At 41.7% G+C, this 131,518-nt stretch overlaps 4 protein-coding genes across 8 annotated transcripts; 2 read left to right on the top strand and 2 right to left on the bottom strand.

Moving 5' to 3' along the window:
• Nucleotides 1-13,309: 13,309 nt before the first annotated feature.
• On the top strand, nucleotides 13,310-45,681 carry LOC110535636 (vacuolar protein sorting-associated protein 41 homolog). The gene is made up of 28 exons (XM_021620749.3): nucleotides 13,310-13,599; nucleotides 27,717-27,755; nucleotides 29,426-29,533; nucleotides 30,975-31,052; nucleotides 31,153-31,227; nucleotides 32,335-32,397; nucleotides 32,562-32,627; nucleotides 34,216-34,335; nucleotides 34,560-34,773; nucleotides 34,897-34,994; nucleotides 36,593-36,722; nucleotides 36,859-36,974; nucleotides 37,116-37,172; nucleotides 41,232-41,293; nucleotides 41,462-41,543; nucleotides 41,751-41,843; nucleotides 41,979-42,106; nucleotides 42,276-42,420; nucleotides 42,731-42,772; nucleotides 42,869-42,919; nucleotides 43,025-43,162; nucleotides 43,471-43,525; nucleotides 43,729-43,869; nucleotides 43,970-44,106; nucleotides 44,432-44,531; nucleotides 44,647-44,691; nucleotides 44,844-44,923; nucleotides 45,047-45,681. The coding sequence occupies exons 1-28, from the start codon at nucleotides 13,582-13,584 to the stop codon at nucleotides 45,125-45,127; spliced, it is 2,562 nt and encodes an 853-aa protein (XP_021476424.1). The 5' UTR covers nucleotides 13,310-13,581; the 3' UTR covers nucleotides 45,128-45,681.
• A 2,820-nt stretch (nucleotides 45,682-48,501) lies between these two features.
• On the top strand, nucleotides 48,502-69,059 carry LOC110535635 (uncharacterized). Of its 5 annotated transcripts, none has more exons than XM_036935367.2 (12): nucleotides 48,514-48,688; nucleotides 49,407-53,892; nucleotides 53,999-54,202; nucleotides 58,020-58,178; nucleotides 58,385-58,472; nucleotides 58,568-58,628; nucleotides 58,725-58,833; nucleotides 59,119-59,250; nucleotides 59,449-59,538; nucleotides 63,001-63,144; nucleotides 63,282-63,466; nucleotides 66,356-67,175. In XM_036935367.2, the coding sequence occupies exons 1-12, from the start codon at nucleotides 48,552-48,554 to the stop codon at nucleotides 66,477-66,479; spliced, it is 5,919 nt and encodes a 1,972-aa protein (XP_036791262.2). In that variant the 5' UTR covers nucleotides 48,514-48,551; the 3' UTR covers nucleotides 66,480-67,175. The 5 variants fall into 5 exon arrangements, with proteins under 5 accessions (XP_090045242.1, XP_036791262.2, XP_036791260.2 ...); XM_036935365.2 differs by lacking the exon at nucleotides 66,356-67,175 and adding an exon at nucleotides 67,357-69,059 and having other exon boundaries at nucleotides 48,528-48,688; XM_036935368.2 differs by lacking the exon at nucleotides 66,356-67,175 and adding an exon at nucleotides 67,357-69,059 and having other exon boundaries at nucleotides 48,583-48,985.
• Nucleotides 69,060-70,111: 1,052 nt separating this feature from the next.
• Nucleotides 70,112-82,401, bottom strand: LOC110535634 (uncharacterized). Its single transcript, XM_021620745.3, has 4 exons — nucleotides 82,277-82,401; nucleotides 80,313-80,971; nucleotides 77,794-77,953; nucleotides 70,112-77,327 (listed from the first exon to the last, which is right to left on the bottom strand). Exons 2-4 carry the CDS (start codon nucleotides 80,952-80,954, stop codon nucleotides 70,678-70,680), a joined length of 7,452 nt encoding a protein of 2,483 aa, XP_021476420.3. The 5' UTR covers nucleotides 80,955-80,971; nucleotides 82,277-82,401; the 3' UTR covers nucleotides 70,112-70,677.
• A 20,449-nt stretch (nucleotides 82,402-102,850) lies between these two features.
• sox17 (SRY-box transcription factor 17) lies at nucleotides 102,851-105,168 on the bottom strand. Its single transcript, XM_021620744.3, has 2 exons — nucleotides 104,670-105,168; nucleotides 102,851-104,175 (listed from the first exon to the last, which is right to left on the bottom strand). Exons 1-2 carry the CDS (start codon nucleotides 104,965-104,967, stop codon nucleotides 103,316-103,318), a joined length of 1,158 nt encoding a protein of 385 aa, XP_021476419.3. The 5' UTR covers nucleotides 104,968-105,168; the 3' UTR covers nucleotides 102,851-103,315.
• Between the last annotated feature and the right edge of the window lie 26,350 nt (nucleotides 105,169-131,518).

The following is a 131,518-nucleotide window of genomic DNA, read 5'->3' as shown; positions in this document are numbered from 1 at the left end:
CCAAGATGTTCAAATGTTCATAAATGACCAGCATGGTCCAATAATAATAAGGCAGAACAGTTGAACTGGAGCAGCAGCACGGCCAGGTGGACTGGGGACAGCAAGGAGTCATCATGTCAGGTAGTCCTGAGGCATGGTCCTAGGGCTCAGGTCCTCCGAGAGAGAGAAAGAAAGAGAGAAAGAGAGAATTAGAGAGAGCACACTTAAATTCACACAGGACACCGAATAGGACAGGAGAAGAACTCCAGATATAACAAACTGGCCCTAGCCCCCCGACACATAAACTACTGCAGCATAAATACTGGAGGCTGAGACAGGAGGGGTCAGGAGACACTGTGGCCCCATCCGAGGACACCCCCAGACAAGGCCAAACAGGAAGGATATAACCCCACCCACTTTGCCAAAGCACAGCCCCCACACCACTAGAGGGATATCTTCAACCAAAAACTTACCATCCTAAGACAAGGCTGAGTATAGCCCACAAAGATCTCCGCCACGGCACAACCCAAGTGGGGGGGGGGGGGGGGGGGGGGGGGGGGCAACCCAGACAGGATGATCACATCAGTGACTCAACCCACTCAAGTGACATTCATCTCCAGGAGACAGAACGCGTCTCCTTTCTGAGCGGTATGACGGCTGAGTGGTCCCATGGTGTTTATGCTTGCGTACTATTGTTTGTACAGATGAACGTGGTTCCTTCAGGCGTTTGGAAATTGCTCCCAAGGATGAACCAGACTTGTGGAGGTCTACAATTATTTTTCTGGGGTCTTGGCTGATTTCTTTTTATTTTCCCATTATGTCAAGCAAAGAGGCACTGAGTTTGAAGGTAGGCCTTGAAACACATCCACAGGTACACCTCCAATTGACTCAAATTATGTCAATTAGCCTATCAGAAGCTTCTAAAGCCATGACATCCTTTTCTGGAAATTTCCAAGCTGTTTAAAGGCACAGTCAACATAGTGTATGTAAACTTCTGACCCACTGGAATTGTGATACAGTGAATTATAAGTGAAATAATCTGTCTGTAAACAATTGTTGTAAAAATTACTTGTGTCATGCACAAAGTAGATGTCCTAACCGACTTGCCAAAACTATAGTTTGTTAACAAGAAATGTGTGGAGTGGTTGAAAAATGAGTTTTAATGACTCCAACCTAAGTGTATGTAAACTTACGACTTCAACCTTAGCTGACATGTATAGTGTTGACTCATCCACATACATAGACACAGTGCCTTTACTCAAAGCCAGTGGCATATCGTTAGTAAAGATTGAAAAAAGTAAGGGGCCTAGACAGCTGCCCTGGGGAAACCCTTATTCTACCTGCATTATGTTGGAGAGGCTTCCATTAAAGAACACCCTCTGTATTCTTTATCCACAATATAGCAGGGGGTGTAAAGCCATAACACATGTTTTTCCATCAGCAGACTATGATCGATAGCCACACTGAAGTCTAACAAAACAGCTCCCAGAATATATTTATCAGCAATTTCTCTCAGCCAATCATCAGTCATTTGTGTAAGTGCCGTGCTTGTTGAATGTCCTTCCCTATAAGCGTGCTGAAAGTCTGTTGGTAACAGGCGGATTGGTAAACTACTTAAGCCAGTAAAGGGGGCTGTACTATTCTTGGGTAGCGGAATTACTTTTGCTTCCCTCCAGGCCTGAGGGCACAGACTTTCTAGTAGGCTTAGGTTGAAGATGTGGCAATATCATCTGCTAATATCCTCAGGAATTTTCCATCCAAGTTGTCAGACCCTGGTGGCTTGTCATTGTTGACAGACAACAACAACAAAAAGTAATCTCTTCCACACTCACTTTACAGAATTCAAAATGACAATGCTTGTCTTTCATAATTTGATCAGTTATACTTGGATGTGTAGTGTAAGTATTTGTTGCTGGCATGTCATGCCTAAATTTGCTTAAACTTGCGAATTAAAAAATCATCAAAGTCATTGGCAATATCAATGGGGTTTGTGATGAATGAGCGTCTGGTTCAATGAATGATGAAGCTGAGTTTGCCTTTTTGTCCCTCATTTCCTTTAAAGTGGTCCAAAGCTGTTTACTAGCATTCTTTATATTATTTATCATTCATAGCATAGTTTCTTCTTCTTTTTATTCAGTTTAGTCACATTATTTCTGAATTTGCAGTACGTTTGCCAGTCGGTTTTGCAGCCAGACTTATTTGCCAATCCTTTTGTCTCATCCCTCTCAACCATAACATTTTTCAATTAATGGAATAAGCAATTTCATAAATGTGTCAAGTGCAGTGTCTGGTTGCTCCTCATTACACACCACAGAGCAACAAATATTATTTACATCAAAAACATAGGAATCACTACAAAACTTATTGTATGACCTCTTATACAATATCTTAGGCCCAGCCTTTGGAACTTTGGTTACCCTAGATATGGCTACTATCCTACATCGAATGTATTTGGATACTGCTTTAAAGCAAATTTCTGCAGCATTAGTAAAGATGTGATCAATACATGTTGATGATTTCATTCTTGTGCTGTTTGCAACTACCCTGGTAGGTTGACAGATGCCTTCAACCTGGTTCTGTCTTTTCTGTAGATGCTGTAAACATGTTTTGCAATTACTGTATCATCAAAGGTATTATCTATGTGAGTTTCAGAGATTGTCAGAATATGAATGTAATCTGTTACTAGCAAATTATTGTTTCTTAAACTGTGTATGTTAACGTGGGTCATTTTTTTAACGTGGGTCATTTTTTTGCACTTTTCTGGGATGCTTGATTGTTTCCATTGCTTTACTGGGAAGCTTAGCAGAAGTAGACATACTCATGCTATTTATGTTAGCGCAGGGTGAGCTGCACACAGAGTACTTCCTACTAGGGCACACAGTCTCATTAACAGTATAACAGTATAACAGTTAACAGTATAACTCTTGTTCATAGGCACATGATTACTACATACAATAGCTGTAGGATCAGCAGAGGCAATTATGGCAGTTAGATAGACATAAATTAGGTTACTCATATTGTGTCTACCAACGCCCATGGGATACTGTACATTTGCTGAAGCATTATGACAACTCAGCGACACAATGTTAGGGATTAACTGAGCTGGACTTCGGTCATTGATAAATCCTTGTCTCAGTGCAGCCTTATAATGTGGTGAAAGGATCCAGGAACACAAATGACTCCTTAAAAAACTAAAAGCTTTGTTTCCAGAAGGTATCAAAATTGCAATGAATGTTATACCCACAGAGCTGCAATAGTCATGTAGCCAGTTATGGAGGGATAAAAGTCTGCTGAAACGTTCAATGCCACGTTTTAAGGAAGGCACAGGGCCAGATATTATGGGGCGTTTGTTGGTGTCAAGTAGAGACCCAATCAGTTATCTTCAGCTGCTCTGAGCTTCCCTTCCTAATGTCATTGAATCCCACATGAATTATGATAGACTCCATTTCCAGATGCAAGTTTAAAATATTTGGGAGCAGCTTATTGATGTCCTGTACTCTGTACTTTACTGCTTCTGGATAGCACAACGTTTTTGTGATATTTCTCACCATTGAACTCCCCAATACAACGGCCAGAGAAGGGAAATCCACCCCTTCCACCCCTTGAGAAATCCACCCCTTCCTACCCCCTTTGTGGAGCCTTTCACGAGCCCATGAGAAGCAGGATAGCGTACACCCACAGCTCCTGGCTATAGGCCCAGAACCTCCCACAGCAGGCAGAGCCCTGTCAGATCCAGGGAGAGGGAAAGGAGCCAAGCTCGGCGACAAAGTTGCTGTTGGAGTCTGTGTAGTTGGAGTCAGTGTAGTTGGAGTCAGCACAGCTGTCACAGACACATACAGGTCCAGCGATTAAGGCGCAGGTAGATCAGGCATCAAGGAGGCGAAGCTATTCTTCATGTCGATCTGCTCTTAACCTCTCGCAGACACTCCAGTCCGTTTAGCAGCATGCCACTGCCTTCGGTCCCCACGACTTGTGACATGGGACCAGCGCTGATTGGAACAATCTTATTTCTGTTCTTCGTCTACTCCACCACAAGATGGAGGAGGAGAAGCAGATGGAGATGACTTCCTTGGCAGGAAAGTTCCAGGTAGCACAGGGCTTTCAGATAGGGACAGATGACAGGGTGGGGATACATCCATCAAGCCCGAGCGGCGTTTAGCCACAGCAGTTGAGAACAAGAAAGTTCCAATTTGCATTTTCCGGATGCGTTTGTGCAGAATTGAAATGAGCTTTTTGCTAGAATAGCTACATCATTCCTGTAATCCTCCGCAAGCAAACAATTGCCACGTTGTAATTCCGGATGGCTAATATTGTCACGGACAAGAGCGTAATAAACACAACTTCTACAACACTGGAAACTGTTCATTAGCTATTCCAGGCGAATCTGTCTCCATTGCAACCTAGCTAGCTAGCTGGTTAGTTGGTAAATATCCAGTCCAAACAAGCAGGAAAACCAGTAGCAAAACATATTGACTCACTCTACTTGTAGAGAAACGCCAAGTGCCATCTTCTTCTCTTTCATGTTGACAAAATGGTCTATCACAGTACATGCTTTTATTTTTTGTTGTCCTAGGCTACCTGGCTAAAATGCTTGCTCGCTAGCCTAACTTCCATTCATGGGCAACGTTAGCTAGTTAATATTAGCCTTCTACATCTAGCTACATATTGAATGTCCATCCTCTCAGACCAGTGGCACAAAAAATGTATGAATTAATGGTTGGATCAGAATCGCTGTTATAATCATTAGCCAGTATGGAGAATTAAGTAAAACCACAAGTCCAAATCCCTATCTCCATCTATGGCTAATTTAGGAAAGGGACAATTTTAGCTAGCTAGCTAGCCACCAGAGGACAACAACACAATGAGATGCATCAATTCAAGTTTTTCTGTCAATGACGTATGCTCTACTGGGATTTGATAGGAATGACACCAAAATGTGACTTGTTTCAGGAATCTAGGTGTATGTCACGGGTCACTACTTCACAGGAGAGCCATTTGAATGTAAACCTTTTTTGTTATCAAAATGCCATCTGTAAATATGAATAAAATTGTTACATTATGAGTCCAGTTGGTTTAGCCACAGAAAAAGACAAAAACCTTCCCGCTAGCCATGATTGGCTGAGATAATGAGTGAGCTGGACATGCTGAGGGATGAGTTCGGATTTCTCTGCCATACATCACACTTCTGTCTATTTGAGCTGGTCAGTACGTGTAGGTAATCCTGTCTAACGTAGCTTTATTTATGTGTCGCGTAGTAGAACAGGCACGGGGTTGCGCTCCACTTTCTGGAGGGCCGAGTTTTGAAATCAGTGGAATTAGAGTATGATAGCTAAGGAGAAGGAAAAAACACCTATCTCCGGATTACATCTTCAAACCACAGCATCTGTGATAGGGAGAGGCGTCCATCCATGATGTATATGGGTAAGATAGTCTAGCTAGCTACATTTTCAGATATTACACATTTCTAATTTCAACAGAAAGTAGTTTTCATTTCTAGTTAAAGTGTATTGTTAGCTAGCTAGCTAACGTTAACTGGCTGGCTCGCTAGTTAACGTTACATGTATGATCTTATTATTCGTATCTGAGAGCCATTTACTTTGCTAGTTATAGCCTAATATTAGCTAGCTAACATTGAACCTGGTTGGTTAGCTACCTGCAGATTCAAGCAGGGTAGCAAGGTCATGAGTTGGGATTACGGTTCATGTCTTAACAAAATACACCACTATGCAAGTAACCATTTCATTAGAATGTCACTGCGACAACTGTTGATAGATGTAGCTGGTAAATTCTATCTACCCCTATTTCAGAGCGCAGAATTACTGACACATTTACGAACGCTCAACACCTGTTGAATATGGCCGGTGTCAGTAAAGGTTGGCAAAAAAACGTAAATTGTTGCCAGCAGCACAGTTGTAGTCACCAACGCTCTGGATAACATGAAAACAGCCTAACCAGCTCTGCTAGGATGAGTAAAATGGTCAGTGAACGGTTCTTTTACGTTTGCCAGTTAGCTTGAGTGTTTAATGTTGTTGTTAGGACAGAATGCTCGGATCAACCCTTAAAGAGGGGCGGCAGGTAGCCTATTGGTTAGAGCCTTAGACTAGTAACCGAAAGGTTGCAAGACCAAATCCCCTAGCTGACAATATAAAAATCTATCGTTCTGCCCCTGAACAAGGCAGTTATCCCACTGTTCCTAGGCTGTCATTGAAAATAAGAGTTTGTTCTTAACTGACTTGCCTAGTTAAATTAAGGTAAAAAAAAGAGATGGGTGGGGCTAAAGCTTAAGAGGGTGTGAATGATGCCAAATGGGTGTAGACAAAGAAGAGCTCTCCAGTTGGTACCAACACTTTCAAAGGCCATTTTCTCAAAGTGAAGTTACAAAGTTGATCAACTTTCAAAGCAGAATTACTTTCCCATTGTTCCTCAAATACAGTGTATGATATACCATTATGTAGCTCTGTGTCTCTGCTTTTATCCAATGTAAAAAAAAAAAAACAATTTCAAAATGTTCTACATAAACTACATAAGCCCTGACCAACAAATAGAGTATGAGCCTATCATAGCCTGTAACGTTTTTCAGGACAAGCCCACACGACAACAGCGGCCTCAGATGCCAGCAGTAACTTGTCCTCCACGTTTAGCAGAGTTTTTGAACCTCTTTGAATGTATCACCTCATTGGGTTTTTAAGTCACCAGAGATTGTTAGTCATTAACTGTCTAATATAAAGTAATTGCAGAAGGGGGTAGTGGGTCATATCTACTGTTGGTTGATCATAATTTGGGGGAGAAGCAATACTTTGAATGTCAACTAGATGACATTTTATTCCTGCTCAGAGAGAAATTAATAGCTATTCCCTGCCTGCAATTACATGGAAATGACTTACAATATTATCTACCTGTTGAAACACATTACATTCCTCTTGATACCTTGTTTGATGTTTAATGATAAACTGGAATAACTATTCTTTCACTGCCTACTAATGTAGTTACTGTGTGTGTTGGCTAGCTTTGTGTATTGGTTGGGCTCCTGGAGTTGTGCATTGTTCTGGTCGTTGGCGACCGAAAATAAGCATACTACAATGTCTTCACCCCCGCAAAAAAACATTCCTGTCAACAAAAGCATATGTGTAATCTCTAGGAACGTTACTTACCGTTACTTATATTGTGGTATGGCTCTTTTTTTGTCGCCAACCACCAGAACTAAACACAACTCAGGGTGTCCAACCAATACAGACTCTCGATTTTGAGTCCCAAAGCTGTATTGGCCAGAACTGCTCTATGGCTGCTCTCAAGGCTCATATGTTACAGGGAATGCCAATAGCAGGTGTTTCTAAAGGCAATATGTTAATATAATACCCTCAGTTATTTCTAATAAAAACAGCTGGGCATCTATTATTGGCCACTAGTCTGGAGTATTGGCCCTCAAATGTAGATAGGTCCTAGGCCTAGGTCATAGCCAAATACACTTAGCCTATGTACTGCTGTCATAAATCTATAGAGATTATAGGGATTTACAATGTATCGTACTGTTATTGGACACAACAGGCAGCTAGGTGTTTCATACTATTTTAACAATAGGCTACCCTTTTTTCATCTGAGTAGCCGAAAGTGGCAATGCTGACCACCAAAATACTCACATGGCAAACATTTTCTTGTAAACAGTTACATAGTTACATGCTAGTTACATGCTTCTAACATGTGGCATAACAAATATAACAATTAATTGATTGATGGTGACGCAATATTGCTAGCCAATCCAGGGACCAGTTAACAAAACTCAACTCTGGCTCGATGCAATAGAACAGAGTTGAGCTTTCCTCAGCTACACATGCTACCTTGATTGATTTCAACCCAACAAAACGGCCAAAAATGTATATATATTTTTTTTCTTTGACGTCACGTGCGGACAGTAATGTCAAATTGCATTGTCTTTCAAGTGTGAATGTGTTCACTTATTATAATACTCTAAACATTTATACAGTATACTCTCTATAATACATAATGAGGCTAGATGTTTTTTCTATTATCAAAATATGTTTATTTTGTGTTGCACTGTAGCCTATTTCTAGAAAATGCATAGACTAAACTTACTCAGACAACACTGATAGGCCCACAATGGGAGAACACATATTTGATATCCTACAAATGTCCAGAACTGGATAAAATATAAAAGGGAAATGGGTGCTTATGACGTGCTTTTAAGACAAGGTTACAACAAATGTACCTTCTCTGATACCTGCAGGGCCAAAGCCTCTCATGTGTTCAAAGTAGACCAGCATGGAGTATTGATTTGGCTGGAATCACTCAGATCTGAGAGAAATGTGTTAGTTGATTGTTTCCCAGCAGGTCCTTCTTCTAGTGATGCGGTGGCCCGGTGGGATAGAGGAGGTAAGAGGTAAAGCCATCTCTAGCTAAGATGCAGCGCTCTGCTTGCATCGATTTTGGGAGGTATAAGCGTAGCTTGGAAGAGTAGCTGCGGCGTTCGCAACATGGGGATCCTAATAAAATACCAAAAATACCAAATAAGCAGGGTTTAAATTGGGCCAGGTCCCGCTGGGTCCGAGACCCGGCACCTAAACTCAGCAAAAAAAGAAACAGCCCCTTTTCAGGACCCTGTCTTTCAAAGATAATTCGTAAATATCCAAATAACTTCACAGATCTTCATTGTAAAGGGTTTAAACACTGTTTCCCATGCTTGTTCAATGAAACATAAACAATGAATGAACATGCACCTGTGGAACGGTCGTTAAGACACTAACAGTTTACAGACAGTAGGCAATTAAGGTCACAGTTTTGAAAACTTAAGACACTAAAGAGGCCTTTCTACTGACTCTGAAAAACCCCAAAAGAAAGATGCCCAGGGTCTCTGCTCATCTGCATGAACGTGCCTTAGGCATGCTGCAAGGAGACGTGAGGACTGTAGATGTGGTCAGGGCAATAAATTGCAATGTCTGTACTGTGAGACACCTAAGACAGCGCTACAGGGAGACAGGAAGGACAGCTGATCGTCCTTAGTGGCAGACAACGTGAAACAACACCTGCACAGGATCGGTACATCCGAACATCACACCTGCGGGACAGGTACAGGATGGCAACACCAGGAATGCACAATCCCTCCATCAGTGCTCACTGTCCGCAATAGTCTGAGAGAGGCTGGACTGAGGGCTTGTAGGCCTGTTGTAAGGCAGGTCCTCACCAGACATCACCGGCAACAACGTCACCTAAGGGCACAAACCCACCATCGCTGGACCAGACAGGACTGGCAAAAAGTGCTCTTCACTGACGAGTCGCGGTTTTGTCTCACCAGGGGTGATGGTCGGATTCGCATTTAACGTTGAAGGAATGAGCGTTACACCGAGGCCTGTACTCTGGAGCGGGATCGATTTCAAGGTGCAGGGTCCGTCATGGTCTGAGGCGGTGTGTCACAGCGTCATCGGACTGAGCTTGTTGTCATTGCAGGCAATCTCAATGTTGTGCGTTACAGGGAAGACATCCTCCTCCCTCATGTGGTACACTTCCTGCAGGCTCATCCTGACATGACCCTCCAGCATGACAATGCCACCAGCAATACTGCTCGTTCTGTGCGTGATTTCCTGCAAGACAGGAATGTCAGTGTTCTGCCATGGCAAGCGGGTCTCAATCCCATTGAGCACGTCTGGGACATGTTGGATTGGAGGGTTAGGGCTAGGGCCATTCCCCCCAGAAGTGTCCAGGAACTTGCAGGTGCCTAGGTGGAAGAGTGGGGTAACATCTCACAGCAAGAACTGACAAATCTGGTGTGCAGTCCATGAGGAGGAGATACACTGCAGTACTTAATGCAGCTGGTGGCCACACCAGATACTGACTGTTGCTTTTGATTTTGACCCCCCCTTTGTTCAGGGACACATTATTCAATTTCTATTAGTTGCATGTCTGTGGAACTTGTTCAGTTTGTGTCTCAGTTGTTGAATCTTGTTATGTTCATCCAAATATTTACACATGTTAAGTTTGCTGAAAATAAACGCAGTTGACAGTGAGAGGATGTTTATTTTTTTGCTGAGTTTATAATCCAAATGAGAGTTGGGCACAGCTGGAACCCAGTACCTTTGGTTATTGGAATTCACAAATTAAAAATTGTTGCCCAATTTACCACAGTCAACAATACGATTAAGCAACAGCAAAATCATATAACCCCGTAGGAGAATGTTTACTTATTTAATTGTTCAGCTTGTTACATTCTATGCAAGAAAATAATATTCCTCTTCAGGTGATAATATTCCACTCCCTCCACACAGGGAGAGAAATATTCATGCCCAGTCATTCTACAACATAAAAAAAAACCTAGAGCCAATGGAAATGTAATTAGAGTAATCAAACAATCCCCATAAAAACCTGTCAGTTTAAGCTAGAGATATCAGTTTTGCACTGGATGCATCTCAATCCACCGCATCCCCGCATCCGCCCGGTGTCGCACTTCCACATTGGAGGAGAAAGTTGACAGTTCAATCGGTGTGGCTGACAAACTATTATATCTCTGGAAAGATGAGACTCTCACGAACCCGATGGCCTTCTCTGTTTTGCGCTGCGACCTCCGTAAGCGTCTTGGGAATCGTTTGAATTTGGTACAGCCAATCTGACAACTTCTGTCTGTAGCGTCCGAACAGTTTGGCCACCATACTAATAAGACTCTCACGAATACGTACATGTCGGTTGTTTTGCTCTAGAAGGCCTGCAGGCCTCACAAGACTCGTCGGGAAGTCTCCCTGTACCAGTTGAAAAAAATGTATGGAAGTACTGTATATACTGTATGGAGACTGTGCCAAAAATAAGAGGATAAATACATGTTTACTGATCTTTCATATATCTCTCAGATATACTGTAGGACAGACACTTCAGAACAAACTTCCTTTAGATTTTCCGGGGTACTATCTGTTGTTCCATGTAGTGAATCTGTCATTCAATGCGTTTGTATGGGCAAATAGCAGTAAGGCCAAAAATAATTTTTCATCAAACAATTTTATATATATTTGTTGGATACTTCATGGGGTCTTTACATTTCAAATCAAATAGCTAAGTGGTCCTTGGTATGACCTTCTTAAAACAATTCCATATACTGTAGCTTAGTAGAACCCACCCCCCTGCCCTTGCTTAGATAGGGCTTAGACTGTTATGGGTTAATGCAGTTGAGTGAAAACACACCATTGAAAGCAGTGTTGATGGCCACTGTTAAAAGAGGAGGATCAAGGAGCTTTCTGGTCTTAATAGGTTACACTTGTTTCTTTAAACCAAGAAATGTGTAAAATGCACAATTTTATAACGTGAGTTTTTAGCAGCAGCATTGGTTTATGCGTCAATGGCATTGAATGCATAGGAAAGGTGTAACAGGTAGGCCTGTTACATTATATTCACAGTGCATGATCCTTGGTTGCCTGAGTGCCACTGGAATGTTTTTTGGACATTCAAGTCATCAATATGTTGGTTTTTAGAGTTTGTGATCTAGCTAATAATTAGCTCAATTGGGTAAATGCAGATGGGCAACTCTCAGCCTATTTATTTATAGCCACTATGCTGCATCAGGTGGGGTAAATTGGGTGATTATGCTTAAATAGAGCATCTGCCTGATAATATGGACCAATGTTATTGGGCTAATTTGTGGAGGGGGAAATAATATTTTAGATGTCAGCATCATTCTATTTGAATTCACTTTAGAGTAGTGTCCTTTTAAAAACTCACTAGAATTTACCTTCTCACACCCTCCACAACCTGCAGCATGCTGTGATAGCCTAGCAGCTAAGAGCATTGGGCCAGTATCTGAAAGGTTGCTAGTTCTAATCCCTGAGCTGACTAGGTGAAAATCTGTTGATGTGCCCTAGAGCAAGGCACTTAACACTAGTTGCTTTGGCTAAATATAATGTGTTTTTGTCAGGATATATTGTTTAGGCTAATACACTACTATAGTGAGATAGAACTAGGTAGAAAGGCATATACCCACAGGAAAAATGTTCACGCCCCCACCTTGTATGATTGAAGACTAAGGATAGGCAGGTAGCCTAGTGGTTAGTGCGTTGGACTAGTAACCGCAAAGGTTGCTAGAGCGAATCTTTGAGCTGACAATGTAAAAGTCTGTCGTTTTGCCCCTGAACAAGGCAGTTAACCCACTGTTCCTAGGCTGTCATTGAAAATAAGAATTTGTTCTTAACTGACTTACCTAGTTTAAAAAAACGCTTGCTGTCTTGATATCACATTGACAAGAACAGATCACAAGAGTGTTAGTGCAATGACAAAATACTGTTGGGAGAATGATAATGTCTTTCTAAACATGTCTATTTTTAGTAGCTGCATTGGTGTCAGAAGTGGGATGGTGTGAGGACTTGGTATAGAGAGGTGTCGGGATACTCTCTCCTCAAGGAATGGGTAATATAGTGAGTGACCTGAATTCAACACCTAGCAATATTATCAAGCAGTTCAGACATCTTGGTGTAATGGTTAAGGTGTTGGCTTGACAGTTATTGGACCTGGGTTCAAATCTCAGTTGGGGCTATGCCTGTTATGTTTAGTAGAATAATAATGAATCATTAATAATAACAATATTATTGCTATGAAGTCAATAGATCATGAATGAAATAATATCCACTTATAAACCTGGGTTGCTACATATTTATTATTATAGCAGCAGCAGGAATGGATTCTGCAGAGGCTAATTATACACTGTAGATAATCTTTGGGTGCAGTCAAAGAGGTAGAGGCCGAAGTGAAAGGGTCGACTTGGTCTGCTTAAAGACGCACTGTGCAGAAATCGCTCCTCCATTTCCTGGTTGCTAAAATGCTAATAGTTTGCCTCATTTCAATTTATGTCACAAAACAAGCAGGCATAGTGTAGCGAATCATTGTACCATCTAAATACTGTGAAATATACTTTCCATTACCAAAAATATTGTATTGTCCGCTGTTTGAAGCTGGCATAAAACCGAAAAAGCCGGGAAAAACATAGAAATAATGCACATAGAACAGATCTACTGCTTCTTAGACTTGCGTTCAATGATAATAACAGATCTATAACACATAATCTCTATGTGAATGTGTTCAGGTCGCCCAAAAAGTGACATATTGCAGCTCTAATGCTTAAGAGGGCAATGCATCATATATATACATACAGTCATTGGGACAATGAGGGAGTGTCGAATTTGGTCAAGGTGAATTGCTATTTTTATAGGTGAGGCTTATTTTATACGTTTCATAATGCTTAAGTTATAATGAGTGTGATATGTCTGCTGCAAAAATATAATTGGCTAGAATGTTCTCACCTGATCGTGCCTCCTCTCGCAATGTATTTCCATTAGTAGAGCGCTCAGTCGACCATCTTGGCAAAATAATAGATCCTCTTTGGTGCAGTCCATTTGACAAGAAAACCTCAAAGACCCATAATGCCACACGTTTCTGTCATGTGATTTTACATGACTTGCATAGTGCGTTTGTCAACAAGAAACCGTTTTGATATCTGGAGAATTCAGTGAATTCCTTTAGTTTTCTTTTGCGTACCATTAGCTAGCTAAATAGTTAAAATCACCAATGGATAGTTGAAAATAGAACGCTGTTCTGTTATCGTTTCCAATCTCAATCATCATGGCAGAAGTAGAGAAGGTAAGCGTAGCCTATCTCATCTGTTTTGCAATCAAATCAATTGACTTCGTGCATTGGCTTTTCTATGATATGATTCTAACATTAAAATGATTTATTTGCATTTGTAACCTAGTATGCATGTGATGAAGACAGTGCGTTGCTGAAAAATGTAAAGAAAGACAACAGTATTTTGCTAGTTATTCGTATAACGCCAGCTTGTAGTCCTAAAACCCGGAAATAAGTTACCTCTGTTTCTTTAGGCACCCCGTTTGAAAAATGGGGGAAAGATTAGGGCTTTGGAATAAACGTCGAAAATAAGGCCTGAGGTTATATATTTTGTTCTATTAGATAATAGCAGTCAGTTACCATGACCTTTGAATTATGAGCCCTTTGTGTTTTTGTTACATCAATTCTAAAAAATTCACAAAGTGATGTTAGCTGATGAAGATTATCGAGAACCCTTCTTCACCACGGACCTTATTTTCGGCAATTATGGTTTGATTTAGCACATTTCGGGCACTTTTATTTTATTTTTTTGAAAATGAAACCTCTTTAAACTGCTTTTTATCTATCAGAATATTTTCTTCACTCTGTCTGGAAACAAGATCTAATAGTGTCTGAGATCACACTATTTAAAAAATATAAAGATTTTGATCGGTTTCCCCAAATCCCGGAGGGGAAATGTCAGTACCACCACGTCATAAATATTCCTATTTTAGTTGAAAAGGTAATAACAGAAATTGTGCCCAAGATATTTTATATAACATTTCACGTTATTTATTTTTTGGGAAGTTTTCTTAATTATATGAATTCATCATGCCTAGATATCCATATATGCCTTGATGATACTCAGAAACATGTATTTACCACATCAAAACTGTAATATTTTACATTATTTTAGGACTTATCTTAAGAACACGTTCACATATGGGAAACATCAATATCAATTGTAATTTAATACACCTTTTCCTCAAAAATATGTACCGTGATGGTAATGACTTAGTGTTGTGGTAATGACAGCGTGGTGGGAATGACATATAATATAAACAACTGATGAAAATACCATTAAATATTTTTTATGTCACAGTTGTATATGTTTAATTTCGTTGAAGATATAGAACACACCATTCAAACCTCACAATTTTGGGATTCAATGCATTAGGCAGAAATACATAGTTGGAAACACTGGTTGACATTAAACAAATGATTGTTCACTGGTTGCAATCTATTAAGTCAGACTCGTGAGATAGGTGTGTGCTCACTCAATATTAGATTTTGCCCTTAATACCCTCTATTGCTTAACGAGAGAGCAAATTTCCTCCCAGACTGTGCTATCAAGGCTCAGGGACAAGCCCAAACACATTCTCTGGTTGGTAAACATACAATGTCCTCTCTCATTGGCCAAAATAATTGGTTGTCTCCCACACAACTCATCGTCTTGACTAGAGCGTAGCTCTCTGCATCAACATCTTGTATAATACCAGGGTAAGGGTCATATATAAATAATATTTCACAACACACCACTTTCCAATCAGTCCCTCATGTATGTCAGAAATGGGCTGTATTGTGCTAGGAGATGGCTGTGCAGGTTAACGTAGAAGGTTGTGCTTTGTCTGCCTCTGTTTTGGCCCACAGACTGTAATAATTCAACAATCACATAGAAGTGGAATGATTTGAGGGGTGGGTAGGTCATCATTGTGTAGCTGTAAGACTTCAGGTGAGTGTGGCGGTGTGTTCCTTGACAGGTATGACACCATAACCACTCTTTTCTGGATAGTTCATTGTCTGTTTTTTTGGTTTATTTTCCATTGCCTCCTTTTTTCTCTTTTTTCTCGCTGGGAAAGTTGTGAGGTGGATTTCAGTGTACCACTTTCTTTTCTCTTGCGGTATCTTTCTTTTTGTTTCTTAAGATACTCCTGGTATCTTTATAGGATCTTGTTTGATTTTGTTTATGTACACTACATTACCAAAAATATGTGGACACCTGCTTGTTGAACATCTCATTCCAAAATCATGGGAATTAATATGAAGTTGGTCCCGCCCTTTGCTGATTATAACAGCCTCCACTCATCTGGGAAGGCTTTCCACTAGATGTTGGGACATTGCTGCAGGGACTTTCTTCCATTCAGCCACGAGCATTATTGAGATCGGGCACTGATGTTGGGTGATTAAGGCCTGGCTTGCAGTCGGCTTTCCAATTCATCCCAAAGGTGTTCAATGGGGTTGAGGTCAGGGCTTTGTGCAGGTCGGTCAAGTTCTTCCACACCGATCTCGACAAACCATTTGTTTTTGGACCTCGCTTTGTGCACGGGGGTATTGTTTCCGTTTTAAGAAATGCTTTCACCAGAATAGGCCTAATGAATAAGCCCCTGTTAGCCAAGTACCTCAACTCCACAGAGTTGAGAGCAGACTAGTTTTTGAAAGAAATCTCAGACTCCTTTGATTTACTTTGCAGTTGATACTTACATTTTTTTAAATTCTAGAGGTACTGCCCCTAAAACGTAATTTCTCATTTGACCTATGTGGCATTGATATGAGTCAAACATTTATTCTAGTGTCAAAATTGAATACAAAGTGTAAACAGGATAGTTTTGGTCATAAAGTCAGTCTCGTCCAAAACAGAGATTTGCGAGATGATAGGAAAAAATGGTGTGTCACGGAATGGAGGTACCCACAGTTTTCTGTGGGTTGGATTTATTTTAATCCTGCCCACTTGCCCACAACTGTCAGCGCCCAAGTAATCGCCAATTCGCAGTGCACCTGCATTTAGCCTGATAATAATGCCCATGGTGAATTTGGTGTAACATTCACTGGCAACATAGGGTTAATAAAATACCATAAGGAAATTGCACAATGTACATGGGACATTATTTTAAAAGTTCAATAGCTCCAAATTTTGATGATGTAACCCTTTACACTCATACCATAGAGGTTGAAAATGGCAGATTTGGGCACTGATAAATGGCTAAATTGGAATACAGTGGCTGTACAGTAACATGCTATATATGAGCTCAGGCTCTGCACTTCACAGTGCTGTATGGGTTTTGACCGACAGTCGTTCTGAACTTGAACACTGCGCCCGACAAGAAGTTGCGCTCATCCCTCCCACTAAATGGGAAGCTTTAGCACATTTTTGTTGATTCAGTGAAGGAAATGCTGTATATTAAGAGGACTCTATGTATTTTGAAAGACGAGATGTTGAGGAATATAATAAAAACTGCTTTGTCATACCAGCAAGCCAAACACTAGTGAGTCCAAATGTGCACTTCACATTTCGATATCATAAAATTGCTTGGCGCCATACCCTGGGTTATTCTGAAGAAATTGTGCCTATGCTTGCAGTGGTGACGCGTCTTCCGGGCACCTGGGGCAGAGTTGTTGCCTGTTTTGCATGTTATGTTGTCATTCATTTGTGTCACCCTTTGCAAACAATGAAAACATTGCCATAGATTTACATTTGAAGTGCCCATCCAAGAAGGCTCAAGGTCATTGGCCACAGATAAAATTATGTAAAATCACAAGTCGGAATTGCAAATTCAACAATGAGTGGTTTGGACAGAATCAGTGGCTAACTGCAGGCGTTGCAAAGCAGTCACTGTTTTGCTTCCCCTGCCTGCTATTCGGTGGAGAGGGTGTGTGTGGTCCATGTCTGGGTTTAAGGATTTAAAACATCTGTCTGAATGGGTCTCTTTTCCAAGCTTAAAGGATAAATATTCACACGTAACACCATGTGCCAGAAATGGTTGAATGCCTTGGCCATGCTGTCAGTCCAGTATGACTTCTGCAGTGTTCAAAACAACTGGAAACTGGGACCTCCCGGGTGGCGCAGTGGTTAAGGGCGCAGCACTACAGCGCCAGCTGTGCCACCAGAGACTCTGGGTTCAGGCTCTGTCGTAACCGGCCGCGACCGGGAGGTCCGTGGGGTGACGCACAATTGGCCTAGCGTCGTCCGGGTTAGGGAGGCGTTGGCCGGTAGGGATATCCTTGTCTCATCGCGCACCAGCGAATCCTGTGGTGGGCCGGGCACAGTGCGCGCTAACCAAGGTTGCCAGGTGCACAGTGTTTCCTCCGACACATAGGTGCGGCTGGCTTCCGGGTCGGATGCGCTCTGTGTTAAGAAGCAGTGCGGCTTGGTTGGGTGGTGTATCGGAGGACGCATGACTTTCAACCTTCGTCTCTCCTGAGCCCGTACGGGAGTTGTAGCGATGTGACAAGATAGTAGCTACTAAAAACAATTGGATACCACGAAATTGGGGAGAAAACGGGGTAAAATTTAAAACAAACAAAGAAAAACAACAACTGTAAACTGGGAAATCTCAGACATCAGCTCTGACCTGAAGATCACTAATGTCGTGATTCAAACTTGTTTTTTCAGAGTTCCCAGTTGTCTTGAAAGTAGAGGTCGATTAATTAGGGCCGATTTCAAGTTTTCATAACAATCAATCTAACTAGGAAAGTCAGTTAAGAACACATTCTTATTTTCAATGACGGCCTAGGAACGGTGGGTTAACTGCCTCGTTCAGGGGCAGAACGACAGATTTTTACCTTGTCAGTTCGGGGGATTCAATCTTGCAACCTTACAGTTAACTAGTCCAATGCTCTAACCACCTGCCTCATTGCACTCAACGAGGAGACTGCCTGTTACAGTGCGTATCGTTGCTCCAATGTCTACCTAACCATAAACATCAATGCCTTTCTTAAAATCAATACACAGAAGTATATATTTATAAACCTGCATATTTAGCTAAAAGAAATCCAGGTTAGCAGGCAATATTAACCAGGTGAAATTGTCACTTATCTTACGTTCATTGCACGCAGAGCCAGTTTATATGCAACAGTTTGGGCCGCCTAATTTGTTATGACATAACATTGAAGATTGTGCAACGTAACAGGAATATTTAGACTTATGGATGCCACACGTTAGATAAAATACGGAATGGTTCCGTATTTCACTGAAAGAATAAACGTTTTGTTTTCGAGATAATAGTTTCCGGATTCGACCATATTAATGGCCTAAGGCTCGTATTTCTGTGTGTTATTATGTTATAATTAAGCCTATGATTTGATAGAGCAGTCTGACTGAGCGATGGTAGGCAGCAGCAGGCTCGTAAGCATTCATTCAAACAGCACTTTCGTGCGTTTGCCAGCAGCTGTTTATGACTTCAAACCTATCAACACCCGAGATTAGGCTGGTGTAACCGATGTGAAATGGCTAGCTAGTTAGCGGGGTGCGCGCTAATAGCGTTTCAAACGTCACTTGCTCTGAGACTTGGAGTGGTTGTTCCCCTTTCTCTGCAAGGGCCGCGGCTTTTGTGGAGCGAGGGTGGCTGTTGTCGTTGTCTTCCTGGTTCGAGCCCAGGTAGGAGCGAGGAGAGGGACGGAAGCTATACTGTTACACTGGCAATACTAAAGTGCCTATAAAAACATCAAATAGTCAAAGGTTAATGAAATACAAATGGTATAGAGAGAGAGAGTCCTATAATTCCTATAATAACTACAACCTAAAACTTCTTACCTGGGAATATTGAAGACTCATGTTAAAAGGAACCACTAGCTTTCATATGTTCTGAGCAAGGAACTTGAAAGTTAGCTTTCTTCCATGGCACATATTGCACTTACTTTCTTCTCCAAAACTTTGTTTTTGCATTATTTAAACCAAATTAAACATGTTTCATTATTTATTTGAGGCTAAATTGATTTTATTTATGTATTATATTAAGTTAAAATAAGTGTTCATTCAGTATTGTTGTAGTTGTCATTATTACAAATAAATAAAAAATCGTCCGATTAATCGGTATCTGCTTTTTTTGGTCCTCCAATAATCGGTATCGGCGTTGAAAAATCATAATCGGTCGACCTCTACTTGAAAGCACCATAAATCCACAGAATGCCAGACTTTGATGACAAATATGCCCACAAGAAGGACCACCCTCCACCTTCCTGTTCAAGGGAGCACAGCACAACAGTCCAAAACGTCCCAAAATGTCTTGTAGACTGCTGCATAAATTATGTAATATGCCAGGGAGATATGTATACTGTAGCTAAGAAAGTAATACTAAGTGTCTGTTGTGTAGTAAGCTATTAGTAGCCCATGTGCCTCACCCTAATCATTTGGTCCCTTTCCCCCTCAGAACGTAGCCTACTGTTCTGTGGTGGTGCACATGTAGTCTATAGCCTGTTTTAATATAAATGTCATCATTTAATATTTTAATAGCTTTCACAGTCTGCTTATGTGCCCCCTTTATTTATCCTATGGTTCTGACTTGGTGTACAGGAAGAATACTGTAAGAACGGCCCATGTTCGGAATTCTGTCTCTATACGTTTCAAAAGTGCTGAACAAATCATTATATTGACTACATCCGTCTTAGCTCGCTCATTGTCTTAATCGAAATTACGGCTTGCCTCTTATCTGCTCATCATTCCCTTATGCCGTAGTTTGTACATCTTAATTGTTATAGGCCTATTGCTTATATAGGTCTATCTCATTAGTATTGTATTCATAATTTTAGGCAATGTTGGAATGATGTAATTGTTTTGCTTACTTTGCGTATTATAATTAGCTCATGTGCTTTTATTGACGAGGAGGAGATGCTATATAATGTTGTTGGGTTTGTAACCAAATATTTGTTTTCAACAAACAGTTCAGTAAAAGACCCATGTAATTCCAGTTGATATTGCGAGAGTTGTTTTGTTTGCGCAATGCATATGTGCTTCGGTATAGAAAGGTGGATACTCATGATTGTATGTTCCTTCCTTTTTTGACCACATTAGGTCTCTCTGTCTCTGTGTGTGTGTGGTGACGTAGGAGTTAAGGCCTCAACATCTTGATGAATGTACAGTGCCTTGCAAAAGTATTCGGCCCCCTTGAACTTTGCGACCTTTTGCCACATTTCAGGCTTCAAACATAAAGATATAAAACTGTATTTTTTTGTGAAGAATCAACAACAAGTGGGACACAATCATGAAGTGGAACAACATTTATTGGATATTTCAAACCTTTTTAACAAATCAAAAACTGAAAAATTGGGCGTGCAAAATTATTCAGCCCCCTTAAGTTAATACTTTGTAGCGCCACCTTTTGCTGCGATTACAGCTGTAAGTCGCTTGGGGTATGTCTCTATCAGTTTTGCACATCGAGAGACTGACATTTTTTCCCATTCCTCCTTGCAAAACAGCTCGAGCTCAGTGAGGTTGGATGGAGAGCATTTGTGAACAGCAGTTTTCAGTTCTTTCCACAGATTCTCGATTGGATTCAGGTCTGGACTTTGACTTGGCCATTCTAACACCTGGATATGTTTATTTTTGAACCATTCCATTGTAGATTTTGCTTTATGTTTTGGATCATTGTCTTGTTGGAAGACAAATCTCCGTCCCAGTCTCAGGTCTTTTGCAGACTCCATCAGGTTTTCTTCCAGAATGGTCCTGTATTTGGCTCCATCCATCTTCCCATCAATTTGAACCATATTCCCTGTCCCTGCTGAAGAAAAGCAGGCCCAAACCATGATGCTGCCACCACCATGTTTGACAGTGGGGATGGTGTGTTCAGCTGTGTTGCTTTTACGCCAAACATAACGTTTTGCATTGTTGGCAAAAAGTTAAATTTTGGTTTCATCTGACCAGAGCACCTTCTTCCACATGTTTGGTGTGTCTCCCAGGTGGCTTGTGGCAAACTTTAAACAACACTTTTTATGGATATCTTTAAGAAATGGCTTTCTTCTTGCCACTCTTCCATAAAGGCCAGATTTGTGCAATATACGACTGATTGTTGTCCTATGGACAGAGTCTCCCACCTCAGCTGTAGATCTCTGCAGTTCATCCAGAGTGATCATGGGCCTCTTGGCTGCATCTCTGATCAGTCTTCTCCTTGTATGAGCTGAACGTTTAGAGGGACGGCCAGGTCTTGGTAGATTTGCAGTGATCTGATACTCCTTCCATTTCAATATTATCGCTTGCACAGTGCTCCTTGGGATGTTTAAAGCTTGGGAAATCTTTTTGTATCCAAATCCGGCTTTAAACTTCTTCACAACAGTATCTCGGACCTGCCTGGTGTGTTCCTTGTTCTTCATGATGCTCTCTGCGCTTTTAACGGACCTCTGAGACTATCACAGTGCAGGTGCATTTCTACGGAGACTTGATTACACACAGGTGGATTGTATTTATCATCATTAGTCATTTAGGTCAACATTGGATCATTCAGAGATCCTCACTGAACTTCTGGAGAGAGTTTGCTGCACTGAAAGTAAAGGGGCTGAATAATTTTGCACGCCCAATTTTTCAGTTTTTGATTTGTTAAAAAAGTTTGAAATATCCAATAAATGTCGTTCCACTTCATGATTGTGTCCCACTTGCTGTTGATTCTTCACAAAGAAATACAGTTTTATATCTTTATGTTTGAAGCATGAAATGTGGCAAAAGGTCGCAAAGTTCAAGGGGGCCGAATACTTTCGCAAGGCACTGTATCTGAACTAGAATCAATCAGAATTTCTCTTGGTTTCCATTTTGAAAGTGCTGAGCGAAGGCCTACCTCGTCGCAGCTTGTTTGCATGCACTTGCTTATACTTAGAGCTAAGTGTTAATGATATAAGATTGAACGTTATGATTTTGCTGAACATAAATGTAATAATGTTTGTATGGTTCAAAAGTAAAAACTAATTTGGCGTTCGTTATTTGAGGAGAATGCGGCTCTTATCGACTTACACAAATCCACAAGGAGTCAGTAGAAACCACATTTGTTTAAGCAAGTCAGCCATATCAGCTATGGTTTTTAAAAAGGTTGTAAATGAGGCTTAATGAACTGTTTCGCTGCCAGACAAGGCTCTGCAAATAGCCAGGTGTAGCGTTGGTAAGGATTCACTCCATGGTGCTGAAAGGAAAGCTGCTGTTGGGACAGCTTTATGTAGGCCCTAACAGTTTGTGGGCACCGTTTGTCACCGTTATACGGCAATTCATGTATTGTTTAGTGTTGTGTAGTGACTTTGCTGGCATGCATCTAAAAAAAATGTGGAGTTCGCCCCACCAAGATTTACATGCTAAAATTGGCATTGTATGTTTGTCTACCGTGAAGAAAATTTGCCGCGGCACGCTGAATGCACTCGTGACCAGTGGCGATTTTAAGCATGTAAATCTTGGTGGGTCCAAAGGAGAAAAAAAAGTGGGATGCATGCCACTACACAACACTAAACAATACATTCATTGCACTATAATGGTGACAAACCGTGCCCACAAACTGTTAGGGCCTACATAAAGCTGTCCCAACAGAAGTCCAAACACCTTACCACTGCTACACCTGGCTATCAGCGGAGCCTTGTCTGGCATCGAAGTAGTTCATTCAGCATTATTTACTGCCTTTTAGAAAAAACATTGCTGATATGGCAGACTTGCTACAACAAATGTGGTTTCTACTGACAATTGAGATGTACAAACTATGGCATATGTGGATGACAAGCGGATAATAGGCAAGCCGTTATTTCGATTAAGACAATAATGAGCGAGCTAGGATGGACGTAGTCATTATAACTATTTATTCAGCACTTTTGAAATGAACAGCGACAGAATTCCGATTATGGGCCGTTCTTAGTGTACTCTCTGTACAACAAGTCAGAACCGTAGGATAAAAAAGGGGGCATATAAACAGACAATGAGAGCTCTAACAATATTTTATTATATTTCTCTAAAACAGGTTATAGGCTACATGTGCACCACGAAGTTAGAACAGTAGGCAAAATTAAGAGGTGAAAATATGCCAAATTATTAGGGTGAGGCGCATTGAACACCGTTTGGGTCTTTGCGTGTCAAAAAAGATACACGTCATACAACACTATTTGACAAGTTAAATCAGCTTTTAACTTGACACGTCAAATAACACATTTCTATTATAGAATGTTGTGTGTGCTGAATTTGCACGTGCAAGCCAAGTTCCACCACTACTATCAGTAGCACTGTCAAAGCTGTCCAAAATAAGTTTGCAAACAAGCACACACCGGACACGAACGATGTGTTTACAATACCGCGTTGGTGAAAATAGACCAAATGATTAGGGTGAGACACATGGCCTACTAACTGCTTATTTCACAACATACACTTAGTGTTACATTTGTTAGCTTCAGCATACATACAGTTTAAGTTGGAAGTTTACATACACCTTAGCCAAATACATTTAAACTCAGTGTTTAACAATTCCTGACATTTAGCCTTCCACAAGCTTCCCACAATAAGATGTGTGAACTTTGGCCCATTCCTCCTGACAGAGCTGGTGTAACGGAGTCAGGTTTGTAAGCCTCTTTGCTCGCTCACAGTTTTTCAGTTCTGCCCACAAATGTTCTATAGGATGAGGTCAGGGCTTTGTGATTGCCACTCCAATACCTTGACTTTGTTGTCCTTACGTCATTTAGCCACAACCTTGGGAAGTATGCTTGGGGTCATTGTCCATTTGGAAGCCCCATTTGCGACCAAGCTTTAACTTCCTGACTGATGTCTTGAGATGTTGCTTCCTCATGATGCCATCTATTTTGTGAAGTGCACCAGTCCCTCCTGCAGCAAAGCACCCCCACAACATGATGCTGCCACCCCTGTGTTTCACGGTTGGGATGATGTTCTTTGGCTTGCAAGCCTCCCCCTTTTTCCTCCAAACATAACGATGGTCATTATGGCCAAACAGTTCTATTTTTGTTTCATCAGACCAGAGGACATTTCTCCAACAAGTACAATTTTGCAAACCGGTTGCAAACCGTCGTCTGGCTTTTTTATGGCGGTTTTGTAGTAGTGGCTTCTTCCTCGCTGAGCGTCCTTTCAGGTTATGTCAATAAAGGACTCATTTAACTGTGGATATAGATAATTTTGTACCGGTTTCCTCCAGCATCTTCACAAGGTCCTTTGTCGTTGTTCTGGGATTGATTTGCACTTTTTGCACCAAAGTACGTTCATCTCTAGGAGACAGAATGCTTCTCCTTCCTGAGTGGTATGACGGCTGCGTGGTCCCATGGTGTTTATACTTGCATACTATTGTTTGTACAGATGAACATGGTACCTTCAGGCGTTTGGAAATTCCTCCCAAGGGTGAACCAGACTTGTGAAGGTCTCCAATTTTGTTTTCTGAGGTCTAGGCTGATTTCTTTAGATTTTCCCATGATGTCAAGCAAAGAGGCACTGAGTTTGAAGGTAGGCCTTGAAATACATACAAAGGTACACCTCCATTTGACTCCAATTATGTCAATTAGGTTATCAGAAGCTGCTAAAGCCATGACATTTTCTGGAATTTTCCAAGCTGTTTGAAGGCACAGTCAACTTAGTGTATGTACATTTCTGACCCACTGGAATTATGATGCAGGGAATTATAAGTGAAATAATGTGTCTGTAAATAATTGTTGGAAAAATTACTTGTCATGCACAAAGTAGATGTCCTAACCAACTTGCCAAAACTATAGTTTGTTAACATGAAAATTTGTGAAGTGGTTGAAAAACTAGTTTTAATGACTCCAACCTAAGTGTATGTAAACTTCTGACTTCAACTGTATTTCCCTTGTATATTTCCTTATTTATGCAGCAGCATGCAAGACATTTTTGGACTCGCCTTGTGAAGGCGACGCAGCGTTCCTTTGTGGGCAAGTTTTTTGTTATCAAGGTCTGGCATTCTCTGGATTCATGGTGGGAACTTGGGGGGAGAAAACACACAGCCACTCCATTGAATAGCAGGTTAGTGTTTGCTTTGCAACGCTTGCAGTTAGCCATTGATTCCTTCAAAACGACTCATTGTTGAATTTGCGATATCCAACTTGTTGAGTAATCTTCATGTCCAATGGCCAATGAGCACCGATTCATTTTATCTTCAATTTATCTTCATTATTTCTCTTCATATGACAAGGATTAAAAAGGATTTTCCAGTAGATTGTCAACTTTATTCATGATGATGACTGCTAGCTAAGACTTTGAAAGGAAGATGTTGACATGATCAGTTCAAAGCTACTGTACATATAACTGGATTTCACCTTCATTTTATCTGTGGCCAATGACCTTGAGCCTTCTTGGAAGGGCAATTGTAATATAACTCTATGGCAGGACCCGAAAGGACTGAAATTGTGGATGTCTACCCTTGCTAAGGACTTAAACTTGCAGATGACGTACTGTCCCCATGAGTGACAGAACACTGAGTCAATCACGGCGCAATGCTCCTATTTTCTGCTGGCTCGCCCCACCACCACAGAAAGCACTGAGCTAGGCTGAAACACCTGCATTTTGGAGCTGCCTTACTCAAGAAAACAAAAAAGAGACCGTGTGTGTGCAGCTTTATTAACTGAATTATATATATTTTTTTTTACATTGCTTGCAAACTGATATGTAACACGCTCTGCCCCACCTGCCCTGAATGACGGGTCGCCACTGCTCATGACTCTTTTTTTTAAATTACGATTTGTTTCCCTGAATTGCATTGTGAAAGCCTAACACAGTAATGTCGTATTTTCTAACTTCACTAGTCATGTTGGCAATATAACAACAAAATTGTGCCCACCTGACCCAGATTGCGAGTCTTCTTTCATTCATAAGTGCATTGAAATGAATGTCCACTAGTTAGTCCTCTCACTCAAACCTTTGAAATGTGTTTGTCTTATCTTTCACCTACAACATATCTTCCAGAAATATTCTTATCATGTTACTGAATGTATCCAGAGTCATTTAAGATTTCGTTCACAAAGAGTATTTGTATAATCCACAGAATCCAAACATTACCCCATTGATTGTGTCTATTTGTCCTCACCTTTTTGGTCTAATAATTTCCCCATAATTGACTAACTGGTCCCTTTCAATCGCTACCACGGTTATGCATATGCTTTAAAAAAAAAATTCTGTAAGACAAGTCAAACTTACTTTGCCACGGATGCACACCAGCCGGTTGAAGCTAATTGGCGAAATCATTTGGCTAACTCTTCCTACCTGCGAACACACACAAGACACCCACATCAATCAAACCACAGTCATGGCCACTAGCATTTCTTAAAGGGCAATTTCACCACTTTTCAACCTCATTTGCATTATGTCCAGCACAATACCAGTGTCAACATGTGAAAATGGTGCATTTCTAGGTTTTGGAGAAAACAATATGATTAATTAATGTCCCATCATGCTTAGGGTCATGTATAACAAAATATTGGGCAGGCCATTATTTTGGCTACCATGGCTATGTCCCCATCCACAGGGCCATGTCCCCAACCACAGGGCCATGTCCCCATCCACAGGGCCATGTCCCCATCCACAGGGCCATGTCCCCATCCACAGGGCCATGTCCCCATCCACAGGGCCATGTCCCCATCCACAGGGCCATGTCCCCATCCACAGGGCCATGTCCCCATCCACAGGGCCATGTCCCCATCCACAGGGCCATGTCCCCATAGGAGGACAATGCCCCCATCCACAGGGCACTGACTGGTTTGATGAGCATGAAAACTATGCAAACCATATGCCTTGGCCATCTCATTCACCAGATTTCAACCCAATTGAATACTTAGGGGAGATTCTGGAGCGGTGCCTGAGACAGCGTTTTCTACCACCATCAACAAAATACCAAATGATGCGATTTCTTGCGGAAGATTGGTGACGCATCCCTTCAGTAGAGTTCCAGACACTTACAGAATCTATATTAAGACAATTTGTGTTGGTATTTCCTTTATTTTGGCAGTTATCTGTATGTAGACACTGGTTTGGTGCTGGAAATGATGAATTTGAGGTTGAAAAGTGGCGGAATTGCCCTTAATGAACCAAATCTAAAACCAGGCCAAGTCAGGAAGTGCAGTTGCCCTTTTAAACCCTTACCGTGTAGCCTACCCATGTTTGCCCTCTGTTGTGTGCCTTCCTTTGTTTGCTGAAATCCATACTTTTTAATAAAACGATAATAAAATACAACCACCGACTGTTTCCTCGTATCGACTGAGAGCGACTCGATGTCGTCGGAGGTACACTCCGCCCACTCTCATCTCCGCTCAACTCTGTTGATGTGAAGTACATCGTGGAGTTGAGTTTGACAGATAATTAGCCAAGTAAAACTCAAACCAAACTGGTCTAAAGCAAACATTGCATCCATAATGTAATGTCATTTTTGCTTTAGATCTCTCTTGTCTTTTAATAAGCATGATTGTATGTCTTCTAGGGAAGAAAACCAAGTGAAGAATCCACAGATGACTCTGAGGTAAGATACTGTGTGCAAACTATGTATATGGCCCGCTAATAAAAAGTGGAACATCTTTGATTAATTTAGGCTGAAGTAATTGTAGAAAATGCATGTGCTGTCTGTGCATTTATTCTCTTCCCACCTGTAAACAAACAACATATATATTTTTTTTACAGCAAAAACTAAGCAGATTTAGACATGTTATTATGCAATTTTCCAGATGTTGTGAAAATCATCTGGGTTAACAGCAGAAGATAAAATGTCTGACCATGTCAGAGACGCACGCAGTTGTGAAGTACACTGTTGCACCACACCTTTTGATTCTATATAGCATGTCAGACTGCTAGAGAGGGTGAGGAGCAGCCTGTCTTTAAATGATACAGAGAATGAAATGTAAGGAATAGCCAGTACATTGAGCAATTCCACCCCCTACTCCCCAAAGAAAAACCATTCCGAATAGAGAAAGGAAATCTTCACCAGTAAATGAAAAGTCTGCCTGCCCCCTATCACCAGTCCACAAACAGAATCCTCTCGGCACACTAACACTCACAGGTAAACAAGCACCTGGGACTGCATGATTGTATGTCCCCCTCTGAATCGCTACAAGCCTCCGCTTATTTAGTTATTGTGGTGTAGCTTGCCCATTCGCTAGGCACCTGTCTCCGTGAGTGGGTTGTCAGTAGACCGACTTGATGAATGAAGTGAGAGTGTAGCCTGTGTGCTGAAGGCTTTGCCAGAATGGCTAGATCGGAACCAAGTTACATACTCCCACCAGTCCCTTGGTTCATGCTCTTTAGACAGATTCACGTTCACTTGATTGTGTCCCCCATGGGCTGTTGTAATATGACTTTCTGATTAGACCCTTGATTTTAGCATGCCCTACTAGACATTTAGCCTATATGAATATATATTAATTGAAATGGGGTGTTGTGGCAAAGTCTCGTAAGTCTAACAAAAAGGAAATTTACCACCTTAACAAACATATGAAAAATGGTGCCTGTAGACCTTTTATGGGGTGTAAATTTGTTTGTTCTGTGTTATAGCTTTGTAAAACTGTGACAAATGCCCATGCATTAGAAATTTCACAAGGGAATAAACAGGAAATAGACATACTGGTGTAGAGTGGGAAAGGATGGTTCTTGTAAATGACATTCTTTCCACACATTCTTGAACCCCCCCCCCCCCCACCCACCCACCTTCTCACATAGTGCATATAATAGCAGTCTTTGTTTTGTGTTGATGCACCATATATACGGCCACAGTCTATGCAGCATTGGTTATAAACTGGGTTATGGGGAATATTCAGGCTGTGACCGCAAATGTACCACAGGAGAATATGGCAGCAGCGCACATGCTTGGGGTTCCTAGGAGGGTTGTAATCAATTTATGTTCCTGGGACACTGTGGCACAGCCAGTAGAGAGGAAGGATGATCTGGTTACAGATGGAGAGTGGACTGGCCTTGGACATTTATTTGTGTATCTAGAAACATTTACCTTGCTGATAGTGAAAGGGAATTTTCTATGGAAGTTTTGTATTGAATTTCCTACCTTGCTGATAGGGAATTTCCATACCAAATTCAGATTCCCTATCAGCAAGGTTAATGCATGAATCTGTGCCAGTGTAATATTCTGTGTATCATAGATGAATTATGCTGGATTGTTTTAACTGGATCCCTCTTTCAAACTAGGAAGAGGACAGCGAGGAGGAGCCTAAGCTGAAGTATGAGCGACTGGCCAATGGGGTGACTGAGATTCTCCAAAAGGATGCTGCCAGCTGTATGACTGTCCATGATAAGGTACAGGTCCTAACCTACCAGAGCTTTTCAGTCTAAACTACACTAGATTTCAAATGTCATTGTTTACGCACGTTTGATATATTCAATGTCGGTTAGCATTCTCTTTCTACAATATGGAGAGGCAGGCCATTTCTTTCTCACCCTCCACTCATCCCTTTCACTCAGGGAGGTACACATCAGCCGCTGCCGGCCATTTTCTTTATCCCTTTCTTATTTCCGTTTCTTATAGCTTTTTGCTCCCCTGTTCTCTTTTTGAACGTTTCTGTTTTTCAGCGGGCCATCTCTGAGCTGGATGGCTAATCGTTATGGCACCGAGTGCACTCATGCACGTCTGGGCAGAGGGCGAGTCATACCTGGTTATGTCTGCTCACCTGATGTTTTATTAACCACTATTGATTTTCACTTATTTCTTTTTTCTTTCTCTCCTCTCTTTGATCCTATAAAAAAAGCAATCCTGCCAGAGTGAGAGACATTGCTGTGCAGATTCCTGTGCAATTCCACATTTTACCCGACTTCCCTTCTTGCCGGTGTTTTTGTGCTTGTGTACCGCCTGCCAGCTATGCTACCTGTACTGTGACACAAACCCCCGACCCAGCCAACCCCCGCCGCCTTTAAAACCACCAACACTCCGCATTGCCTGATGTTGCCTCATATTTTCAGTGCCTGAATCGGAATTTAATTTGAACAATTCCATTCTAATAAATCCTTTTTAAAAGTCACTCCGCCTCGCAAGGTTGACCCCTTTTTTATTTATTTATTTTGGGGTATTTTATTTGGGGAGATTGCAGGGGCTCTGTCTGACATGCTCAGCTGTGCCTGTAAATATAAGCATTTCATTATAGGCTGCACTGAAGCATGGTGGGCTCACCGCACACACAGGGGAGGAAAGGGAGAGGGATTAGGGGGAGGGGCTCGAGCTGGGCCGGTGTGGAAGAACGCACACTTAATCTAATGCCAAAAAGCCTCCCAGTTTTGATAATTTCTTGTCCCAGCGGACCTACACATACATTCTTTCTCTCTCTCTCACACACACACACTTCAACACACTCACATACTGTACAAAAGCAGGAAACGTGGGAAACCAGTTGCTGCTCTGTAGAAAATAATAGCTTTACGGTGGGCAGGAGAGGCGGTGGTTGGGTTGCTGGCGACGCGAGGAGAAGCCAGATGTACAGCGCATTTATTATGTTTAAGCGTTTTAATTTGAGAGACAAAATACCATTTCACACTGTCTGCTTTAATAAACAGGGTTTTTTCGCACCCTCTGTAATTTCACAGTTTTTGCCCCAGAGCCCACTGATTCCACCCCACTACTCGCCTTCCCCAGCTATGCTAGACATAGTGCCTTTTTAATCCTCTTGCCTCTTTCACCAGTAGTACACGTTTTTGCTAAACATTTTGAATTGTCCTAAAGATTAATCTCAGGTTCATTCCATTTCAGTTCCTTGCACTGGGCACTCACTTTGGGAAGGTTTTCCTTCTGGACATCCAAGGAAATCTGACTCAGAAGTTTGAAATTGTAAGTACTCAACTCAATTCCAAGTAATCACCTGCTCTCAGAACGTTCCCAGTCATTCTGTGTCAATGTTGTTGTTGTTGTGGTTGTGGTCTCTCCTCAGAGTCCAGTGAAGATCAACCAGATCAGTCTGGATGAGAGTGGAGAGCATATGGGGATCTGCTCTGAGGACGGCAAGGTGAGATCATCTCTCTGCTCCCGTACAGAAAGGGTGACACTCCACTGGGCACAGATGTCAATTCATGGAAATTACATGGAAACAACGTTGATTCAATTAGGGAATAGGGTGCCATTTGGAATGTAGCCTAGATCTCCATTAAGTGGCAAGGTATTCTGTGTAATACGTTGAACATCACTTTGAATTTACCATGAAATTATGCAATGTGTTGAACTCATTTCATCAATGCTAAAAGCAAAGGACATTCTTGTTCATATTTAGAATTTAATGGAACTTGTTGCCTGGAGAAAGGGAATTTAGATATATGGAATGTGCCCCAGTACCCATATAAGTTTTACAAACCACAAGCTTTATCTTCCTCATACCTGTTTACTTTCATAAATCTACGAATGTATAGGGTTTTGAACAAGCACATGTTCATGCTCATGTTCTAAGGGGAAAGACTCTCCCATCCATCTGTCTGCCTGGCTGTCAGTCATCAGGTCTCTATGGATACCCTCTCAGTGCTCTCTACCTTCTTGTTATCGCTCCTCTCCTGATCATTATTACCATGCTTCATGGATCCTGCAGTCCAGATATGCTCTCTGATATCGCCTCCTCGCTCGCACTCCAGCGGCGAAACAAGATCTTGTCGCGCAGAAAGTGGCGTTGACAATTAAAACCGACGCCGCTGCAGTTGTCCGTCCTCGGCCAATTCAGTTTGCCATTAATCTGTGTCAATCCCTTCAAATAATCCTGAATCATCGATGGGATTGAAAATGGAGCGTGAAAAGGGCGTGATGTTTCTTTTTGAAACTTTCTTTTTGTTCTTTTTTGACTCCCAGACAGTCAGGCTGTGGTACAGTGTAATTGTTACATAGTATTGCTGTAACTACAGTAACTGCGGCTGTGGTAAAGCCAAAGATTAGGATGCTCGTATCAAAGCACCAGAGGGTTCAGAGATTCAACCTGGCCACTAATTGGTGACCCAGTGGAAGGGTAGCAGTGATCCAATCAGTCTTGCTGTCCAGAACTCCCCCTGCATACACAAGAGTGCCTCAGAAACAGCTGCAAACACAGTACAGATATATTTTTTTATACTGACATTCAACACTTTCTCTATTGCAGGTTCAAGTGTTTGGACTCTACACGAGGGAGGGCTTCCATGAGAACTTTGACTGTCCTGTCAAAGTAAGCTGATGTCAAATGCATGTACTTCTTTTAACTTCATACTTTTCGTTGAGAGTATATGTACGAGGTGGTATACTAATATATTCAGTGCATCTCAAGATAGCCCCCATCATTGCTTCTAAACTTGATGCGTTCTAAATGGATCCACTTGCTATGTTCTCCAGGTGGTGGCGTTACACCCTCGGTTCAGCAGTTCAAACTACAAACAATTTGTCACCGGAGGCAACAAGGTGAGATTGAAAGGTATTTTTTTCCCCCAATGTGATTACACTATATAGCCCATCTCAACTGTGTTAGCAGTGTAGTTGAAAACTGTTGAGCGTTAGCTAATGTGGATAGAATATTAGCCATTTGTTTTTCAAAATTAATTAATTTAGATTTTGTTCTTGTGAGCCTCCTCCTCCCTTGTGCTTGGCTGATGGCTGTGCACACACACTGTAGGCCTTTGCTGGGTGGTGTGAAAGGCTCTTACTTTCCCCTGTCTCTCTTCTGGAGTGCACTCCGGGGAGAACGGCCCATTTTCACAAAGTGCTGCTCGCTCAACAGTGTTTGAAAGGCAATGCTTCACAAGCACACCAAATAGATGTCATTATCAGGAAGGCCCATAGTCTTAGGGTCTTGGACAGGCAGGCACACAGCAGTTTCCTCTCTAATTTGTCTCAGACTCCAGAAAAAAACTTGCTATATATTAGGTATTAATGTTCCCTTTTGAGTTACAAAGGCTGCAGTCTGCGGCATCACTTAGTATAAATGATTAAAATAGACCGAAAATCTGTACAGTACTGTATTTCAATGACCATTGGAGAGAGACAAAACAAGATGTATACATATCTACAGCACTGGTGAGAGAGAGCTTCTGGAATAATCCAATCCACCTTTCTTTTCTAAGGAAACGCTCATTGTTAGTGTAACCATTTTCTTTCAATTGGTACTGATTTCTTTCCTCTCCCTGTTCTCAAGACCCTCCATAAAGCGCCCTGTGATGAAAATCAATAAGCCTCAACTGGAGCCACATCCTGTCAAAGGCAATTCAATTCTGTCTCCACAGTTCTGCCAGTGTTATGTCCTCTCTTTGGAGAGAACTGTTAACATTTTCAGACTTTTTTTTTTGAATTAGAGAGGCCGGGGCTCTCTCTCTCTCATCTCACTCCCCAGAACATAATACCTATGTGGTATTGTACATCCATCTGTATGACACTGAGAGATGTTTTTAAAGGGCCTGAAAGGCCTTTTATGTATATGGCCTTTGAGGTGATGCCTCCGCCGTTTACATAATGACTGGAAAGAGTGACTACAGCCATCAATGTCTCAAAGCCATTGGCGAGAATCAGAGATTTAGAGAAATATGGTGCAGGCTTTGTCTGTCAAACCTACTGAAGTAATCAGGAATTGATTTTGCCAGTCTTTTATTTTGAAGCTGATCTGTGTTTCAAAGACCACATCTTTAATGCAATCTGTAGTTTTTCCTTCCACTTCTTTTGTCACATGTCACACACACTGATAGGTTAGTTGAATCATGTGAAGATGGATCATGTCTGCTCACTGACTTGAAGTAAGTTGGAAAACACTGTGTCCGTTTACTTTACGTTTATGATAAAGTGAAACACAATCCTCCTGCTCTGGGTGGCCCACTGACACAGAAGACGACCTCCTGTCCTTGTGCTCTACTGCCCTCTGGTGGTGGAAATACAGAACCACAAACCACCGCTCCAAGGACACGATTGTTTGTCTGTTTTTGAAACTGGTGCTGATTTGGATATCATTGGTGACACACGTGATTCTGATGTGTGTTTTTATTTTTAATGTTGCCTTCCCAAGCTGCTGCTGTACGAGAAGAACTGGCTGAACCGCTGGAAGACGTCCACTCTGCACGAGGGGGAGGGCACCATCACTAACGTCCAATGGAGGGCCAATCTCATCGCCTGGGCCAACAATATGGTAAGTAAGGAGAACCGTCAAAGCTGCAGATACGTGGCAACAAGAAACACGGCGATTAGTTTGTCGTTTTAATTTATACTTATATATTTAATCTTTATGATGATGATTTACTTTATTGTATATGTTAGGATTTTTATTGCATCTTATAGCATGTCAACTTACATAGATTAGTGCATTGGACGTACACATAGTAAACATGCTCTGTTTGTCTTGGTCTCTTCCAGGGTGTGAAGATTTATGACATCAGCACCAAACAGCGAATCACCAACGTCCTGCGGGATAACGTCAGCCTGCGGCCTGATATGTACCCCTGCAGTCTGTGCTGGAAAGACAACTCCACCCTCATCATCGGTTGGGGCTCCTCTATTAAGATCTGTGTTGTGAAGGAGAGGGGCCACACAGAGTTGAGAGACCTTCCTAGCCGTTATGTGGAAATTGGTGAGAACATGTAGTGTATTGTTAGATAACAAAAATGTTTTGTGGAACTTTTAATGTAATATAATGTGGGGGTAAGCGCATTAGTTTGGAGTTGTAGTAATGTGGGTTTCTTCTCTCTTGTAGTGTCTGCGTTTGAAACGGAGTTCTTCATCAGTGGCCTGGCGCCTCTAGCAGACCAGCTGGTCACCCTGTACTTTGTGAAGGAGAACTCTGATCACATGGTAATGTTTGGTTTGAAACCGTATATATGTTGCATGATGGAATGGCTTAAGCGGTCACAGCCATGGTATTTAAATGTTGATATTGTCTGTATGTGTGTGTTTACGTCTGTCTGTGCGCGCTCGCTGGTTTGTGCGTGCGTTTGTCTAAAGTAAAAGTATTCACACCCATTTGACCTTTTCCACATTTTGTTGTGTTACAGCCTGAATGTAAAATGGATTCAAATGTGAGATTTTGTCACTGTTCTACACACAATACCACATAATGTCAAAGTGAAAACATATATCTTTTTTTTTAATGAAAAGCTGAAATGTCTTCAGTCAAGTATTCATCCCCATTGTTATGGCTGCCCTAAGTAAGTTCAGGAGTAAATATCACATAATAAGTTGCATGGACACATTCTGTATTCCATAATAGTGGTTAACATGACGTTTTAATGACTACCCCCACCTCTGTATCCCACACATACAACTATCTGTATATATAAGGTCCTTCAATCGAGTAGAGAATTTCAAGCACCGATTCAGCCACAAAGACCAGGGAGGGTTTCCAATGCCTTGCAAAGAAGGGCACTGATGGGTAGATGTCAAAAAAAAATATATGAAAATAAAGCAGACAGTGAATGTCCCTTTGAGCATGGTTAAGTTAGAAATTAGGCTTTGGATGGTCTATCAATACATGCATCCTTCCTAACTCCGTTACCGGAGAGGAAGGAAACCGCTCAGGGATTTCACCATGAGGCCAATGGTGATTTTAAAACAGAGTTTAATGATTGTGATATGAGAATTGAGGATGGATCAACAACATTGTAGTTATTCCACAATATTAACTTTAAATGACAGTGAAAATAAAATATGCATCCTGTTTTCAACACTTAAGTAATACTGCAAAAAAAATGGCAAAGAAATGTACTTTTTGTCTTGAATACAAAGCGTTATGTTTGTGGCATATTGTCAAGCACGGTGGTGGCTGCATAATATTACGGGTATGCTTATCATCTGCAAGGAGAAGGGAGATTTTTAGGATAAAAATAAATGGAAAAGAGCTAAGCATAGGCAAAATCCTGGAGGAAAAACCTGGTTCTGAATGCTGGAAGACAAATCCACCTTTCAGCAAGACAAAACCTTAAACACAAGGCCAAATCTAAACTGAAGTTGCTTACCAAGACGCAATTGAATGCTCCTGAGCTACTGTTTTGACTTAAGTCGGCTTGACTTGAAAATGGCTGTCTAGCTATTATCAACAACCAACTTGACAGTGCTTGAATAATAAAAATAAAAAAATAATGGCAAATATTGTACAATCCAGGTGTGCAAAACTATTAGAGACTTGCCCCCAAAAACTCACATCTGTAATCATAGTGATTGCCAAAGGCGTTTCTTCTAATATTGACTCGTGGGTGAATGCTCTTCTAATCAGGATATATTAGTGTTTTATTTTTCATAAATAATTTTTTTTAAATGTTATTTATGAGTAGATCGTTAACAAAAAATGACAAATCCATTTCAATCCCACTTTGTAATAAAAAAATAAAGTTTGGTGTGAATACTTTCTGAAATCACTTTATATACCATTTGTGTGTGTGTGTGTGTGAGATCAGGAGGAGGAGTTCCGAGCGCGGCCTTGTCTGGACATCATCCAGCCTCTTCCAGAGGGCTATGAGGAAATCTCATCAGACGCCCTGACCGTCCGCAATTTCCAGGAGAACGAGTGTCGAGACTACCGACTGGGTGAGCCCATCAGAAAAGCCCCGGCAAACACTACTCAGTGACACTCTGTATTTACAGATTATTCTAGCTACTATAAACTACTGTGCAGGATATATCATGTACTAAAGATCATTCCAGCATTCTCATGTGTCAACAGAACATTCCGAGGGAGAATCCCTCTACTACATCATCAGCCCTAAAGACATTGTGGTGGCCAAAGAGAGAGACCAAGATGACCACATTGACTGGCTGCTGGATAAGAAGAAGTATGAGGTTGGTGTTATAATCATCCAATCAAGCAGACTTCATGTGGGAACTTCGTATTTTGCTGCGATATATCATCTGTGTTCAGTACTAATGCATTATAACTGTCGGCTGTTACCGTGTTACCAAAACGTATTGTCTCTCTCACAGGAAGCTCTGATGGCTGCCGAGATCAGCTTCAAGAACATTAAACGCCATGAAGTCCAGGTACTGTATAGGCATTGGACATGTTAAGTGCTATTCCTTCCCAGAGTAGTGCAATTCCTTGCTAATCATGTGTTATTCCTACTCCTATTTTACCTACATGTATGTATTTGACCAAATCCCAACCCACTTCAGCAAACTAACAGTATGAATATTACCTTTCACACCCGACCATACCTACTGCTAACCCTAAACTGCAGAGGACACATCGCCTGTGCGCCTGTCCCCCTCATACAGATTCTCTCATGTCTCACACACACTAGCTACAAAACCATCTTCTCCTTTCTCACTGTGCTGCAGTGAAAGAAGCCTCATTGGCTCTCTTTTTCTTACTAAAATAATTGGGTTACATTTTAAAATGTCTTTCCTGGCCCAAGGATTATGAACAGTGTATTGCTCTTTCTGAAATGTCGTTGTTCCTTGGATGGAAGGCTAGACCTCTTTAAAAAATATATATATATATATTTTTCAAACCACGTCCTAACTTACTTACAAGCATTTTATGGGTTTAAAAAAAACAACTTTGGGAGCCAGTCAATGCAGTACCTTTTACTGTGTTTCACCCATTTACTTAATGGGTTGAACCCAAGTAACATCAGACCAGAGCATTCAACCTGTAGTACGTAAATACTATTTGCGTTTACCATAGTGAGCTCATAGTATTGGGATAGAAACAAACATTTATTTGGGGGGGGTGCTCTGTATTTCAGCACTTTAGATTTGAAATACAATGACTGAGGTTAAAGTGCAGACTGTCAGCTTTAATTTGAGTGTATTTTTATCCATATGGGTGAGCTGTTTTGAAATTAGTACACTTTTTGTGCATAGTCCCCCCCAGTTTAGGGGACCGAAAGTATTGGGACAAATTCACATATGCGTATTAAAGTACAAAAAGTAAAAAAAAATGTCCTGTATTCATAGTACACAATGACTAAATCAAGCGTTTCACTAGAAACATTTGTTGGATGCATTTGCTGCTTGTTAAGGTTGTGTTTCAGAATTTTTTTTGTGCCCACTAGAAATCAAATTTGATTTGTCACATGCGCCGAATACAACAGGTGTAGGTAGACCTTACAGCGAAATGCTTACTTACAAGCCCTTAACCAACAATGCAGTTTAAGAAAATACCACACTAAAAGTAAGAGATAAGAATAAAAAATAATTAAAGAGCAGCAGTAAATAACAATAGCGGGGCAATATACAGGGGGTACCGGTATAGAGTCAATGTGCGGGGGCACCGGTGCTGAGGTAATTTGGGTAATTATGTACTTGCAGGTAAGGTTATTAAAGTGGCAATGCATAGATAATAACAGCGAGTAGTGGGGGGGGTAGCCGTTTGATTAGCTGTTCGGGAGTCTTATGGCTTGGGGCTAGAAGCTGTTTAGAAGCCTCTTGGACCTAGACTTCGCGCTCTGGTACCGTTTGCCGTGCGGTAGCAGAGAGAACAGTCTATGACTAGGGTGGCTGGAGTCTTTGACAATTATTTAGGGCCTTCCTCTGACACCGCCTGGAATAGAGGTCCTGGATGGCAGGAAGCTTGACCCCGGTGATGTACTGGGTTGTATGCACTACCCTCTGTAGTGCCTTGCGGTCGGAGGTTGAGCAGTTGCCATACCAGGCAGTGATGCAACCCGTCAGGATGCTCTTGATGGTGCAGCTGTAAAACCTTTTGAGGATCTGAGGACCCATGCCAAATCTTTTCAGATTTAGTGAGAGGGAATAGGTTTTGTCGTGCCCTCTTCACGATTGTCTTGGTGTGCTTGCACCATGTTAGTTTGTTGTGATGTGGATGCCAAGGAACTTGAAGCTCTCAACCTGCTCCACTACAGCCCCGTCGAGGAGAATGGGGGCGTGATCGGTCCTCTTTTTCCTGTAGTCCACAATCCATCTCCTTTGTTTTGATCACATTGAGGGAGAGGTTGTTGTCCTTGCACCACACGGTCAGATCTCTGACCTCCTCCCTATAGGCCGTCTCATCGTTGTCGGTGATCAGGCCTACCACTGTTGTCATCAGAAAACTTAATGATGGTGTTGGAGTTGTTACATACCCTTACCACATGGGGACGGCCCATCAAGAAATCTAGGATCCAGTTGCAGAGAGAGGTGTTTAGTTCCAGGGTCCTTAGCTTAGTGATGAGCTTTGAGGGCACTATGGTGTTGAACGCTGAGCTGTAGTCAATGAATAGCATTCTCACATAGGTGTTCCTTTTGTCCAGGTGGGAAAGGGCAGTGTGGAGTGCAATATAGATTACATCATCTGTGGATTTGTTAGTGCGGAATGCAAATTGGAGTGGGTCTAATTGGAGTGGGTCTGGGATAATGGTGTTGATGTGAGCCATGACCAGCCTTTCAAAGCATTTCATGGCTACAGAAAGTGAGTGCTACGTGTCGGTAGTCATCTAGGCAGGTTTCCTTAGTGTTCTTGGGCACAGGGACTATGGTGGTCTGCTTGAAACATGTTGGTATTACAGACTCAGACAGGGAGAGGTTGAAAATGTCAGTGAAGACACCTGCCAGTTGGTCAGTGCATGCTTGGAGTACACATCCTGGTAATCCGTCTGGCCCAGTGGCCTTGTGAATGTTGACCTGTTTAAAGGTCTTAATTACATCTTCTGCGGAGAGCGTGATCACACAGTCATCCGGAACAGCTAATGCGCTCATGCATGTTTCAGTGTTACTTGCCTCGAAGCGAGCATAGAAGTTATTTTGCTCGTCTGGTAGGCTCGTGTCACTGGGCAGCTCTTGGCTCTGCTTCCCTTTGTAGTCTGTGATAGTTTGCAAGCCCTGCCACATCCGACGAGCGTCGGAGCCGGTGTAGTACGATTCGATCTTAGTTCTGTATTGACGCTTTGCTTGTTTGATGGTTCGTCAGAGGGCATGGCGGGATTTCTTAGAAGCTTCTGGTTTAGAGTCTCGCTACTTGAAAGTGGCAGCTCTACCCTTTAGCTAAGTGCGAATGTTGCCTGTAATCCGTGGCTTCTGGTTGGGGTATGTACGTACAGTCACTGTGGGGAGGACGTCCTCGATGCACTTATTGATAAAGCCAGTGACTGATGTGGTGTACTCCTCAATGCCATCGGAAGAATCCCGGAACATATTCCAGTCTGTGCTTGCAAAACAGTCCTGTAGTTTAGCATGTGCTTCATCTGACCACTTTTTTTTATAGACCGTGCCACTGGTGCTTCCTGCTTTTAATTTTAGCTTGTAAGAAGGAATCAGGAGGATAGAGTTATGGTCAGATTTGAGAAATGGAGGGTGAGGTAAATAATGTACTGTGTCATTTTGGAGTCACATTTATTGTAAAATAAGAGTAGAATACAGTATGTTTCTCAACACTTCTGCATTAATGTGGATGCTGCCATGACTACAGATAATCTGTAATGAATCGTGAATAATGATGAGTGAGAAAGTTACAGATGCACAAATATAGTTTCTCCCAAAAATGATCACCTCCCCAGTTCTTGTAATGTTGAGCGGTGAGCATGTCTTGGGGGTTTTGATGTTTGTGCATCTAACTTTCTCACTCATCATTATTCACGATTCAGTCAGGATTATCCGTAAGCATGGTAGCATCCACCAAAAACTGAACTTTTTACTACTTTAATACACATACAAGTGAATTTGTCCCCTAAATTGGGGGGGGGGGGGCTTATGTACAAAAAGTGCTGTACTTTCTAAACGATTCACCTGATATGGATTAAAGCTGACTGTCTGCACTTTAACCTCAGTCATTTTAATTTCAAATCCAAACTGCTGGGGGGAAAAAATAGTCACTTTCCCAATACTTTTGTAGTCCACTGCATGTCTTCAAGCCTTGACACATTGCGATCCCTTAGTTGTCTAATTTTCTAACGAAGATCTAAGACCTCTACTTTCTTCACTTTAAGTTAGATGGGGCTGTGATTTTACAGGATTTCGTGACATTAATAATGACTTACAGATCTGTTGAGGTCAAGGAAAAGAATGAAGTAGATTTTTGGAAACAACATTTGATGAAATTACAGATACAGTCCATTACTCATGTTGTGTTCCCTCATGGAGTGTCTTTTCTTTTGTAATCAGAAAATTGGGATGGCCTACATCAATCACCTGGTGGAGAAAGGTGACTATGACACCGCTGCCAGGTACTTCAGCCTTTTAGTTATTTCAGTTTAGTGTTTCTTCTGCAAAATACCAGTGTAAAGAGTAGATGTGGTGATTATTTTCTCTCTGTCTCGCTCTCTCTCTCTCTCGTTCTCTCTCTCGTGTTCTCTCTCTCTCTCTCTCTCTCTCTCGTGTTCTTTTAAGTCTAGGAAGTGTCAGAAGGTGCTGGGAAAAAACATGGAACTCTGGGAGAATGAGGTGTACAGGTTTAAAACCATTGGGCAGTTGAAGGTGAGTCGGGCCACATTGTGAGCTTGCAACTTGTGGAAAATGATGGCATTAGAGACTTTGAGCAAGTTTTGGAATGAACAATACTCTCAGTATTGCCCTCAGTATTAACTGTTGTAATTCTCTGTATCGTTTTCTTTCCCTCATGTAACTCCCTCCCATATCTCTCCTTTTGTTTTCCCACCTCTCCTCCTGTCTCTGCATCTTCAGGCCATCAGTCAGTACTTGCCTAGAGGGGACCTGCGTCTCAGACCTGCCATCTATGAGATGATCTTACACGAGTTTCTAAAGTCAGACTATGAGGTATGTCTGTCTGTTCCTGATGGTCTGGTGGTCTTCTTACTGCCTTACGTTATAACTCGTATTATAACAAGCACTCAAGAAGAAACAAATTTAATAGCATTAACCAAGCCTCTCTCTGCAACCTCTTTCTCCAAGGGCTTTGCCACCTTGATCCGTGAGTGGCCAGGAGAGCTCTACAATAACATGACCATTGTTCAGGCAGTCACCGACCACCTCAAGAAGGACCCCATGAACAGCACCCTGCTCACCACACTGGCTGAACTGTGAGTGACTCTATACTGGTTTGAGCATTTTGATTGACTTCATTACCTCTCTATTGCTGCAATGCTTATTTTCCTATTTATTTATATATATATATATATATATATATATATATATATATATATATATATATTAGTACCACTAAGCTGTGTGTTTCTTCTGTCCATGCAGGTATACATATGACCAGCGGTATGACCGAGCCCTGGAGATCTACCTGAGACTGAGGCATAAAGATGTTTACCAGCTGATCCACAAACACGACCTCTTCTCCTCCATAGAAGACAAGATTGTGCTCCTCATGGACTTTGATAAAGAGGTGATTCGCCAGCACATGCACAATTGTTTTATTAAGTAGACTCCTTACTGTATCATAGGACCTTGCTACTGTTTAAGGCTGTGTTATGCGTATAATTGTCCTTACTTGAATAGTAATATCAACTTGTCTTTTTTGAAAGTCTGTTTTTGAGTGCTTTAAACTGTGCAAAAGTCATGGAAACCCTCCGTCTTGAGTCCTTGTGCCTCGTACACACAGCTCTTATTGCATTTGGATTGTCTGGCCACAAAGGTCATAAGTCACTTTGTGTGTCTCTTTGTCTGAAGAATGGCCTTTTCATTTGTGTTGTCAGAAAGCTGTCGACATGCTCCTGGATAACGAAGACAAAATATTGGTATGTGTACTTGGCTTCCCTTAATCTTTCTTGGGGAGTTTGAAATGAAAGCACATGCTGTTCGCTAATGATGTTTCTGTCTTCAATGTTCTACAGATTGACAGAGTGGTGGAGGAACTCAGGGACAGGCCTGAGCTGCTACACATTGTGAGTCACACTACAAGTTCTTTAGTGATTATACGTTTTTAATTTCCTATGATTATCTTGATTTGAAAATTGTGTTTAACATGGCATTTCACCTCCTTCTCTCAGTATCTCCACAAACTATTCAAGAGGGACCACCACAAGGGTCAGCGGTACCATGAGAGACAAATTGGCCTGTATGCTGAATACGATCGGCCCAACCTACTGCCATTCCTGAGAGACAGCATCCACTGCCCACTAGAAAAGGTATTGAGACACTTTAAAAACTGTGTGCTCAAATACAAATATTTTTTTATTTTTTTATTTCACCTTTATTTAACCAGGTAGGCCAGTTGAGAACAAGTTCTCATTTACAACTGCGACCTGGCCAAGATAAAGCAAAGCAGTGCGACACAAACAACAACACAGAGTTACACATGGAATGAAGTACATTTCTTCGAATTTAGATCTATATTATCTTATCATGTATGTCAGATTACTACACTAGAAGAATAATTAATCATCTTACTTCTGAAACTCAAGTGTGTTGCAACTGCCTTCCCTATGTTTTTTAGGCTCTGGAAATTTGTCAGGAGAGAAACTTTGTGGAGGAAACTGTCTTCCTGCTCAGTAAGTGTCCCCTTACAGTTTCTGTGACATTAACGTTACTGAATAAACCATTAGAACTGGTTAGAAATGCTCATAAGTGCTTTATAAATGGATAGAAATGCTTTTAGATCGGGGGGAAAAGCTTGAACTATACCTCCATCCAGTCAGGTAACTAATTGCATTTGGTCTGAGGAAACTGACCCACTGTAACTTGTCCTTCATAGGCAGAATGGGGAACTGTAGACGGGCTCTTCAGATGATCATGGAGGAACTGGAGGATGTGGACAAGGCCATAGAGTTCGCCAAGGAGCAGGATGACGCTGAGCTGTGGGAGGATCTCATCTCGTATTCCATCGATAAGCCACGTAGGTCACGTGAATACAGAAGCACTTTCAAATGATCAGGCCTACTGCATAGTGTTTCCACAGGTGTCATTTTAAGTTTCTGTCTTTTTTCTCTCTCAAGCCTTCATTACTGGTCTCCTCAATAACATTGGGACACATGTGGATCCCATTTTACTCATCCACCGCATAAAGGAGGGCATGGAGATTCCTAACCTCAGAGACTCACTGGTCAAGATCCTCCAAGACTACAACCTGCAGGTAGCCTAGCGGTTAGAGCGTTGGGCCAGTATCCGAAAGGTCACTAGATCGAATCCCTGACCCGACATAGTGAAAAATCTGTCAATGTGCCCTTGAGCAATGCACTTACCCCTAATTACTCCAGGGTCGCCGTTGATAATGGATGGACCCCACTCTCAGAGGGTGTCTCGGGATAGTGGCATATGCAAAAAAAAAAAACATTTCCAATGAAATATGATAAATATATCATTATCATATGTCAAAACATCAGCCATCACATAGTGTACCTAGAATATCACTAACAACAGCCTTGCCTCTTAAACGGTTTTGTTTCACTGTCTCTCAGATCTTGCTCCGGGAGGGTTGTAAGAAGATCTTGGTGGCTGACTCGCTGTCACTGCTCCAGAAGATGCATAGGACTCAGATGAGAGGGGTCAGGGTGGATGGTGGGTAGTTGTTTTTGTGTGTGGATGTGCAAACTGTTGGAACATAATGACTTCGTTAAGCATTCGTTTTGATGTGTTTTATTGTTTGTGTTTGAATTGTTGATTTCTTTTTCAGAAGAGAACATCTGTGAATCCTGTCACGCTTCAATATTACCATCAGGTGGGCTTACCTTATTAAGCATTAGACAGTATAATGTTGCATATTCATATGTAGTGTCTACACTTTAGTATTATAATTGGGATGCTTCTTTCCATCGTTGCATTTGAAGCTATTCAAAACACCTGCGTTCATGTTTTGCTCCTTTGGCGTAGATATGGCCCAGAACTTCAGTGTGGTGGTCTTCCACTGCAGACACATGTTCCACAAGGAGTGTTTACCTTCTCCTGGAACGGTAAGTATCTACCCAATCTCCTTTCACCCCCCTCTCTTCCTCACTTCATATAGAGTATGGACTTTCAGATGAGAGCAGCAGATTTCCTGCCTAATATGGCTTTTGCCTTTTCTCTTCTTTCAGATTCCTGGGGTCCAGTTTTGCAACATCTGCAGTGCGAAGCGGAGAGGGCCAGGAAGTGGAATACTGGAGATGAAGAAGTAACAGGAAATGCTCACCTTCCCATGCCATCACTTCCTCTTTCCCCAATTGGAGTGAATGGTAATCTCTGGGTTGATAGATTTTAGCTTGTTCCTCTGTCACAGTGTGCTCTGTTGTATCAAATGCATAATATGTTGTAATGTTAAAGGTAGACTCCGTGATATGACATAGAGGCAGAAAGTAAACAGCATAGTGGGTCAATTTCCGCAACAACTAAGAGCATTGAAGTACGAGGCTCAACTTCTCTGCTGTTTTGGCTCCCTGGCTACAAGGCTGTAACCGTGTGACGCGAACCTGTGCACATGCGCAGAAACTGTGTGACTGTGTGAGAGCGCAGAAACTGTGACTGTGTGAGAGCGCAGTCTTGCATCTCACTCATCCCAATATTTGTGGTGCTGCCTGTGGCCACGTCATTTCGTTGAGTCTACCTTTAACTGTTACTAAAATAAAATAAGAAATGCTGCTCTATTTCCTCTTAATTCACTTCTTGCAATTTGCTTTGAACCTCAATGATCAATGAATTTAGGATTCCAAATAAAAGGCTTTTGAAATCTCAATGTGTGTTAAAAGTGATCTATAATTTCCACCGTAGCTCATTAAATAATATACTGTATTTAGTAATGGACCTACAAATTCTCTACAAGAATGACAAGACTTTTGGTCTTCAGTGACATTACATTTCTTGGAAGGTATCACTTGTTCTATTGAGGACTACACTCTGCTTAGATAACACGGCCCTGTCTACAGCATCTTCAAACAATATTTTAGTTGGATATCCTTTTCTTGTAGATCTGTCCAATGACGTTGTCGTGCTCTGAAAACTGACTAAGAAAAACAAAGACGAAGCAGCTATTTTACAAGTGGGATGCATTGTTGAGCGCTAAATCCTGAGGCATTCGTACTGATTGTGCGGAGATTGTGACAGCCGGTTAAATGGCGTCCCTTGAGAGGGCAAGAACCAGATTTATGTCAGGAGAAGTGCAGTATTCTCATAAAGAGACATATACTGTGGGGCAAAAAAGTATTTAGTCAGCCACCAATTGTGCAAGTTCTCCCACTTAAAAAGATGAGGCCTGTAATTTTCATCATAGGTGTACACTTCAACTATGACAGACAAAATGAGAGAAAAAATCCAGAAAATCACATTGTAGGATTTTTAATGAATTTATTTGCAAATTATGGTGGAAAATAAGTATTTGGTCACTGACAAACAAGCAAGATTTCTGGCTCTCATTGACCTGTAACTTCTTCTTTAAGAGGCTCCTCTGTCCTCCACTCGTTACCTGTATTAATAGCACCTGTTTGAACTTGTTATCAGTATAAAAGACACCTGTCCACAACCTCAAACAGTCACACTCCAAACTCCACTATGGCCAAGACCAAAGAGCTGTCAAAGGACACCAGAAACAAAATTGTAGACCTGCACCAGGCTGGGAAGACTGAATCTGCAATAGGTAAGCAGCTTGGTTTGAAGAAATCAACTGTGCGAGCAATTATTAGGAAATGAAAGACATACAAGAACACTGATAATCTCCCTCGATCTGGGGCTCCACGCAAGATCTCACCCCGTGGGGTCAAAATGATCACAAGAACGGTGAGCAAAAATCCCAGTTTTTCTGCAAAGGGACCAGGACGACTGATCCGTGTAAAGGAAAGGAATCAACAAGGGCATTAAAGATGAAACGTGGCTGGGTCTTTCAGCATGACAATGATCCCAAACACACCGCCCGGGCAAGGAAGGAGTGGCTTCGTAAGAAGCATTTCAAGGTCCTGGAGTGGCCTAGCCAGTCTCCAGATCTCAACCCCATAGGGAGTGGAAAGTCCGAGTTGCCCAGCAACAGCCCCAAAACATCACTGCTCTAGAGGAGATCTGCATGGAGGAATGGGCCAAAATACCAGCAACAGTGTGTGAAAACCTTGTGAAGACTTACAGACGTACTTACTTTGCAAATAAATTCATTAAAAATCCTACAATATGATTTTCATGATTTTTTTTCTCATTTTGTCTGTCATAGTTGAAGTGTAACCATGATGAAAATTACAGGCCTCATCTTTTTAAGTGGGAGAACTTGCACAATTGGTGGCTGACTAAATACTTTTTTGCCCCACTGTACTTGGAGGGAAAGAGGTTTAAGAGGGTGAGCTTGAGTTGGTTAATAATGGCAAAAAAAAGGGAGATGATTTGTTAAAGAAGAATGGTAGAAAGTGTAAGCAGAGTGAGCTATACGCCATATTGAAGACCGGAGGAGAAATGGAAGTGAATGAGGGTGAAATATTGGAGGTGGTAGGTGTGGTGAAGTTCTTGGAATCCGAGGGTCAGGTTAAAGATTGGTCTGTGACAGTAGCAGTGACATTTGTTTTTTCTCTCAAGGAAAGGGTGCCATTGAGAGGAGTGATTTACTGGGGTAGGGGTAAATGTGAAAGTTAACCAACTGAAGGGGAAGATTCCCGGTGTTTGTGACGCTCGTCATTTGGTGCGATGCAGACAGGGTGGCGTGAATGGTGAAACAGAAGAGTCGTCTGTCTTTTGAGTTTTGATGTTGAGTCTTTGCCCAACAAAGGGATGCTAGGATATATAAGTTATCCCGTACAAGCTTTTGCGCCGAATATGTTATGTTGTTACAGGTGTCAAGCGTATGGGCGTGTGGCAGCAGTGTGTAGGAGGGAGGTTCCTAGGTGTGAAAAGTGTGCAGAAGGGCATGAGACAAAGGAATGTGTAGCATCGGGTAAAGTAGTGGTATGTGTTAATTGTAGGCATGGCTGGGGAGCCGGAAATGTCCGGTGGGAGAGAGGCAGGTTGAGGTTTCCAGGGTTACAGTAGTGCAGAAGTTGTCGTATGCTGAGGCAGTGAAGAAAGTAGAGGAAGGTGGGTCAAGGGGGTGGGATCCGGAGAGGAGTGGTGTGAGTAGGAGAGTTATACCAGTACAGAGGGACAAGCAAACAAGTGATATGTTTCAGTAAGATTGGATTGTTTTGCATTTATAGCAATGGTTATCAAAAGTACTGCAGGGATGGAACGTAAGTCACAGAAAATTTAGGCTGTGGTGATCGCTGCAGAGGGGTATTTGGGTGTACGAGACTTGATGTCAGAAGAGTTACAGGGTGTGTTAAGTGGTGGTGCCCGTTATTGGCCTGAGGACAGACTAAATAGATTTAAATAGTGGAGTATGGTGGTGTTTTTTTTTTGTGAGTGTTGGGTTAGATGTTAGGGTATTTAAGGATGGAAGGAATTAAAAGGATAAAAGGTAAAAGGATCCTTTTTTTAAAGGATAAAAAAAAAAACAAAGCAAAGCATAAGGGTGTTATACTCCAGTCCAGTAGGTGGCGGTGATGCAACATATATTGGATGCCAACCGCCGTTAAACCAAATCGAAGAAGAACTATCGCTTATTATCTTATCAGTACAAACTTTAAGTGTGTGCATCATATGTGTCAAATTTTGGAACGCTCAACTCACCATAGCCCCGCCTCCTCAGTTCCGGCATTTTGGCTCCGGAAGTACCGTACTTTTTTTGGTTCACAGGAAAAGGAAAAAAAACTGCTGTTGGGAAACAAAACAGCAAAGTGAGTTTTAGTGACGAATGTGATCATTTGTAGTTTTACTATAGTAATACGTATCATAATAATTTACGAGATGTGATTTAGTTTTGCATCTTACTTTGCTTCTTGCGCATTTGTAGCTAGCCAACATGAGCTAGCTAACTCGCAACGACGCTATGCTGTCGTTTAACGGTAATTCCCAAGTGTCTTATCTTCTGCAAGCAAAGTGGTTTGCTTGCAATCGATTCCACAACAACTAGCGTGCTAATGTTATCCTGCATCGTGAATGGATGGGAGTTTGTTATTGGAGTAACTAGCTAGGTAGCTTTCTTGTTACATTGTTGCAGCTAGCTAACAACATAGCTAACTGTCTAACCAGTCAGTCAGTATTAAGCTGTTGCGCTCATTACAGCAGGCTAGTTCGTTTTCGTGCTGTTACTTAGGTAACTCGCAAATTATATTACTAGCTATTAGGCTACAGTAAAATAGTTGAACAATAACCATATATATCCCATGCTTCGAGTAAGTATTTAACGGTCATTTGCATGGTAGCTCTATCTCTGTCATTGGCTGGCTTACTCTGATAGTTAGCAATAACTTAATACTGACATACAGCTTACTTACCCCATTTAGTGGTTATTGTAGCCTCAATGGAATTGACTGTTATACATGTTCAATAATAACTATGATAACAAACACGTGCCTATTACCATTCATATGTTGCCTTCCTTTTTCTTTATAGAATGCCTGCCCCTAAAAGACACAAGTCTTTTCAGGATCCTCAAGCGAAGAGAAGAAAGGAGGATCAGAATGAAGTCGCCATGCCATCCAACAAAACGACACCAGCCTCTGCAACGTCAAGCAACCCCCAAAGAGAAGCACCTTTGCGGAGAAGGAATAAGAAAAAGCCCCCCGCAGAACTAAAAGAGGGAAATAAACCTGCAGGGTCCAGCCGCCATTCCTCCAAGACCAAATCAACTCAAAAGGCCAGGACTAGGACCAAGTTCAATCCACCTGTAAAGAACGCCAAGCTGCTGAAAGCCATAAGTGCCCCCTCAAAGAATCCCAACTCTAAAGGAACCCTAAAAAGACCAGCCAAGATCTTCAAAACTGCTTCCACAGAGTCCGATGAGGAGCTTATCAGAACTCATAAACCCCATTGCATCAGAAAATACTCTAATGGCGATCGAGGTAAGCGTAAAGGGTCACAGTCTAACCTGAATGAAGAAGTATTGCTCTCAGACCCTGTGCAGAGGGATCACAATTATGGTATACCCTCTGCGTCTTATGGTAGTCATTCTGAAGTTGAGGAAAATAAAAGGAAAAGAGTCAGAGAGTCCACCAGAGGCCCAGAGACCCAGAGAGATGTGAAGATGGAATCTCAAATGTCTTCAGAACCCTTACCTGAACAATCTGGACAGATGAAGCGGAGCAGTGAGACGCATGAGGTGCAGGATAATTCCATGACCACCCCAACAGATGAATTTAGTGAGATTGTCAACACCAAGCCTGACATAAAAATGTCTCCTCCAGCATCCCCTGAGAAAGCTTCAGACCCCATCCATAAGCAGATGAACCAGAATAATTCCATGACCACCCCAACAGATGAATTTAGTGAGAGTGTCAACACCAAGCCTGACATAAAAATGTCTCCTCCAGCATCCCCTGAGAAAGCTTCAGACCCCATCCATAAGCAGATGAACCAGAATAATTCCATGACCACCCCAACAGATGAATTTAGTGAGAGTGTCAACACCAAGCCTGACATAAAAATGTCTCCTCCAGCATCCCCTGAGAAAGCTTCAGACCCCATCCATAAGCAGGTGAACCAGAATAATTCCATGACCACCCCAACAGATGAATTTAGTGAGAGTGTCAACACCAAGCCTGACTTAAAAATGTCTCCTCCAGCATCCCCAGAGAAAGCTTCAGACCCCATCCATAAGCAGGTGAACCAGAATAATTCCATGACCACCCCAACAGATGAATTTAGTGAGAGTGTCAACACCAAGCCTGACTTAAAAATGTCTCCTCCAGCATCCCCTGAGAAAGCTTCAGACCCCATCCATAAGCAGGTGAACCAGAATAATTCCATGACCACCCCAACAGATGAATTTAGTGAGAGTGTCAACACCAAGCCTGACTTACAAATGTATCCTCCAGCTTCCCCTGAGAAAGCTTCAGACCCCATCCATAAGCAGGTGAACCAGAGTAGAGTGAAACATGAGGAGCAGAATGATTCCGTGACCATCCCTACATATCAAGTTAGTGAGAGTGTAGCAAGCAAGATGGATGCATATAAAAAGTCTGCAGACCCCATACCTGAACTACTAAAACAGAGCACTGAGACACAGGATATGCAGGAAAATTCCATGACCACCCATACAGATAAAGTTAATGAACATTTAGAGACTAAGGTCGGTGCAAAAATATTGTCTCCTCCAGCCATCGGCTTAGTAGCATATAGTAGCAGTAGTGATTCTGAATGTGAAAGTGAGGGAAATGACAGGATGGGAGTCACAGAGTCAATAGATGTGAAGATGAAAACTCAAGCATCTTCAGAGAAGGCTTCAGACCCTGTCCCTGAACAGGTGAAGGAGAGCAGTGAGACGAGGCAGATGCAGGAGGATCCCATGACCACCCCTACATATGAAGTTACCGAGGATTCCATGACCACCCCTACATATGAAGTTACCGAGGATTCCATGACCACCCCTACATATGAAGTTACCGAGGATTCCATGACCACCCCTAGTGAGAGTGTAGACACCAAGCTTGATGCAAATATAAAGCCTCCTCCATCTATAGAAGTATATTCAGAGGAGGCTTCAGACCCTGTCCCTGAACAGGTGAATCCTGAACAGGTGAATCAGATATACATTGAAATAGAGAAGGTGCAAGAAGATTCCATGACCAGCCCAACAGATGAAGTACGTGAACTTTTAGATGGCACGCTTGATGCAGAAATAATGTCCCTTCTACCTTTAGAAGCATCCTCTGAGGAGACCCATACATTTGAAGTTAGTGAGAGTGTAGAGACCAAGTGTTCAGAACTTTCACCTGAACATGTGACACAGAGCACTGAGATGCAGGGAGATTCCACGCCAACCCATGCAGATCAAGTAAGTGAGAGTGTAGACGCCAAGCTTGATATCGAAGTAAATTCTGCTCCACCTGTAGAACTATCCTCTGAGGAGACTTCAGACATTGTCTCTGTCTCAGAACAGGTGCTGCAGAGCAGTGAGAGACAGGAAGTCCAGGAAGATTCCATGACCACCCCTACAGATGAACTTAGGGAAAGTTTAGGAACAAAGTTGGGTGCTAAAATAAAGTCTCCACCCTTAGAGGTGCTTTTCAGTGCTCTAAAGGAGTCCAGTCTTTGCAAACATCCCCTGTCTCATACGATGCGCTCAAATGTCAAAGAGTTTCTGGGAGTAGAGGATTCTTTAGAAATCACTAAAAAAGACTGTGACTTTGGTGTAACGGAGAGCATTGAGTGTACTTTAGACCTGGAGACTCCGATTATTGTCGAGGATATGGAGATCGGCCACTGTGTTGTGGAGGTGGTGGGAGAGAATGGAGATGAGGTGGATAGTGATCTGGAAATCATAGACAATTCTGAGAGGCCAGAGAAGACACTTGAGCTAACCAAAGGGTCTGAAGAAGAGTGCAGTGTGGATAAAAGTGAAGATGGTATTGAAAAGAAAGGCACAAGTTCCTCTAACCAAGACAGCACAAATAGTGGGAAGAAGGAAGCTACTAAAAAAACACAGGGTAGCTTGGAAAAACCCAAGAAACAGCAGATGAACCCTCAGGCCCGGACCAAAGCCCGACTAGCAGCGCTCGCTGAGCAAAAGGCAGCTGCCTCCAAAAAAGCGAGCAGGCAGCTCAACCTCCTGGCCCTATGTGAAGAAATAGCAGATGATATCGCCACTGACACAATGTTAATAAAGACGAAGGAGGAGGAGGAGCAGGTTGTAACAGTTAAGGCTGAACCCAGCAAGGAGCCAGAATGCACACCGCCTGTCACACAGGCTGAGACTGTTCCGATACCTCCTACTCCTGCCCGGCCCGAGGAACCGTCTCCAGCAGTAGAACCCTCCACTGAGGAGCCTGCTCCAGCCAAGCCCCTAGCTCCAGAGCCACCTCAGAGGCGTTTCTTCATCAGCCAAGTGACGGTACCCCTCAAAATCCACGAGAAGAAGAAGCTTACCAGGTTCCAGAGGCTGCGGCAGGTGGAACTGCAGCGGGAGAAGAATATGTCCTGGACCATGGTGAAGAAGCTCAAGTCCGATCAGAAGATGATTCCAGAGACTGAGACTAAACCTTCCCCTCCAGCAGCAGCACCTGTCCAAGTGACCACCCCCCCACCCCCCTCATCCAGTCCAGCAGCACCCACAGTAGCTGCACTCTCCCCAACCAGTCAAGAAGTGACCCCAAAAGTTGAGCCCCCAAAAGTTGAGCCCCCAAAAGTTGAGCCCCCCAAAGTGACCCCCAGTAAGGGACCCACCCTGAGAAAGAGGACGCTTCCAGCAGAACCCCCGCCGATGCCCAACGGGCTGAAAGCTCAGAAGGCCAAGCCTGTGGTGGAGTATAAGCCTTACAAATCCAGGCCCAAGTACTCCTTTGATGACTTTGAATGTGATGACGAGCCGAAACCCACAGTGCAGAAGGCAGCAGTGAGACCTACAGCTACTACTATTCAGAGGGCAGCAGTTAAACCTACAGCCGTTCAGAGGGCAGCAGTGAGACCGACACCTAGTACCATTCAGAGGGCAGCAGTGAGAACTACACCTACCACCATTCAGAGGGCAGCAGTGAGAACTACACCTACCACCATTCAGAGGGCAGCAGTGACACCTACCACCATTCAGAGGGCAGCAGTGACACCTACCACCATTCAGAGGGCAGCAGTGACACCTACCACCATTCAGAGGGCAGCAGTGACACCTACCACCATTCAGAGGGCAGCAGGGAGACCTACACCTACCACCATTCAGAGGGAAGCAGGGAGACCTACACCTACCACCATTCAGAGGGAAGCAGGGAGACCTACACCTACCACCATTCAGAGGGAAGCAGGGAGACCTACACCTGCCACCATTCAGAGGGAAGCAGGGAGACCTACACCTACCACCATTCAGAGGGAAGCAGGGAGATCTACACCTACCACCATTCAGAGGGAAGCAGGGAGATCTACACCAGTGTCCGAAAATGGCAAACATGAAGTTAGTTTCTTAAACATTGATTTAAAATTATAAAATCAAGGATGAGTTTTTGGGTCAAAAATGGTATTCAAATGAATTCTTACCCTCTTAATTTCTCCTTCCACAGGACTCAAAACCTACCGTGCAGAAGCCAGAAAACAGGGGTCAGAAAACAATAGGACCTACTGCCCTGAAAACAGTAGGACCTACCACGCCGAAAACAGGACATATCACACAGAAAACAGTAGGACCTACCGTGCAGAATACAGTACCAACTGTACAGAAGGCCGTAGAGATACCAACCCCTATGTCCAAAAATGGTAAACATGAGGTAAGTTTCTTAGTTGTGATAATACAAATGTATTATTTACATTTCTATAGCGCTTTTCATACATACAAGCAATATATCATGACGGGTCAGCCAATAGAGGCCAAGTCTTTGAAAGCTGCATCCTTCAAAGATGGAGAGGAGGGATACTTTAATAGCTTGAGCGGCGAGAGCTGTTCAGAGGATGGTAGAGGATGGAGTCTGCTGATGATCTTGTATAGGGAAAAACTGGGTACCAGCCTGACTCTTATAGCCACTTAGGTGATGCTCTGGGAACAATAAAGCTCATCACACACAGTTCAGTATAATAGCCAGTCGTCCTCATTACGTGTCTTCTGCCTGAGATGTATTACTAGATCTCCCATTCCTCTCACACTTCAGGCGACTCCTCAAATGATGTTCTAAGAAGATCAATAATTGGCAGCCACTCACTCTCACTCACTCATCCCCATAGCTCCGGCTGGCGCATAGGGCAGTAACAAAGGCACTCCATTTCTGTCTGTCTCTAGCCGCCTTCTCCACTGTGCCCCAGCTCTGCTGATGTTGTTGAAGCTCAGTCTCGATTGTTCTCCTCCATGTTGTGGCCTCCCCCTCTTACATCTGTCCTCTGGAGTCCAATGGACTGCTATTCTTGGGATAGAGTCTGTACTCTTTCTCATGTACTCCAGCGGTGTCTCTTGAGTACGGCAGCTATTGCTTCCTGCTTTGTTTATATAAGGAGGTTGGTGTTTGCTATTGTGTTTGGCCAGAAGATGTTCATGAAGTTGTGTGGAAGGTAGATTGTTTTTTCAGATCTGCTTCTGTCATTTTCCAGCAATCTGAACCATAAAGGAGAGTTGCCAGTACACAGCTCTGCAATATTTAGAGTTTTGTATTTGTGTTGTCTGGATTTCCAGACGTTATTGAACTTCATAAAGATTGCTTTATTGATTCTGGTGCAGATGTCTTTGCTGGCTCCCAAGGTAACTAAAACTGTAGCTTAACTCCAGGTCCTGTTCCTTGATTTTGACTGATTTTGCTGTGTTGATGGACATGACCTTTGTCTTGCTGCAGTTGATAACCAGGCTGACTTGCTGGCCAAACGGCTGGACAGTTTTCTCGTGTGTGTGTGTGATAAAAGGGCCAGGTCATCTGTGAAGTCAAGGTCTTTCTAGAGTAGAATACCAGGTCCATTAAATCAAATCAAATTTTATTTGTCACATACACATGGTTAGCAGTTAATGCGAGTGTAGCGAAATGCTTGTGCTTCTAGTTCCGACAATGCAGTAATAACCAACAAGTAATCTAGCTAACAATTCCAAAACTACTACCTTATAGACACAAGTGTAAGGGGATAATGAATATGTACATAAAGATATATGAATGAGTGATGGTACAGAGCGGCATAGGCAAGATACAGTAGATGGTATTGAGTACAGTATATACATATGAGATGAGTATGTAAACAAAGTGGCATAGTTAGTGGCTAGTGATACATGTATTACATAAAGAGGCAGTAGATGATATAGAGTACAGTTATATTCCTCTTGCCTGATCTTCTGTGGTTCGCCACATGACCCAATCTATTGTCAGGTTGAAGAGTACGGCTGACCTCACACAACCTTGACGAACTCCGCTTCACAACAAAGCTCATGTTGCTCGTTACCACAGAGGATGAGAAAGTTGCTGTAGAACTGTTTTATGATGTTTAACAACATGGGTGGGGATTCCATAAGTTCGTAAGATCTTCCATAGGCCTTCTGGAAGTCAATAAAATTGTTGAGTTTGTTGCCACTCACTACATTGCTCAATGATGTTTCTGAGGGCAAAGATCTGGCCTGTAGGGCTCCTTCCTCCCTCCCTTGTTTGTTCCTAAGCACTTTGTCTACAGCTGAAGACATCCGTTGTACGATCATTTTGCAAAAGGTCTCGCTGGGAAGAGATAAAGGTGCGTTGCCCCTCCAGTTGTTGCAATCGAATAGAGTGCCCTTTGGTACCCGTATGCTGACCCCCCCTGGGTCCAATCTGAAGGTATCTTTCCCTTCAACCAGATATCAGTGAAAAGTGAAAGGATGTTTGCAGCCACTACTGGATCGATTTTGAACAGCTCGGCATTGAGGTTATCAGGAACTGTAGCTTTCTCATTTAGTGACTTGATGATGGTGATTATTTCTTCTTTGGTTGGTGGGTTGGTGTTTATGTTTAGATCTTCTAGAGCAGCTTCAGGTGTTGTGTGGTAATTGGATCCACCTGGGGTTCTCTGTTGAGACCTCTGAAATGTTCTGTCCATTTTGCCTGCTGTTCATTTTCCGTCGTCAGGAGATTGCCTTGCTTGCCTTTTTGATTTTAGTATTTGACTTGAATTTTCTGCCACAGATTAGGTTAGTGATTTTCCTCGCTGGTTGCTTGCGGCTGCTTTTTCAGGTAGGCCCTTTTGTTTCTTCTTACTGGCCTTTTGGCTTGTGTAGACTTTTCTGTACTGCTCCTCCAATTCTACTTTTAGCCTTTTGATTTGGAAACACTTCCCATGTTTCTGGGGTGATCCATTCCTCGCGTTGCCTTCTGTGTCCTATGGTTTTCCTGCTGCTTTCACTGTAAGCTCTAACCACTTTCCCCCCACTTCCTGTCTATTTTCCTCAGTCGCCGCCTCATCTTTTTCTTCTGTGTTTGATACTTGTTGCGAACTTGCATTATGAAGGTTTTCTTGACGGTTTGGTACCTCAGCATGCCAACGTCAAATCTTGTCCCTTTTTGTCAGTGGTCTTGAACGTTTCAGCTTTAGATCGATGTCGGCAGTCAGAAGATGGTGGCCGCTGGCCACATCTGCTCCCTTTCGCACCTTGATGTCCCTCAGTGAGCTTCTCAGCTTGCCGTTGGTTTCCTTTCCATTAGTTTTCTCTACACCTTTTTGTAGGATGATGGCGACACCTTCACAATGTTGTCCGTCCTCCCACCCAGAGTGTCGTACTGGTTCTCCAGTGCTGGTTCTCGTGGAACCAGAGCTAGTCCACCTGGCTTCACTCACTCCCAGGATCTGTAGCTTGTATCTCCTCACTTCGTTGGTAACCTGTGCCAGCTTTTCCGGAGTCCAACTTTATTTGAACATTCCATAAGCCAACATGCAGTTTGTATTTGGTGTTCAGTGCTCCCATCTTCACTCAGCAGTTTTCCGTAGGCTTAAACTGATGGCAGTCATACAAGTCTGGGGGATCTTTTCATCCAGTTGTAGGACTGTCATTTGTTGCTGTTTCTGTACTTCAAAATGTTTTACGGGATGGGGTTGCTAGCCCCCATACCCAACCGTCCACTTCTGGTTTGAGGAGATTTTGGAATTGGCAGCCAGGTGAAACAAAAAAAAGCTGGTACTATGTCCAGATGCACTTTAGCTTGCTAGCCATGACAAAAAAAGTGTTAATCTGCTAATCTGTAGTTTAAAAACACCAGATATATATGCAAGAAATACTCTTATCAAAAACAAAAGAGCTGATTTTAAAAATCAACAATTTATAAACACCTAAAAAAATAACTATGTACACATTTGCAGTAGCTGTATGCTTAGGTTGCTATTAGGGCACATTGGCAACTATAGAACTATCCTACTTGAAATAACTTTCTTGGTTGTTATGCTACTTGAGGTAACTTTCTTGGTTGATATTTTACTTGTTTTTTATGCTATCAGACATTGAATGCGACCATGCATTTTTTTGTGTGTCCCTGTTGGATTTGAACCCACGACCTGCTAGAGTGTAGCCCTAGCAACGCTCTTAAACACATCCTTATCATTTGTTAAATATTGTCTTGTGTGGTACTGTAACTGTCTTTATCTCCCCTCCTTCCACAGGACTGCAAACTTACTGTACAGAATGCAGTAGTACCTACCGTACGCAAGGCAGACATGCCTAGACCCAGTGTACAGAAGGCAGCGGTGGTACCTATATCTTCCCCCAAAACGGAGCAGAAAGCAGAAGCACCACCTACGGCCAAAACTGGCGAAGATGAGGTAACATCCTTGGAACTGTTATTTCTTTATTAGCATGTAAGAATGGTAGGTTTGTTTTAGAAATTATATTAAAATCCCATTCAATAACTGTACAGGGCACTTCAGTGACGCATTAGAAGCCGTGTGGATCATCATCCAGCCATTTTTATGGTAAAAATGAATTGGTCGCCAAAATGTATCCCCCTTAACCTCTTGTCTTTCCACAGGATTCCATAGCACCAGTGTCCTCCCCTCCCTCTGAAGAGCCCCCAAGAGATTCTGTTGACAAAGAGCAGTGTGAAGAAAAGCCTGCTGGTATTCTCATGTTTGATAACATCCAAATGACCGTTTGAACAGTGTTATCATACATTGTGTAACATGCTTCTTATAGAATGTCTCTTACTTATCAGTTACTGAGATTAAACCCACATCCCCAGAGGACAAGACAACAACAGAGAATGCCGTTGACTCGTAAGAATTTACACTCAAATTACAATGACCAAATAGTTTTCTGCACAAAAACAATTTTCCGGAGCAATCCGAACAATGTCTGTGTTTCCATGGCAGTGGGGTGGTTCAATCAGCAGGTAATAGCAGTCCCCTCTCTGACGAATGTCTGCAGAAAGAAATCAAGAAACTAAAGGAGACCGACAAAGACGGAAATCAAGCCATTATTGTGAGTGTTTCAGTCCTTCGCCGAATAGTGCCCACTGTATTACTGTACTTTGAGTTCTCTTTTGTAACACAGTGGTGTTATTCAAAGACTATGCATGTTCCTAGCTTGGTCCCAGATCTGTTTGTGCTCTTACTTGCTGTCATTGTCAGGCCAAAGGTTTGGCATGACAAGGAGTTGGCATGATTGCACAGACTGGCACTCAGGCTAGTAAGTTCCTACATTTAGATATAATCTATTTTAACGTAAGTCAGAACTGACCTAGAGTCTGTGCGTGTCACTTCCTAGGATGCAGGGCAGAAGCACTTTGGCCCAGTAACCTGCAGTGTGTGTGGGATGCTGTATTCCGCTGCCAACCCAGAGGATGAATCCCAGCATTTGCTCTTCCACAACCAGTTCACCAGTGCTGTCAGATATGTGGTGAGAATGAGCTGTATCCCACAGCATGAATGCGTCCCATAGGACTCTGGTCAAAAGTAACGCACTACTGTATATAGGAAATGGGGAGCCGTTTGGGACGCAGACTATGTGTGCCAACTCGTCCCCTCTGACTCAAACATCTCTCACAGGCACACATCTCTCAACCTATAAACCACTGATTTGTCATACCGTCCACAGGGGTGGAAGAAGGAGAGGATTTTGGGGGAGTACCCCGATGGCAAGATCATTCTTGTCCTTCCAGATGACCCCAAATATGCACTGAAGAAGGTATGTGTGCTTCAGGCTCCAAATGTACATATTATCACATATGGTAAAAACATTGACTGTAATACGATATAAAAAAAAGGGCATTATTAATCTAAACTACTGTACTTTAAATCCCCCTGATACACACTACTACATGTGTCTAGACTTTGTAAACCCCTGATATACAGTGGGGTCCATAATTATTGTCACCCTTGATAACGATAAGCAAAAAATACTATAAAATAAATAATACAAATAGGAAATTCCAGGAAATTGGACAATTACATTATTTTACATTAATACAATTGCACAGAGAAAGAAAGAGGTTTTGTTTAACAAGTAATAAAAACAAACACTTTACAAAATAAAATGCAGCATTATTCCCATACCATTATCAGAGAATCAGGAAAATGATGATACCCTCTCCCTATTGTCTAGTTAGCTTATTCAAATATTTTTTTCAAAATACAACACTGCCCCTCTAAAAAAAAAACGATTTATCTGACTCACTTTTCAAAGAAATGCACCCATTTTGTGCCCTTGTAGGAAGCAATCACTCCCCCATTGCTGACTGCAAATAGTTTATAACTGGGCTAATAACTAACTAGCAAAGGATATGAACAAATGTACTGTAGCGACGTGTGCACATTTGTACATGTAGCTCTCGCTTTGATCTCAAAACAAGTGCATCTACTCACGACCGCTCATGCTGTAAACACAGTCCAGTTCAAAGTGAATGGCAAAGGTATATTTGCATAAAGGCCTACTGTAGCTCTAATTGGTTATGGCGCACATAGTCTGTGTAGGGTACGGGCCTGAGTCTGGCCTGTCAATGCAATAGAATCCTTCTCGGATGCGTTCTGCCCACAACAAAATCTATTGCATGGTTTTTGTTTTGGGATGTTGCATTGAAAGTGGCTAATATTCCGTTGATTCGATCACAATTCCCACAGTGAAGGGAAACGTTGATACTGTTAACTAACAGGGAAAACTCTAGAAAATTGAAGTTCAATCTTGTGCTGCTTTGCGTGGGCTGATATTTCTTCTGCAAGGCAGTCCCAGGGGAGCTTAAAGGGAACATTGATTGGCACCCCTGTTTTTCAGTACTCTAGCACCCTCCCCTTGCGAGGATAACGACAAAGCCTTTCTAAAATGTTTTTTGAGATTGGGAACAACTTGTGGATCTTAGACCATTCCTCCATATAGAATCTTTCCAGATCCTTGATATCCTTTGTCTGTGCTTATGGACTGCCCTCTTCAATTCAAACCACAGGTTTTCAATGGGGTTCAAGTCCGTAGACTGAGATGGCCATTGCAAAATGTAGATTTTTGTGGTAAGTTAACTGTTTCTTTGTGGATTTTGATCAGTGCTTATTGTCTTACTGGAAAATCCACTTGCGGCCAAGATTCCTCCTCCTGGCAGAGGCAACCAGGTTTTTGGCTAAAATGTCCTGGTACTTGGTAAAGTTCATGATGCCGTTGACCTTAACCTTTTGGAACCACCCCCCCGGATCCGGGATAATTGTCATCAACTACGCTAAATAGCATAGTGCAACGGTCAAATAATCTTGCTAGAAAATATTCATATTCATGAAATATAACGAAACACAGCTTAGCCTTTTGTTAATCACCCTGTTGTCTCAGATTTTGAAATTATGCTTTACAGCGAAAACAATACAAGTGTTTGTAAGTTTTTATCGATATACTAGCGAAACAATATGTACACCTAGCGGCAGGTAACTTGGTCCCGAAAATCAGAAAAGCAATCAAATTAATCGTTTACCTTTTGAGCTTCGGATGTTTTCACTCACGAGACTCCCAGTTAGACAGCAAATGTTCCTTTTGTTCCATAAAGATATTTTTTTTATATCCAAATACCTCCGTTAGTTTGATGCGTTATGCCTAGGAATCCACCGAAAATAGCGGTCCCGACAACGCAGACAAGAATTCCAAATTATATCCATAATATCGACAGAAACATGGCAAACGTTTTTTATAATCAATCCTCAAGGTGTTTTTCAAATATCTATTCGATAATATATCAACCGGGACAGTTGGCTTTTCACTAGGACCGGGAGGAAAAATGGCTACCTCTCTATTTAGCGCAAAAATCACACTGAGAGCCAACAACTGACCACTTACGCAATGCAATTACGCTCATTCTTCAAAATAAAGGCCTGAAACTAAAGGCTGTAGACACCTTAGGGAAGCCACAGAAAAAGGAATCTGGTTGATATCCCTTTCAATGGGCAATAGGGATGCATAGAAAGACGGGTCACTTCCTGATTGGATTTTTCTCCGGATTTCGCCTGCAATATCAGTTCTGTTATACTCACAGACAATATTTTTACAGTTTTGGAAACTTTAGAGTTTTCTATCCTAAGCTGTCAATTATATGCATATTCTGGCATCTGGTCCTGAGAAATAGGCAGTTTACTTTGGGAACGTTATTTTTCCAAAAATAAAAATAGTGCCCCCTAGCTTCAACGGCCCCAGGACCAGTGGAAGCAAAATAGCCCCATAACATCAAAGATCCACCACCATATTTTACTGTAGATATTAGGTACTTTTCTGCAAATGCTTTTGTTTTTCAACGCCAAACCCACCACTGGTGTGTGTGGCCAAAGAGCCTTATTTTCATAGCACCGGTTCCAATCCAAGTGCCAATGCCGTTTATCTATCAGGGGGTGCCGCAGCACCCTCGGCACCCCTACTATCCACGGCTTTGAACACTTTGTAACTGTGGATCCAACATACCGATTATGAAACGTTGATACTGTAAATTACGAGTTTTCAAATATCGAAATGTGAAGTGCACATTTTAACTCATGGGTGGGTGGTTCGCTTGTATGACCAATAAAGCGGTATCTATTATTATAATCCTCAACACCTCATCTTTCAGAACACAGACCAATCTTGATTTACAGGATTTCCCTCACTTAGACAACACATCTTGGCATCTTGTCATGCACAGTGCTCAAGTTTAACTTCTGTCAGTCAAAACCCAGCGTTGTGAAGCGGAGAACCTGAGCTCTGACGCCATGTATAGCATGTTACTTTATATCCACAAAATCTGCCATTTTCAACCCGTATATGGGATGACGGGTGCTGTGAGTGTAATGGGTTAAACAAAATGTATTTCTCTGAGCAGTTGTAGTAATGTAAAATAATATAATTGTCTTATTATTATTATTATTAGATATTTTTTTAGCCTACAATATGTGTTTGTATTGCTTATTTTATACAGAATTTTTTTGCTCATATTTATCAAGGGTGCCAATAACCTCTGTACATCACTACAGTTTAATTGTCCTGTAGTCCAGGGTCATATTCACTAGCCATCAAACAGAATGAAAACTGACCGTAACAGTGAGGGATAAGAAACACTGGTTATCTGTTGCAAAAGGTATTGCTACGGTGTGCACTAATGAATACGACCCTGCAAAGAAGTCTTACACAGCCTGTTTATTGGTGGTTTGTCAGGTTGAGGAGATTAGAGAGATGGTGGACAATGACCTGGGCTTCCAGCAGGTTGAGACCAAGTGTCCCTCCCAGACTAAAACCTTCCTGTTTATCTCCAATGACAAGAAGGTAGCTGGTTGCCTTATCGCTGAGCACATTCAGGAGGTGAGAAAGACTGTGTGGGTTAAGGCTGGGAATGTGTGTGTTTGTTGGGAGGGTGAATGTGTGTGTTTGTTGGGAGGGTGGTTGAAATGCAAAGTCAAGAGACTTTATTGTGACGATGATTGTATGTGCGTGTGCAGGGCTACAGGGTCATTGAGGAAGCGGTGCCCGAGGGCTCAGAGGGAGAGAAGGTGATGTTTGAGCGTCAGAGAGCCTGGTGCTGTTCCACCAACCCAGAGCCAGCCCTATGTGGCATCAGTCGCATCTGGGTCTTCAGCATGATGAGACGGAGGGGCATGGCCTCACGCATGATCGAGTGTCTCAGGTCAGTCCGTCAGTCTTACTTGGGCATGAATCGAAGGGGGTAGAAAAATCAACATAATTTGCTCCGTGGGGAGGGGGTAAAGTCCGCATGCTTCCGAAACAGTTCGGAAGAGTGTTTGCGTATTTTGTGGCATTTTGTTTGTTTCTTTTGCTGTTCGTGCACAAAAAAATTCTCAAGGCAAGCCGAAGTCGGCCTTTGTTGGTGATTGGTCAAGACTAGGTGTTCTTCAATAGTCTTTGTCATTCAACAAGAGACGACTCATTTTCATGAACAATTTGTCATGGAGAATACTGCACCAATCATCTTAGTTAGTCACGCAATTTGACATATAAGAGCTCCTCTGCAAAAATGTCAAAATGAATGACAGATTTCTTGAGCTAATTCTGACTATTTTGAAGAAGTGAATAATGGCTGCGGCGTCCCAAAATGGACAAACAGTACTATTGCCACTTTTGTTCCACATTTTTCAAGCAAAGTTATTTTAAAGGAGTAAATTCAGCTAGGTGCCAGCCTGACGGAAGCATGCTGACGCCTTAATGCCCCCCGATTCAGTCACATACACTGAGTGTACAAAACATAGGAACACATTCCTCATATTGAGTTGCACTCCCTTTTGCCCTCAGAACAGCTTCAATTCGTCAGGTCATGGACTACAAGGTTCCATAGGGATGCTGGCCCATGTTGACTCCAATGCTTCCCGCAGTTGTGCCAAGTTGGCTGGATGTCCTTTGGGTGGTGGACCATTTGGGAAAATGTTGTGTGAAAAACCCAGCAGCGTTGGAGATCTTGTAACAAACCGGTGCACCTGGCACTTACTAGCAAGCCCCGTTCAAAGGCACACACAGTGCATTCGGAAAGTATTCAGACCCCTCGACTTTTTCCACATTTTGATATATTACAGACTTATTCTAAAATGTATTACATTCATTTTTCCCCTCATCAATCTACACACAATGCCACATCATGACAAAGCAAAAATAGATTTTTAGAAATGTTTGCTAATTTATATATATTTTTTTAAAGATACCTTAATTTACATAAGTATTCAGACCCTTTGCGATGAGCCTCGACATTTAGCTCAGGTGCATCCTGTTTTCATTTATCATCCTTGAGATGTTTCTACAACTTGATTTGGAGTCTACCTGTGGTGAATTCAATTGATAGGACATGATTTGGAAAGGCACACACCTGTCTATAGAAGGTCCCACAGTTGACAGTGCATGTCTGAGCAAAAACCAAGCCATGAGGTCGAAGGAATTGTCTGTGGTCCCCCGAGGCAGGATTGTGTCGAGGCACAGATCTGGGGAAGGGTACCAAAAAATGTCTGCAGCATTGAAGATCCCCAAGAACACAGTGGCCTCCATCATTCTTAAATGGATGCACCAAGTCTCTTCCTAGAGCAATTGGGGGAGAAGGGCCTTGGTCAGAGAGGTGACCAACTCTGAAAGAGCTCCAGAGTTCCTCTGTGGAGATGGGAGAACCTTCCAGAAGGACAACCATCTCTGCAGCACTCCACCAATCAGGCCTTTATGGTGGAGTGGTCAGACGGAAGCCACTCCTCAGTAAAATTGCCAAATTGCCAATGAAAACCTACTCCAGAGCGCTCAGGACCTCAGACTGGGGCGAAGGTTCACCTTCCAAAAGGACAATCCCCTAAGCACACAGCCAAGACAACGCAGGAGTGGATTTGGGACAAGTCTCTGAATTTCCATGAGTGGCCCAGCCAGAGCCCGGACCTAAACCCGATCAAACATCTCTGGAGAGACCTAAGAATAGCTGTACAGTGATGCTCCCCATCCAACCTGACAGGGCTTGAGAGGATCTGCAGAGATGAATGGGAGAAACTCTCCAAATACAGGTGTGCCAAGCTTGTAGCGTCATACACAAGAAGACTTGAGGCTGTAATCACTGCCAAAAAAGATTTAAAGGGTCTGAATACTTGTGTAAATATATTTCAGTTTATTTTTAATACATTTGCAAAAATGTCTAAAAACCTGTTTTTGCTTTGTCACTATGGGGTATTGTGTGTCGATTGATGAGAAGAAAAAACAACTGAATCAATTTTAGAATAAGGCTGTAATGTAACAAAATGTGGAAAAAGCCAAGGGGTCTGAATACTTTCCGAAAGCACTGTACAACTTTTGTCTTACCCATTCACCCTCTGAATGGCTCACATACACAATCCATGTCTCAAGGCTTAAAAATCGTTATTTAACCTGCTTCCTCCCCTTCATCTACACGTATTGAAGTGGCTTTAACAAGTGACATCAATAAGGGATCAAAGCTTTCACCTGGTCAGTCTGTCATGGAAAGAGCAGATGTCCTTAATGTTTTGTACACTCAGTGTATATACTGCTACCCACCAGAGACTGGTCCAATCCCCATGTTCACCCTTTCTACTGTACTCCCACTTGCATCTCCCCCTCTGTTTCCAACTGTTTAAAATCTCAAATATGTGTGGTATGTATGTATGTATGTACTATATATATATATATATATATATATATATATATATATATATATATATATATATATATATCTATATCAGTGCCTTCAGAAAGTATTCATACCCCTTGACTTATTCCACATTTTCCTGTTAGACAGATTTTCTTTCTTTCACACAATATCCCCATAATGACAAGGTGAAAACAAAATATCTCATTAACATAAGTATTCACACCCCTGAGTCAATACAAATTAGAATCAGCTTGAGTTGTGAGTTTTGGGTATGTCTCTAAGAGCTTTGCATACCTGGGTTGTACCTGGGTTGTACAATATTTGCACATTCTTTTAAAAATGCTTTAACCTCTGTCAAATTGTTTTAGGTTATTGTCCTGCAGACTGAACAAGGTTTTTGCCTGTGCTTAGCTCTATTCTGTTTCTTTTCAGCCTAACAAACTCCCTAGTCCTTGCCGACAACAACCATACCCATAACATGATGAAGCCACCACTGTGCCTGGAAAAATATGTAGGGTGGTACTCAGCGATGTTGTTGGATTTGCCCCAAACATAACGCTTTGTATTCAGGACAGTTAACTTCTTTGCCACATTTTTGAATTTTTACTTATGTGCCTTAATGCAAACAAGATGCATGTTTTTGGAATATTTTTTATTCTGTACATGCTTCCTTTTCACTCTGTCATTTAGGTTAGTATTGTGGAGTAACTACAGCAATGTTGATCTATCTTCAGTTTTCTCCTATCACAGCCATTAAACTCTGTAACTGTTTTAAAGTCACCATTGGTCTCATGGTGAAATCCCTGAGCGGTTTTCTTCTCCGGCAACTGAGTTAGGAAGGACGCTTGTATCTTTGTAGTGACTGGGTGTATTGATACACTATCCAGTGTAAGTAATAACTTCACCATGCTCAAAGGGATATTCAGTGTCAGCTTTTATTTTTACCCATCTACCAATAGGCTCTCTTCTTTGCGAGACATTGGAAAACATCCTTGGTCTTTTGGTTTAATCAGTTTTTAAAATTCACTGCTCGACTGAGGGACCTTACAGATAATTGCATGTGTGGGGTACAGAGATAAGGTAGTCATTTTAAAAATTGTGTTGAACGCTATTATTGCACTCAGTGAGTCCATGCAACTTATGTGACTTGTTAAGCAAATGTTTTCTCCCAACTGATTTAGGCTTGCCATAACAAAGGGGTTGAATACTTATTGACTCGAGACATTACAGCTTTACACTTTTTAGTAATTAAAAAAAATGATTAAAAACATAATTCCACTTTGACATTATGGAGTATTGTGTATAGGCCAGTGACGCAATTTGAAATGAATCCATTTAAAATGTAGGCTGTAACACAATTTTGTTTTGAGAAAGTCAAGGGGTGTATATATAATTGAAATATGTCGTTTTCTTCTCTCATTGGCCTCCCACAGGAACAACTTCATCTACGGCTCCTACTTGAGCAAGGAGGAGATCGCTTTCTCCGACCCCACGCCCGACGGGAAGCTCTTTGCTACACACTACTGTGGCACCTCGCAGTTCCTGGTTTATAACTTTGTCAGTGGAACTCGTTCAGACCAACCAAGTCCTAATTTGGTGTAACCAATCGCATCAAGGTGGATTTTTGTTGAGGCCCAGCGACTCCTCACCAACCAATCTTGTCGTGGACATCCTGTCACAAGCACATTGTGGCTCTTTTAGACTGAACGTTTAGACTCATCAAAGACTACTCTACTGACTCTTCTGAGGGGAAATCTTGGTTTTTAATCTCAGGTTGAAAACAACAAGGTGTTGTTTAAAAGATTTAAAATCTCCCTTTAATCCCTGCATAGTATTTTGAGACAAATAATATTTTTATTTATGTTTTTTAAATAAGAAACAAGTTTTTATTGGCAGTATTAAAGAGTTTACATGCATTAAGCTTGACATCAATAGAAAACAGAGCATTTCACAATTCATAGTTTTTGAAGATCCACTTAATTTTACTCAAATGGTTCTAAAACAATGTTGTCCTGTTCTAATAATGCTTTTCATTCATGTTGAGCATCTTAAAAACTGTTAGAAGTTGCTAATATTAAGATGAGTTGTCATGTGTACACAAGGGGTTGTTCTTACACACTTCCATGTTCATCATCACTTTACTTTTAATGAAGGGATGCGTTGGCCACCTGACGTTCCATTATGTGATACAGAGTACATTATTGTTAAGGTCACTCACAGAATTTATCAAAATGTGGTGGTTTGATTCTGTTGAGTGAAGTTTTCACTCACCAATTTCTTCACTTCATGATCGTTCTCAGTCTTGTTGCCATGTGTCCTAATCATGTCCATTATTAAAATGGAGAGTCCTATTTGGGATAGTTATACTCCTTAGGCAGTAAGTTGCATGGACTAACAGGAAGAAAAACTGAGGTAATAATGGTTGGATTTCTGTATGGGGCATTTTTCTGTAGTGCTTCTAGTCAAGGCTCTTTACCCAAGTTGCCTCAGAAATATATCTAACTGCAGAAATGTTAAATGTGAGCTGTGATATAAGTGAATTGGTAAAGGCAGTGAAGTGAGCATTCGCTCGTTTCTGCCTGTGTATGTTTGTGCCTGCCATGAATCATAAAACTCAACCTGACTGTTAGATTTCACTGACAGACTGATCGTACTGTAGACTCCCTCAAATATTCTCATCCAAACTGCCCTTATTTGAAGGCCCCCCCCCCCCCCCCTGAAATCACAATTTTTAATAATTGACCATTTCTTCTATTGGCAGGAAGTTTTATTCACATTTAGGACCTCATTGATAAGACATTAAGAGTTAAAAGTAAATCACGTAATATGATTCATATAAATGTCATTGAAAGGGTTTAAAAGCTCAGGGTTATTTGTTTTTTGAGGGAGTTGAAAACACCATCCATGTCAAAGGTGATTATCACAGCAAACCAAGGGACAGTTGCTCAGCCATCAAAAAGGGTTGTGAGTCATACATTTTCTGGTATCAATGATTTATTCATCACATTGCCCTTCATTTTGAAACATTTTCTTTTAGAAATATTGTGGGTCATGTAAGAAAACACATTTGATTTATAAAGAGCTGTCATGTAAATAGTTATTTAAAAATAAACTATCCTGCCCTGCTTTGGTTGAATTGATGTGTTTTGAGCATGAATGTAGCATTCATAATGTGATAACCTTCACAAGTTAAGCTTCATGGTTACATATCACGACTTTGAATAGGTTGGGTGATGAAGGCTTATTCTACCACCTAGTGGACATAGTACATTCCAACATATTTTCTTTGGACCAGTGGTGGCCAGTACAGACAAAGCCCAATGTTATCATGAAGTTGATGCATTCTTTGGCATCTTATCATTCATAGTGCCTCTATTTGACAGACGGGTTTCTATCCGTCTTGCTGTTGAATGTTCTAATTAGAGCCACAGTCATTACCGCCACAGCATGAATGGGTGGGTGTTCTATTACTGTCAATCGCATGTATTATAGTCAGTCACACATTTCCCTGTGAGTTTCATAAGTCTCTGAGACTGGCTGATGCTAGTACAGAAAATAATCGATGCTATGACACCAGTCATAGCAAATCAATGGATCTGACCTGGCCACCGTCTCAACTGAAAGGGATTTTGTCTGTCTTAAATCTGGCCACCATGCTCTCATTCTGTGTCTTTGTAGATGGATTGATGTAAACACTCTCTCCTGTTAGTGCATTCCTCGCCTCTCCTGTCACAACACCGGGCCTGCTCCATGGTTACTTCAGAGAAACAAAAGAACCTTAGAACAACATGGATACTTCCTCATACGGAGGGCGTGAGAAAACACTGAGCTACGTTGATCCTCAGAGCTGCTCTGATACTGATCAGGAAAAATGCTGGAAACGAATGGACATTTATGAAAAAAAGATCTAACAGGCCAGCAGTAAATCTGAAAATATAAAAACCAGGAGGTCAGTCACCATTACAGCATAATGAATGACTACTTCCAAACACTATAGAGAAAATGATTTCCTCAAATGCAGGGTCTGCTGATGAGCCATTAATCATGAACACCCACAAAATGAGTATATTCACAGAAAATGGACATTACAGTAGATGATCCATTTACAGGTGCTTTTACTATACTCGTCAGCCTTGTGGCTACAATGACCAAAGGGAATAGACAAACACAGGGTAGACGAAACAGGTATAGATTCTGTTTTGTTTAATTGACATATCACAAAAATAAAGTGAAGAAACTCAACAGAACAATAGATCACAGCTGCCAGAAATGTAGAAAGGTCATAAACATCTATATACAACTACTGTAATAAAAGTTGATCTGTTATTGCAAGTTATGTTTGTAATTGCAAGCTGGAGCTTTCGGAGTTCACTCTCATGTAATGATGCAAGAGAAATGCATTTACACAGATAAATTAACTACAGCTAATACACAATACAACATTAAGTATCAGGGGGTTACTTACAGACAATACATTTCTAGAGCATGTGATCAACTAACAATATGTGCCATAAGATCAGTCCAGTGTCTCCTTTGAGAAGATTGTGTGGATCTGTAGGGGGGGGGGGGGGGGGGAATCTAATGTAATCCTTTTTAAAATAGAATTTTAAGGCAGCAAGATTTGAAAAAATGTTAAAGGGGTATAGACTTTCTATAGGCACTGTATATGACATCTCCTGGTACCTTTGAATAGCCTCAGTAAGATTCTAAGCTGCCTGTGGAGAAAAAAAAGTCCACATTTAAGTGTGTTACAGTCACAGGATGGGGCAATGCTGGCCACAGGAGAAGTAGAGCATCTCTAGCGCATCTGGCTCCTGTGGAATTTTCATGACATCTGTCTGACCTTTGCCAGGCTGACGTTTGCCAGGCTGTACCACAACAACCTTTCCACCTCCCGGGCCTTCTATTAGAGGGTGCACTTTATTATCTGGCATCTTGAAGTCAGTAGGGGCAAAAGCTATTCCATTCTTCTCAGCCCACAGTTTTGGTTTCTCTGTCTTGTCTTTACTGTCCTTTGAGACGTCACCCTTAGCACTGCCCTTGCTGACGGGGCTTAGGTCATCCTGGTGCGGGTCTGAGTCACAGCCATGAGGCAGGTTGAAATAGGTGCACTTTGGCACCAAAGGCTTCACAGACTTCACTATGTCCTCCAAATCAGTGTGGCCGAAAAGGGAGTAAGGGACGTCTTCTTCTGTATTTTTGCACACATCTTCAGTTGATGCAGATGTGTTCTTGTTGATATCAATAGGCTCTGAGACAGACTTTCTGATCACGCTCTCTCTGAGGAGCCACCTGTCTTTGTCTATCAGGAAACAGTCTCCAGGCTCGACCTGTGCATTGAAGGCAATATACCGTGTTGGATCACTGTATGTGCCTACAGAGCTTGTGGCATTGAAGTATGATAAGTCAGACATCCCTTTGGTCTGTGCATTATGAAATGGGGAAAGGCTGATCTTACCAGGACATTTTCTGGACTTTGGTTTCAGGGGAGATGGGGGCAGACTTTCACGGGCACGGTCTTTGACATTGGTATCTTTCTTTCCATAAAGCCTTTCGATTGTTCTCCTGACAACGCATTTGGTGATGGATTTCTTCACTGAATCATCCTCACCACTGGACGTCTCAGTTGATGTCTGTGATTGATGACCACCACTGCCAGAAGTCTCCGGTCTGTTGTCAGACAGATCTGAGGTGTTTGGGCTGGGTAGTCTTGTTTGTCCATACAGATTGTCCACAACGCTTTTTGCTATAAACAATTCCTTTATTGACTTGACCCTATTTCCGTCAGGCTCTCTAGTTATACAGCCATCATAGCTAAATGCCAACAAGGATCGTGGAGCTGGGGGGGACATGACTACAGTCTCTGATGTATTTATAGGCCATGTTGTCCTTTTAAAAGTGTGCACATGAGCTTTGTCTTGCTCTTTGGCATCATCACCGCCTGAGACAGCAGAAACCTCTATTTGGCCAAACGGTTTGATGCCAGTTGTCGCTATAGTAATGCTTTTCCCTTGCTTTATATCAGCAATCTTCTTATCCAGTATTTTTACTCGCTCTGCTACAGATGGTAATGGCTCCTCAAAACAGTTGGTTGTTTTTGCTTCAGTCTTTTCATAATGTTTATCCTCCTCAGAAGGCTCTTCCTCTAAGGTTTCCTGATACTCCTCCTCTGGGTATGGCTCATCCTCTACACTAACATGTTCTACATCAGAGCCAGACAGCTTCTCTTCATAGCTTACTCGCTTCTCCTCTGAGCTACACTGATTATCCTCAAAGTTTGCTTCTTCTGCAGTATCAGTTTGTTGTTCGAAGCTAACATGCTGCACACTATTCTTCCCACTATCCTTATCCATCCTGTCAGCAATTGAATGCTGTTTGAACAATCTAGACAGTGTTTCTCTGACAGTACACTCCGTTTCTTTTTGAGTAGTCTGCTCCACCCATAAGTGAGTCTGCTCATCCTGCACGTTAATGTGTGCATTTGCATAGCTCAAGTCATCTTCATGGCTTTCCTCTTCCTCCCCCAAGCTAGCCTTGTCTTCTTCAGGGGTGAACTCTATTTTTTCTCTACTAACCTGCATCTTCATACATTTAACCCCCTTCTCTTCATGACTTGGCTGGTTCTCAATGTGACATTCCAGCTCTTCCTCTGAGCTAGCCTGCTGTTCTTCAAGATTAGACATGCTTTCCTCACTGCTAACCTTTGCATCCATACATTTAATCTCAGTGTCTTCATGGTTTGGTTGGTTCTCAACATGATGTTCCAGCTCTTCATCTGAGATAGCCTGGTCTTCTTCAGGGGTCGACTTTCCGTCCTCACTGCTATCCTGCAGCGCCAAGCATTTGACCTCTGGCTCCTCATGGTTTGGCTGATCCTCTATATGACATTCATATTCTTCCTCTGAGGTAGCCTGCTCCTTGAGGCTGCATACTCTTTCCTCATAGCTAACCTGCAGCCCCACATAACTTGGCTGATCCTCTATGTGACATTGCTGCTCTTCCTCCAAGCATTCATCCTCCATACATCTATTTTCTGATACCATATAGCTTAGTTGGTCCTCAACATGACATTCCTGTTCTTCCTCCGAGCTAGCTTGGTCTTTTTCTAAGCTTTCCTTACAGCTAACCTGCAGCTCCATACATTTGTTCTCCTGCTCCACAAGTGCATTCTCAATATAGTATTCCTGCTCTTCCTCCAAGCTTTCCTCCTCCTCCACATAGCTTGACTGTATGTCCCCATCCTTCACTTTGGTCTCCAAGGGACACGCTTGCAGTTCCAAATAGCCATCATGCAATGCTAAACTGTAAGCCTGCTCTATGTCTGAGTATGTCTGTTCTTTATCATGGTCAATCTGTTTGTCGCTACATTTAGCCTCTCTTTCCCAGTTGTCCTGCTCGAGTTCAGAACCTTCCTTATTCGCTGCCTGTCTGCTTCTATGGCAAGTATAATCCTCTTTAAAGTTTTGTTCTTCTGAGGAGAAGGGTAGCTCTTGCCTACCGCTTTGGCTCTCTGGGATTGGTGACATCTTGTTTTCAGTCACCTCTTTGGGATGGTAAAAATGTATAAATCTTTTAACGATGGATTTAACATCAACATTAACATCAATATTAAGCACATTATCATTTGAAGCTTCTTCCTTAGGGACAGCAGTTGATTTGGCATTTACCCTTTCCTCTGGGAATGACTCCACTTTTTCATTCGCTTCTTTAGACATTTCTATTTCATCCCCCTCCATGCTTTCGCTCACCCCGGTTGGAAGGGCTGCCAATGCTTCCATCAGCTTTCCAGGCAAGTCAAGCTCATGTATTAGCTCATCGATATCCAATGACTTTTCTTCAATGATGTAGTCCTTCTCTGGGCATGTTTCAAACAAGACATTGTGCTCTGAACTGTTCGGTGTTGAGCTGCGACTTCTGACTTTGCTGTTGAGTTCCTGGAAACCCTTCCAACTTTGAAGCAGTTGTGTGGAAGTTGACTTTTGCAATTCTGACAGACTAGCTTTCAACTCCTCTGCACCCTCTATATTGGCAATTTCTCTCAGAGACTCCATCATTTTCAAAGCCTCAGCACAGCTTACACTGTTTGCATTCAGTTCAGGTATGTTCCAGTTAGTGAAGCTTTCCTTTAAAGTAATAACAGATAAGAAAGAAAGGAGAGCTTTAGTAGATGACCCAAATGTAGAGGCCACATGGGAGGAGAAATCAGGCAAGCTGTTTGACTTTTCAAGACAAGATGGACGATTGTTGTGTGTGATTTGTCTAATTGACTGAATTGAGAAACAGAGCTTCTCTAGCACAGGTTTCATATCTGGCTGGGGAGGAAGTTTGTCTGTGGGTGACGGTATCTGTGTTTTTGTTAGGGGCTCCTCTGCTGTTACTTTGGTACTGTCGCCCTGATCTGAATTGCTCAGCTTATCATCCCCATTCATCTCTTTGTGATTCACTAAAGTGGGACTGGGAGGTATTGGCTTCTTCTTCATTGGGAGTTTAGGTGTTGATGGTCCTTTCAGAGTGGAGTGGTTAAACAATGTTGTTTTTTCCAAAACATGGCCAGTGGTTGATATGGGTCTTTCATCTGATGTGAGACTAGTAGATGATGTCGACATGAAACATGAGGGACTACTAGCTAAGGGAGCCTCATCTAAGACAATGTTGGATATCCGAGTTTTAGCAGGCTTCTCAGATGAGAGACCATTGGAGATTGGTGCCTTATCCATCAACACCTTTTCCACAGTAGGATCACTGGATATTGAAGACTTCTCAGCTGAAGCTTTTCTAAGTGTTAGTTGCTTTTCCAAGGTGAGATTACTGACCAATCTTGCCTTTTTTGTTGGGAGTTTAGGTGATGGTGGTGCTTTCAGAGTGGAGTGGTTGAACAATGTTGTCTTTTCAAATACATGGCCAGTAGGTGATGGAGCCTTATCTGATGAAGGACTACTTGATAAGGGTTGTTCTTCATCACCTAGACTACTAGGTGATGAACACATGAAATATGAAGGACTGCTACCTATGGAAGACACATCTAAGTCTTTGTTGGATAATGGTGCCTTCTCCATCTGCGTTTTAGCAGGCAGTTGTGTCTTCTCAGGCGAGAGACTGTTTGAGACTGGGGTCTTCTCTATTGAGGAGCTATTTGGTACTGATTTATTTTCCAATGACAGACCATTTGTGATAGGTGGCTTCTCTTCTGAGATATTTTTAGGCATTGATGTTTCTTCCAATGAATGACTGCCAGATGGTGATGGCTTTTCTACTAAGATTATTGCAGTAGGAGAGACGGAGAGACCGTTGGAGAAAAGTGTATTTTCCACTGAGGGATTAATGGGCAACCTTTCCTGTGTAGTATCACTGTGTAATGGAGTCTTTTGCGATGATTGGTCAGAAGGACATGGTAATGTTGTGTTTTCCAAAGCCAGGTTGGTCTGTGTTGCTATATTTTCAAATGTTCTATTTGGAAATGCAGTCGTTTCCAAAGATAGACTACTTGTTATTTGTGTTATTTCCTTAAACAATGAAGGCACATCTTCTTCAGTATCCATTTCACAATTGGATTCTGATACATCTGGAACAATGTCTCCCTCAGTTTCTACCGGAGACATTGTTGTTGTCTCCACATTTTGAGTTTCCTCCACTGGGTCTGGGTACACAGTTGGGAGGGCTTTCTCTAACCAATTCTCAACATATTCATTGATATTAGAAGAGCTCAGATCATGACTCTCTTTATCAATCCTTCTCTCCTCGTGCATAGACCTCTGCCTTTTTAGTGTTCCCTCCACCTGGGCCTCCGTCCGAAATGTAACATGCAATACGCTCTTCTTTACTGAAACTGAAGTATTGTTTCTATTTTCAGTAACATGTAATTCTTTCACTGCCGATTCCTTTGGGTTTTCAATATTTAACTTGATTTCCTTTCCTTTTAGTTTCTTTTTGTTTTTGATGAGACTTCTGGCAGGTTTTGGTCCATACATTTTCCTTATGGATACATTGCTGCTAAACCCCCCAGTTTTCACTCTTTTATTGTTTCCAGGAGCATTTTCATTACTCTCTTTACGTCTTTTGTCTGGTGTTGTAACCTTACGAACCTGGTTCTTTTTGACTTTGGGCTTTGAGAACATTTTCTTGACTTTCTTTACACCAGTGGTGGAGTTTTCTTTGCTTGCTTCAGAGACCCACTCTGGGGTGTCATTGTCTTTGGTGGGCATGGAGAGAGGGCTTTTATGGACATTTAGTACCCTGTTGCGTAGGAGAGATCCTCCAGCCTTAAATTTGGGGATGGTGAACTCAGATGAAAGAGACTGGTCAGCCCTCCACACGCTGATTGACTTTGAGGCCGTAGAGGGTCTACCCAGCTCCAGCTCCAAGTCATTACTGGAGGACAAGTGGGCTGTGTCAGAGGTGGCTGTTCTTCCGTACATCATCCCATTTATGGACACACCCTGGACATTATACTGGCTGTTAGCCAGGAAATTGTCCTGACAGGTCTGCTGCTCGTATATGTGCATTACACTTTCTATGACTTCCTCCCCGCCATTTTGGATCTGCAAGATCTCAGCCATGCCTGATTTAAAAGTCGATTGAGTCTTATTGTAATTGTTGATATCCACAGATCCAACTCCTCTTGGTTTAGGAACTGGCTTGCTGCTGCACTGTCTGACCATGCGGTATTCCTCCTTTACCTCTCCGTTCTCAGTTGTCTCTCTGTAGGAGTTAGAACCTACCATGTTCTCCTGAATCTCATCTCCCAACATTGTTTTGAGGCTCTCCACTGAGGCCTGCTTCTGTCTGTATCTCCTGGGTCCTGGGGTAGGAGCCCTCCTGGGAGAGACCACACCCACATGTGTTGTAGCATCATCCTCATTGTCTACTTCCACACTGGTAAGTCTGCTGGTCTCTGGAGGCATATCATCCTTATCATCATGATCATCCTTTTTAACATTGTACCCATTGATGGTGCCCATGGTGTTGGGTTGTGTTGGTGGTAGGATGTTGGACTCAGGTGAACTGTTCTCCAGCTCAGACTCAGCCGCACTGAGCTGGTTGGCCACACTGGACCTGCTCAGGGTGGTGGTCCAGTGGATGGTTTCTTCCTCCCGGATGGTTAGTCGCACCTTCATCTCCACTGTCATGCTGCCATCCTGGTTCACCCGAAAGGACTTCTCAATGTCATCGTCACCGGGCATGCAGTTGACTGCACCTTCACCCCTATCTCCATGGTAGGAGTCGCCATCTGTTTCGGCCACTGACTCTAAAAAATGGCCAGCCTCCAGTTCTACAGATTCTGCGTTGTTACTGGGGAGGTCACACTCACTTCCTGCAATGCAGTGGTTTATCTGATTCACAAAGTATCTCTCTGACGATGGGGAGAAAAGTTTTGATTTGCCGCTAGATATAGGTTTCTTTTTCCCTTTGGAGTGGATCAAAGGAGAGAGTGTAGAACGATGGATGGGTATTTTTTGGGAGGCAAGAATGTTTCAGCAGGTCAGCAAAGAAAAAGAGATCAAAAACAATAGTTAGGAAAACCAGATCCACAGTCTACACAGTTCATACTGCATAATGACTGACCGCATGTGAAGAGAGTAGGCCTTTGTAGGTCATTCATGGTATTATGGATGATAGTAATGTCTCAGCACTTTCCCACTGCTTATCCCGTACAAGCATGTAGACACGGAGGGGATAGATTACTACTGGACAGACAGTAGCACTGTAGATGTGACACATGAATGTTTAACAATACATTCTCAATATTCTCAAAGTAATGGAAAACATGCCAGTTAATAGGCAGATGCTATCCAAATTATTTTTCAAAAATTCAAGACAAAAACATGCTTCAAAATACATACAAAATGTTGAGTGAACATAATGAGACTTACGGGATGCTGGTTGCTTTAGTCTTTTAGATGCCATTCGTCTAGCAGGCAGCCATGTTGAAGCAGAAGATTTTTGTGTCTTGTAGTTCCCAGATTTAAAGGCCTCGCGACCAGCAGCTACTACAATCCCAGAGCATATAATCAGAGCTGGGAGCCCATCCACCTGCAGACAGACGAATGAAATATTTTAACTGTAATAGTGGAATAAAATGTTGTTGTGAACGGCATCTATTAATGATTAAAATAGCTTACTTTTAGAATCATGACTTAAGACTAATACTGTATGTATCCAAAATATTTCCATACTGTATGTACCTAAATACAGTGCCTTGCGAAAGTATTCGGCCCCCTTGAACTTTGCGACCTTTTGCCACATTTCAGGCTTCAAACATAAAGATATAAAACTGTATTTTTTTGTGAAGAATCAACAACAAGTGGGACACAATCATGAAGTGGAACGACATTTATTGGATATTTCAAACTTTTTTAACAAATCAAAAACTGAAAAATTGGGCGTGCAAAATTATTCAGCCCCCTTAAGTTAATACTTTGTAGCGCCACCTTTTGCTGCGATTACAGCTGTAAGTCGCTTGGGGTATGTCTCTATCAGTTTTGCACATCGAGAGACTGACATTTTTTCCCATTCCTCCTTGCAAAACAGCTCGAGCTCAGTGAGGTTGGATGGAGAGCATTTGTGAACAGCAGTTTTCAGTTCTTTCCACAGATTCTCGATTGGATTCAGGTCTGGACTTTGACTTGGCCATTCTAACACCTGGATATGTTTATTTTTGAACCATTCCATTGTAGATTTTGCTTTATGTTTTGGATCATTGTCTTGTTGGAAGACAAATCTCCGTCCCAGTCTCAGGTCTTTTGCAGACTCCATCAGTTTTTCTTCCAGAATGGTCCTGTATTTGGCTCCATCCATCTTCCCATCAATTTTAACCATCTTCCCTGTCCCTGCTGAAGAAAAGCAGGCCCAAACCATGATGCTGCCACCACCATGTTTGACAGTGGGGATGGTGTGTTCAGCTGTGTTGCTTTTACGCCAAACATAACGTTTTGCATTGTTGCCAAAAAGTTCCATTTTGGTTTCATCTGACCAGAGCACCTTCTTCCACATGTTTGGTGTGTCTCCCAGGTGGCTTGTGGCAAACTTTAAACGACACTTTTTATGGATATCTTTAAGAAATGGCTTTCTTCTTGCCACTCTTCCATAAAGGCCAGATTTGTGCAATATACGACTGATTGTTGTCCTATGGACAGAGTCTCCCACCTCAGCTGTAGATCTCTGCAGTTCATCCAGAGTGATCATGGGCCTCTTGGCTGCATCTCTGATCAGTCTTCTCCTTGTATGAGCTGAAAGTTTAGAGGGACGGCCAGGTCTTGGTAGATTTGCAGTGGTCTGATACTCCTTCCATTTCAATATTATCGCTTGCACAGTGCTCCTTGGGATGTTTAAAGCTTGGGAAATCTTTTTGTATCCAAATCCGGCTTTAAACTTCTTCACAACAGTATCTCGGACCTGCCTGGTGTGTTCCTTGTTCTTCATGATGCTCTCTGCGCTTTTAACGGACCTCTGAGACTATCACAGTGCAGGTGCATTTATACGGAGACTTGATTACACACAGGTGGATTGTATTTATCATCATTAGTCATTTAGGTCAACATTGGATCATTCAGAGATCCTCACTGAACTTCTGGAGAGAGTTTGCTGCACTGAAAGTAAAGGGGCTGAATAATTTTGCACGGCCAATTTTTCAGTTTTTGATTTGTTAAAAAAGTTTGAAATATCCAATAAATGTTGTTCCACTTCATGATTGTGTCCCACTTGTTGTTGATTCTTCACAAAAAAATACAGTTTTATATCTTTATATTTGAAGCCTGAAATGTGGCAAAAGGTCGCAAAGTTCAAGGGGGCCGAATACTTTCGCAAGGCACTGTATGTACCTAAATACTGGTATGTACTTAAATCATGTTTGTACCTAAATCAGAGGTACAATTTAATTGATTTCATCAATTGAATTGATGAATTGAATTGATAAATGTATCATTCAAGAAATATGTGACACCAGGGCTATGTATGAAATCTCATGGCACATCAGCAGAAGATACACATCCTGAGGTCCTTAGCAACACTATCCCAAAATCCCTTCTCAGTTAAAAGGATATAACAATTGAGGAGCTTAACACTTTCCCTTTTTCTGTCAGTTATTTATGGGTCCTGCTGTGAGTCCAACTATTATGGGTCAGTAAGGCCAATCAGTTGCCAATCAGTTGGGGCCAGGTCACCTCCAATCATGAGGTGAGGCCATCACAGAATAATGCCAATGCATGATGTGTGAGATAAGAGTTGAGTGCCTGAACCTCCATGTGTTTGGTTACAGTATCAGCATTGGTTTCCTGTCTAACTAGACCTTGAGATTAAACATATAAAATATGTGTCTCTAAACAATATCAAGCAAATCTGAATTACTAATTGCAGTAACTTTAGTGTCCATAGGCATGGGGAGAGCACTTACCCTTCTTCCATCTGGTGTGTGTAGTTTTACCACAGGAAAGTGCATCAACTCGGACAAGTAATCCAGCAGAGCCTCAAATGTGTGAGTGGTTCTCTTCTGTAGCATCAGATTATGTTTGACACTGGGGTCCCCATTCTGGAATACCATCAACCTCTTAGGTGTGCGTACAATGACAGGGGTATTTATGTGCATGGGCCTGCCAGGGTTCTGTTTGGCCAGCTGCAAGGCCCGACGCCGGGCGCTCATGGGGCGGGCATTGTACCAGGGTGGTAGCTTCTTATTGGCTACTGCCATGTTAATGGGTTTGACCTTCCGCTGGTCAGAGCAGATGTAGGCCTTCCCATCCTCCAGTTCATCTAGTGTGTGCACTGCATGGACCCCTCGGGGAGTGGTGATGTTCCTTACTCCGAATGGCAGCGGGACTTTCTTGGAGAGGCTGTCTAGGAGGGCATCGAAAGTCTTGAAGGTGCGGTTGTTGATGACCATGCGCAGGCCACTGAACTGAGGGTCACCGCTCTTGTAGAAGCAGATGCGCTTGGAGGCGATGGGGTCTGTGATATATGGGTGGCGTGACGTGGTCACTGTGTGCCCACTCCCTGAGAACTGGTCCTGGGCGCACTTTGTGAGCACCACGTCACTCATTTTGATTGGTTAATAGGCTACAGAGAGAAAGGGGAGACGGATGAAGAAGAAATAATGATAAACATTAGTTACTTGATTATTATGAGATTGTGATATCTGTTGTAGTATATCAGATTAACTTTCAAGAATAAATATCAAACCTGCATTGCAGTGGTATCACCAGTGGTATGTTATTTTTTCTCTAAATCAAATAAAACGACAGAATAGTTTTGGACAGTGGTTCATTAGCAGGTTGACTCCCCTCAAGGTTCTTCTAGATCTTTCCAGTGTCAAAAATGTAATAAGGAGTTGTCTAAACAAACACATTGTGTAAACATTGTTAGGCAGGCTTGATCTTTGTTGGCGTCATTCATTATGGCTGCAGAATCATGTCATCAGTCATTAGACTGAAATCAGTAGTATATCATTTTGAAAAATGAAGGTCATTGTGATAATTTATGTGCTGTTAAAACAATTCAGAAAAATTATATTATTCTTACAGTGCTGTAAAAAAAAATATCTACATGGGAAATAGGTCATAAGAGTCTGGGGGGGAAATGCAACAATTGTGTTTCCTAATGTACTTGAATGGGTATGCTATTTCAATTATTTCGGATCTGTGAACACATGATCATTATGATTACAGAATTATCACAAGAGGGAAGTCCCATTAGCAATACTCATTATGAATAAAGGATGAGCAATACTCATTATGAATAAAGGATGTAAACAAAACCCTGTCAAAACATTTGACTTCTAGCTATTTTCCTCGTTAGGCCTAATTGTTTACTCGTGGCAGATGGAGTGACATCTTGAGGGCATATGTTGTTTACGGGATATGGTGACATCAGGTTTAACAGACTACTAGGAAGCAGGAACCTTACCAAGCAACTGACATGTTCAATTACTTAATTACCCATGTTAAGCAATTATTGACAACAATAAACTACAACCATGAAACAACATCGTAATTCATTATGTATCATTCTTAGCTATTTCAGACTATTTGGTAATATCAAAGCAGTTGAAAATAGTCTGATCCTATTTCTGATCAGGAATTTGTACAAATAAACGTTTGTAAATATAGTGTAATTATTTATCACATAGTCCCTTTCATATCCATCACAAAATATTAAAGCCACTGTTATATAGAAAAATATATACCGTTATCTATATTTTACCTACAAGGTTATCTATGTTAGACCTACAAGATAGCTAGGCTAAACATAGATTAACCTGAACACAGGTACGTACGATAGCTCAACAACTCCTCTCATTGACAATAAAACAAATACATAAGTGAATGAAAATTTCAATAACATAAAAAGATTGAGTAAACGTACCTAATATCCCATCATAAAAATCCCAGAAATCCCAGTTGGTGTATCCACAAATGTATCCACAAAATGTTGTCCCGTGCTCTGCATTTTGGCTACTGTTGGCCAGCTCTGTGCTGGGAGCTAAGGGTTATTTTGGGAGACAACATCATGGTTAATTTGCTTAATCTTTGCTCTAAAATAATCTCCCCTACAACAGTGTTGTGGGAGAAGAGAGGGACTGTGTGTAATAGGCCTGTACACTGCCCAGATAAAATAATACCATTTATTCAGCTGTCATTCATTGTTTTTAGAACATATATTTAAGAGAGATTCCCACCTGAGGAGATAATGTGTACCTTACCATTTTGTATTTCTCTGCAAAACCATGACCGCGATTGAAATCTGACCACATTTGTATCTAGGCTCATTAAACTTTAATTTTGAGTGTTAGCCTAATAATTCAAATGTACGACACCCCTTTTCTTATTACACTACCAGTGAGAATAACATGAAATACTGATAATAGAAAGTGTAATTAATGCACATTTGCAGGATTGTCCATTCTGACCACTAGGGCCAGCAGATGAGCAGATGGTAGCTTAGTCAATTCTAATTTTCTAGCAAGGCAAGGCCTAATCTCATTGGAGACTTCTTTAGGTAATAAGGATTAGGGGGCTTTCGATCAGAGGACCCTCAGAGAGTAGCACTTTATTCTCAATGAGGTGATATGAGGTGTGCACAGCACGTCACGCTCTGCCTTGGCATTGTCAATTCAGGGATACAACCTTTACTTCAAGTTTAGGCCACCTTCCCACTCCTCCTACCTGTAGCAACATCAGTCAGTTAGGATAGGCAGCAGTAGGCCTAAAATGAGGGATACGTTGTTTCATTCACCCGTACATTGGTTCCTCCTTTAAAAGATGTGTCATACTGCAGCACACCTTGCAGGCTGCTGCAGCATTCTATGTCACGTTATTTAATTGCCAGCCATTTTTTTACGTTAGTGCAAGATAGTGCTAGTTTGACCACCAGAGGGCATCTTTGAGAAGCATTTGATAGTCTCCCATATTGGCATTACCAGAGAATTGAAAACCTTTTTTTGTAATAACATAGTACATGGGATTGATTTTAAGAAATTTGGCTTAATAAATAATGATTAATATTATGGCATTTCTATTCCGAGAAAAACGTACTTGTACCTTCTAAATGTTCTACTTTTGTGATTCCACATTTCCCTATAGCAGGTATTCCCAAATGGTAATCCTAGATTCAGATCCTACAAGCGAGAAAAAACAGGGGTACTCGCAATGCTGTCGGAGGTACACCAAATAAAAATGTGATTCACATAAACATATAAATATATATAAAATATATATATATATATAAAATAAAATAAAAATGTACTTTTTTTTCCCTTCACATTTTCAAACAGTCCATTTATATTTTCCAACATTCATTTGGGTCAAATAATTAACATCCAGTCACATTACTCACTCGTGGGAATTCCACTAACTCCGTATGTAGTCAAACGTAACTGCTGCTCATGTTGGTATCTGTACTGATGGCGCAAAAGCCATGACAGGGAGACATAGTGGAATGGTAACGCGCATGCAAGCAATTGCTCCCGACGCCACTTAGGTACACTACAGCATCCCCCGAGAGGCTCTTGCTGCCAAGGGAATGCCTGACAGCTTGAAAGACATTTTGGATATTACAGTGAAAATTGTTAACTTTGTTAAAGCAAGGCTCCTAAACTCTTGTGTATTTTCAGCACTATTCAATGATGTGGGCAGCGACCATGTAAACCTTTTACAACATACAGAAGTGCTCTGCTTATCAAGGGGCAAAGTATTGGCACGTTTTTTTTAAATTGAGAGACGAGCTTAAAGTTTTCTTTACTGACCATAATTTTCACTTGTCTGACCGCTTGCATGATGACAAGTTTCTCACGCGACTGGCCTCTCTGGGTGATGTTTTTTCTCGCCTGAATGATCTGAATCTAGGATTTACAGGGACTATATTTAGTGTGCGGGACAAAATTGAGGGTATGATTAAGAAGTTGGAGCGCTTCTCTGTCTGCATTAACATGGACAACACACAGGTTTTTCCATCATTGTATGATTTTTTTGTGTGCAAATGAACTCAAGCTTATGGACAATGTCAAATGTGATATAGCGAAGCACCTGAGTGAGTTGGGTGCGCAATTACGCAGGTACTTTCCCGAAACGGATGACAAACAACTGGATTCGTTATCTCTTTCATGCCCTGCCTCCAGTCCACTTACCAACATCTGAACAAGAGAGCCTCATTGAAATTGCAACAAGCGGTTCTGTGAAAATGTAATTTAATCAGAAGCCACTGCCAGATTTTTGGATTGGGCTGCGCTCAGAGTATCCTGCCTTGGCAAATCGCGCTGTTAAAACACTGATTCCTTTTGCAACCACGTACCTATGTGAGAGTGGATTCTCGGCCCTCACTAGAATGAAAACTAGATACAGGCACAGACTGTGTGTGGAAAATTATTTAAGACTGAGACTCTCTCCAATACAACCCAACATTGCAGAGTTATGTGCATCGTTTCAAGCACACACTTCTCATTAACTTGTGGTGAGTTATTCACAATTTTCTAGGAACAAATAAGGTTTTATATGTAAGATGGTTAAATAAAGAGCAAAATTATTGATTATTATTATTATATTATTATTTGTGCCCTGGTCCTATAAGAGCTCTTTGTCACTTCCCACGAGCCGGGTTGTGACAACAACTCACCCTCATTCTTATGTTAAATAAATGTCGAGCTCAGTGAGGTTGGATGGAGAGCATTTGTGAACAGCAGTTTTCAGTTCTTTCCACAGATTCTCGATTGGATTCAGGTCTGGACTTTGACTTGGCCATTCTAACACCTGGAGATGTTTATTTTTGAACCATTCCATTGTAGATTTTGCTTTATGTTTTAGATCATTGTCTTGTTGGAAGACAAATCTCCGTCCCAGTCTCAGGTCTTTTGCAGACTCCATCAGGTTTTCTTCCAGAATGGTCCTGTATTTGGCTCCATCCATCTTCCCATCAATTTTAACCATCTTCCCTGTCCCTGCTGAAGAAAAGCAGGCCCAAACCATGATGCTGCCATCACCATGTTTGACAGTGGGGATGGTGTGTTCAGGGTGATGAGCTGTGTTGCTTTTACGCCAAACATAACGTCTTGCATTGTTGCCAAAAAGTTCCATTTTGGTTTCATCTGACCAGAGCACCTTCTTCCACATGTTTGGTGTGTCTCCCAGGTGGCTTGTGGCAAACTTTAAACAACACTTTTTATGGATATCTTTAAGAAATGGCTTTCTTCTTGCCACTCTTCCATAAAGGCCAGATTTGTGCAATAAACGACTGATTGTTGTCGTATGGACAGAGTCAGCTGTAGATCTCTGCAGTTCATCCAGAGTGATCATGGGCCTCTTGGCTGCATCTCTGATCAGTCTTCTCCTTGTATGAGCTGAAAGTTTAGAGGGACGGCCAGGTCTTGGTAGATTTGCAGTGGTCTGATACTCCTTCCATTTCAATATTATCGCTTGCACAGTGCTCCTTGGCATGTTTAAAGCTTGGGAAATATTTTTGTATCCAAATCCGGCTTTAAACTTCTTCACAACTGTATCTCGGACCTGCCTGGTGTGTTCCTTGTTCTTCATGATGCTCTCTGCGCTTTTAACGGACCTCTGAGACTATCACAGTGCAGGTGCAGTTATACGGAGACTTGATTACACACAGGTGGATTGTAATTTATCATCATTAGTCATTTAGGTCAACATTGGATCATTTAGAGATCCTCACTGAACTTCTGGAGAGAGTTTGCTGCACTGAAAGTAAAGGGGCTGAATAATTTTGCACGCCCAATTTTTCAGTTTTTGATTTGTTAAAAAAGTTTGAAATATCCAAAAAATGTCGTTCCACTTCATGATTGTGTCCCACTTGTTGTTGATTCTTCACAAAAAAATACAGTTTTATATCTTTATGTTTGAAGCCTGAAATGTGGCAAAAGGTCGCAAAGTTCAAGGGGGCCGAATACTTTCGCAATGCACTGTAGTAAGGAACCCAAGGAAAATACTAATGGCAGTTCTACTTACAGTAACAAATGTTTCAAAACAAAACATATCCGAGTGACATGATGTAACAGCCAACATGCATCACATCCCAAGGCAGATACCATTTTAAAATGCTGATTGTGTGTGTGTGGGAGCAGCATGTGTTTCTGTGAGTTTACGTGTGCTTGCATGATGTTCCAGGAAATTATTTTGTCTGAGCCCCAACAGACAGACCTGGAAGAATTCACAACTGCCACTGCGGGCTCCCCGTGCATCCACCATGTGGCCTGTTCCCAAAACCAAACAGAGCTGAACATTTTGAAGAATCCTTAAAAGGAAGCTGGCATGAACAATGGAGTAAGGTCTCAGAGCAAACAGGTAAGCTTGGAGCCTGCATACCCCTCACTCCAACCCTCTCCTCCAGTGATAAGAGACTGGGGAATGTTTTTAAAGCAGGGGGTTTGGGTTGAGGCTTTATGCCTTGTTGATACTGAAAATACACCCAAGCTTCAAGCTTCATCTCCCTTCAATGTTAACACAAGTGTTCTGTTTCTTTAACTTTTTCAGCCAAATTCTATTAAATCAGCTGTTGATATGATCATTTGTGTTTTTTGTCTTCTTTTCGCAAAGTCCCGATTACACTTAAAATCACACACTGCCACAACAGATATCTGTTTCAACATTCCCTGTGCATTGCCACACATAATGTACCACACTCTATTTTTAACCCTTACCATCTATAACTAATTGGCGCCAAGTTAGATTCAAACCTATGCTGTTAATGGGAAAAAATGTGTGATATGTTTTGGCCCTTGTACTCTTGCTATATTTGGCCTGGTGTTCTCTATGCAGCTGCTCCTGCAGATCTGTCTGGCTGTACTCCGATGTAATGCTTCAATCCACGGCCACACTCCTCCAGTATGTCACACACCAAGTGTTAGGGTCAACTCCTGCTCTTCAGGTCAACAACATCCAGCATTCACAAAACTAAGCACCTTGCTTTGCTCTGTGTTATGGGAGGCGAGAAAGAAAAGCTTATTGAATGCATTGTCTTGAATTAAAATATGCTTATATGGCCAATGCCTGCTAAGATTCCAACCATTGCAGCTGCCAGGCAACCAATTATATGTAACTCAACTGCAATCTCACCAACAAGAGTCACGACTACGACTAGCCACTCCAATTAAAGACCAAGCAGCTGATCAAGCTCTTATCTAAGCTTTACTCTGTAACATACACCACAGGAAAAATGTTCATATTTTGGGAGAATTCTTAGTACAGTATGTAATGGTACAAATTCCATTTGTCCTGAGAGGACAGTTAAATGTGGAGTAGAGTGAAAAATTGTTCCAGACAAATTTGTTAACTTCCCAAAATATGCCTGCTAGTCAAAATTACATGATGACATCATGTTTTAGGGTTACACCTTATTCCCTTCCCCTTATCAGTGGAATTCCCAACTTTTGAATGAGCAGTGTCTGCCAAACAGGACTCATGCGGTCAATCCACCCACCCACTCGCACGCACGCACGCACGCACGCACGCACGCACGCACACACGCACACACGCACACACACACACACACACACACACACACACACACACACACACTTACTTCCAAAAGACAGATCCTCCCAAAACACACATTTGCAAACAGACAGACAGACACCACACACACAACACACACACTCAGAAGTCCCCCACCCCTTCCATTTTCAGCTAGCTGTGCCAGGCTTTTAATCTGCCCAGTGACATCCCTGTGTTTCTGCCATGGGGCAGAGGGAGAAATAAGCACACTCCTCTGTGCGGTAAATCACTCTACACACCCACTCATTCACTTGTTTACTACTATTCAATTAGCCTGCTCTCACAGTGGCTACAATACCCTAACATACTTTTATAATAATACAACAAAACAGTTTCTACACAGTAATTAGCCAATGACAATGACAGTACATGTCAAAAGTTTGGACAGAGCTACTCTTTCAAGGATTTTTCTTTATTTTTGCAAAATGAAAAACTATGAAATAACACATACGGAATCATGTAGTAACCAAAAAAGTGTTACACATTATCTAAATATATTTTAGATTTTAGATTAGCCACCCTTTGCCTTGATGACAGCTTTGCACACTTTTGGCATTCTCTCAACCAACTTCACCTGAAATGCTTTTCCAGGAATTCCCACATATGCTGAGCACTTTTTGGCTGCTTTTCCCTCACTCTGTCGTCCAACTCATCCCAAACCATCTCAATTAGGTTGAGGTCGGGTGATTGTGTAGGCCAGGTAATCTGATGCAGCACTCCATCACTCTCTTTCTTGGTCAAATATCCCTTACACAGCCTGGAGATGTGTTGGGTCATTGTCTTGTTGAAAAACAAATAATTGTCCCACTAATTGCTGGCTAAGTGTGCCTTAAATTCTAAATAAATCATTGACAGTGTCATCAGCAAAACACCCCCACACCATCTTCACCTCCTCCATGCTTCACGGTGGGAACTACACATGCAGAGATAATCTGTTCACCTACTCTGCGTCTCACAAAGACACAGCGGTTGGAACCAAAAATCTAAATTTGGACTCATCAGACCAAAGGTCTAATATCCATTGCTCATGTGTCTTGGCCCAAGCAAGTTTCTTATTATTATTGGTGTCCTTTAGTAGTGGTTTCTTTGCAGCAATTCGACCATGAAGGCCTGATTCACGCAGTCTCCTCTGAACAGTTGACGTTGAGATGTGTCTGTTACTTACATTTATTTGGGCTGCAATTTCTGGCTGGTAACTGCAATGAACTTGTCCTCTGCAGTAGAGGTAACTCTGGGTCTTCCTTTCCTGTGGCAATGCTCATGAAAGCCAGTTTCAGCATTGCGTTTTATGGTTTTTGCGACTGCACTTGAAAAAAACGTTAAAAGTCCTAGAAATTTCCTGGATTGACTGACCTTCATGTCTTAAAGTAATGCAGGACAGGTCGTTTCTCTTTGCTTATTTGAGCTGTTCTTGCCATAATATTGGCTTGATCTTTTACCAAATAGCGCTATCTTCTGTATACCACCCCTACCTTGTCACAACACAACTGATTGGCTCAAACACAATAAGAAGGAAAGAAATTCCACAAATTAACTTTTAACAAGGCACACCTGTTAATTGAAATGCATTCCAGGTGACTACCTCATGAAGCTGGTTGAGAGAATGCCAAGAGTGTGCAAAGCTGTCATCAAGGCAATGGGTGGCTACTTTAATGCTTTTTTGGCTACAACATGATTCCATATGTGTTATTTCACAGTTTTGATGTCTTTACTATTATTCCACAATGTAGAAAATAGTAAAAAAATCAAGGAAAACCCTGAAATGAGTAGGTGTGCCCAAACTTTTGACTCGTACTGTACATATTATTAAGGTGACTGCGGTCATTTGGCTGGCCAATAACTGTCATCCAAAATTCCATGACCGTCACATCCCTACATCCCATTGTTATGTTTTACATTTTACAATCTTGAAGTGTGCAGAGTAGACCTCTATTTTGGGTCAGTTGGGAGATACAGTCTACAATGATCACTTAATAGCTCACTCAATCATTCAATAACATTGTAATAAAAAGCAGAAACGTGTCTCTGTATGTGCCCAGAGGTCACTGTGCGAGTACTGACCCCAGGGCTGAGTGCCACATGGCTGTTAGTTTTGGAGAGACGTGGGTGGGCGGAGGGTCAGTCAGCGCCCCAGATAGCATTCAGGGGTGAGGAGTGATTTATCCGTCTGTGTTCTGGACAGGGTCTAAATCAGACGACCTTCCTCTGATTAGGGGTCAGTCTCAGCCAGAGCAGCCAGCCAGCCACCGAGCAAAGCAAAGCAGACCAGATCAGACCAGATGGGCAGCCTGCCTCCAGCGCGACCGAGACACTGACCACCAAACAAATGGAATTTCCATACGCGGCCCCAAACACACATCAGTGAGCCAGGAGTCAACTCAATTGAGGTGGCCTTGACATTCCCTCAACCCAACAACAAAAGGATGTGGTGAATCTCAGTCCCCCACTGTTAAACTCCTGTCCCAGTGGACTATTAAACACCACTGTCTTCCTAACTCTCAAGGTTCACTTAAAGGTTACTGCCAACCCTGAGGCCCTGGGTCCATTGTAGGCATTTTATGAACATTGTTAGCAATAGCGGACTCTTTCGATATCTTAAAATGAAATAAATGCACACCCCTTCAGTTCCTGTCATTTATAATCTTAATTTCACAGTTACAACTATAATTCTGTATTTCATCAATTATCAGTGTTTCATAATTTTGCTTTGTTTGTTCATAAATGTCTGATTATGTTATCGTCACAGTTTTTTGTAGATAATTATTATACGCTACCATATGACGAAGAAGTCATTTTCCAGTCATTCAAGACTGCTAATCAGTACAGATTAAAAGCGCTGAACAATACAACGATCTACACAACTATTTCCAGACTGTTCATAACTCTTACAGCCATAACCATCTGACATTCTCTTCTACAGTATACAGGGTGGCAGGTAGCCTAGAGATTAAGAGCATTGGGTCAGTAACCTAAAAGTCGCTGGATCGAATCGCCGAGCTGGCAAGGTGGAAAAATCTGCTGTTTTGCCCTTGAGCAAAGCAGTTAACTAGGTACCCATCCCCCTTTTCCTTTTCAGATTGGCAAAGCCTGGAAATATACTAAACAATCTCATACAGAGTACATGCAGGACATTTAGTGCCCATTTTTGTGCGATTAGCAGCCCTCTTTCGATACACGGTAATGAAATTACACTGAGACTCCGATTTTTCACTTTAAAAAAAAAATCCAAACCAAAACCACTGGTTTAAAAGTTTAACAAACTTTATGCACAATAACTACTTTGAACAATTTACACAGTAAAAAAAAACTGGAAAAACTGTGCAGATGTCAAGTTTGGTGACAGAATTATGGTAAAATCTCCCTCAGTTTTATTCTGTTACCAAAATGTGTATCTGCACAGTTCTTCCTGTAAATGGGAAGAACTGTAGTCCTTGTGAAAAATATGACTACATAGGAATTGTGTGATGCAACGGACTGAAATGTTATTATTACATATCATTGATTACTTGTATAAACCTAATTTAAGAAGACCACATGTGTAATTCAAGTATAGCCACTCAGGCTTTATCCCTTCAAACTGTAGCCTACATATAGCCCACAACACTCAATCAAATTGTTCACATTCACACACAAACACACCCTACCCCCCTCTCCTCTATCCCTCAGCTATTTCTCTGCCCTCCTCTCCTCCCCTCTGTATCTCTCTATATAATTTGCAATTCTTGTTTAACACACAACCCTGTTCTAACATTAAAATGAGACAGCATAACCACACAACAGCACAGAATGACATCCCCCTGTAGGATTTACTTTCAAAAACAAAATCTATGCAAATAGAGCACACAAGCAGAAGTCTGAAACTAAACCGTGACCCTGTGTGGTAGAATGACCAAACAGTGAGCTGTGATGGGGATTACTAGGGCCCAGGATACCCCTCCCTCTACTGTATGCTCATATAGGACCCACTGTTGTTCACATGATGGTATCTTTGAATCTTTCTGAGAGCACCTGTCCACACTTCCGTTACCTACCAACAACTCCATCTGCAAATCCCAACATCACCTGCACACCTCAGGCCCTGACATCTGACACGGTTTAGTATGTGGCACACAGTAGGCATCCCATTAACTTTATATTGGCATACTGGAGTCTCTTAACACAGTCAGTGTCAAACTGCTTCTGTTCTGGCCCAACGTACAAGTCTGCAAAAAACACAGCAAATACAATATTTGGCCTAATTTGCCAAAACATAGGTTCACAAAATAAGAATTTGTTCTTAGCTGACTTGCCTAGTTAAATAAAGGTAAAATAAAAAACTAAAATAAACTGGCCCGAAGACAAATCGCTCATCATCATCAACAAAAACAACAATTTAGCCTATTTTCCTGGGCTACTATAGTACTAAACACAACTGTAATCTTAGTTATTTCTCCAAGATATGTATTGGGAGTGAGGACATGTGTGCTCATTGATTTTCTATTATTAGTAACACGGTAAAACAATTAGCCAGTTAACCCACCCTATCCGTGTCTATGTCGAGAAAACAACAAAAGTATTGCTCAATGTCACAGTATGTGGATCAGGAAAACGTCAGATTAGTTTAGGCAGACTGGTGCATTTTGAGTAAAAAATAAGAAGAGTAGTGTCCTGTGTAACCTTACCATTTCAAATTGTAAGTGGTTATTTGGCATAGGCTACCACTTCAACATGAACCATGTTGCTAGAAAGGAATAGTTTGGTGACACTTTGTAATCATTTGCCAAACCGCGGGAAAACGATGTATTAGTTAGCAGCAGCAGCTGGTGCCTGTGGAAATGTTCAGTTGAACGCGTGCTACGCTGAAAAACTGCGCGAGGCTGCCCTCTGGCGGGAAATCTTATTTCTCTTCTCCGCTCAGCTTTTAACTTTTTCTAAAGGCATTAATTTTCTGGTACAAAAAAAACCTGTATAATATTATATTCATTCATTATATAGAACTATAAACATACAACTATGAACATAAAACTAATTGCATGTAGAAACTTCTGAGAAAGCAGGAGAGTTAGCCTTCAGTAGTTGAATGCCTGTTGAACCGGTGTCAATTTATGGATAATAATAAACTGGGCCTAGATACTGGAAAAGAGACTGTAGGTCTACTTGAAAAATGGAGGAGAACCCGTTGTCTGTTCTTGGGGAACTGAAAGTAAACTGTTTGCTATTTTAATGATACAATGTGTTTATAATTTATTTGAAGTTCTTATAAGCTCCAACTTAAAGAGAGACATTACTTTCCTGTATAGGACACAATCTAAAAAAGCAGGACAGACCTCTGAAATCCTAACTTTAGATCCACTATTAATTAATTGAGTACTGTGGGTAAACATATTGGCACATTTTGATTTAATGAATTAAGATAAATCTGTTATATTTACATTTTAATCCTTCAACTTTGAATACTACGTAATAATAAGTTATTATTAGTTAGACAGTCTATCAACAGTAACTACCAAGCATTAAAGTATAGGCCACCTACCTACGCCATAGATGACAATATGAGAAAAGAATCATAGCAGCTAGGGACTATCTGTTGTTGCAGATGCACCCGTGTGGGTAAATCCTGTTACTGGCGTTCTCAGCACTTGGTGTGAGGCTATATCCCTGTTGTTTATGCTACGCCGGTGTTTTTAAAACTGCACCTGAACTGACACATATGCACACACGCACACACACACACACACAACAAAGGGGCCTGACCCGGGCCATGACACTCTGCCCTCTCTCACTTTATTTAGATTTTATTTTCATGTATAATTTTTTTTTAGGAAATCCTCCTGGTGATCCCAAAATGGGAAGAGCGGTGTGAATTTTATGGAGCAAGGTTTCCTCCCGGATGGAGGATGTTCCCAGCCAATCTTTCATGGATAGAGCAAACAGGAGTCATTGGGACGAGGAAGTGTGGACAGGTGCTCTCGGAAAGAATCAAAAATCCACAGAAATAAAACACAATGGTCCACATTTATCATATTATCACTGCCAGTGATAATAGTATATTTTTTCAATAGGAATTTTGTTTAATGGATTTTAAAAAACAAAATTCTGGTTATATTAGTAGGCATATTATCAAAGGAAATGTTTATTCTAAAATATTATGTCATATCGATTAACATATTGCGTATATAATTTATTCACAAACAAAATCGTTTTGTGAATAGAAATGAGCTTCATTATACCTTGTTTCCAATTATTATAAACTTATACTAATTTAGTTATTTATTTGGCAATAAAATGTCAGCATTCAGTCATGTGTAACTTTTCTTTTATGGGTGGTTCTATTCAAAACACATTTTTTATTTTTTATTCCTTGTTATGCTGAACCCATCATATTACTGGTAAAAGTTATTCACTGTTTGTCAATGAGTAAACTACAATGTCCGGTGACAGACCTGCAGAGGTTGAGACTATTGAAACTCACTGAGACTATTTCCTGAGGTTTCCTTAATTAAGTAGTCTTGACATACAGGGGAAACTGGGAACAAACACCACCACCACTACTACCAGTATTCACATCCCTTGACTTTTTACATATGTTGTTGTGTTACAAAGTTCAAATTGATTTAATTGTTATTTTTTTGTCAACCAACTACAGAAAATACTCTGTAGTGTCAAAATGGAAGAGCAATTCTAACATTTGTAAAAAACATATATATAAAAAAATAAAATACTAATATATATTGATACGGTAAGTATTGAACCTCCTGAGTCAATACATGTTAGAATCACCTTTGGCAGTGATTACAGCTGTGAGTCTAAGAGCTTTGAACCCCTGGATTGTACAATATTAGCAAATTATTATTTTTTAAGTTCTGTCAAGTTGATTTTTGATCATTGTCTTGACATAGATTTTCAAGCCATTTTAAGTCACAACTCTAACTAGGCTACTCAGGAACATTTAATGTTGTCTTGGTAAGCAATTCCAGTGTATATTTGGCCTTGTGTTGTATGTTACTGTTCTGCTGAAAGGTGAATTTGTCTCCAAGTGTCTGTTGGAAAGCAGACTGAACCAAGTTTTCCTCTAAGATTTTGCCTGTGCTTAGCGCAGTTCTATTCCGTTTCTTTTTATCATAAAAAGTTTCCTAGTCCTTGCCGATGACAAGCATACACATAGCAGGATGCAGCCACCATCATGTTTGAAAATTTGAAGAGTGGTACTCAGTGATGTGTTGTGTTGGATTTGCCCCAAACATAACGGTTTGTATTCAGGACATAAAGTTAATTTCTTTGCCACACTTTCGGCAGTTTTACTTTATTGCCTTATTTCGAACAGGATGCATGTTTTGGAATATTTTCATTCTTTACTTGCTTCCTTCATTTCACTCTGTCAATTAGGTTAGTATTGTGGAGTAACTACCATGTTGTTGATCCATCCTCAGTTTTCTCTGATCACAGCCATTAAACGTTGTAACTGTTTTAAAGTCACCATTGGTCTCATGGTGAAATCCCTGAGCGGTTTCCTTCCTTTCCGGCAACTGAGTTAGGAAGGACACCTGTATCTTTGTAGTGACTGGGTGTATTGATACACCATTCAAAGTGTAATTAATAACTTCACCATGCTCAAAGGGATATTCAATGTCTACTACCAATAAGTGCCCTTCTTTGTGCAGCATTGGAAACCCTCCCTGGTCTTTCTGGTTGAATCTGTGTTTGAAATTCACTGTTCGACTGAGGGACTGTACAGATGTCTGTGTGGGGTACAGAGATAAGGTAGTCATTGAAAAATCCATGCTTATTATGTGACTTGTTAAGCACATTTTTACTCCAGAACTTATTTAGGCTTGCCATAACAAATGTGTTGAATACTTATTGACTTAAGACATTTCACATTTTTGTTTTTGATTCATTCGTTAAAAAAAATAATCAAAATACAGAATTCCACTTTGACATTATGGGGTATTGTGTGTAGGCCAGTGACCCCCCCCCCAAAAAAAAATCTAATCCATTCTAAATTCAGGCTGTACACAACTAAATGTGGATACTGTGAATACTTTCTGAAGGCACTGTATGTGTGAGTTCTACCATGGCCTCGCTTCCCAATACCCCCACCTATCCGCCCTCCATAGGAAAACACAGCGGAGAGGAAACTGACTGCTGATGTAGTCATCTTCTAATCACTACCCGCTTGGACACAAGCTAAAAATGCCTGGAGATGCCATGAGGGACTTGGAACAAGAGTACAGAGAGCTGATCAGAACAGCCCTGGAGTTTATTTACCTCTGACTCAATCCCTTTTTCCGACGACCAAGGCTAGAGCTATGAACTTTTAATGTAAATACATTCGCAGTGTCTCTTCTGCTGTTAAGATTGTTTTTATTTGAGTACTAGTATTTATTAGTTTGTTCATGTTTACATTGCCCCTTTTCCTTCAGGTAGAAATTACACGGTGTACTAATTTAGCATACATCTATAAAAGCTGTGTAGTAATATTGCATTGTCTTGTAAGGCTGATGTCTCAGGAAATGGTGTGTAGACCCACTTAGAGAATCACTGATATCGTCACTGAGGTTATGACAAAATGAAGGAATCCAGATAATTTTTCTACACCACCCCACACCCACTCCTGCGATAGCTATTTATAATCATATTAGACAAGACAAGGGCCCGAATCAGAGGAAAAATAAACTATTGTGTCACTGCATGGAGCAGATATTGACTTGATGTGGACTATATTTAGTGGCAACACAAATGGACACTGGTCGTTCTGACAGGCAGGGGCTATGAAACTGATCAAGCCCAGAGAAGGAGTGCATTTGCCTGGGATTATACAATAGAACAACCATCCACACCAAACCCTGGTTTAGACAGGGAGCAGACACACCCTCCTCTGTTTCTGCAGCTGTCTCACATACTGTATGCAATCCGCTATCAATAACTTAATTGACAGCCAGCCTACTGGGCACACAATGTCCTTTCAATGTGGAAATGTGGGTAATGATTGGTTGAGACGTTGATCAATGAGATTTCATCCTTTATTCACCTACTCAAAAAGACAGCCAGATGTTTGTTGAATTCCCAATGTGTCATCACTATGCTTTCAACCATCTAAAAGCACAACAACGTTCAAATGGTAATGCAATGTCAAATATGTTGTATTTGTACAATGAGTTAATGTGTTATCAACATTTAATCTAATAGCACAACCAAATTACCTGGATTGCAGTTGAGATTACATGAAAAGTACATAGTGAAAGTGATCAACGCTGTTTGAGATTCTGTGCAGATTATTAGAGCATTTGTGAAGATCTCCACAGACCTGCGACCTTTGCATGCTATCTTGAACATGCACACTTTCTATGATTGCATAAGAAGACATTTGTAGTTACAGTAACCTCAAAATGTGGCCATGGATGTTTTACTCATTTTAAGGTTGAATAAATTGCTGTTACATTAGTTTGTAAGATAGCCTTAACTTTAGGCTATTTACTATATTACAAAAGTCCTATTGAATTGTGTGTAGTTGACGCAACCAAACATCAACATTTAAATGAGATGTAACTAATGCTTAAGTTAAATTTTAGCCACTTGCTCAATCCTTTTCTTCCACTTGTATTTTGGGATTAGTTGGATATGTGAATTCAACATAATTCCTTAACTTGTCAACAAGTTAGTAGGCTATATACTGTATTGTAAAAGTTATATTGAATTGTGTTAGGTTGTCAACTCAACCAAATATCAACATTTGAAGGAGATGTATTTTTTGTGCCACTGACAATGGCACAAAAGAACATTGATATGTTGGATTCACATGTCCATCTCAACCAAACATTTAAGTTAAAGAATAGAACTACATCAAATCAAACTTCAAAGGCACTTTACATTTTGAGTTGATTTAGTCCTATTCTTTCACTTAGATTTTTGGTTTGAGATGTGGATGTGAAACCGAATTTATAAATATTATGTGGACACCTATACATTTGGCAGCCAAGTACGAGTTTTCAGTCTAGCCTTTTATCATCTGTTGAAATATTTCAACGCCTAGAATAAAAGCCTCCAGGCCATGTCATAAGACTCAATTGAATAAAATAAACAAATAATTACAGGGGGCAGTTTGGAAAAACGAATGCTGTGCGAAAAGTCCTCTGGAATAAAGCACATGCTGGGGTAAAAATTACATAACCAATGTTCTAAGGTGATACTAGCCACATCTGAATATGGCTAGTAACCCTTGACAAATACTCTGCTGGAGGCTTGGGGGCAAAGCCAGATTTTTCAAGACAAATACTATTCATAAGACATAGAATGGGTCTTCTCTTTTTATTACAACACAGAGACTGTGTCATTCATAAGGGACATATATCATTTTCAATAGTGTTCAGTTGTGACATATATTGAGGTGTTTCTATTTCTTTGTGTTCAGTACTGGCTAAAGCTGTTTGTGACTTTACGGTAGTGAATGACACTTTTTTTAACATGACTCCCCAAATTTACCCCAAAGCTGTATTTGTCACTGTATTTGTGTTTGAATAAAGCTGTATTTGTGAAAGGCAGCTACCTGAGGTGAGATTAGTGCAATGCTGTGATTAAGTGCTTGTGTGTTAATGTAGCGAGCCGCCCAGGCAAGCCTAGCGGTAATCTCCTTGTCTGTTCCCCTCCCACCCCGTCCCGGTCTGGCTGGCCACTCGCTGTCAGACAGACAGGCCTCAGGACTCTCATCACTTCGCACAGTACGCAGGAACACACATTAAGGACCTGTTTCCTGGGCTGTAGACTGTCTATCAGAGTGTTCTCTCTCTCTCTCTGTCTTGTTCTTTCTTTCTTTCTTTCTTTCTTTCTTTCTTTTTCTCTCTCTCTCTCTCTCTCTCTCTCTCTCTCTCGCACTCTCTCTCTCTCGCACTCTCTCTCTCTCTCTCTCGCACTCTCTCTCTCTCTCTCGCTCTCTCTCTCTCTAATCTTTTGTTATCCATCTTATTGCCCTGTATTTTATAATGTATTTTAAAAATGACAATTTGCCACACCAAAACATTGCCTGTCATCTCCTATACATTTGTCTGTGATAATATCAGCTGTAGATCAGTCTCTGAGCTTTGAGTCGGCTCAACATATTTCTATTCACTGTGGAGATTCCAACAGTTCTTGAGCACACATATTTCGAGTCACCTGCCCCTCTCTCTCTCTCTGGCCTGAATATTAAAACAGACAATTTACTCAGCGGTTTGGCGCATCATTTGTATCAAATTAGTGGGGGGAGATAACATTAGCTCTCACAGGGGGTAACTGCCTCCCCACCCACCCACCCCACCCCACCCCACCCCAGTCTGTACAGGTGACCCCCACCCACCAATTCCGCTGATCCTGAGTGCTGCTGTGGTGATAGTGGTCTGAGCCTGTCCTTATGCCAGCCATTAGCTATCACAACAGAGAGGCTAAAGTTAAACCCAGCTGCAGACTGAATTTGCACAGATTCACACCAATTAGACGGGATTCCCCAGCCTAGCCCTAGGGAAAGTGTGTCACCTGTTATAGAGGGGGTCAGCCTGGTCTCATAGACTACTACTACTAACATAGTAAATGTAAATCCGGGACACTCAAATTAGAAAATTCAAAATGTGATTGTTACACAGCAGGACAGTTAACTCGCGCTGCCCTCAAACCAAGGCACGCTGCCTCCTAATTATCTATAGGCTATGTTTCAACTTGTCAATTTCAATTTCAATTTCTAACAACATTTTGAATTGAGCTGTTTTCCACCTTCTCATTAATTCACATAAGAAGTAGCCCATTTCACTGTTGCAGACTATTTATGTTTGACACTTTACTGAGTCGGACAAACTTCTCTCTTCAACGAGAGCCCAAGCACTTCCCCAGTGCTTCCCCAGATCAAGTATGGAGACATTGCGCATCTCTAGACAGAACAGGCCTTGCACAAACGTATCCCCCCTGGCACATTTTCTGGCTGATGATGCGCATTGCCTTCATTGTTGTTTTCCTTACAAATAATAACTTTGGTCATGTGTGCGTTCCTATCAAAGTAAGTGCATTATTTTCTGTAAATATCGTGTTGTCGTTTCTACTGTAGCATACCATATGTATGTATGAAGCATAATGTATTTACTGTTTTATTCACATGTTTTCATGTAAATCATTCAAACAGATTCTTGCAAAGATTGTAATGGACACATATGATGTTTAAAATACTTTTTTGAAGGTTGTACTGATTATGATCAGCTAATGCTAAGCTATTTTCCAGCTCTGTGTGGTGCCATGTTTGTTGTCTTTATACAATGCAGTCTGGTTGTCACGTAAGCGTCTGTCAGACCAAAGATGTTATGACAAGGGATAGTTCACTCGACTGACTTATGGTGCTTTCAAGACGACTATGGGTTGCCAGCTTAGACCCAGGGTTTTATTTTTGTTTTGCATATAAACTTCTCCTGTGTTTGCCCCCCATTTAATATTTCTGTCACACCCTGATCTGTTTCAGCTGTCTTGCGCTCATCTTCACCCCCTCCAGGTGTCTCCCATCTCCCCTCATTATTCCCTGTGTATTTATACCTGTGTTCTCTGTTTGTCTGTTGCCAGTTAATTTTGTTCGTCAAGCCTCCCAGCATTTTTCCCCTTGCTCCTGTCTTTTCTATAGTTCCCGTTTTCTAGTTTTCCCGGTTTTGACCATTTTGCCTGCCCTGACCCTGAGCCTGCCTGCCATCCTGCACCTTGCCCCACCACGCTGGATTATTGACCTCTGCCTGCCCTGATCCTGAGACTGCCTGCCGTACTGTACCTTTTGGACTCTGATCTGGATTACTGACCTATTCCTGCCCTTGACCTGTTACTTCAACACTGTCTGCATCTGGGTCTTCCCTATAACGTGATAATGATACCTTCCCAGATTTCTACCCCCTATACGTTCTGTTGCTACTCTTCCAGTCACATATTTGTGATGGTTTGCTGCAGGGACCAGTCAACAATGATGAGACATACAGTATGTGTTCATACTCATCAAATGGTTAAGGCAAAAACTAAAGTAGGGTGATTGGTCAGGGTGGAAGGGTGGGCATATAATGTGAACGTCTAGCAACCCAAAAGGTATTTTGTACGAATCATCACAGACAACTTCAGCATTTTAGCTAATTAGCAACTTTGCAACTACTTACTACTTTTTAGCTACTTTGCAACTTTTAACTCCTAATCCCAAACTTAACCCTAACCTTAACCTTTACCCCTAACCCCTAGCCTAGCTAACAGTAGCTACCTAGCTATAGTTAGCCAACGTTAGCAACAATAAATTGGAATTTGTAACATATCATACATTTTGCGAATTTGTTACATTTTGTCCAAATTGCAATTCGTAACATTTCATACAAATTTTAATTCGTAACATATACGAAATGGATGATGGACAAATTAATACATACCATATGAAACAACATATTACACTAATTGGGGTGTCCCGGATTTGTACTTACTAAGTCACGTCTACTCCGGAGTCCGGGTTGGGGGTGGGGTTGCAAATGTTTCATCTGTAGGGCATGTTCCTTTTGGGGTGGAAGCGGGAAGCCTATCTGCGTTTTTTGTGTGTTTGGGGTGGTTATGTTACAATAGTACAATAAACAGAAAATAATCCCAGTCATATGCAATGCTTGATTAATGACCATCTTGCATGTTTTATGTGAGAGAAAAAACACAATACGTTGAGATTAATTAAATTGGACTGGACAGAGCAATTTAACCAAACTAGGACATGATTCATCTGTAGAATTATAATGCACCTTTTATTTTTCTTGAATATTTCCAAACTCTAAAGTGACATCATCATTATGTCTGTGGGAAGGACAGGGAATATTTACCTTGAGATCCAACCTCTGCTTGTGTGACATAGGAGAAATGTCAAAACACTGGACATGAACAAAGTGGAGGAATATACGCCTTTGGAACATGCTTCCTCTGAAGTACTAAAAATGGATTCTGGGGTCAGGGTGCTTGACACCTCGAAGAAGAACCTCTTCCTTTCAAAAGGAACATCTTTATTTATAAAATGGTACACACAACTATAAATATACAGGAATTGTTGTCTCGATGTGCTCAATACCTTCCTCATCCATTCCACATCAAATATCCATATACTTTATCTGTTTTCTGAATTAATCCATGCTATGAAAAACATACAGTTTACCTCTTATTTGGCTATAAGAAAATATATATAACATATAAATATGTTTAGTCCTATTATACGACTCTCCATTATTTAGCATAGGTGTAGTAAATACACAAATATTGAATTGTCTCTGCCATTAGACAGGGGAGACTAAATCATTTAGAGACAGGATATCCGGGACATAAACTGTTCTTCCATGCTGCGAAAACAAGGCGTCATTTGTAAGTCAAACCCTGCGATCACCGCTATTCTAACCGGGGCAGGAAGCCGGACCAGGGCCTTCCACTGTGGACTAACTCTGTTGCCCGGTGAGCCGTTCCACAATGTTCCACAATGCTACCATCAGCTTATTCACCATGTATGTGTTTTCTTGAGAATATACAAAGAATTCAAATATAATATGTATTATCTATCAAATGTGAGCAGATGGCTGTGAACTGTAGGCCTGTGGAGGATTTGTTAAATGTAAAAATTATCTGATACATGTTTCTAATATTGTTGTGAAATTAATCTAGGCTACCACTAATGTATATACAGTACAGGAATAAGTGATCTATCTTATGGATAAAAAACGGTTTCAACAAATTTGATTATTAATAACATAAAACAGAAGTATAGGCTAAATGGTCTGTAACCTCTTCAACTGATGTTAACATTGATTCAAATAAACAATGAAAACATTGTATTAATAACTATATGGTTACTTATTACCAAGGTGCATTGATATAATAATTGGTGTGATGCTGTATTTCATCAATGAAAAGGTAGGGTAAAGTAATTCAAAAACATAAAACGGTAAAGGAACATATATTTTGGTTCAAAACTTTATTTTTCAAAAGTGCAAAAGTATAAAACAGCTATACATGAAACGTTCAAATAGTAACTGTACATGATTTATTATCAGAAAATGTATTTATATTCCTCTTCAGAACAAAGAGAAAATCCAAACCAATGTGTGAACAATCATCATTACAATTCAGATGTCATACTATGGCTTCTTAGCTCATACAGTGATACACATTGAACGCCCTTCACACAAAAAGAAAATAACATACTGAATTTGAACCCTCAAATTAAAGAGATCCCACTGTTCCCACTGGCCTTCAATTGTAACAGAATGAAAGAGAAAGACATAAAGAGAAAGGGAGACAGGGAGGGAGAGAGAGGGAGAGAAAGAGAGAAGACAGAAATAGTGACAGGAGACAGAAAGAGACATTTGAGGTCAGGTTATGTGCTGTAATGGCTTCAGTAGTAGAGACAGGGAGGACCAGGAGGTTAGGAGGTGTAGTTACAGTAGAACACTGTGCTGGCATCACAGAGCACAGAGGATATCAGGCTCTCAGGTCCCTGCATGTTGGCCTCATGTGCCCCATAAGACAGGCCTGTCATGTCCCCAGGTCTGGAGGAGTTCAGGTACTGTTCAAACTCACTCCGGTCCACCTCACCTATCAGCTCTGATGGATGCATCTGCTCCACCTGGTCCGCTGGGTGGGAGTCTGGGGGAGGGGAGCGCTGTCCTGTCCCATGTCCTGGGTGTCGCTTGGGGTGACTGGGGCTACAATGCTGGCTGTAGTACATAGCCAATTGGTTGAAGGAGGGGGGCATGGGGCCAGCCTGGTGGCCTTGCTGCTGCTCAGTGGGGGAGGAGAGGTGTCTGTGGAGCATGTGGTTGGCGTGCTGGTTGGACTGAGGGTCCTGAGGCGTGTACTCTGCCCCCTGGGAGTGGTAGGCGTACGCAGGCATCATGTGGCACTCCTCCTGAGAGTGGCCGGTGAAGAACATGGAGTCTGATTCCACGGCATCCAGTGGGGAGGTGTCGGGGGTGGGCAGGCTGTAGGGTTCGTAGGAAGCCCCCCCGAGGGCCTGGGCGTCGCGGTAGTGGCCAAGGGACTGAGTCGACACCTGGTAGCCATGCTCGTGGTGGTAACCCAGCCCCAGGCCCTCCATGCTCTGGTGGTCGGACACACTATGAACCAGGAACCCTGAGTCCAGACGCTTAATCCTCTTCACCTGCTTCCTCCGCCGGGGTCGGTATTTGTAGTTAGGGTGGTCCTGCATGTGCTGGACCCGGAGCCTTTCAGCCTCTTCTACAAAGGGGCGCTTCTCGGACACAGGAAGGGCTTTCCACGACTTCCCTACAGATCAAGAACAGAGCTCATATGAGTTATATGGCGGCATCGGACATGCAGACTGGTGGTGCTCCAAAATAGCTAATTGCCAATTTAGCAACAACAGGAGAACACTGATTTCATAACATGATAACATCACTATTATTATTGATCAAAAGCAGTAATTGTTGTAATTAGTTCATTTGGAAATGATATTAGTTACTTACTCTATATTTGAATGGCCAAAGTAAGGGCAGATAGCTTTTTCATGAAAATGTGTCACTACACAAATGCTACAAACCAAAATCATTGAACTAGGCTACAATAATATTTATCATGTTTATTGTAAAATAAATTCACTATGCTTTCACGTGAAAACAACACACTGTTTAAAATAACAATTCACTAAGGATTTCGTCATGTATATATTTGAAAAAAGAAATATGAAAGAAATACACATTGGTCTTTATAAATATCATGGAAGTAACAGGCTCGCATACTTTATAATTGTATTATCTTACCCAACATTTTGCTCAACTCCGCATTGTGCAGGTCCGGATTTTGTTGTGCCAGGCGCTTGCGCTCATCCTTTGCCCACACCATGAACGCATTCATGGGTCGCCGGATCCGCGGCTCAGTCTTTCCACGGTTCTGGTTCCCGGAGCTGGTAGCGCACGACTCGCTCTTCACTTTGGTGTCCCCGAGAGGGCTCAGGGGGTCTGCCCACTGACAGTGTCCCATTCCAGGCATCATGACTGACATCGCGCACCTAGCCTGGGTCTGATCGTCACTGGCGTAACCCGCATCCGGACTACTCATCTCTGTTCTATCGACACCAACCGCAGAAACTCGAGCAAAAAAAACAACAAAACAGAAGTGCCCCTAGCTGTACAGATATAACAATGATCGTTAACGCAAGAGTAACGATTCCAAACTGAATGGGAAATATCCGTCACTGTTAGATAATAGCCAGGAGCTGACTATTTTACCCTGAGGTGGGGATGCTTGCTATAAGAGCACAAGCAACCAATCAACATAAGGTGGGAGTGCCCACCCCTGAGGCGCAAAAAGTTTGAAGTAACCGCCTTCCAGCCTTATTTGGAGCGCAATGCCACCCATGGAGACAAGCGCTGTCATCTATGCATAATACAAACAACACATTAGGTGCCCAAACACAGTTCAATATTAAACAGACGGAATATTGCTATTGTGCATTTTGGAGTTATGATTAAATTAGAACATCTTGCGTTTGTGAAATAAACACCACAAAATAATTTGGGATACATCATTCTAAAAGGATATGGGAAAATAATTTGTCCTACAGCCTACCAAATTGAGCAATTATCAAATAATGAATATCCGAAAAAGTAAACGTTAATGCACACAAAACGTTTGAATTCAACTAAAATGCTGCTTTGGTGAGAGACACTTTCTCCATTGCTCATGCACCATCACTTTCAAATCTTACTTTCCAGTTTTGTATTTTATTCTCACTGTTATTCAGATGTAAGCCTAATACACATGGACTATCTCATCTGTGTAGGCCTATTGGGATGATGGATTAGGTAACTGGAAGTTCTAAAGCGCAGATTTACGCATCATTTTGACTGAGGCTGGATGTAAATGATGTTAAGAACATCAAGCGTTCATAAAAATTCTTAGATGGGGTGCTGGTGAATACACATTTGCAAACAGTCGAGATTAAATAAACACCCATCTATCGGCCTTTGTTGTCTGAAGAGAAGGGACGGACCCGGGCCACAGCTAGGGGACACAAGGGCCGTCTATAGTGGTGAAAATTGGTTCTCACTCTTCAAGACCAAGCAAATGAAATAAAATAAAATGTTATTTGTCACATGCGCTGAATACAACAAGTATTCACCTTACAGTGAAATGCTTACATCCAAGCCCTAAACCAACACTGCAGTTTCAAGAAAAGACCTAAAAAAAAGTATGAGATAAGAATAACAAATAATTAATGCAAATAGTCTGGGTAGCCATTTGATTAGCTGTTCAGGAGTCTTATGGCTTGGGGGTAGAAGCTTCTCTGGTAGAAGCTTCTTTGTGGCCTTCCTCTGACACTGTCTGGTAATAGAGGTCCTGGATGGCAGGAAGCTTGACCCCGGTGATCAAATCAAATCAAATGTTATTTGTCACATACAAATGGTTAGCAGATGTTAATGCTGGTGTAACGAAATGCTTGTGCTTCTAGTTCCGACAATGCAGTAATAACCAACGAGTAATCTAACCTAACAATTTCACAACAACTACCTTATACACACAAGTGTAAAGGGATGAAGAATATGTACATACAAATATATGAATGAGTGATGGTACAGAATGGCATAGGCAAGATGCAGTAGATGGTATCGAGTACAGTATATACATATGAGATGAGTAATGTAGGGTATGTAAACATTATATTAAGTGGCATTGTTTAAAGTGGCTAGTGATACATTTTTTACATACATTTTTCCATTATTAAAGTGGCTGGAGTTGAGTCAGTATGTTGGCAGCAGCCACTCAATGTTAGTGGTGACTGTTTAACAGTCTGATGGCCTTGTGATAGAAGCGGTTTTTCAGTCTCTCGGTCCCTGCTTTGACCTCATCTTCTGGATGATAGCGGGGTGAACAGGCAATGGCTCAGGTGGCTGTTGTCCTTGATGATCTTTATGGCCTTCCTGTGACATCGGGTGGTGTAGGTGTCCTGGAGGGCAGGTAGTTTGCTGAGGTTGAAGAGGTTGAAGAGGGGCTGCTGCGCCTTTCGCCTTCGGTCCACCCACACCACGCTGTCTGTGTGGGTGGACCAATTAAGTTTGTCCGTGATGTGTACACCGAGGAACTTAAAACTTACTACCCTCTCCACTACTGTCCGGTCGATGTGGATAGGGGGGTGCTCCCTCTGCTGTTTCCTGAAGTCCACAATCATCTCTTTTGTTTTGTTGTTGTTGAGTGTGAGGTTATTTTCCTGACACCACAATCCGAGGGTCCTCACCTCCTCCCTGTAGGCCGTCTCGTCGTCGCTGGTAATCAAGCCTACCACTGTAGTGTCGTCTGCAAACTTGATGATTGAGTTGGAGGCGTGCATGGCCACGCAGTCATGGGTGAACAGGGAGTACAGGATAGGGCTCTGAACGCACCCTTGTGGGGTCCCAGTGTTGAGGATCAGCGGGGTGGAGATGTTGTTACCTACCCTCACCACCTGGGGGCGGCCCGTCAGGAAGTCCAGTACCCAGTTGCACAGGGCGGGGTCGAGACCCAGGGTCTCGAGCTTGATGACGAGTTTGGAGGGTACTATGGTGTTAAATGCTGAGCTGTAGTCGATGAACAGCATTCTCACATAGGTATTCCTCTTGTCCCGATGGGTTAGGGCAGTGTGCAGTGTCGTTGCGATTGCGTCGTCTCTGGACCTATTGGGTGATAAGCAAATTGGAGTGGGTCTAGGGTGTCAGGTCGGGTGGAGGTGATATGGTCCTTGAGTAGTCTCTCAAAGCACTTCATGATGACAGAAGTGAGTGCTACGGTGCGGTAGTTGTTTAGCTCAGTTACCTTAGCTTTCTTGGGAACAGGAACAATGGTGGCCCTCTTGAAGCATGTGGGAACAGCAGACTGGGATAAGCCAGCTGGTCTGCGCATGCTCTGAGCACGCGGCTGGGGATGCCTTCTGGGCCTGCAGCCTTGCAAGAGTTAACACGTTTAAATATTTTACTCACGTCGGCTGCAGTGAAGGAGAGTCTGCAGGTTTTGGTAGCGGGCCGTGTCAGTGGCACTGTATTGTCCTCAAAGCGAGCAAAGAAGTTGTTTAGTCTAACTGGGAACAAGACATCGTCGTCCGCGACGTGGCTGGTTTTCCTTTTGTAGTCTGTGATTGACTGTAGACCCTGCCACATACCTCTCGTGTCTGAGCCGTTGAATTGCGACTCTACTTTGTCTCTATACTGATGTTTAGCTTGTTTGATTGCCTTGCGGAGGGAATAGCTACACTGTTTGTATTCGGTCATGCTTCCGGTCACCTTGCCCTGGTTAAAAGCAGTGGTTCACACTTTCAGTTTAACGCAAATGCTGCCATCAATCCACGGTTTCTGGTTTGGGAAAGTTTTAATAGTTGCTGTGGGTACCGCATCGCCGATGCACTTGCTAAAAAACTCGCTCACCAAATCAGCGCATTGGTCAATGTTGTTGTTTGAGCAATGCGGAACATATCCCAATCCTTGTGATCGAAGTAATCTTGAAGCGTGGAATCAGATTGGTCGGACCAGCGTTGAACAGACCTGAGCGCGGGGCGCGGGAGCTTCCTGTTTTAGTTTCTGTCTATAGGCTGGGAGCATCAAAATGGAGTTGTGGTCAGCTTTTCCGAAAGGAGGGTGGGGGAGGGCCTTATATGCGTCGCGGAAGTTAGAATAACAATGATCCAGAGTTTTACCAGCCCTGGTTGCACAATTGATATGCTGATAGAATTTAGGGAGTCTTGTTTTCAGATTAGCCTTGTTAAAATCCACAGCTACAATGAATGCAGCCTCAGGATATGTGGTTTCCAGTTTACATAGAGTCAAATAAAGTTTGTTCAGGGCCATCGATGTGTCTGCTTGGGGGGTAATATATGCGGCTGTGATTACAATCGAAGAGAATTCTCTTGGTAGATAATGCGGTCGACATTTGATTGTGAGGAATTCTAAGTCAGGTGAACAGAAGGACTTGAGTTCTTGTATGTTGTTATGATCACACCACGTCTCGTTAATCATAAGGCATACCCCCCCTCCCCTCTTCTTACCAGAAAGATGCTTGTTTCTGTCGGCGCGATGCGTGAAGAAACCAGCTGGCTGTACTGACTCCGATAGCGTGTCTCGAGTGAGCCATGTTTCCGTGAAGCAAAGAACGTTACAGTCTCGTATGTCTCTCTGGAATGCTACCCTTACTTGGACTTCATCAACCTTGTTGTCAAGAGTCTGGACATTGGCGAGTAGTATGCTTGGGAGCAGTGCGCGATGTGCCCATCTCTGGAGCCTGACCAGAAGACCGCTTCGTCTGCCCCTTTTATGGCATCGTTGTTTTGGTTCGACGGATGGGATCCGATCCATTGTCCTGGGTGGTGGGCAAAACAGAGGATCCGCTTCGGCAAAGTCGTATTCCTGGTCGGAATGATGGTGAGTTGACGTTGCTCTTATATCCAGTAGTTCCTCCCGACTGTATGTAATCAAACCTAAGATTACCTGGGGTACCAATGTAAGAAATAACACGTAAAAAAACAAAATACTGCATAGTTTCCTAGGAACGCGAAACGAGGCGGCCATCTCTGTCGGCGCAGGAAATTCTTTGATTTCTGTTGTACTGGGTCATACGCACTACCCTCTGTAGTGCCCTGTGGTTGGAGGCCAAGCAGTTGCCATACCAGGCAGTGATGCAACCCGTCAGGATGCTCTCGATGGTGCAGCTGTAAAACCTTTTGAGGATCTGAGGACCCATGCAAATCTTTTCAGTCTCCTGACTGTCTTGGTGTGCTTGGACCATGTTAGTTTGTTGTTTGTTGGTGATGTGGATGCCAAGGAACTTGGTGAACTCTGTCACAGGTCCTGGACAAGTACACAACACTCTCCTTCACAAAAGTAATATGTGTGAATGAGACATAGGCCTAGAGTAAGAAAGTGTATGTATTTAGTCATAGAAGAAAAACATCTCCATAAAAAATTTGGAATAAAAGAAGTACAACGTTTTGAACATGGCAATAAAGGAAATATTTAAAATGTCAGAAAAATCACTTATTTTTAGTTAACCCCGATATGACCATCTTTCCACTGCTCACAAAATGTTTGTGTTAGAACACTCTACCACTTGTAGTGTCTACAAGCCTGTACTGAGTCATCGGCCTAGATAAGACAGGAGAACAAGGAGAGGTGAGAGACCTACTGTTGATTGAATCAGCTGCAGCCAAATAGCCATGCAGAGTATTAGTGCACCCACACACCTAACACTATTTGAATGTTTTAATAAGCAGTCGAGATTCAAGCCGTGTCCATAGTGGTCAGGAATACAAACACCAGCCAGAGACTGCAGGGGTCCTTATCAGTGTCGGCAGGGCTTAACCTGTCAGCTCTGTCTTTTCTTCGTCTGTCCGCAGGCCATTCCCATCACGCTGTGTATATACAGTCAGATACAACATGTCAGGCCTTAGCTTTTCCTCTCGCAGGTCAAAGAGGGCTGACAGAAATATGAGAGATGCTTATACAACCCCATCGTGTCCCGTCCCGATGCTAGCAGAGGCTCCAGAGCGCACTGGGAGGGGGGGTTAGGGGGGGGGGGGGGGGGTTAGAGGGGTCTTGCTCTGTCCCAGCCCAGCGCTGGGCAGGATCTGGTGCTATAATACTGTCATCATCTATTTTACCACTGATGACCTGATACGGTTTTCTGCCTCTAGTCCCATGAGACTGGACTGAAACCGCACGAGTTTGAGTGTGTGTGTGTGTGTCTGTATTCCTTATGTAAAAAAACACTTTCATTTCACATGTGATCTTATGTGAAACTAATGTGATAATATGTGACCATGTAAAAGCATCATATGAAACTACACGTGAAAACATTTGAGCACGTGAAAACATGACCTCGTGAAATAAAAATGATGACATGGGGATGCAACATTTCAACATGTGATGCCATGAAACTACACCTGACAACATTTGAGTTCCACATGTGAGAGTGTAAAAATGAAAATTCAACATGTGAGTTGAAAACATGTTATTCTCCTCACGTGAAAAGCTGGTGTTGAAATCTAAATAGTCAACATTTGGTTTCACATGTGAACAATTGACCTCATGTGTCTCTTTTGTTTTAAAATTTCAACTAAAGATATGAAAACAGCTATTTCACGTGTAAAAATAGGATTTCACATGTGGAAATGCGATACACATTTAACATGATTTTTTGTATGGGAAGTAATGAAATGGTACAGGGGTTTTAAGGTAAGTGGTATGCTGTTCAGCTAAAAGGGTGTAAACATCTTTAATCAACATTATTACATTTGACATGATCACTTAGTGCTGACCTTTCAATATGACCCCCTGGGATTTGAACTCACAACCTATGGATTTGGGGTACAGCTGAGCTTTCTGCTGTGCACCAAAGTCTTCAGCTTACTTAGAAGTCTCCTACAGATTCATTACCTAAAATACATCGCTGCACCTAGCAAAAGAGTGCCATCTGCACTGCTATTTTAGTTTTCAGTAAATCTGACTATTCGCTCATCATTGATTTCATTTATTTATTTCAGCAATTTGAGGGTTTTCGGTATAGTTGTCTAATGTTGCTGTAGCATACTATGTCATTTTTGTTCACAGGGCATCACCTGCAAAATCTCATGTGAAAAATATTCACGTGAAACTTCATGGGAAATATCATCACATATGATTTCATGTGTGAAATTTCACATGTGAAATTAAAATGTATGTGAGAAAAACGTGGCAATTTCACATGTGAAATCATGTGTTTTTTCCATAAGGCATGTGTGTGCGAGTGTGTATTTGCTATCAGTGTGTGTGCGAGTGTGTATTTGCTATCAGTGTGTGTGCATGTGTGTGCGCGAGTGTGTGTGCATGCATATGTGAGTGCGTGCGGCCAAAGCATGCGTGTGTGAGAGTTTGTGCATGCACCCTCGTGTGTGTATGCCTTGGCTCTCTCCTGGTGTGTGGGAGAGAAAAATACACTCTTTTGATGGAAGAAGTCATAAAGTCTGGAGTTGCGGCCACATTTCCTCTACAAGGTGAGGTTCAGATTCCATCCAGAGGAGGGGAGGGGGCAATAAGGGGAGACGATACTCCCCGTGCCCATCCCCCCTCATCCCGTGTCCCACACCCCGTGCCTGGGGAGTCTGGAGTTGGGTGGGGGCCAGGGCTCTCGACGCCAGCCTCTGGGCTCCGCGCTCAGGGAGAGGTCACTTGGCTTGCTTACACAATGGCATTATCTCAGTTCCAGCCTCGGCTACTGCAGCGGTGAGCACTTCCTGTCCCTCTGCGAGCACTTCCTGTCCTTGGCATAGCAGCACAAACTGTCCGCCTTCCAAGCAAGTTCTGACACACTGTGGAGCTGCTGGTCGCCAGACTTGCTGTATAAATGTCTGTGGGCGGCTTTCTTGGGAATTGCACAATGAGACTGCAGAGTCCTTTGTGTTGAGTTGTGAGGCAGTGGTGTTAGTTTAAATCACTGGTACGGAAGGCGTATATATGTTAGCACTCAGATCCCCAGACACACACACAGGCTATTAGAGCCTGAACTTGGTCAAAGCCATAGATTTCACATGCAAAGGGTTACCAATTAACTTACTACTCAAGTTTAAACATTATGGTTCATTCATTGGAAAAAATACTATTGTGGATATTCCATCATACTATTTTTTGATAAATATCTTCAATACTCTTACATGAAGTTGTATATTCCAAAAAAAAGAAGAACAAATCTGACATGAAAACCTACACAAATGAATGAATGAATATACAAACGAACAACCGAATGAATTCTAAAACACACATAGTGCATTCACTGACCTACAGGACCTACAGGAAGTGAATACAATACATGTGTGTGATAATCTGTGTGATTTTATGAATGTTTAGTCTAGGTCTGATTATGACTAGCACCTGTTTGAGGGGGAAATGGAGGGGAGGGAGGGAGAGGTGTTTGAAGGGGGAGGGGGAGGAGTGAAGAGGAGGTTAAGGAGGGTAGCATGTACTGTAACAGGTGTTCTCAGACATACACCTTCCACCTCTCTCCATCTTCCATCACCGCATTTAGAAATTACACATTTCTTAAGATGATTAATGTCACTTTCTAATTGATATGATATGAGATACCATCCGACCCTCAACCTCCATTTAAGCAAGCTGAGCTGTGAAGCAACAGCTTGTTAAGATCACATGCACCCTTCATTTTTTGAAGCCCCGTAGAATATAGAAACATAGCTAGCTCTCTAAAACTGTAATAATCCGGCTATTCAGTATCATTCCTTTTAATTGCGTAATCAAAGCGATGAATGTATGTTTGACAATAATATTTATAACTTTAAAAATATATATATATTATTTTTTCTTATTATCTCATGACTAATGTGCTTCATGAGACCAATAGCAGATATGAAATGTTGTGCTCAGGTTGAATGGTCAGGTGACGTTCAGATGGCTGATGTGAAAGGTTGTGTGGTGGTTGAGTGTGATCGTGTTAATTTCCTACTTCCCTGTGTGAGAGTCTGTGACCTGTGCCGTTTGGAGTCCACAATCCCACAATCCCTCGTGTGAAGCAGATCAGAGAATGAACCATGGCAAGATCTCGCTTTCTTTTCTTTGTCCTCAACTGACATACCTAACAGTCAATGTCGATACAGCATAAGAGAATGTGTTGTCATGGTTAAATAAAGGCAAATCATAATGTCACTGAATACACCGGCCTCTCTTGGCAAAATGGCTGTGTGTGTGTGTGATAGTGAGTGTATGTGTTTGGGGGGTTAGTAGATTCCCTTCCTCAGGGGAATGCTGGGAACATTCCCTGGGCAAAGGGAAACGGGTGCATGAGGAAGTGTGTGCCTCAGACCAGCAGAACAGAGGAAAACCTCTTCTCATTGTTCTGGAGGCTTTAACCTGTCAGGGATCTGCAGAGAATCAGGTGGGAATCTCCTTGGGCATAACTTGTCATTGTTGCTGTCTGTCCCATAGGGACCAGAGGACTCATTCTGATACACCCCCCCCCCCCCCCCCCCCCACACACACACACACACACACACAGAGACACACAGACACAACACCACATCACTATTGCCTATAGGTAGTTATGATAAAAACAATGTCTTGTTTATCTCCACAGGTTAGTTTAGAGATGTGTGTATCCGCCTCATCTCCCCGCCTCGCCTTCACTTTCTGTCTGTTTGATTAAACCTAGTCCTGGGTCCAAGACAAATGTTCAATATTCCTTTAGTCATGCTAACAGGAGGATGTTTGGAAACCTTTCGCCCAAAGTTGTGGTAACCTCTGGATTTGTGGACTGCGAGGGGTCGAGCAACAATAAGACGGAAACGCAAAGTAAAATAATCAAAGTCCCTTTCCTGAATACAGGACATCTATGGTAGGTTTCTTCACTCCTGTAGTGTATGGCTTCACAGGATTTTAAAGCCATTTCTCTTCATCACTGGAATAGAGAAAGGAGGTACTGACTGATACAATGAAACTAATGTCAAAACAAACACTCAACATGTTGAAATGGCAAATCACCAGGGATATGATTAGAAGGACTAAGATAAGACTTACAGTAAGATTAGAAGATGAGTCACTTTAGGTCACTACTGCAGTCTGTGATGTGATGGGGGAAGTGTGTGTCTGAAACCAAATGAATCCAGACTTCAATTAAGCTACAGTCTGATTGTAGTGACCCCCACCTGTCTGTCACAGTGACAGATTGATTACCTGTGATTGATAGGTCATTGTGTCATCCTCACCATTCTGGGATCAAAGGGATAAAAGTCTCAGTCACTCATAAATCACAATATAAAAATAGAAGCACTAGAATGGATAGTGGAATTGCAGGGGTGACCGTTAGTTAACCAGGGAAAGGGAAAACCCTTGTTTCCTTACTCAAATGAACAGAGGTCAGTCCCTAAAGGGAGACAATGATTTCATCCCAAATGGCACCCCATTCCATAAATAGCGCACTACTTTTGACCAGGGCCCTGTGAAAAGCAGTGCACTATACAACCATTTAGTTTGTAACCAATCTCTTTCATCTTGACCACTTTTACTGCCCTGACCTGACTACATTCCCACCAGTGACCACTGCATTGTCTTGGCCCAGGGCTAATTGTGACTTAAGTTTATCATATTGATGACTTTATCAGCAAAGACAGAGGTATGGCCGACTTCCGGACACTTCAGGCTCCTTTTTTAGATCAATCACATTATTAGGGTCAACATTGGACGCCCCTTCTTCAAACTGTATTTTTTTCGGCAGTGTAATAATGTTCACAAACTGGTAAGACCCTATCGATTTTGGGTTTGCGCAGAGAGTGATTTGTAAATCACACATGATTGGTGTGATTCATGGAAGAAAGTCTTAATGTGCAGACACCTATAGAGGCACTTTGGGACAGCCTAAACAGTAGCTAAAAACCTCTAAGATTTGTGTTGCGAGATGATACAGATGACTGCTGGTGAGAGGGTGATAGATTGTATTTAAACGGTGGCATTGTTCCCCTGACAACTAGCTGCCACATAAGTAGTACTCTCCACAACTTCACCTTCATTTGACCAATCCGCCCTGAGAAGTCCCTCAACTCATCTCATCTGACACACATACAGATGACGCATAATAACACCTTCCTATTTCCATTCCTATATTGCAACACATTTAGATGCCTATACATCCAAGTTTGTGTACCTTTTAACAAACTGGTGAGTGCTGAATATGAGTTCATTCCTAATCTGGGCACTGTGGCCCATATCTGTGAATGGGAGGAGAAAGACAGTGGGGCCTTTGTATGTGACAATCAGGGTGTGAATCGATTCATCAGGCGGTCAAATACTCCTCACTCTTTGATGTGTGGCCTTTGCCTGGTCGAGGTGCTAAAGCGTCACCGCAGAACAAAACGCTGATACCATCGAAGGTAACTGAACACCATGTTGGCGACTGGAGCGACCAATGCCGATCAATAGCCTGTGATCAGTGGTCTACTGCCTCTCTCTCTCTCTCCCTGTCTCTCTCTCTCTCTCTAGGCACAGACAGCGAATCTGTGAATCAATATGGTGAAGCGCGTGAGCTGGAGAAGAAGAGTTAACTCTCAGACTGAAGATAAGAGAGACACCATTGCATCCAGCTATAAACAGCTGTATCACTGATCTGGTTTCATTGGACTTTTAGATTGATTCAATACAGTGCCTTACGAAAAACTGTATGCTATTACAATCATGCCAGTACTGTATATATTATGGTCATGTGTGTTTTGTTGATTGTTGTGGATCATTGTGTATGTTGCAGATATTTCATGTCATACATTGGTTATTAACTTATTGCAATTGTGATTTTTTTTTTTTACATCAAAGGTCATTTCCAGAACTTCCTCACATACGTAGTGACTTCTCCTTTGATGGTTTGTGGTGACATGCTCCTCACAACTCTCATATCCCCTTCGTGTACAATGATCACTGCACCGTCACAATGATACTGACATAATAAATATGCAGTGCCTTCAGAAAGTATTCACACCTGAATTGGATTAAGTAGAGATTTTTTGGTCACTGACCCATAATGTCGAAGTGGAATTTTCACTTTCTTAAACAAATTAATTCAAAATGAAAAGCTGAAATGTCTTCAGTCAATAAATATTCAACCCCTCTGTAATGGCAAGCCTAAATAAGTTCAGGAGTAAAAATGTGCTCTTAACAAGTCACATAATAAATTGCATGGATTCACTCTGTGTGCAATAATAGTGTTTAACTACCTCATCTCTCTACCCAAAACACACATTTTGTTAGGGGGTGGATCAGCTTTAAAATTGAGGATAGATTGTTGCTTCCATCAATGTAATTGTCTGCATCATGTCCTCTCCCCCATCTACTTCCAGCCTATACAGTTGAAGTCGGAAGTTCATATACACTTAGGTTGGAGTCATTTTTCAACCACTCCACAAATTTCTTGTTAACAAACTATAGTTTTGGCAAGTCGGTTAGGACATCTACTTTGTGCATGACACAAGTCATTTTTCCAACAATTGTTTACAGACAGATTATTTCACTTATCATTCACTGTATCACAATTCCAGTGGGTCAGAGTTTACATACACTAAGTTGACTTTGACTTTAAACAACTTGGAAAATTCCAGAAAATTATGACATGGCTTTAGAAGCTTCTGATAGGCTAATGGACATAATTTGAGTCAATTGGAGGTGTACTGTGGATGTATTTCAAGGACTACCTTCAAACTCAGTGCCTCCACAAGTCTGGTTCATCCTTGGGAGCAATTTCCAAACCCCTGAAGGTACCACGTTCATCTGTACAAACAATAGTACGCAATTATAAACAACATCGGACCATGCAGTCGTCATGCCGCTCAGGAAGGAGACGCGTTCTGTCTCGTAAAGATGAACGTACTTTGGTGCGAAAAGTGCAAATCAATCCCAGTACAACAGCAAAGGACCTTGTGAAGATGCTGGAGGAAATAGGTACAGATCGGTACTACTGTATATCCACAGTAAAACGAGTCCTATACCTAAGCTGAAAGGCCGCACAGCAAGGAAGAAGACACTGCTCCAAAATTATACAGACCCCGTATGTTTTACATTTGTTATCTTGTTATTAGTCCCACCCTTCAGCTCAATTCAACCCCTCCAATCTATCTCTTAACACCATCCATTTTGGATTTGTTTTTGACATATATTTTTCAACTGAGCTGTGATGCTTCACAAAAGTACTGAACTTAAAAAAGTACAGCATTAGCTCTAGGTAAATGTTAAAATTTTTAAGCCGTTCCTGGACCTGTGACCAAAAACGAGCTACATATGGACAGTACCAAAATAAATGATCTAATGACTCTCACTCCTGGCAGCAAAATCTGCAGAGCTTGGAAGATTTTATCCCCCATATATATAACATTCTATTGCTTGCAATCATTTTGTATAATAATTTGAATGGAAAAATTCTAAGTTTTGAATCCGGCGTCGTTTTGTGTGTCAATTCATAATTACTAATTAGGAATGTATATGCACAGGAGTCAATTTTTTGGTCCTTAAATGAAACTGGTATATATATTTATTTATCAAAATTGTCTTTAACCAATTTCGGTCTTTAATACAGGGCTGACAGACAAGTTCCTTACTTTTTCCCCCTTCCACTTGCCTCTTCCATTTTTGCAGTTATGCCGCAGTTAGTTGGTTGTAATTTTGGGTAGACCAGACATTTCCATATGTCTGTGTTAGTTACATGTGTGAGATGTATCATTTCCATATTTTTTAAATAAATTATTATATTTGAGTTTAAGTTAAAGTTTAAGAGTCTTTTCTGGTGGATTAAACTGAAATTGTAAACAACTTTATTTGGCTTATTTAAAAAAATAACAATAATATGGAGATGATTTTGTTTTCAAATAACCAAAAGTGAGCGGTTGTAATCTGAATAAAGGGAAAAGGGCCATTCTTGAACATGGGGTGAGACATTCTTACTAATTTACTAGACAACCATTTCGGATTTAGGTACACCTTTTGTGTGACTGATGCCTTTAGTGAGAGATCTAATGCTTTAATATTTAATCATTTCTGCCCTCCGAATTCATATTCATTATATAAATAGGCCCTTTAAATTTTGACTGGCTTGCCGTTCCAAATATAATTTCAAAAGCAAATAGTTAAACTGTGATATAGCTAAAGAGTTAATCAGGGTGATTTTTCCACAAATAGACAGGTATTTTCCTTTCCATGGTAGCAAGATCTTATCTATTTTAGCTAACGTTCTATTAACATTTATTAGAGTGAGATCATTTCTTTCTTTCGGGATATGTATACCGAGTATGTCCACATCCCTGTCAGACCATTTTATTGGTAAACTACACAGGAATGTAAAAGTATAATTTTTTTTGTGATCCAACACTTAATTTACATCATAATTTGGTTTTAATCCAGAGAGGTTAGAAAAAGTATCTAGATCCTCTATGAGGCTGTGGAGGGATTCTAATTGTGGATTTAAAAGAAAACATGAATCATCAGCGTACAATGACACCTTTGTATTTAAGCCCTGGATTTCTAATCCCTTAATATTATTGTTGGATCTAATTTTAACAGCTAACATTTCGATGGCAATAATAAATAGATATGCCGAAAGTGGACAACCATGTTTTACTCCTCTTGACAGTTTCAAACTTTTTCTGAGATGTAGTCATTATTTACTATTTTACACCTAGGGTTACTTTATATAACTTTAACCCATTTTATAAGAGATTCTCCAAAAAAGATTCTCCATGAAATATTCCAGGCATTTATATATAAACTCCAGTCGTACTTTATCAAAAGCCTTTTCAAAGTCAGCTATGAAAACCAGGCCTGGTGTCCCCGATTTTTCATAATGTTCTATTGTTTCCAGTACTTGTCTTATATTATCTCCAATGCATCATCCATGTACTAAAAAAACTGTCTGATTAGGATGAATAATATATGAAAAAAACTTGTTAATTCTATGCACTAAGCATTTAGCTAGAATTTTTGCATCACAACACTGAAGTGTAAGAGGCCTCCCAATTGTTTAAATGGACTGGATTTCTATATATACACACCACTTGGATCCTGTTTCAGTAATAATGAAATCAGACCTTGTTGAGTGTCTGCTAATCTACCGTTTATACAGGAGTGGTTAAAACATGCTAATAATGGTCCTCTGAGTATATCAAAAAAAGTTTGGTATACTTCCACTGGTATGCCATCCAGCCCTGGAGTTATCCCAGACTTATTGGCTTTAATTGCATCAAGAAGTCCCTCTGTAATTTGGCCTTCACATGAGTCTTTCGGTACAGATGTTAATTTTACATTATTGATAAGAAGAAAATACATACAATTAGCTTTGGTTAGTGGAGATGGAGGTGACTGAAATTAAAACATATTCTTAACGTACTTTACTTCCTCTTTCAAAATATAGTTTGGTGAATCATGTGTGACTCCATTTGTAACACATTTCTGTCATGGGCGTCGTAAGAAGTGGGCCAAGGTGCTGCGTGGTGAGCGTACATTTATTTTTATTTAAGACAAAGATACCCGGCCAACACATAGAAACACAAATCATAGAAATAAAGGACATAGAATGCCCACCTAAATCACACCCTGACCAAACCAAAAAGAGACAACAAAAAGGCTCTCTAACGTCAGGGTGTGACAGTACACCCCCCGAAAGGTGCGGACTCCCGCCGCAAAACCTGAACCTATAGGGGAGGGTCTGGGTGGGCATCTGTCCGCGGTGGCGGCTCTGGTGCGGGACGTAGACTCCGCTCCACCCCTGGCTCACCCCACTTTGGTGGCGCCTCTGGTGTGAGGACCCTCGCCGCCGACCCCAGACTGGGGACCCTCGCTGCGGGCCCTGGACTGGGCACCCTCGTTGGGAGCTCCGGACTGGAGACCATCGCTGGGGGCTTCTTGCCATGGATCATCACTGGAGGCTTCTTGCCATGGATCATCACTGGATGCTTCTTGCCATGGATCATCACTGGAGGCTTCTTGCCATGGATCATCACTGGAGGCTTCTTGCCATGGATCATCACTGGAGGCTTCGTGCCATGGATCATCACTGGAGGCTTCGTGCCATGGATCATCACTGGAGGCTTCGTGCCATGGATCATCACTGGAGGATTCTTCCTGGACACAGGCACAGGACTCACCAGGCTGGGGAGACACATAGGAGGCCTGGTCCTTGAAGCAGGCACAGGACTCACCGGGCTGGAGAGACACACAGGAGGCCTGGTGCTTGGGGCAGGCATCGGATACACTGGGCCGTGAAGGCGCACTGGCGGTCTCGAGTGCAGAGCTGGCACAACCCGTTCTGGCTGGATGCCCACTTCCACCCGGCAAATGCAGGACGCTGGCACAGAGCACACCGGCCTGTGAATGCTCACTCGAGACACCGTGCGCATCACCCCATAACACGGTGCCTGACCAGTCACATGCGCCCCACGGTAAGCACGGGGAGTTGGCTCAGGTCTAAACTCCGACTCCGGTAATCTCCCCGTGTAGGGGGCTGCCTCTCGTGCCTGCTTCGCTGACTTGCCTCCTCATATCGCCACCACTCCGCCTTAGCTGCCTCCATCTCCTCCCTCGGACGGCGATACTCCCCGGCCTGCGTCCAGGGTCCCTTTCCGTCCAGGATCTCCTCCCATGTCCAGGACTCCTCTTTACCACACTGCTTGGTCCTTTGGTGGTGGGTAGTTCTGTCACGGGCGTCGTAAGAAGTGGACCAAGGTGCAGCGCGGTGTGCGTACATTTATTTTTATTTAAGATAAATGTCTCCAACAAAACGAGCAAACGACCGTGAAACTTAACGGGGCTATAGTGCCACTAACAAAGACAACTTCCCACACTGAAAGGGGGGGGCTACCTAAGTATGATTCCCAATCAGAGACAACAATAGACAGCTGTCCCTGATTGAGAACCATACCCGGCCAACACATAGAAACACAAATCATAGAAATAAAGGACATAGAATGCCCACCCAAATCACCCCCCGACCAAACCAAAAAGAGAGGGCGTGACAGGTCTCTAAGGTCAGGGCGTGACAATTTCAGTAAAGAAATGTTTAAGATTAAAAAACAATTTGGTGCATTTTTCCCCAAATTCCATCCAGTTCGCTTTATTTTTAGAATATATTACACTGGATCTTTCTTGAATAAGTTCATCCATTTCTTTTTGTTTTTCCTTTAACTTACTCTGAGCCTCTATAGTGTCATTTCTATTGCTACCTATCTGTACTGTTAGTGCTTCAATTTCTCTCTTTTGACCTAAATTGCTTTTGTTTTATAGATAAGTACTGAATTGCATGGCCTCTAAAGGCACATTTAAAAGTGTCCCATATATTAAGGGGATCTGCTCTACCTATGTTATGTATGTATGTGTATGTGATGTTCCGTTCGCATTCTGTCCCCTATCAAACTTTTTAAACATTTGGTGCCAGAGAGAATGACATAAGAAAGTAATCAAGACGACTAGCTTGATTAAGCCTCCACCATGTATATCTCACTAGGTCAGGGTAGTTAAGTCTCCATATATCCACTAATTCCAATATTTCCATGACATTCATGAGTTTGTAGTGTGATTTGTAGTGTGATTTCCTTTACGGTCCATAGAGGTATTTAAAACCGTATTATAATCTCCCACCATAACAATAGAGTCTAGTGTAGATTGTAGAGCTGATAAATTCTTATATAAATATTAAAAGAAGCTTGGATCATCATTATTTGGACCGTATAGGTTAATAAGCCATATTTATTGATTGTCCAATAACATATTTAAAATCAGCCATCTACCTTGAGGATCTGTTTGGACAATTTGCACATTTGGATCAAAATTGCTGTTAATTAATATCATCACCCCTTTTGAATTTCTTTGCCCATGGGACAAATATATTTCACCCCCCCCAGTCCCTTTTTCACAAAACTTAAACTAAAATTGTTGAATGAATTTCCTGTAAACAATAGATATTATATTCCTTCTCTTTTAGCCAGGTAAATACTGAGCATATTTGATTATTATCTGCTAAGCCATTAGAATTATAACTGGCAATACTTATTTCAACAATTACCATAACGAGACACAAGTTTTCAATTTATCATAATATATGTTTGTAAACATACCATTAAAAAGTAACATGATGATTGAGTGTATATACATCATAGCTGTACCATGATATTTGCATTGATTCAAAGTAAACCTCCAATTGGTCCCCACTATTCTACCCACTAAAACCCCTCCTCATCCCGAGTTGGGTTGTCAACCCAATGCCCGGCAGACCACCCCCGACACCCTGAATCCCATGGCCCCATAGAGACCGGGACCTATCCTTCGAAAAGAGCACACAGTGCCACCCACAGAACAGAAGCAGATCAACCGCCAAAAGCATTTCCATCGGCCGCACCTTGATTTGTATTATATATAGCTATTAAAATATATACATATGACTTCCGGCAATGGCGAAGCTCTAACAAGATGCGTCTGCGTAGCGTCCTCGAACTTTCAAACAATTTTAAGGCATTTGACACAGTTTACCTGTTCGTTAATAGTGAGTTGGAAGTTAAAACATCTATTGTATCGCCAAAGCAAAAGATGCCCAATATGTCAAAGCCTCAGACGAGGCATGGAAAAACGTCCCTCTCTGATAGCCCTTCTTCGGCCTCAACAGATGCTAGCTCGGAAGAAGCACCAGCATGGTTCAGAATGAAGATGGACAAGGGTATAACAAAAATCCAAGAGACACTTTCTGAACGCCTCAGCAAAATTGATGTACTGGTCGATAAACTCCACAAAGACCAGAAAGTCATAAAGGAACGAGTGACAAAGTTAGAAAAAGACCATGCTGACCACCAGGCTGCCATCCTGGACGTCTGCGAGGAAGTGGACCAAAAATACAAGAAGTTGGAAGACTTGAGGAGAAATTTGATTATTACGAAAATTAAGAGGCTGTGGAGGGAAGAGACACAATCTCCTTTATACAGGAATGGATTCCCAAAATTCTGGATCTACCATGTCCCGCGCACACCACTGGAGATCGAGAGGGCCCATTGCACCCTAAGGAGGCGGCTGCCTGGGCAGGTTGCACCCAGGGCATTTGTCATTAAATTTCTACTGTACCATGACACTGTTCGCATCCTCTCTGCTGCCCGAGCAAAGGGAGAGCTCAAGTACGGAGATGCCAGAATCATGATCTTTCCGGATCTTCCTCCCACACTACACAAGAGTAGGATGGCTTTCTCCCCACTGAAGAGACCTCTGCATCAGGCTGGCTTGGCATATGGCCTGCGCTACCCAGCGACTTTGTGGATCGAAACCAAGAATGGTGAGCGCACATTTGACTCTGTGAAGATGGCTGAAACATACATGAGGAAAGAACTTCCTGACTTTTACATGTCTACTGCACCCCGAGGAACTGTCTTTTGAACTTGGATACAGTGGATAGTGAACTGTTAGCACATGAGGAAACAACAAAATTACTATATGATGGACTGGCTGGTTGGATGGCTGGCTAGATGGCTAGCGTGATAATGACTGGCGAGTTGAAGTTGTATCATAGCTAATGTTGGCTGTGCTATTTAGCCAGCTCGCTAAGTTTACAAGGGTGTACACACTATGCCAGGTAGTTACATTTTTTCTATATACTTTTATTTTACGCAGAGAGGTCCAGTCGGGTTTGGTTAAATAGTTATGTGGCTTTTGACTGGGTTTCAAGCCTGACTATGTTAGTATGCTACCATTACGTTTTCTGGCTTGTTTATTGTTAGAGATATATGCTAACGTTAGTGATACCGAGGCAGGGATAAGCTACACACTGGCTTGCTGCCTAATTACCAGCTAGGTGATAGCTTTACACTTCTGTATGTGCGTACATGTGTGTATATATATGATATTTCTTTGGGGAGGGTGAATTCAGGAGGATGGTGATGGTTTAACTACTTGTCCCTATTGTATATTTGAGAGATGATAGTTATCATCTGGTAAATGTTTTTATTTATACATCATAGCTTGATGTATTTTTTCTTGACCTGCTCGGGTGCGTTTGTGGTCATCGCTTTTGTCGCCGCGCGGCACAGGTTTCAGGGCGCAATGGGGATGCCATTGCCGATTGGTTGACATTTGGGTGTGCGGGTAGGCTCTATTGGTGACTATGAACGTACCCAAGGTTTTTGTTGTTGTTGTTGTTGACACATGCTCAAGTGGGGCTAAATAGTCTGGTCATTATTGTTGTAACCAAATTGTATTTTGTTACTTGACTAACAATATTTTCATGCTACAAGGAACAGTCAATGGACTTCTAATTCCATATACATGTCATTTAGAATTAACCTAATTCGAGCAGTGCTATGCATAGCAGGTACATTACATCTAGTTTAAAGACTAGCGTCTAAGGATATGGGTTCTTTAACTCCCTCAGTTGGGGAGGGGGTTGGGTGGGTTTGTGGTAGGGTCAGGGTATTAGCTATTGAGATGTTTACTACTTTATACTTTCATAATTTCCTTTTGAACAAGTTGAATAGACTCAATGCAATTTTGTTTCTTTCCTTTTCCCTGTTTCTTATTTTCTTTAAAGATGTCGGCACCTAATAACTATACATTTATGACACTTAAAATTAGGGGTACTAAAATGCCCAGTCAAGCACAAACGAATTCTGAATGATCTAAAGCAGCATACGGTTGATATACTGTAGCTCTTCTTCAGGAGACACACTGACTCTGATAAACGGAAGAGAAAGTGCGTAGGTCTATTCATCTTTCACCTCTCGGGCAAGAGGGGTGGCCATACTCATTAATAAGCATTGCCCCTTCCAGATACAATCTCAGGTTAAAGACAAAGGGGGTAGGTTTGTGATCATTCAAGGTTTCATTAACACTGATTCCATTACCATTGGGAACGTGTATGAGCCTAACTATGATGATCCTACATTTTACCAAGACATCTTTTTGAAGTTAACGTGCCCATCATCAGAGATAATAATGGCAGGGGATTTTAACTTGGTACTGGACCCTTCCAGTGATAGATCTTCCTCTAATAGTGTCAACCTCACACAGGCAGCTAAAATGTTAAAAGCAGAAATGAAATATTTTGGACTTGTAGACTTATGGAGATTTCACCACCAAAAGGTTAAAGAACACTCATTTTACTCCCCTGTCCATAACAGTTACTCTAGAATTGACTTATTTCTTATTCCTGCAGCCAATGGAAGTTTAACTACTGGGTGTAAGTACTTACCAAGATGTATATCAGATCATTCTGCCCTGCTGGCTTCAGTACCAGTCAGTAAAACAAAACCACCCTCAAGAAGATGGAGGTTTGGCACATACTTACTAAATAATCCCACATTTGTAACATTTCTGAACACTCATAAAGACATATTTTTTTAGCACCAATAACAACTCTGCCTCCCTCCTAATTTTATGGGAAGCTCTCCTTGCGTATCTGAGGAGGAAAACATATCCTTTGGTTCAGGTGCTCGTAAGATGTATAAGAGATAAGAGATCTGGAAAATGAACATAGTGTAACAGTTGACGACTCAACTCTACAAAAATATGACTCAAACGATTGGAATATAACACCTTGACAACCCATAAAGTGGAAAATGCTCTTAGGAGAACAAAACAAAACTACTACAAACATGAAGATAAAGCAGGAAAGTTGCTTGCTTGGCAGATAAGATGAGGGGATGTTGGTAGAGTTATTAGCTCTATTAAGCTACCCAATAACGCAGTCCTCAGAAAATTAATCTAGTCTTCAGGGAGTTTTATGACACATTGTACAAGTCTGAAGGGGATTTCCCTGCCACAGTGCATGAGTTTTTGAACAAACTCAATTTACAAACTTTAACTGATGAGGATAGAGAGCACTTGGAGAAAGAGATTACATCAGAGGAAATTAAGAAATCCATTTTCAACACTGCTGGGGGACAATCACCAGGGTTAGACTAATTCCCTATTGATTATTATTACCCAAACTAATTGAGCCTCTTTGCAGTATGTTTAATTATGCCATAGAGACAGAAAAGTTCCCAGACACACTTGAACATGCACTGATCACAGCTTTGTTAAAACCTGGGAAAGATCCTCTGCTTTGTGGGTCGTATAGACCAATATCTCTATTGAACAATATTGATTCTTGCGAAACTCATAGCTCTTAGACTGGATAAGGTTCTTCCGGACTTGGTTGATATGGACCAACCAGGCTTTGTAAGAAACCGCTCATCTCCTGATAATATCAGAAGATGATTTCATATTATGCATTATGTAGAGATTGGCCAAGAATCTGTCTGTATTGGAACCTTTATTAGATGCGGGAAAAGCTTTTGACCGCATAGAATGGAACTACCTGTTTGAAGTTTTACAGAGGATGAATATTGGACCTCAGTATATAGGTCTGATTAGATTACTATACAAATGTCCGGTAGCTCAGATTCTGACTAATGGAAACATTTCCTCACAGTTCTCCCTATCATGTGGCACAAGACAGGGTTGTCCCGCTAGTCCGCTCCTTTTTTCTTTGGCTGTAGAGCCACTGGCAGAAGCTTTTAGATCTCATCCATCCATCCATGGTGTTTGTATAGGTGGGCGTGAACATCTGGTCTCGCTAAATAGCTGATGACATTTTACTTTACCTCACTAAACCAGAAATTTCACTCCGAACATTAGTTAATATCCTGAAAGAATATGGGACTTTTTCAGGATATTAAATAAACCTATCGAAGAGTATAATTATGCCTTTTAACAGGGCAGCTATGCAGAACCCAATCTTAGACCAGCCGTTTTGTTGGAAACCACAGAAAATGACATATCTTGGATTGCAAATCCCTTCTGAAATTATTAAGACATATCAACTGAACTATACTCCACTTCTCAAAAAGGTTGGGGAAGAATTGGATAGATGGCGGGATTTACTAATTTCTCTTATTGGGAGGGTAAAGATGACTATATTCCCAAAATTCTTGTACCTTTTGCAAACCTTGCCCTTTTCTATTCCCAAAGTTTTTTTCAAACAACTTAATAGGAAGGTTTCTTAAAGGCTGTGGGGGTATGGCAAGATACAACTGCAAGTTCACCCTCACAAATAGGGGAGGAGCGTCTGACCCCTGCTACATTGGCATCTATACCTTATATTAGCCCAACTAAAGCTTTGCTAGGTCTCATAAACAATCCTTTCATGAAGAACACTTTAAATATATTGAAGTCTGTAAACTAACAGAAGGACTTAGATCTATATATGAACAAACACCGTTCTATAATAACACCATCTTTCCCAAAGCCCTGAGAGATGGTATTACATTTTCTTGGTTCAGCAAAGGAATTAAAACAGTTGGTAATCTCTATAGAGAAGGAGAACTACTATCCTTTCAACAACTGGCATCTCGTTTTCAGTTACCTCAAACTCATTTCTTCAAGTACCTATAGGTAAGGCATTATATTGCCTCTGAGCAGGGAGGGAGGATTCAGCCCACGAGTAACCATAACTGAGAAACTGTGGCTGGAAAGGAAAGGGGTAAAAAGATTTGCTGAAAGCTTGCATGAAGTGGCATGATGACCTTGGTCTCATTGTTGAGGATGAGAAATGGGGGATGCTCTTTTTAGATGCTCAGCGTCTTTCATTTAACACAAGGCACAAGTTGATGCAATTCAATATTTTACATTTACACCAGAGAGACTGTATAAGACCAATTCTAAATATGAAAAATGTTGCCCAAGGTGTAAAACGGGAGTGGGCACACTTATGCATATGTTTTTGTCCTGCCCTGAACTAAGCAATTGTTGGAAAGACATTCAGATCTTATCACAGGTCACTAATATGACGGTACCACTAGATCATTCCCTTGCTCTTCTTGGAGATAATTATGTTTTACCAGTTAATATTCAGAGCGAAACCAGATTCATTCAATTGGCAGTCATTGCAGCCAAAAAATGCACAGCTATTATATGAATTATATATTATATGAATATACTGATGTCTGGGGGGACTTTCAGCAGTTTCTAGAGACGTCACCTTAGCTGCCTCATTACTACTGTCTTCATTCATCTATTATTATTATTTGTTTTTGGGTTGAATAATTATTTTTTTAGCATGGAATGTGAAGGTCGTTCTCTTTCTGTTTCTTGTTGTTAATCAGTGAAGCTAATACCGGTAGAGGGGAGGGGGGGGGGGGGGGTGTTCCTGTGTTCCCGTGTATTAGCATGGTGTTTTGTGTAGATGGAAGGAATAACTGGGCATTATCTGTGTCATATTTTGCAGATATATATTTATACATGTTTTCACCAAACATAATTGGACACATCTCATCCAAAAGGTTGACTGAAGTTTGCCAAAAGCATCTGGAAGCACCTGGATGATCATCAAGACTCTTGGAAGAATGTTCTATGAACAGATAAGTCAAAAGTATACTGCAATTTTTTTGGATGATGGGTCCCATTATGCCTGGCGAAAACCAAACACTGCATTCCACAGTAAGAACCTTATACCAACAGTCAAGTATGGTGGTGGTATTGTGAAGGTTTTGGGATGCTTTGCTGCCTCAGCACCTGGACGACTTGCCTTAACACAATGAACCATGAATTCTGCTCTGTATGAGAATGTCAGGCCATCCTACTGTGAGCTGAAGCTGAAGTGCAGCTGGGTCATGCAGCAAGACAATAATCCAATACACACAATCAAGTCTGCATGAAAATGGCTAAAAAGCAACAAATTCAAACTTTTTGAATGGCCTAGTCAACATCCAGACCTAATCCCAATTGAGATGTTGTGGCAGACCTTTGGTCACCCCCAAAGCCAACTCCTCCTTTGGCTGCCTTTCCTTCCAGTTCTCTGCTGCCAATGACTGGAATGAATTGCAAAAATCACTGAAGCTGGAGACTCATATCTCCCTCACTAACTTTAAGCATCAGCTGTCATATTGTTATTTTTTTTGTTTGTTGCTCCTCGCACCCCAGTATCTTGACTTGCACATTCATCTTCTGCACACCTATCACTCCAGTGTTAATTGCTAAACTGTAATTACTTCAACACTACGGCCTATATAAATAAAGGTGATTTTTGTATTTTTTTTTTTAATAAAAATAAAAGCAGCTCATGCTTGAAAACCCACAAATGACGCTGAGTTAAAGCAGTTCTGCATGGAAGAGTGGGTAAAAATGCATCCACAGCGACGTGAGAGACTGATCAACAACTACAGGCTTGCGTTTGGTTGGAGTAATTTCAACTAAAGGTGGCACAATCAGTTATTGAGTGTAGTAAGAGGGCAATTAAGTATGTCATTGTTGTGTTATTTGTTCACTCAGGTTCCCTTTGTCTAATTGTAGGTTTTGGTTGAAGATCTGATAATATTCCGTTTCAAAAATATGCTAAAGTAGAGAAAATTAGAAAGGAGGCAAATACGTCTTCACAGTACTGTAAACTTATCCAGCTATACCTGTATCCTTACATGTTTTACAATATAAGAACACCTTTAATTATGGGGATTCTTTAATAAATGTGTTAAATGGGTCTCTGCTCTCCATTAACCAAATTGGCGCACATTCAAGAAATCTGATTGAAATAAAGTGGATATTCGTCAAATCCGTCATGATTTATGTAATGTAACAGGCCCACAATGTAGTTACTCAAGTCTGATTTGGATATATTTGGCTGTTTTCGCTGCATAACATTTAGAAGTTGTCCCTTTTCAGGTTTAGAAGCGACTGCTAAATGGTAACTCCCGTTCATATAAGCTGGTTAGCATAGCTAGCATGCAGAAATTGGTGGTGGTAGTCAGTTGTTTTGAACTGTAATGCAGTTGATTGGTGACGATGACATGAACATGTGTTGGTGTTGACATCCATACAAGCATTATATTCAGATTTTTACCTGAACATAATGTGAAATACACATATAAACAACAGGCTAAATGTAGGCTGATTTTGCTGGGTGGCAATGAGGAGATTCTGGATCTTTCCCCCACGGCCCTTTCCCCCCACACGTTTCCATGGCATTTCCATTGTTTTGGTCACGTTCGATTGACGTCTTTACCGCATGTGTTGTGTTTAATATGTAGGCCTACCTTTTCAAAGTCTAATCAATTTACAGATTTATTCCATTTAAAAACAATGGCTACTGTACATGCAGCTCCTCTCCGCGGGCATTATGTTGTCCTATATGGTTCTTAAATGACAGAAAAAGCTGAGTAATGGGCAATGTGTTGTTTTCACACAGCTGTGGTTTTATGGAGGAAATGCACTGTGTGAGTGCTTCCTCTCTGAGCTGTTCCCTTTACACTAACGGTGTATAGAAGCACATATTACTGACAGGAAGATCCTACTTTATATTGCATTTTAATTGGCTGCACACCTACACACCCACACATGTTCTCATCACTCACAATGTAAGGAAGCCGTACCATTCACTTAACTCTCACACGTAGCTTCTATCAAATTCGTAGCCTAAAATATGCCTTCAGTGCAGCCACATATCAAACCAGATGGTTCTTGCCAATAATAATGTCGAATAAATGATGTCTGACCTGTGAAAATCATATTTATTTTCTTCTTTTGATGACACCTTTTTGTGGATTTGATTTCACTTTTCAGTGCAGAAATGTAATTGATTTAAGATAAGATCATTGAAAAAAAGATGACAGCTAAATGAATGTATGCAGTTGTCTATGATGTTTATTTTCAGTAACTTTACTCTGTGACCCGCACACAGTGGAATAGTTCTATCAATACTTAAGGTTGGATATCTTTTCGACATCAAGGGGACACTTTGCTCAGGTTAACCTCTCAGTGTCTGAGTTCACCTGACGTTAAATGACCTGTCAGAGATCATCTCTTGACAGGGAATTTACACACAATGGTGTCGAGCATCCATATCAACTCAGTAACAACGCAGTACCCTCGCCAAGTCAATGTGCCTTGAAGGCTTCAATCTGAGTCGCCTCAATCCGAATATAAAGAGCAATAACAGTTTCCTTCATGATCACCTAAACCTAGACCCTAAACCCCTTCAAAGTCAACACTAAATAACTGAACACTGGAGCAGTCTAATTCCATTGATTATGATTTACAGGTACTGTGTACATATTAGGGCATATTAGGACAGCCTCAATCTCAGCATGAGGTCCTAATATGGATACCATATTATGGATCAACAACAATGTTATTGAGTG

Source organism: Oncorhynchus mykiss, chromosome 11, assembly GCF_057628025.1.
Source record: "Oncorhynchus mykiss isolate SJ-2025 chromosome 11, ASM5762802v1, whole genome shotgun sequence".
Taxonomy (NCBI): domain Eukaryota; kingdom Metazoa; phylum Chordata; class Actinopteri; order Salmoniformes; family Salmonidae; genus Oncorhynchus; species Oncorhynchus mykiss.
The sequence above is the reverse complement of the archived record's forward strand: the minus strand, read 5'-3'. Positions and strand labels throughout refer to the sequence as shown.

Excerpts from the sequence above, each read along its gene's own strand:
- LOC110535635 (XM_036935365.2), top strand. The coding sequence starts at position 48,552 with ATGTGTCAAATTTTGGAACGCTCAACTCACCATAGCCCCGCCTCCTCA. Across the intron at positions 54,203-58,019 it reads CCAAAAATGGTAAACATGAG|GACTGCAAACTTACTGTACA; the intron begins GTAAGTTTCTTA and ends CTCCTTCCACAG. Across the intron at positions 58,473-58,567 it reads GTGTGAAGAAAAGCCTGCTG|TTACTGAGATTAAACCCACA; the intron begins GTATTCTCATGT and ends CTTACTTATCAG.
- LOC110535636 (XM_021620749.3), top strand. Across the intron at positions 36,723-36,858 it reads GTGTCGAGACTACCGACTGG|AACATTCCGAGGGAGAATCC; the intron begins GTGAGCCCATCA and ends ATGTGTCAACAG. Across the intron at positions 44,924-45,046 it reads GTTTACCTTCTCCTGGAACG|ATTCCTGGGGTCCAGTTTTG; the intron begins GTAAGTATCTAC and ends CTCTTCTTTCAG.
- LOC110535634 (XM_021620745.3), bottom strand. The coding sequence starts at position 80,954 with ATGAGTGACGTGGTGCTCACAAAGTGCGCCCAGGACCAGTTCTCAGGG. Across the intron at positions 77,954-80,312 it reads ACACACCAGATGGAAGAAGG|GTGGATGGGCTCCCAGCTCT; the intron begins GTAAGTGCTCTC and ends GTCTGTCTGCAG. Across the intron at positions 77,328-77,793 it reads ACTAAAGCAACCAGCATCCC|GGAAAAAGAAACCTATATCT; the intron begins GTAAGTCTCATT and ends TCCACTCCAAAG.
- sox17 (XM_021620744.3), bottom strand. The coding sequence starts at position 104,967 with ATGAGTAGTCCGGATGCGGGTTACGCCAGTGACGATCAGACCCAGGCT. Across the intron at positions 104,176-104,669 it reads GGAGTTGAGCAAAATGTTGG|GGAAGTCGTGGAAAGCCCTT; the intron begins GTAAGATAATAC and ends CTTGATCTGTAG.